We start from the raw sequence: 144,179 nt of genomic DNA on the forward strand, positions 1-144,179 counted from the left end.
AGGAACCAGAAAGAAAGATGATCCAATTATCCTTCTTACTCAAGCCTGAGTATAAAGTGGTGGCATAAGTTCAAGGCTGTGTGTATCTTATGTGTTGTTATGACTGCATGTGAGTGGATGCTTGTGCCTACATGTTTCCAGTCCCTAATGAAATTTCTGAGAATTCTGCACAGAATGGTTCTTTTTCTTCCACTACCTTTCCTCTTCTACTTGCTTCCCTACTCCTTCAGAGGCCTAGGAGAGACACCACGATTTTTGTGCCTGCTCCATGGACTAGGTATCTCTGATTAAGCCCTGGTGGTCTTGGAGAGAGTGAGACATTGTATCTTTTGCAGCCCTTTACTTTGAGTTTATGTTATCTTTAGTAGTGAAGCGAATTTATTATGGGCAATGTAGAGTTCAGTAAAGTTTCTTATCCATTCAGTAAGGCTGTATCTTTTGACTGTGGAATATATTCCATTTACTTCAAGGCTAATGTGAGTGATGAGAACTCACTGCTGTAATTTTGTTGATGGCTTACTTCTTGTTTTATATAATCTATGTTCATTCTGTCTTTCTTTTCATTCATCTTTGTGTTTTGGTAGCTTTCTGTCATAATTGTGGATTTTCTTCTCTTTCTCTTTTATGAATTTGCTATATTAGTGAATTTTGTATTGTCATTGTGTTTTCATGATTGCTATGATCCTTTAATTCTTTTTAAGCATCTAGTTATTATATTCTTGATTTTTTAAAGATTTATTTTACTTATTTGAAAGACAAAGTTACAGAGAGAGGTAGAAACAGAGAGACAGGTCTCCCAACTGCTGGTTCACTCCCCAGATGGCTGCAATGGCCGGAGCTACTCTGATCCAAAGCCAGGAGCCAGAAGCTTCTTCCAGGTCTCTCAGATGGGTGCAGAGGCCCAAGGACTTGGGCCTCCTCCACAGCTATCTCAGGCCATAGCAGAGAGCTGCATTGGAAGAGGAGCAGCCAGGACTAGAACTGGTACCCATATGGGATGTCAGCGCCTCAGGCCAGGGCATTAGCCCACTGTGCCACAGCACCAGCCACAACCCTTTAATTCTAATGTAGGTCTCCCTTCAGGATTTCTTGTAGGGCTTGTCTGGTAATGACAAATTCTCTCAGTTTAGCTTGTCTGGGAATGATTTTATTTCTGATTCACTCTTAAAGAGTAGCTCACTGGATACAGCATTTTTGGTTGGAATTTTGTTTCTCAAGACATAAATATATCATCCTATTCTCTTCCAGTCAGGAGGATTTTGCTGAGAAGTCTGCTACTAGTCTAAGTGAAACTTGATGTCTATGTTTCACTGTCTTTGGAATTCTGTCATTTAACTTCTGACAATTTTGTTATAACATTTCTTGTAGAAAGGCTGTATTGTTTGAAACTTATTGAGGTCATTTGAACTTCCTGTATGTGGATGCTCATATAAAATACAAGACTGGGGAAGTTTTCAATAATTATTTCATATATGTATTTCAAGTGATACCTCAATTATTTCATTTAAGGAGTTCTCAATGGCTATTCCTATGATTATTCCATGATTATTCTTGTAACACAAACATTTGTTTACTTAATGATATCCCATATGTCCCCTAGGCTATCATTTTTTAACTTGTCTCTTTATTTTTGTCTGATAGGATGATTACAAAAATCTTGATCTCAAGTTCAGCAATATTTTTCTCCTACTTGTCCAATTTTATGTAGAAACTACTGTAAGGTGTCCGGCACATAACAAATCTTCCCAGGCAGACAAATCAATTAATTCACAAGTTTTTATTGGGATTCCACTCCTGGGCGAGGTTACCCGGTCCCAACAGAGTGGGAGCCAGGGAAGTCGCACGTCAGAGGTTGGGAGGGCTCCTTTTATAGATACAGGCTGTGGGGGTTAAAGGTTGAGGCAGGCCTGATCCTCATTGGTTGACCTTTAGGCACCTGTGGGGACCTTGAAAAGGCCTTTTCTTCCCCAGAAGTACAGGTAGGGACTCTACATTCCTGGAAGTATAGGCCTTCTCTCCTTGCAGATCCAGACCTTTTGATGATAGGAAAGGGGACAATGATGAGTCTCTCTGGCTACTTCCTCCTGATTGGGGATATTGTCTACAGGGGCCCACTGGGGGTATCTTGGGCTCTGCAGGGACAGGCATGTATTGCTGGAGAAGCATCTGGTTGACTGCTACTCTGGAGGCTTCCTGGATTCGATCTTTTATGACCATGGGATCACAAGAAGTGATCATTACAATTCCTGTACAGTTTTTATGGGTCCCAGGGTTGGCAGTACCCAAGGGAAAAAAGAGGAAAATAGATCCCATCCTTGTTGCCCCTGGTACTCCTGTTGTCATTTGGCAATGCGTTCCTTAAGTTGTTGTGCCATATTTCTGATTACTCCAGATTTGTTAGTAAAAAAGCAGCACTGTTCCTCCAGAAATATGCATGTTCCTCCTTTTTCTGCTACTAAGAGGTCTAATGCTCTTCTGTTTGAAGGGCTACATCAGCCATGGAGTCAATCTCATCTTGCAGTTTTATAATGAAGGCTGCAATATTTTGTAGCTCTGTATTTAAGGTGTTTGCCAGTTGCTGTATCTGGGTAGTACCATATGCCAGGCTAACTATTTCTGTCCCCACTCCTATTAGAATACCTAGTGCTGCTAGAAAGGGAAGGATAATTATGTCCCTTTTAGCATGGGCATTTTGCAGCACCAGTTTTGGGAGAGACTGGTTTTGGGGCACCACAGATACCCCTGGGAGGACAATTACGGGAATACAGAGATCAGTTGCATTAGGAAGTAGACAGCAGAATAGGGAGCTCCCACTCTGGAGGAAATGACCTCCAGTTAAGCAATCTCCTGGCTGTATAGGGGTCATGGAATTACAGAGAGTTGAGTTGAAAAAAGGGTTGGGAGACAGTGGGTCAAGAGATAATGATGAGGTTAGAATGAAGCACTGGTGTAGGTTTTATGGGTGAGGGAGATTAGTAAGGGAAAAGTCGTCTCCTCAGTGGGTCCAGGAGTAGAATTTGTCAGGACTTTGATAGTGGTAAAGGAAGGTAAAAGAGTGGAACAAATCCAGCAACCATAAGCCAGAGAGCTGTCAGAAGAGTTGAGGAGCTGTTAGAAGAGGTATATGAAAGCCAGTCAGGGCCTGAGAGGCAAGGTGGGTTGGGTCTCCATGGGAGGGTGGCAAGGGTCGCCACTGAGTGGTTATTTGTGACAAGTTTTCCCTCAGGTCCTTGAGCACTTCCTTAACCCTAGCAACCTCCTGTCATCGATTAAAGTCCTGGTGCCCTTCCCCATCACTATAGCCCCAGTGAGTGGTTGGTGTCATACAGACCTTTGATCCAGGGGTTTTGCCAAAGCAGTCACGTCTGTGAACTCCATCATGGTGTACAGTTACCTGGATTGTTGGTAATCCAGCAGAGGAACATCAGAATTGTGGTGATGTTTTCTCATAACACGTGACTGGAAAGTAAAATATGCAGGAGAAGCACAGACATGTGGGCAGGGACTGAGCTGAGACCAGGATCTTAGGAATCAAGTAGGACCAGGAGGACTAGGATTACAGACAAATTTAAGCTTGGTAGGACCCAGAGAAGTGGCTGTCCAGGATGATGGTGGCCCTGGGGGAGAGGAAGGTTCCCTCTTGAGGCGAGATATATGATACCAGTTTTCATGACCCAGTAGTTTGGCTGCAGTTGGAGTGGTAAGAATTATGATGTGGGGTCCCGTCCAGCAGGGATGGAGTGGCTGGCACTGGGAGGATCAGAGTAGGATGAAATCCCCCAGCTGGAGAGGCAGGACTTCTGGACCAGCTGGGTGATGAGCAGATGGGGATGGGAGATGTCAGTCAGCGTGTTCCCTGAGAAGTGAATGAAATAAGCTGAAGTAGGGGATGTAAGAGGCCAACGGTGGGGTGTGGACCAGCAGGTTATGGTTAAGAAGGGATGGTCTTCCATACATGAGCTCAAATGGGCTAAGTCCCAGGGGCTTGCATGGAGCTGCACAGAGCCTGGTGAGGTCCAATGGGAGTAGTTATGGCCATCCCATCCGAAGTTGGATGGAGAGTTTAGTAAGCTGATCTTTTAGCATGTCGTTTGCCTTTTTGACTTTACCCAAGGATTGGGAGTGGTATGGGATGTGTAACTTCCAGGTGGTGCCAAGGGCTTGTGTAATTTGTTGTACCACCCGTGATACAAAGGCCGGCCCATTGTCCAATTGGATAGAGGTAGGCAGCCCAAATTGTGGGGTGATGTATTAAGATTTCAGCCACCATGGCTGCTGTTTCTGAAGTTGTAGGGAAGGCCTCTATCCAAGTGGAGAATGTGTCCACCATGGTTAGAATATACCATAAGCATTTGTGAGGGGGCGTATGAGTAATGTCTATTTTCCAGTCTTCACCAGGAATGTGGCCTCTCATCTGGTGGGTGGGTATCTGGGACTTCAGCTTTCCCTGAGAGGATGTCAAGGAACAGATAGAACAGGATGAGTGAACCTGTTTAAGGAGATCTTTGAGTAGGGCAATAAAAGAGAGGGGTCAGAAAATGGTAGAGCGAGTCCGGGTTTATGTGTAGAGTGTTGTGAATGTCAGTTAACAACGGAAGGGAGTTTTGAATAGGGAGAGCAATCTTGTCTTTGAGAAAAATCCACCCCTCGGGGTGTTCATTACCTCTGTTTTGTAGTAGTTGATGTCTTTCCTGAGGGAGGTAAGTAGTCTTAATAGAGGTTGTGAGAAACAATAATGGGGCAAGGGGCTTCTGTGTAGATGGGTCTTGACTAGTAAGTGTCCAAGCCACTAAGTCATCTCGCCTGTTACCCATTAACACCAGATCAGTCATTTGTTGGTGGCCCTCTGGGACCATCTTCAAGGTGTCCAGCACATAACAAATCTCCCCAGGCAGACGAATCAATTAATTCACAAGTTTTTATTGGGATTCCACTCCTGGGTGAGGTTTTCCAGTCACAACAGAGTGGGAGCCAGGGAAGTCGCACGTTGGAGATTGGGAGGGCTCCTTTTATAGATACAGGCTGTGGGGGTTAAAGGTTGAGGCAGGCCTGATCCTCATTGGTTGACCTTTAGGCACCTGTGGGGACCTTGAAAAGGCCTTTTCTTCCCCAGAAGTACAGGTCGGGACTCTACATTCCCAGAAGTATAGACCTTCTCTCCTTGCAGATCCCAAAGCTACCAACTACCATTGTATTTTTATTCCACTGGTGTAATTTCTCAAATCCAAAATTTCCATAATTCTTTTTAATGATTTCTTTCTCTTTTTTATGACATGATTAATGTCATACATTGTTTCCTTAATTGTTTTGCATTGACCATCTATGTTTGTTGATATCTCATTGTGATTGCTAAGGATCATTATTTTGAATTTATTTTTATGTGTTCATATATTTCCTTCAATTCGGTATCTATTTCCGGAGAACTGTTTCATCCTATTGGCACTGTCATGCTTTTAGGCTTCTTCATCTTTACTGTGTTCCTACATTGACATCAATAAATGTGATGGAACAGTTCCTCCTTCTTTGTGGAATAACTTCAATTGGAAAACTTTTTTTGTTTAGATGCAATGTACGAGGTCAGTTGCATGGTTGCTTGGGTTTTGCTTCTCAGTGAGCCCAGAATTGCAACCTCTAAGTGATCTCTTCAGCTATAACCAATCTCATTAGTATCTGTGGGTCCAGAGTGGTCTAGTCTGTGGTAGCTCATGGGGGTAGTGGTAAGACTTGCTAATGGATGTGAGCTTCCAGATGCATTTGTTTTCAGACTACAGAAAGCTAGCTGTAAGTTGTAGTAGGGTTTGTGAGGACAGTAGCTACATTGCTAGACTGTGAGACAGGAATTTCCCACTGACCCTGAAAAGCTGGAGTGTGGCACCAACAGCTGTGTCCCTTTAATTGGGTGGTGTGACTTGACAATTGCTATATTTGCAGAAAGGGCAGATGAAATATGAGCATGGTGAATGTGGTTAGAGAGGACAATATTTAACCAACTGAAAATCAGTTGTCATTTAATTGTTCCAGAACTAACCAAAAACAAAAAGAAATCTTGCCTTCTGTCACCAGCCACAGATGAGATTCCATATTGGCATCATCAAACTTCCCAAAAAAGTGCACAAAGTTGAACATGTACATAGAAACTTTGTTACATAGGAGTCAAAGGGCCATTTCCAGATTTTCTAGTGGTCTTAGACTCTTCCGTGTAGCATCAACCTATGCCGTGGTGAGAATCACTGAGTGACAGCCTGAGTCTGACAATTTTTGAGTCTGAATCTGCCCTGGAGTACATGATCTGACCCTTGTCATGAATATGACCTTCTTAGGTGCTTCTGGAAGAACTATCAACATGTCCTGGCCTTTCACATTGCCATCCAGGAGATCAATAAGAATCCCCACTTACTCCCCAACATGTCCTTGGGTTACCAATTCTACAATGGTTTACCCAGCGATCAATTCACTTTGTGGAGCACTCTGCACTGGCTCTCAGGACAGGGTATATTTGTCCCTAACTACAACTGCAAAAAATGAGACAAATCAATCACCATCATTGCAGGAACCACATGAACATTTTTCTGCTGAAATTGGAACTCTTTTGGAGCTCTACAAAATCCCACAGGTATGTGTGTTCTGAATTTCAGAGAAAAATGCTTGAACCTCCCCTAACTCCATTCTCACCTGTGTCAAAAAGGCAATGTGGAAGCCAAGAATACATATCCCACCATGATTTAAAGAGGATCCCAGGGAAAACCCTGTGAAATTATTAATGTATGGAGGGAAAAGGAAGAAAGGAAAGGAGCAGTGAATGCAGAGGATCTCCACCCAGATTCCTATTTAGGGTCAATAAATCCATCTCCTACTATCTTGCTTATTGATTTCAGTCTACTAACAGCTCAGACTCAAAAAAGATGTGAAGTGCCTCAAAGAGAAGGGTCCTGTCCAAGGATAGTCATAGGAGCCATCCACAGGTGAAAGGTATAGATGAGGCTGGTGCCACAGCTCAATAGGCTAATCCTCCACCTGTGGCACTGGCACACTGGGTTCTAGTCCTGGTCGGGGCACTGAATTCTGTCCCGGTTGCTCCTCTTCCTGTCCAGTTCTCTGCTGTGGCCCGGGAGTGCAGTGGAGGATGGTGCAAGTCATTGAGTCCTGTACCCGCATGGAAGATCAGGAGAAGCACCTGGCTCCTGGCTTCGGATCAGCACAGTGCACCAGCCGCAGCACACCAGTCACAGTGGCCATTGGAGGGTGTACCAAGGGTAAAGGAATACCTTTCTCCCTGTCTCTCTCAATGTCCACTCTGCCTGTCAAAAAAATTTAAAAAATAAAAAAATAAAGGTATAGATGAGTGAATTTAAAGACCTAGGGACATCGCCATGGCTCACTAGGCTAATCCTCCACCTGTGGCGCTGGCACACCAGGTTCTAGTCCCGATTGAGGTGCCAGATTCTGTCCTGATTGCTTCCCTTCCTGTCCAGCTTTCTGCTGTGGCCTGGGAGTGCAGTGGAGGATGGCCCAGGTCCTCAGGTCCTGCACCTGCATGGAAGGTCAGAAGGAGGCACCTGGCTCCTGGATTCAGATCAGCATGGTGGGCCAGCCACAGTGCACCAGCCGTGGTGGCCATTGGGGGATGAACCAATGGAAAAAGGAAGACCTTTCTCTCTCTCTCTCTCTCACTGTCCACTCTGCCTGTCAAAAAAAAATAAACCTGGATATTTAGTTTTCCTTTGGGACAACATATAGGCCCATGCTTTCCCAAAGTTTGCTAAGCAATGTTGGAGGCTCAGTTCCAGTGAGACCGGTGTTCATTGATTCCCTCTTCCAAACCTCCCTTATTCACCTCCACCCAAAGATTCCCTCAAAGGACTCCCAGTGAACTTTCCGGTTACAATTCCTGATAACACAGATTGTTTTTCTTAATATTTTGGTTTGAGAGGCAGAAAAACTGAGATATACAGAGGCATTCAATTCATTGGTTCTCTCACCAAATATCTAGCATTTTACTAGGTCTGGCTAGATAGGACTGGACCTGGGGAATAGAAATTCCATATATGTCTCCTATATGGGATAAGAACTCAATTAATCAACACAACGGAGCTGCCTCCCAGGGTCTGCATTAGTATTTTAGATTTTTGTGAGATCCAGTACACCCCATCAGCAATATGGGCACATTATTGCCAAACACAGACTTTAGTCACGTAAGAGGATTCTAAGCTGGAAAAATTATTTCACCAAAAATCGGCATGGGTAATTGTGATTTTCATGACAACTTATGTGACTTGAAAAAAGAAATGAAGTCCAGAGCATCAGGAGACCCATACAAACTTTGTCATAGTTTACATGCCACATAGGTTCTATCCCACATGGGGACAGTGCTGGGTCTCTTTTTCCTCAATGTGGATCAGTACAACCCATGTGCAGGTCACGAGTACCCAAACATGGAGAGAAACCACTGCCTCCCCAAGCTGGTGATGTTCTTAGCTTTTGAGGAAACCCTGGGGATGCCTCTGGCCTGCACAGCTCTGTGCTTCTCTGTCCTCACAGCTGCGGTCCTCTGGGTCTTTGTGAAGCACCAAAACATTCCCATCATCATGGCCAATAACCCGACCCTCAGCTACATCCTGCTCATTGCCCTCCTCCTGTGCCTCTGCTGCTTACTCTTCCTTGGCCGTCCCAACACAGCCACCTGCCTCCTCTGGCAAACAACATTTGGCCTTGTGTTCACAGTGGCTGTTTCCACCGTGCTGGCCAAGACCATCACTGTGATTCTGGCCCTCAAGGTTACAAAACTTGGAAGAACTACCAGGCGATTGCTGGTATCAGGAGCTTCTAACTCTGTCATTCCAATCTGTTTCCTGATCCAACTGGCTATCTGTGGCATCTGGCTTGGGACTTCTCCTCCCTTTATTGACACAGATGCACACTCTGAGCATGGCCACATCAAACTGGCAAAGCCACTATGGAAGAAAGTTTGGAGATTCCTCAGAAACATGAATATAACCCTACCATTGGCAAACGAAAGAGCTGCCTGCACTGCAATGTTTATCACAGCTCAATTCACAATAGCTAAGACAGGGAATCAACCTGCATGCCCATTAACAGAAGACTGGATAAAGAAATTATGGGGCCGGTGCCATGGCTTAACAGGCTAATCCTCTGCCTTGCGGCACTGGCACACCGGGTTCTAGTCCCAGTTGGGGCGCCGGATTCTATCCTGGTTGCCCCTCTTCCAGGCCAGCTCTCTGCCATGGCCCGGTTAGGCAGTGGAGGATGGCCCAAGTCCTTGGGACCTGCACCCGCATGGGAGACCAGGAGAAGCACCTGGCTCCTGGCTTCGGATCAGCGTGATGCGCCGGCAGCAGCGGCCATTGGAGGGTGAACCAACAGCAAAAAGGAAGACCTTTCTCTCTGTCTCTCTCTCTCTCTCTCACTATCCACTCTGCCTGTCAAAAAAAAAAGAAAGAAATTATGGGATATGTACGCTCTACATACAATACAGCAATAAAAAAAATGAAATCTGGTCATTTGTAACAAAATGGAGGAACTTGGAAAACATCATGCTAAGTGAAATAAGCCAGTCCCAAAGGGACAAATATTATATGTTCTCCCTGATTGGTAACAACTTACTGAGCACCTAAAAGGAAACCGGTAGAAGTGAAATGGACACTATGAGAAACAATGACTTGATCAGCCCTTGTCCTGACTGTTGAGGAACAACTTACTATTTTATTCATTTTAGTATTTTTTTTCTACTTAATAGCATTGGTTGAACCTTTTACTTAACACACAATTATTCTTAGGTGTTTAAATTTAATGGAAAAGTGATCTCAGTTAAAAATAAGAGTTGGAATAAGAGAGGGAGGAGATGTACATTTCAGCACATGCTCACTCAGAATTAGCCCTTATGGTAGAGCTAGAAATGTGCCAGGGGATTCTAATTCAATCCCATCAAGGTGGCATGTACCAATGCCATCTTACTTCTAGTCAAAGTGATCAGTTTAAGTCCATAACTGATCATAATGATAGGATTAAGTGTCAAAGGGATCACATAAATAAGACTAGTGTCTGCTAATAATAATAAAATTAAAAAGGAGAGAACAATCCAACATGGGAAGTTGGATACACAGCAGACTCATAGAATGGCAGATGTCCTAAACTGCACTCTTGCCTCAGAATCAGCCCTTAAGGCATTCAGATCTGGCTAAAAAGCCCAAGAGAGTTTCTCAGGCATGGAAAGCAAAGACACTGGCAAACAAACTATGCACATGAAAGATCACTGTGAGTGAGATCCCAGCGGAAAGAAGGAGCCATCAAAGAAGGAGGTACCTTTCTCTGAAAGGAGGAGAGAACTTCCACTTTGACTATGGCCTTGTCTAAATAAGGTCAGAGTTTATGAATTCCAGAGGCTTCCATTGCCTTGGCAGCTCATGACAAGAGCCTTGGGTGATCACTGACATCATAAATAGGAGTGTCAATTGTTAAATCAACAACAGGGGTCACTGTGCACTTGCTCCCCACGTAGGACCTCCATCTTTAATGATTGTGCTATGAGAATTAACAGTAAAACTAGTCTTCAAATAGTACTTTATACTTTTTGTGTGGGGGGTGCAAACTGTTGAACTCTTTACTTAGTATAGAGTTGATCTTCTGTATATAAAGATAATTGAAAATGAATTTTGATGAAGAATTGGATGGGAGAGAGAGTGGGAGATGGGATGTTTATGGGTGGGAGGGAGATTATGGGGGAAAAAGCCACTATAATCCAAAAGTTCTACTTGGAGAATTTATATTTATTAAATAAAAGTTGAAAAAATTGCCTTTATTGCAAATTGAAAAGTTTCAGAAAGCTCCTTTGCCCTCTACCCCAAGAATTCATAATGGTATACAGCAGCACAAATTCATTTAAAAGAATAGTAAAAAGACAGTATCATCACACATTAGTCCAACTTCTAAGAAGTAATGCAATCTTAAATAGATTCCAATATTAATACTGCTCCTTAAATACCAGAATTTACAGCTTTGTTCCTCCACTTACGACCAAGGAAAAGTTACAACCCCTCCAAGGAAAACACTGTTCCCAAATGATGGCCCTGGATGAGTCTCAAAATTTACTACTTGACATGTTGAATTTGTCTTTTCCACTGGCCCTCGAGATGTTTCTCCAGATGCACTACCATTATTTTCTACTTCTTTTGATGTGAAGGTAAATGAAAACTTTCTTTGGTTAGAGCATGATATTGGGACATGACCTCTGACATTTAGAAATATTGGTTCATGTGAAACTGAACTCTCAATAAGAATACCATGTAGGCATTTGTATTTCCTGATGCCACCAGAAGTAAGCATACAGATGAACTCAAATCAGTAGGAAACACTCTGCTTACAGGACAGCCAGTTCCAAGATAGAGCTCATAAGGCTGTGGTTACAGTTCATCCACAAAAGGTGTCCTTCTAAATTTGACCTGGAGCAAGAATTCAGTACAGGCTACAAACAAGTCTTCTAAACCATGAGCAGACTAAAGAAGCAGGAGGAGCACACCTAGCATATCAAAGATTTTCATGGCTTCCAGATTTTAGCCAAAGTGTCACAGGAAGCAGGAAATCCCCACCTCTGACTATTAAGACAACAAATAAGAATGTCATTTTGTATTAATGGCCATCCCTGAAATTGTTGGCATAGTGTTAATTTCTATTTTATTCATATTTATAAATTTATAGACATCATCGATAGTCATATTTTATGATGTATCTAAGTTTTACATGTTTTATCTGTGCATTGAGAATTTCTCATTTTACTGTTGTCATCATAATTTAGGTGGTATTTTCCACCTGATTACAAGTGTTAATTTGTCAAGCAGTGTTCTCTGCACATAAACACATCTTCTGCAAACGAGATAATGAGGAGATACTGAAAAAAGGACACAAAATTTTAGTTAGGAGAAAGGAATACAACAGATCTATTCTAAAACATGGTGACTGGAGCTAACAGTGATGTGTTCTGTATTTTAAAATTACTCAAAGAGTAGACTTGAACAAGTTGTGTTGCAATAAAAAGTGAGCTAACACAGATTTTTAAAAGGTATTCAGAAAAAAAGAAAATTTTTGAGGACCAGGAAGCATTCTAGAGTGAAGATGGATCAGAATGCCTGGACCAAAACATGTGTTTATAGCCCTGGCCTATATTCTTGCAGAACTATGGTTTTATTGCTTATTTGTTGAAAAAAATTTTACTGGAGCATTAAGCCTTTGAGCATAATGCAAACTAAAACTATGTTATCACAAAAATAACAAAAAATTAGGTTCAGCAAAAAAATAATAGAATAAAACTGCAAAACAGAATGATGAAAATTTGGGCTGCATCATGGCTCACTAGGTTAATCCTCCGCATGTGGTGCCGGCATCCCATATGGGTGCCAGGTTATAGTCCTGGTTGCTCCTCTTCCAGTCCAGCTCTCTGCTGTGGCCCAGGAAGGCAGTGGATGATTGCCCAAGTTCTTGGGCCCCTACAACCACATCATGAGAGACCAGGAGGAAGCACCTGGCTCCTGGCTTTAGATGAGTGCAGCGCACAGGCCATAGCAGCCATTTGGGGAGTGAACCAATAAATGACTTTTCTCTCTGTCTCTCTCTGTCTAACTCTTCCTGTATAATAAAAAACAAATAATGATGAAATCAGTAAAATGGAAAATTATACTTTAAAAAAAGAAATGAAAGATGCATGCTGTAATGTGGATGGGTTTGGAATCTGGATCCAATTGAATGAAGCCAGACTCCTTTGCCACATACTGACTAGAAAGCTTTTCATTTAATAAATTTAAATTTCCAAAGTACAACTTTTGGATTATAGCAGTTCTTCCACCCTTATCCAGCCTCAAATCCCCAAACCATCCCTCCTCCTACTCCCTCTACCACTCCATTCTTTGTCAAGATTCATTTTAAGTTATCTTTCAACTCTATACTAAGTAAAGAGTTCAACAATTTGCACCCCCACACACACACACAAAGTATAAAGTACTCTTTGAAGACTAATTTTACCATTAATTCTCATAGTACAGTACATTAAGGATGGAGGTCATACATGTGGAGCAAGTGCACAGTGACTCCTGTTAATTTAACAATTGACACTCTTATTTATGAAGTCGGTGATCACCCAAGGAACTTCTCATGAGCTGCCAAGGCTGTGGAAGCCTCTACAGTTCACAAACTCTGACCTTACTTAGGCAAGGCCATAATCAAAATGGAAGTACACTCTCCCTTCATAGAAAGGTAACTCCTTATTTGATGGCCTGTGATTTCTGCTTAGATCTCACTCACAGAGATCTTTCATGTGCATAGTTTGTTTGCCATTGTCTTTGCTTTCCATGCCTGAGAAACTATCCTGGGCTTTTTAGCCAGATCAGAATGCCTTAAGGGCTGATTCTGAGGCCAGAGTGCTGTTTAGGGTATTTGTCATTCTATGAATCTGCTGTGTGTCCTGCTTCCCATGTTGGATTGTTCTCTCCTTTTTAAATTGTATCTATTATTATTAGCAGACACTTGGTCTTATTTATGTGATCTATTTGACACTTAATCCTATCATTATGATCAGTTATGGACTTAAACTAATCACTTTAACTAGTAAGATGTCATTGGTACCTACCAACTTAATGGGGTTTGGAGTCCCACAGCAAGTTTTTAGCTGTACCCTTAGAGGTAGGTACAGGAAAAGTGTGCTGAACTGTACATTTCCTCCCTCTCTTATTCCCACTCTTATTTTTAACAGGGATTCATTTTCAACTGGATTTAAATACCTAATAATAATTATGTTAAGTAAAGATTTTAACCAATGGTGTTAAGTTAAAAAAAAAAGAAAATACTAAAAAGAATAAAATAGTAAGCTGTTACTCAATAGTCAGGACACATATAGACTATTGCCACTTCTCAGAATTATTCAGAAAAGGTAAACTTACAGAAACTGAAGGGGGGCCGGTGCCTTGGCTCACTTGGTTAATCCTCCACCTGCAGTACTGGCATCCCATATGGGCACCGGGTTCTAGTCCCAGTTTCTCCTCTTCCAGTCCAGCTCTCTGCTGTGGCCCAGGAAAGCAGTGAAGGGTGGTCCAAGTGCTTGGGCCCCTGCACCCACATGGGAGACCAGGAAGAAGCACTTGGCTCCTGGCTTCAGATCAGCATAGCTCTGGCCGTAGCAACCATTAGGTGAGTCAACCAATAAAGGAACACCTTTCTCTCTGTCTCTCTCCCTCTCTGTCTAAATCTATCTGTCAAATAAATAAATAAATAAAAGAAACTGTTGCATGATATGAGGTCATGGGAATTAGAAAATGACTGCAAATGCAGAAAGAAATTTTTACAGAGTGATGAAAATGCATTCAAGCCACAGAGAAAACTATTGAACAAATGTGTGAACACAGTGTGCACAATCTGAATGTATAAGTGCAACTGATTTGATCAATTTAAAAATGCTTCAATTTGGCTGTAAGATATTCACATCAATCAAACAGCATTCTGCCACCATATGCTATTGGAAAAAGAAACATTAAAACAAGGGAAATAACAAATGCAGTATTTTGACAGAAGAACATATAGCTACTGAGTCATTCATGTGTGTTAATGAATATCCCATATATGTGTGATAAAGATACCATTTCAAAATAGCTCAACAATGAGTATTTATTAAAATTTTTTGGAAAACATGGTATACCCACAATGGAATACTGCATGATCAAGTACCTCCTGTATCTGGGAAAGAAATCTCACTTAAATCACAATGCCAACAAATAAATGACAAATACTCAACAGCCAGGGCAAACAGAATGTGAAGCAAGTTAATTAGATGTCTTAGCAAATAAGAATACTTACATTGTCTGCATATTGATAAATAAATAGAAATTAATTCAATCTCCACCATTTCAGGGATAACTATTTAATATAAAATGACATTGCTGTTGTAGCATTGATGGGCATCACAGGTTTGATTTACAGCATGATTTATTTTTGCTCAATTTAAAATTTTCCCTAAACTCCATTACTAACTCTGAGAGGAGAGAAACAGAAGGTTAGTGATAGAGACAAAGAGACCTCCTATTCGATGCTTCACACATATACACACCCAATGCTTGTACCTGGGCTGAGGTCACAACCAACAACAGGTAGTCAGACCCTAGATTTATAGATGGGCAGCCAGGACCAAGTTACATGAAGATTCACCACTTCCTTCAGAGGGCCCCAAGGACTCAAAAGTCCAGGCCAGGGGCCAAAGCCAGAGCCAGAAATTGATACCATGAACTCAGATTGCTAGGCTTAACATCCAACTTACAAGTCATTTACAAAGGAAAAATTCATTTTAGTTCCTTCATATATCTGGAATGCTACTTCATCCTGGATTCTTAGTCCTAAACTCTGAAAATGTGACAGGAAAACAAGAGGAAATTTTTAGAATCCCTTAGAACTTGCTCTTTTCTTTAAATCTTTCAAAGAATTTCTTTCTGGCCTTATAAGAATAATGTAGCACTTGGGGAGGAAGATGCAGCCCAGGAGCCCTGCACTCGAGGCCAAGATGGAAAAGACCTCCACGGCTACCATGACCTTCCCCTTGGTGCTGTGGTAGACAGGCAGGAAGGTCACCCAGACACTGCAGAACACCAGCATGCTGAAGGTCAGGAACTTGGCTTCATTGAATGTGTCAGGCAGGTTCCTGGCTAGGAAAGCCACAGTGAAGCTGGCCAGGGCCAAGGAGCCCAGGTAGCCCAGGACACAGTAGAAGGCAGTGGCTGAGCCCTTGTTGCATACCAGGATGATGTGGCCATGCTCAGAGTGTACATCTGTGTCAATAAAGGGAGGAGAAGTCCCAAGCCAGATGCCACAGATAGCCAGTTGGATCAGGAAACAGATTGGAATGACAGAGTTAGAAGCTCCTGATACAAGCAATCGCCTGATAGTTCTTCCAGGTTTTGTAACCTTGAAGGCCAGAATCACAGTGATGGTCTTGGCCAGCACGGTGGAAACAGCCACTGTAAACACAAGGCCAAATGTTATTTGCCGGAGGAGGCAGGTGGCTGTGTTGGGACGGCCAATGAAGAGTAAGGAGCAGAGGAAGCACAGGAGGAGGGTGATGAGCAGGATGTAGCTGAGGGTCCTGTTATTGGCCTTGACGATGGGAGTGTCTCGGTGCTTCACAAAGACCCAGAGGACCACAGCTGTGAGGACAGAGAAGCACAGAGCTGTGCAGGCCAGAGCCATCCCCAGGGATTCCTCAAAAGCTAAGAAGGTCACCAGCTTGGGGAGGCAGCGGTTTCTCTCCATGTTTGGGTACTCGTGATCTGCACATCGGATGCACTGCTCTGCATCTGAGAAAAAAGAGAGACTCAGCACTGACACTGAATTGCTGACTTGTTCAGTTTAGGAAAGTGGTCACCTTTGCACTGCCGCTTTGAGAACAGACTGCCTCTATCAGATACCAAGAGGCACAAGAGTAAGTCTCCATTCCCAATCCAGGGAGAATGCTTGCTCTCTTCCTAGAATCAGCAGGTGTTCCTGGCTTTTGTCTCAGACATTTTGGACACACACAAGCACCTGTGCAATGTACTAGGAATTCCCATATGATGGCAATCTATTTTATTTTCTTGCTTCATATACTTAATGCGAGTTACATGTCACTCTGATAACTTATTGTTTTGTTATCATCTTTATACCTGAAAAATCTACTCCCTCTCTAAAGTGTAAAAAATTAAGTGATTTCTACTGCTGCATTAATGATCATTGAAGGGTTATTTTTGGAGTAATAAAAACTATTATGTACTCTGAATTTTGAATAATGGAAGCATTTTCTAAGTAGTGTTCATCTAGTTCACATATTGTGATATATTTTCTTTGACAGATAACTCCTTAAATGTTTAATGATGCCAAACTGCATCCTGTACTATGATATTGTGTCTTCATATTTCACACTGCACAATATTAAAAATATGGTACAAAAATAATAAAATACTTCTGTATCAACTTGCATGAACCTTGTACATTGTATTTGTGCATGAAAATACATGGAATTGCTCATCTAAGCAAGCATAACCAAACTTGGTGGTGATGTTTTTTACATGTCTCGCTTGGATTTAAGCATGGTCTACTAGAAGAGTTTAGATTAAGACTGCCTCTCCCAGAACTAGAGGGTAAAATAAGATGTCTTGTCAAATCAATAACACAGTTGAGCCCAATAAAATGAGCACCACCAGACACCAGTCTGAACATAATGTGGTAGACATAGTTATCATAAAATAGATTTATGGAGATAGCAAGTGAATGAATATGTGTATTCATAGCAATGGTTCACTACAATCTCATTATAAGTATTTTTGTGTTACTTTTTTAAATTTTTATCAATGTAAAGAGAACAGATTTCATATATCTCATAGAAAGAACTCTAAGATGGTAACTATACTTCCCTCCTCCCTTCCCTCCCAGAATACTCCTCCTTCCTTCCTTTCCAATTTTTTATTTAACTTTAACAATAATATAAATTCAATTGCTTTATAACCATGGGTTTAATGCACCAATAGCCATAATATTACAGAGGTAAAATGTAGAAACAGTACACTGTTGCACAAGGGTATAGAAAAGAGCTAAAAACATAATGAAATCCTAAGAAGTCACTTTCATTCTTATGCAATGCTTTTTTGTATTCTATATTAACTACTATATATCAGAGAAAATATATGATGATAGTTGTCATTTGGGTACTGGGTTATTTCACTAAGCATAATGTCTTCCAGTGCCATCAATGTTTTGTAAAAGACTGGATTTCATTCCATTTTTTGGCTGAGTAGTATAATTGTGACAGTGCAGTTATCAGTAGGAATAAATATGGTTTCTACCTGTCTGGTTGGAAATGTCTCTGTCTGTGCAAAAAGTGCAAGTATAGCAGCAGACAGGTCTTCCTTCCTGTGGCACTTTCCTGAATCCTGGGCCACAGCTCTGGCTACACACAGATTGAGGAGTCTGAAAGGAAAAAATAGAAACATTCATCTTGATTTTGCATATTATCACTTTAATCGAATTTCAATACTCCCCCCCAACAGAAAATGTGACCTCAGCTGAAGGTCATCACTGTGTCTCCTATGCCTGCCACGTCATCACTACCTATGCAGCTCATTTGGAGCTTCTGTGGTCATCATTGTACTTTATCAACATGTAGAAAATATTACAAATGCAGTTAATCACTGTTATTTCACACATCACCAGCTAACATCCCCTGCCATTTACCTCTTCTTATTGAACCACTATATCCAAAATATGTATAATGGGGGTTTTTATATGGCAATGGTTCTAAAAACTAGAAAGTCTGAGAACTCTTTGACCATGAACTCATACTGAATTGATTAGAATATTTTACATCACAGATAAAAGAAACAAAAGACATGATACGATACGGAGGCACAGTTCTGAGAGTAACTGAAAAAAATCAGGTCAACATAGAAATGGTTAGAATGTGTTATGAAATAATAATTGTGTTTAGTACATTTTTTATATTCTCCATTCAGACAAGCCATTAATTTAAGAAACAAATACATCACTTGGGTGCAATGCATTGTTGTTATATATAACTCATGCAGAAAGTATCATATTTTGGAAACAACATAAATTAATGTCAATATCTCGAGATTTTATGAAGAATAAAATGTGCAAGATTGAGTATCATGCAAAATGAAAAAAAAAGAAATACGATCTATAAAGAGGTGAATGATAAGTCGACCCATAAGCCACTGTGTTCATCATGCATCAAAACATAAAGACCCTCACCATATGTGATTAAGGCCTTCACAATACATAGAGAGATATACTTAGAATGTATGTGTCTGTACACTGATCTCCTTATTTCTTCCATTAATGCCCTTTATTCCATTCACTAAATATGTGCATAAATATATATGCTCAAATTAAAAAATAAATCAGTAGATTATTCCAAGTTGCACTTTCAACTTGCATTACTTAGAATATATATATGAATTACAATGTATTTGGAAGCCATGCTATGAAGTGAGACTCTGATGCTTATGTAAAGGCTTCATACTTAATCTACTCCCAAGATTCTACTCAGACCTCTATGTAGGTCTGTGGAATTGAAAGGGAACCATACCTTTTTGAATGCAACAGGCCATTCTATCATCTCTTCATTGATGACCAAGGCTTCATCATGTGAACTCTTAAAGAAAAACTTTCCAATGTTGACCATCAAACCAAGGCCCACAGGAAAATTCACAATATTCTGGATATCATATTGTACCACATCATGCCTTGTTTCATGGAAGGATATGTTATATCCAGCACTGTTCCTAAACTGGATTTTCTTCAGAAGTGGGTGAAGCTAGAGGACAAACATAATTGTAAGAAGAACAGCATTCAAGTTACAGGTGCTAGAGATGGGATTAAGATGGTGGAGAAGAGAGGGTGATTGATGTTCTAGCCTAGAAGATAGTTTAAGAAAAAGTGGAAAGACTGCAGGCTCAGGGAAGAGTTAGGGAGAAAACAGCAGAGGAAACTACAAAAATTGGAGGGACACGGTGGACCTATATGGAGGGCAAGGACATGCATAACTCAGGACCCCAGCAGCTGAGAGCCTCAGCACCAGCATTGGAGAGTGAGGTGAGACCAAACCACAGCAGCCCAAGCCAGTGGTGAGAAGCTGCAGGAAGAGCTTAGAGGGAATCCAGCTTGGATCCCCATGGGGGATAGTGTACCTGCCAAACTACAGAAGAAAAAACAAAGGTGGAGCACGTTTTCTCTCTCCCTGATCACCCTCAACTATGTCCTGTAACAAGCTGATAGAGAGCAGGCGTCATCTTGGAAGTACATAAAAGCTGCACCAGCAAACAGCCAAGCAGAGACTCCTAAGACTGGTGAGGAGAACAGACAGAGGGCTAAGTGCTCATGACTGTGGGAGGCTTGTGAGCAGGATTGTGAAAACACTGAGCTGCATTGGAGGACTATGTGTGGCTGGGACTTTGGACAGTCACTGTAGGAGGCTCCGCACAATCAGGGCTTTCTAGTTACATTTTGAGGGATATTGCCGGCAATCTGAGCTTACACTGAGGCTGCACAGATCCTCTGTGTGGTCCTTGTGGCAGAGCAGACAAATAATATACAGACTGAGGCTAGCACCCAGGTACTGGTCTCCTTTGAGGAAAGGAGATCAACTTACTCTACACCAACAGACAAGAACAAACCTTCCCTCTGATCAAAAAAAGAGAGAGAGATTTACTATGCCACACCTGGATGTGTCACTGCAGATAGAGCTCTCACACTGGAGCATTGAAAAGAGCTTCTTGGTCACACCTGCCACATAGCTCTAGGTAGTCCCTGAAAGCAGACACTCCACTAATACACACATAGTCCAAACATGAAAACCACCACAGTGAAAAAACAATGAAAAAAACAAGTATCTCCACAAATGCTGAATAACAAATGAACCAATTCAAGAAAGAGAATAAGGAAGACAACATGACGGCCCCAAAAGAACACAGCATGGCAATATTAGATTGTGAAGATAATGAGATTGTAGAAATCCCAGAAATGGAATTCAGTTAGAGATGCTCTAGTAGTGCATGTGCAAAAAACAGTCAATTCCCAGGCTCCCTATCCTCAGGGATTCTTCTTGTGGGAGACTAGCAGTGTTTCAGTGGTCACCATCTCATGGGTTCATGTGAGGGGAACTATTCTACCATAGCATGATGAAAATGATGGGAAGTAATCCAATACAATCAGTCAATTATAATAGGTGGCTTAGGCATGAACTCTGATGTGTCCTTGACCAGGAAGGAGGTTTAGTTGGGGCTTTATTGAAGTTAAGCTTTGTACTTCAACATGGGTCTGTCATGGATGGCTGTGCTGAAGGATGTTCTTGATGATGTTCTTACATGAGCTGTGTCTAGGATTCAACAAAGTAAACTTAAAAGTCAGATTATTAGTGTTTTTAAAATTTCACATATAAGCCTAGTTTATGTTAAAGATACATATTTTTATAAAACTAAAGATGTCTAGAGGTCCCTGTATATCCAAACTAAGACAAACATATGTGTTATAAATGTTCAATTCTATATAAATAGAATTTTATACCTCAATAATGCTTAGAATAGATACCATATGGGTTTCTCCTCACTCTGTCTCTCCTATAGACTATTAGTTGAGCATTTGATTAACTTTTTACATTTTATTTGGAAGTATATGACAAAAAACATGGAGTTCTACTTCTGTAAAAAAATGTGTAAATGCCATTAGTGGTTCCATGACCACCCTGCTCTGGAGGAGGTTTACCTGCCAGGGAAGAAGCTTAGGTTGAGCTGCATCTCCTGGAGATCCCATTTCCACTTTCTCTAGAAACATCTTATGGAGAGCGTGGGCCACTGCATACACAGCATTGTAGATGAAATAGCTAGAGTCAGATATGGTCATTATGTCGATGTCTCCTGGGGAAAACTCTAAGGAATTGTTTGGTGGGCAGTCTCCTATTTCTCCACATTGTGACCCAGCAGGTAAGCATCTGAAAATGTGAAACCATAGTTTAACGAAGTAAAAGTCTTCTGGGTAGTGGGAAGGGTCCACTGTCTTGAGAAAATGTTTGAGGCCAGGGATTTCCCCCTTGTGCTGTGAAAATGAGAAGCCTCCATGGAAAGAGTGCAGTGCACGGTATGTCTCATGCACAACAATGTTCCACTTTGCTACCATGATCCACACCTTGCCCATGGTTAAAAAGTATTCTCCTGCAAAGTCCACACTGATGAGACTCCTTACTTCACCATAGAGTACGTGCACATTTGCAGAAGAAAGGCTAATCCTAGTCATGAAAGTGATATCAGTGGAGGCATACAGTCTCTTAGTGGCAGGGAGCTTTTGTGTAAAGGCCACACAGAGACCTTTCTTTACCATCTCTGCCTCGAAGTACCGAAGGAACTGCTCTCCTTTCATATCATCAGATACAAAGAGCGCCACCCAAGTCCAGCCAAAATGCAGCAACAAGGAGATCATTCCATGGACCACAGAGCTGTCACTGGTGGCCATCTGATAGAGTGAGGGAAACTGGTCTTTATCACTTAGCAGAGGATCGAAAGGGCCATAGGTGATCTGAAAGCCAAAAAATCATGAATGTCAATTGCCTATTTTTGGGTGAGGCTGAGATATTCTCTCCAAGGAAGGCCTTTGATTAGAATGTCACTGGTTGAAAAGAAAGATTGCTCTAGAGATAGCTGAATTCTGTTATTCTGCACCCAGAGAACACCATGCTTCTCACACCCTTTGCCTTTGGAAGAAAGCTGATAGCATGAAAATGTGTAATATCCTTATGAGCTCTTCACATTTTGCAGTGCAAACTGGGAAGGCATGAATTTTGAATGCAATATCACCAAGACAGCATCTATTATTTTTTTTATTTATTTGACAGATAGAGTTAGACAGTGAGAGAGAGAAACAGAAAAGTCTTCCTTCCATTGGTTCACTCCCCAAATAGCTACTACAGCCAGAGCTATGCCAATCAGAAGCCAGGAGCCAGGTGCTTCCTCCTGGGCTCCCATGCAAGTGCGGAAGCCCAAGCACTTGGGCCATCCTGCACTGCCTTCCCAGGCCACAGCAGAGAGCTGGACTGGAAGAGGAGCTACCAGGACTAGAACCAGAACCCATATGGGATTCCAGCACTGCAGGCAGAGGATTAACCAAGTGAGCCAAGGCACCAGCCCTGACAGTATCCTTGACCTCATCCTCACCCAGTGTGGGACAGAAACAATGTGGCAGGTAAACTATGACAAAGTTTGTATGGATCTCCTGATACACTGGAATTCATTTATTTTGTTTGTTTTTTGTTTATTTATTTATTTATTTTTTATTTAGTGAATATAAATTTCCAAAGTACAGCTTATGGATTACAAAGGCTTCCCCACCCACAAATTCCCCCCAACCCACAACCCTCCCCTTTCCCGCTCACTCTCCCCTTCCATTCCCATCAAGATTCATTTTCAATTCTCTTTATATATAGAAAATCAGTTTAGTACATATATAGATTTCAACAGTTTGTCCTCCCATAGCAACACAAAGTGAAAAAATACTGTTGGAGTACTAGTTATAGCATTAAATAACAGTGTACATCACATTAATGACCGAGATTCTGCAAGATATTTTTTTAAAAAGATTGATTATTTTTCTATGTAATTTCCAATTTAACACCAAGGGTTTTTTTTTATTTTCAATTATCTTTATATACAGAAGATTGCTTCAGTATATACTAAGTAAAGATTTCATCAGTTTGCACCCACACAGAAACACAAAGTGTAAAAATACTGTTTCAGTACTAGCTATATCATTACTTCACCTTTGACAACCTATTAAGGACAGATCCCACATGGGACGTAAGTACACAGTGACTCCTGATGTTGATTTAACAATTTAACACTCTTGTTTATGGCATCAGTAATCTCCCTAGGCTCTAGTCATGAGTTGCCGAGGCTATGGAAGCCTTTAGGGTTCGCCGACTTCGATCCTATTCCGACAAGGCCATAGTCAAAGTGGAAGTTCTCTCCTCCCTTCAGAGAAAAGTACCTCCTATTTGATGGCCCCGTTCTTTCCACTGGGATCACACTCGCTGAGATCCTTCATTTAGGTCTTCTTCTTCTTCATCATCTTTTTTCCCCCAGCATGTCTTGGCTTTCCATGCCTAAAATACTCTCATAGGCTCTTCAGCCAGATCCAATTTCCTTAAGGGCTGATTCTGAGGCCAGAGTGCTATTTAGGACATCTGTCATTCTATGAGTCTGCTGTGTATCCTGCTTCCCATGTTGGATCCTTCTCTCCCTTTTTTTATCAATTAGTATTAGCAGACATTAATCTTGTTTGTGTGATTCCTTTGATTCTTAGGCCTATCTGTGTGATCAGTTGTGAACTGAAATTGATCACCTTGGCTGGTGAGATGTCATTGGTACATGCCACCTTGATGGGATTGTATCGGGATCCCCTGGAACTTTTCTAACTTTATCATTTGGGGCAAATCCAATTGAGCATGTCCCCTATTATACATCTCCTCCCTCTCCTTTTCTCATTCTTATATTTAACCGGGATCACTTTTCAGTTAAGATTTGGACACGTCAGAATAATTGTGTGTTAATTACAGAGTTTGCAAAAAAATACTAAAATGGATAAAGTGTTACATTGTACATCAACAGTCAGCACCGTAGTTGATCAAGTCACTATTTCTCATAGTGTCCATTACACTTCCACAGGTTACCATTTGGTGCTCAGTTAGTTGTTGCTGATCAGGGAAAACAAATGATATTTGTCTCTTTGGGACTGGCTTAATTCACTTAGCATGATGCTTTCCAGATTGCTGCATCTTGTTGCAAATGACTGAGTTTCATTGTTTTTGACTGCTGTATAGTATTCAATAGAGTACATGTCCCATAGTTTCTTTATCCAGTCTACTGTTGATGGGCATTTGGGTTGGTTCCAGGTCTTAGCTATTGTGAATTGAGCTGCAATAAATATTAATGTGCAGATGGCTTTTTTGTTTGCCAATTTAATTTCTTTTGGGTAAATTCCAAGGAGTGGGATGGCTGGGTTGAATGGTAGGGTTATGTTCAGGTTTCTGAGGAATCTCCAGACTGACTTCCATAGAGGCTTAACCAGTTTACATTCCCACCAACAGTGGGTTAGTGTCCCTTTTTCCCCACATCCTCGCCAGCATCTATTGTTGGTGGATTTCTGAATGTGGGCCATTCTAACCGGGATGAGGTGAAACCTCATTGTGGTTTTGATTTGCATTTCTCTGATTGCTAGTGATCTTGAACATTTTTACATGTGTCTTTGGCCATTTGGATTTCCTCTTTGGAAATATGTCTGTTGAGGTCTTTGGCCCATCTCTTAAGTGGATTGTTTGTTTTGATGTTGTGGAGTTTCTTGATTTCTTTGTAGATTCTGGTTATCAACCCTTTATCTGTAGAATAGTTTGCAAATATTTTTTCCCATTCTGTCGGTTTCCTATTCACTTTCCTGACTGTTTCTTTTGCAGTACAGAAACTTCTCAGTTTGATGCAATCCCAATAGTTAAATTTGGCTTTGACTGCCTGTGCTCCTGGGGTATTTTCCAAGAAGTCTTTACTTGTGCCTATATCTTGCAGGGTTTCTCCAATGCACTCTAATAATTTGATGGTGTCTGGTCGTAGATTTAAGTTTTTGATCCAAGTTGAGTGAATTTTTGTGTAAGGTGAAAGGTAGGGATCTTGCTTCATGATTCTGTATGTGGAAATACAGTTTTCCCAGCACCATTTATTGAAGAGACTGTCCTTACTACAGGGATTGTTTTTGGACCTTGATCAAATATGAGTTGGCTGTAGATGTTTGGATTGATTTCTGGTGTTTCTGTTCTGTTCCATTGGTCTATTCATCTGTTTCTGTACCAGTACCATGCTGTTTTGATAACTACTGCCCTGTAGTATGTCCTGAAATCTGGTATTGTGATGCCTCCGGCTTTGTTTTTGTTGTGCAGTATTGCTTTAGCTATTCGAGGTCTCCTGTGTCTCCATATGAATTTCAGCATCATTTTTCCAGATCTGAGAAGAATGCCTTTGGTATCTTGATTGGAATTGCATTGAATGTATAAATTGCTTTTGGGAGAATGGACATTTTGATGATATTGATTCTTCCAATCCATGAGTATGGAAAATTCCTCCATTTTTTGGTATCCTCTTCTATTTCTTTCTTTAAGGTTTTGTAATTTTCATTGTAGAGATCTTTAATGTCCTTGATTAAGTTTATTCCAAGGTATTTGATTGTTTTTATAGCTATTGAGATTGGGATTGAACTTAGAAGTTCTTTCTCAGCCGGGCATTGTCTGTGTATACAAAGGCTGTTGATTTTTGTGCATTGATTTTATATCCTGATACTTTGCCAAACTCTTCGATGAGTTCCAGTAGTCTCTTAGTAGAGTTCTTTGGGTCCTCTAAATAAAGAATCATATCATCTGCAAAGAGGGATAATTTGAGTTCTTCCTTCCCAATTTGTATCCCTTTAATTTCTTTTTCTTGCCTAATAGCTCTGGCTAAGACTTCCAGAACTATATTGAATAGCAGTGGTGAGAGTGGGCATCCCTGTCTGGTACCCGATCTCAGTGGAAATGCTTCCAACTTTTCCCCGTTCAATAGGATACTGGCCGTAGGTTTTTCATAAGTTGCTTTGATTGTATTGAGGAATGTTCCTTCCATACCCAGTTTGCTTAGGGTTTTCATCATGAAAGGGTGTTGTATTTTATAAAAATGCTCTCTCTGCGTCTATTGAGAGAATCATATGGTTTTTCCTCTGCAGTCTGTTAATGTGGTGTATCACGTTGATTGTTTTGTGAACATTGAACCATCCCTGCATACCAGGGATAAATCCCACTTGGTCTGGGTGAATGATCTTTCTGATGTGTTGTTGCATTCTATTGGCCAGAATTTTATTGAGTATTTTTGCATCTATGTTCATCAGGGATATTGGTCTGTAATTCTCTTTCAATGCTGCATCTTTTTCCGGCTTAGGAATTAAGGTGATGCTGGCTTCATAGAAAGAGTTTGGGAGGATTCTCTCTTTTTCGATTGCTCTGAATAGTTTGAGGAGAATTGGAGTTAGTTTTTCTCTAAATGTCTGGTAGAATTCAGCCGTGAATCCATCTGGTCCTGGGCTTTTCTTTGTTGGGAGGGCCTTTCTTGCTGTTTCAATTTCTGTGTCAGTTATGGGTCTGTTTAGGTTTTCTATGTCTTCCTGGTTCAATTGAGGAAGGTTGTATGTGTCCAGGAATCTATCCATTTCTGATAGATTTCCCTGTTTGCTGGCATACAAGGCCTTGTAGTAATTTCTGATGATTCTTTTTATTTCTGTGGTGTCTGTTGTTACGTTTCCTTTTTCATCTCTGATCCTATTGATTTGGGTCTTTTCTCTTCTTTTTTTAGTTAGTTGGGCCATTGGGGTGTCAATTTTGTTTATTTTTTCAAGAAACCAGCTCCTCGTTTTGCTGATTTTTTTGTAATTTTTTTATTCAATCCTGTTGATTTCTTCTCTGATTTTAATTATTTCTCTTCTCCTACTAGCTTTGGGTCTGGTTTGTTGCTGATTTTCTAGATCCTTGAGATGACTTGAAAGTTCATCTCTTTGGTGCCTTTCCAATTTCTTGATGTAGGCACCTATTGCTATAAACTTTCCTCTTAACACTACTTTTGTTTTATCCCATAGGTTTTGGTATGATGTGCTATTATCCTCATTTACTTCCAGAAAATTTTTGATTTCTCTTTTAATTTTTCTGTGACCCATTGTCATTCAGGAGCATGTTGTTCAGTCTCCATTTGTTTGCACGTGCTCTAGGGATTCCCAAGTTGCTAATTTCCAATTTCATTCCTTTGTGGTCTGAGAAGCTGCATGGTATGATTCTAATTCTTTTGAATTTGCTGAGACTTGCTTTATGGCCTAGCATGTGGTCAATCCTAGAGAAGGTTCCATGTACTGCTGAGAAGAATGTAAATACTTTCTGTGTAGGATGAAAAGTTCTGTAGATATATGTTAGGTCCATTTGAGCTATAGTGTCATTTAAATCTGCTGTCTCCTTGTTGGTCTTCTGTCCTGATGATCTGTCTATCTCTGAGAGTGGAGCATTAAATTCCCCAATGCTATTGTATTGGGGTCTAAGTCTCCCTTTAATTCCCTTATCAAGTCTTTTAAATAAACCGGTGCCCTGTAATTAGGTGCATATACATTGATAATCATTATATCTTCCTGTTGAATGGATCCCTTAATCATTATATAGTGCCCCTCTTTGTCTCTCCTAATAGTTTTTGTGGTAAAATTTATGTTATCTGATATTAAGATGGCTACTCCCACTCTTTTTTCATTTCTGTTGGCATGGTATATCTTTTCCCAGCCTATCACTTTTGATCTGTGTGCATCTTTGTGAGAAGGATGTGTTTCTTGTAAGCAGCAAAAAGATGGATTTTGTTTCTGACCCAATCAGCTAATCGGTGTCTTTTAACTGGACAGTTCAGGCCATTAACATTCAATGTGACTATCGATAAGTAGTAACTTTGCCCTATCATTTTTGGGTTTCCTGTGATCTTTTGCTGTAAGGTTTCCTTCCTTTACCTTCTTTCATATTGGTGACAGCGTTTCTGTGATTTTGCGTGTATCACATCTTTAAGCATCTTTTGCAGGGCTGGACGAGTGGCAACGAATTCTTTCAATTTCTGTTTGCTGTGAGAAGTCTTTCTTTCACCTTCATTCACAAATGAGAGCTTTGCAGGATATACTATTCTGGGCTGGCAGTTTTTCTCTCTTAGTACCTGGGCTGTATCTCGCCATTCCCTCCTCGCTTGTAAGGTTTCTGATGAAAAGTCAGCTGTGAGTCTAATTGAGGATCCTCTGGGAGTAATCTGATGTTTCTCTCTTGCACATTTTAGGATCTTTTCTTTATGTTTCACTGTGGTGAGTTTGATTACAATGTGTCGTGGTGAGGATCTCTTTTGGTCATGTTTATTAGGGGTTCTATGAGCTTCCTGTACTAAGATGTCTCTGTCCTTCTCCAAACCTGCGAAATTTCCTGCTAGTATCTCACTGAAAATGCCTTCTAATCCTTTCTCCCTCTCTATGCCTTCAGGAACTCCTAGAACCTGAATGTTAGGTTTTTTAATAGTATCCTGTAGATTCCCGAGAATATTTTTTTGATTTCTAATTTCCTCTTCTTTTCTTTGGTTTGCCTGTTTCCTTTCCTGTTCTCTGTCTTCTAAGTCTGATATTCTCTCTTCTGCTTCCCCCATTCTGTTTTCAAGGCTCTCGAATGTGTTTGTCATTTGATCTATTGAATTCTTCATTTCATTATGATTTCTTGTCACTATCACTGTTTCTTGTTCTACTAGTTGTTTCATTTCAATTTGATTCCTCCTTAATATTTCATTTTCGTGAGAGAGATTTTCTATCTTGTCCATTAAGGATTTCTGTAGTTCAAGAATTTGTTTTTGAGAGCTTCTTAATGTTCTTATCAATTTTTTGAGATCTGCTTCTTGCATTTCTTCTATCTCATCATCTTCATAATCTTGGATTGGGGTGTCTTTTTCATTTGGGGGCATCATAGTGTCTTCCTTGCTCTTGTTGCCTTGGTTTCTACATTTGTTTGGCATCTTGGAAGTGTGGCCAAAGAGGTCTGTTTGGTTCTTCAGTGTTGCCTAGGCTAAGGAGTTTGTTTTATTTATGTAAATTGGTCCCTGCTCTTTGTCTTTCTGGGGTTTGTAAGGAGAGTGCAGAGAGAGGATAGTGTCCCAGCTGGTTCCCCTTTTTTTTTCTTCCAGTTAGCTTGGTGTAGTGCCCCCTCCCCACCCCGTGTGAGCTCGGACCACGGTCTAACCTTCGCGGCCAATGTCTCGGGTTACCTTTGCTTCCAGCGCAGGGGCTCAAATTCTGTGGGTGGGCCGTGTTCGTGGCGCGCCTCCGTGTGGGTCGGGTCGGGTCGGCGCAGTGCTGCGCGGCTGGGCACTGCTAGGTGCGGCTCAGCGCAGCTCTGTGCGGCTCGGCAGGGCTCAGCGCTGCGCGGCAGTGGGCCACCTTACTCTCCCAGTAGGTCTTCCGTGTCGCGTCCACTAGATCCGGAAGAGTTTCCTCTGCAGTTTTTTCCCCTGAGACTCTTCTTCAGGGTACAGTAATTCCACCCTTGTTAAAATTTCTTTTCCCAAACTGTTGTGTGCGCCCTCACTCTTCCGCCATCTTGGCTCCGTTCCGGAATTCATTTCTTTTCACATCACATAACTTGTTATGAAAATCACAATTACCCACTCTGATTTTTGGTAAAATAATTTTTCCAGCTTAGAATCCTCTTATGTGACTGAAGTCTCTGTTTGCCAGTAATGTGCCCATATTGCTGATAGTGTGTACTGGATCTCACAAAATTCTCTGAGATACTAATGCAGACCCTGGGAGGCAGCTGTGATGTCTTAATTAATTGAAATAGTTAACACTCATGAGAGACCTGAACAAAATTTCTAGACCCAGGGCCTGCAATGGCCAGACCCCCAACACATTACTGAGTAACCAATGAAAGGAAGACCTCTGTTATGTCTCTTTCTGCCTCTTAAGTCAAAAAAGTTATGAAAAACAATCTGTGATATCAGGAATTGTAAATAGTTGAACACTCACTGGGATTCCTATGAAGAAATCATTGGGTACAGGTGAGTGAGCAAGGTTTGGAAAAGGAAGTCTGGGAACACCTATCTCACTGGAATTGAGCCTCCAACACTCTTAGTAGTCTTAGGGAAGGCATGGCCCTCTGTGATGTCTCAAAGAAAAAGTAAATGTCCAGGTCTTTAAATCCCCACATCTGTATCTTTCCCCTGTGAATGCCACCCAGGACAGGACACTGCTTGGTGCTGTGAATATTTCCTTTGAGGCACTGAGCTGTGAGTACAATGAAGTCAATAAGCCCAGTAGTAGGGGATGGATATATTGGCGCTAGGTAAAAATCTGATTAGAGACTCTGAGCATTCACTGCCCCTTCGCTTTCTTCCTTCTCCATCCCTCTGTTAATAATTTCACGCCCCAGGGTTTTCCTGCTTTAAATCATGGTGGGATACGTATTCCTGGCTTCCACATTGCCTTTTTGACATAGGTGAGAATGGAGTTAGGGGAGGTTCAAGCATTTTCTCTGAAATTCAAAACACACATACCTGTGGGATTTTGTAGAGCTCCAAAAGAGTTCCAATTTCAGCAGAAAATGTTGATGTGGTTCCTGCAATGATGGCGACTGATTTGTCCTGTTTTTTGCAGTTGTAGTTAGGGACAAATATACCCTGTCCTGAGAGCCAGTGCAGAGTGCTCCACAAGGTGAACTGATCACTGGGAAAACCATTGTAGAATTGGTAACCCAAGGACATGTTGGGGAGTAGGTGGGGATTCTTATTGATCTCCTGGATGGCAAAGTGAAAAGCCAGGACATGTTGGTAGTTCTTCCACAACCACCTATGAAGAGGTCATATTTAGGGAAAGGAGTGAGTCCTTCAGTGCAGATGTGGGAAAGAAGCAAACTGCCTATGCACACATTCATCTGCATGAACTTTTTAGACAAGCCTTGATGTACCTCAATATGGAATATGAGTTTTACTCTAAGACAGAAGTCAAGATGCACTTTTTCTTTTCTGTTAGTTCTGAAAGAGTTTAAATGACAACTGATTTGCCAGTTGTTTAAATATTATCCTCTCTAACCACATTCACCTGAATTCATTTTGCATGGGCCATGTCTGAAATTTTCTACTCTGATGTATCAGCTCCTGAGAAAGAAGCCTTGTTAAATTATATTTACTTTGGGGCCTGCACTGTGCTGTACTGGGTGGTGCCACTGCCTACAGTGCCGGCATCCCATATGGGTGCCATTCTGAGTCCCAGATGCTCCTCTTCCAGTTCAGCTCTCTGCTATGGTTTGGGAGGGCCATGGAGGATAACCCAAGTGTTTGGGCCCCAGCACCTGTGTGGGAGATCAGAGGAATCTCCTGGCTCCTGAGTTCAGGTCAGCATAGCTTTGGCCATTGCAACCAGCTGAGGAGTGAACCACCGGATGGAAGACTCTCTCTCTCTCTCTCTCTCTCTCTCTCTCTCTCTCTCTCTATCTCTATCTCTATCTCTCTTTCTCTCTGTGTGTAACTCTGGTTTTCAAATAGATCAATAAATCTTTAAAAAAATTTATTTGCTTTGAAAATAAGCATTTGATTAGGGACTTCTTTTTTTTCCTTTTTTATTATTAATATAAAGAGGACTGATATTGTGTATTTCAAAGATACAGTTCTAACAACATGACACTTCCCTCCTTCCCTCTTCCTTCATTCCTTTCTTTTTTACTTTTAATTTTTAATATCATATATTTATAGTTATAGATCAACAACTAAAAATAATAGATTTAGGACTTCTAAGTGATATAAACCCAAATTATATCACTTAGTTGTCCTTTTTCCTCTTCACAGAACTTCCTTAACATTTCACATTGAACATTCTCTGCATTTTTTGCCAAAAATATGACTTCCTGTGAATTGTTCTGAACTTTTTCTAATTTCTACATTTCATCTTAATTTGAATCTTATGAAAAATTTCACTTCTTAATAAGGTATATGAGACTGGAGGTTTGCATTCATTCTTATGTTTCAATGTTGGGATTAATACTAATATATAATTTCACTTTATTTTAAATATTTATGAAGCATTTTATACAGTTCCTAAAAGGCATAGTTTTACATTTAGGAAAAATGAGTTTACATGTGTGTCACACAGTATTGTGTGCATTATTCTTACATATGAAACTCGAAGTTTTCTTCTATTGCCTAAACAAATGTTCCCTTTATGGAAACATTTAATCAAAAACATTTTAGCTCATATACAGGATTATTTGTTATACCTGAAGTAGATCCAACACAAAAATTAGGCTTTGAAGACCTGCACAATGCTTACATTATTTTAAGTGATAAATTAAGAGTGTTAATGAAAGGTTTGTTGTTGTTGTTGTTTTTTTACTTTTCATCATTTTACCTTATTGCTATGATTTTACTTTTTGAAGTAAATTTTTATTCACCCTGGAACTATTTGTAGTACTTGCTATCAGGTGAAATATGACTAGCTGAATTCTTTGTTTCCTGATGTAAACACAGCTATAAGCTGGTAGAAAACCTTCAGAGATCATAAGCTTCAAAGTGACATGTGTTGGGGCTGGCACTGTGGCATAGCGAGTAAAGCTGCCACCTACAATGCCAGCATCCCATATGGGTTCCAGTTCAAGTCCCAGCTGCTCCACTTCTGATACAGCTCTCTACTATGGCCTGGCAAAGCAGTAGAAGATGTCCCAGGTCCTTGGGGCCCTGCCCCCATGTAGGAGACCCAGAAGAAGCTCCTGGGTCCTGGCTTTGGATCGTGCAGCTCTGGCCATTGCAGCAATCTGGGAACTGAACCATCAGATGGAAGACCTCTCTCGCTCGCTTGCTTGCTCACTATCTTTCTGCCTCTGCCTCTGCCTCTCTATAACTCTGCTTTTCAAATAAATAAATAAGTCTTCAAAGAAAAAAAGAAAAAAATCATCTTTAAAAAAAATGTGACAGGGCTGGTACTCTGGCACAGGGTATTAACACCCTAGCCTGAAGCACTGGCGTCCCATAAGCCGAGATCTGGCTGCTCCACTTCCAATCCAGCTTTCTGCTATGGCCTGGGAAAGCAGTAGAGGATGGCCCAGGTCCTTGGGCCCCTGCCCCCACGTGGGAGACCTGGAGGAAGCTCCTGGCTCCTGGCTTTGGATCACTGCAGCTCCAGCCATTGCAGCCAATTAGGGAGTGAACCATAAGATGGAAGACCTCTCTCTCTCTCTCTCTCTCTCTCTCTCTCTCTCTCTCTCTCTGCCTCTCCTCTCTCTGTGTAACTCTGACTTTCAAATAAATGAGTAAATCTTTTTTTCAAAAAAGTGGCATATGTAGCCTTATTCCCCATATGGCACCAAAGCTCATACAGAGGTTGCTTTACCAGGACTAATCTTTCCAGTACCAGATAATAAAGTGAAGAATTCTCTAATCAATGACACTGCCATAAACTTGCAGAGATTCAGAATATAAGAAATAATGTTCAATATGGCTAGAGAGGGAGAACATTTGCTCCATGACAGAAAATAAAAAAAACAGAACAACAAAGGAAGGACCACATTCCCAGGAGGGTGAGTGAAAACTCAGGGCACCAGGCCTGGAGCTATGCTCCCTCAACACAATCTCAGGAAATTCTCTTGAGCTTTTGTGTGTTGGAGTCAACTGGCAGTAACCAATACACAATCCCATAAAACTAGAACTTAGGAAGTCCCCTTCTGCATCTCTTACCACTTGGTGCTTGGCCCCCCAGGATCCAGGTCTCAGCTGCAACCAGTAGCACCAGAACTGCAACTATTGCTAAGTCCTGGGAGTACCTTGCTTTTCCTGTGGGACATGGGAAATGCTCTCTATTTTCATTGCACTGATGGAGGTCCTTCGCTGACAATGCGTAAGCCTCACCAGAACCTACACTTTTACTCTGGGACCTATGAAAGATATCCTTCCTGCTCGGCAACTCCAATACTGAGACTGTTAGTACTATAGTTCTTAGATCGACTCTAAACAGCCTGCAGGACCATGCGAAATCCTGCCAGCATTTAACTGCATAGTCCCCTTCAAATTTCCCAGTGCTAGAAGTGGAGATGGAAAGACATACGTGTTCCTCCTAATCTAAAAATGTAGCTACTGACATCACAAACCCTACTGCAATTCACAGCTAACTCTACATTTGGAAGCTCAAACACACTACAAAGTCTTACCACTACCCCCCATGAACTGCTGCAGACTGGATAACTGTAGGATTCATAGACACTACTGACATTGGTGATAGCTGAAGAGATCACTTAGAGATTACATTCCTGGGCTCACCAAGAACCAAAGTCAGAATAACAACCACACAGCTGACATTCCACATTCCATCTAAAAAAATTGCTGATCTTGAGAGTAGATTTTTGAAATAATACAATTGTAAAAATCATAAAAAGTCCAGTGTGATAGGCAGGATATCAATAAGTAACAAACATTTGTTGTTACATGAATAATTAAAGGAAAAAGCCATGGAGAACTTCCTGAATGAAATAATAATTGGAAGCCTCCTAGGTCTTGAAAGAGATATGAACATCCAGATCAAGGATGTTCAACCCTGAACAGACTCAACCAATAAAGACATTCCAAAGGACTGTTGCAGTCAAATTGTCAAAAACTAATATTAGGGGGCCAGCGCTGTGTCACAGTGAGTTAAATACCTGGCCTGAAGCACTGGAATCTCATATGTATATCATATTGTTTGGTGTATAAAAGCTATAAATATTGTCTTCACTGAATTAAACCATCTATATAATATACCCTTATTTCATCAGTTTATGATCATTGTCATGAATCCTGCGTTATGTCATATTAATATACTGATTTTTGGATTCGGATCAGCGCAGTGCACCAGCCACAGCACACCGGCCACAGCGGCCACTGGGAGGTGAACCAATGGAAAAAAAGGAAGACCTTTCTCTCTGTCTCTCTCTCCCTGTTCACCCTGCCTGTCAAAAAAATATACTGGTTTTTAATAAATATAGTATGTCTACATATATAATATCTACATATAAAAGAAATTTATCAAACTATTAAAAATTATTAAATCTAAAAAATCAACTATAGTTTTTAAAAATTGCTTGAAACAAAAAATGAAAACACAGCATGTCAAGTGTATTTATCTATTCTACCAAAAATAGAATTAAGAAATTTCAGAAATAAGTGTATATATTAAAATACAGAAAGATGTCAGATAAAAAAATATAACAATAGATTTCAAGGACTTAAAAAAGCAAGAACACACCAAACTCAAGATTAGAAAGAGGTGAGAAATGACAGAGATCTGAACAAAAATAAATAAAATTGGAGCTAAAAAAATGCAAAAGATCAACAAAACAAAAAACTGGTACTACATACAGATAAATGAAACAGACATAACTTTACTCAGGACAACAAAAAAGGAGGAAAAAATCAAATAAAATTAGGGACAAAAGGGGAAACATCATAACTGATACCACAAAAACACAGAGAACCATAAGAAACTATTACAAACCACTCTATGTAAGCAAAATAAAAAAATTTTACAGAAATGGAGAGGATCCTAGATACATACAACTTGTCAAAATTACATCAAGAAGATATATAGGGGGCTGACATTGTGGCATAGCAGGTAAGGCCAACACCTGCAGTGCCATTATCCCATATGGGCACTGACTGCTCTGCTTCCTATCCAGCAGTCTGCTGTGGCCTGGGAAATTAGTGGAAGGTGGCCCAAGTGCATGGGCCAATGCACCAATGTGGGAGACCTGGAAGAAGCTCCTGGCTCCATATTGGCACAGCTCCAGCCATTGCAGCCATCTGGGGAGTGAACCAACAGATGGAAGACCTCTCTGTTGCTCTCTGCCTCTACCTCTGCCTCTCTGTAACTCTGCTTTTTAAATAAATAAACAGTTTTTTTTTTTAAAAAAAGAGGATATATAAAACTTAACAGGCCGGTGCAATGGCTTAACAGACTGATCCTAGGCCTCACGGGGCCAGCACACCGGGTTCTAGTCCAGTCGGGGCACGAGATTCTATCACGGTTGCCCCTCTTCCAGGCCAGCTCTCTGCTATGGCCAGGGAAGGCAGTGGAGGATGACCCAGGTCCTTGGGCCCTGCACCCGCATGGGAGACCAGGAGAAGCACCCAGCTCCTGGCTTCGGATCAGTGTGATGCACTGGCCGCAGCGGCCATTGGAGGGTGAACCAACGGCAAAAAGGAAGACCTTTCTCTCTGTCTCTTTTCTGTCTCTCACTATCCACTCTGCCTGTCAAAAAAAAAAAAACTGGAGGGCGGAGCCAAGATGGTGGATAGTGAGGGCGTGCGCCGTAGTTTGGGAAAATAAAGTTTCATAAAAGTGGAATTACTGTAGCCTCAGGAAAAGATTCAAGAAAAAAACTGCAGAGGAAATGCTTCCGGATCTAGTGGATATGACACAGAGGACCTACAGGGAGCCCACCGCGTGGAAACCCAACCACGGGAGACCAGCCGCAGAATCTCCCCAGCGCAGGAACGAACGGGAGGTAACACAAAGGTGTCAGAAAACAGAGACATTGGGGGGAAAAGCAGAGGCCTCTGAGCAAAACAAAGAGCAGGCACCATTTTACATATGTAAAGCTCAGCCAAGGAGTTCAAAAACTCAGTAACCTTGGAACTTTGGTGAAACTTGAGAACACACTGAGGGCTGCATAAACTCTTTGTGTGGTCCCAGGGGTAGATCAAACGAATACTCACAGAGGCCAGATTTCAACTACCCTCAATTAAACCCACTTGTACCGAATAACTTCCCAACTGAGTCAAAAAAAAAAGAGAGAGAAAGAGCAATCCAGCAAGAGGCAAGGGAGAGAACAATCTGGATGAGTCACTTTTTGCACAGCCTTAAACCCGAAGAATCAAGCGGAGCTCTCTGGCCACACCCATCACAGCCTCTAAGGATCCATCAAAGCAGACAGCCCACTTAGAGGCATAGTATAACGAGAAAAAACACCACAGCAAAAAAAATAATTATCTCCAACATGCCAAACAAAAAACATAGAAACCGAGGTAACAAGAACAAGGAAGACACTATAATGCCCCCAAATGAACAGGAAACCCCAATCCAAGATTATGAAGATGACGAGATAGAGGAAATGCAAGAAGTGGATCTCAAAAAATTGATAAGAACATTAAGAAGTTCTCAAAAACAAATTCTTGAACTACAGAAATCCTTAATGGACAAGATAGAAAATCTCTCGCGCGAAAATGAAATATTAAGGAGGAATCAAAGTGAAATGAAACAACTAGTAGAACATGAAACTGTGATAGTGACAAAAAACTACTATGAAATGAAGAACTCAATAGATCAAATGACAAACACATTAGAGAGCCTTAAAAACAGAATGGGTGAAGCAGAAGAGAGAATGTCGGAATTAGAAGACAGAGAACAGGAAAGGAAACATGCAAACCAAAGAAAAGAAGAGGAAATCAGAAATCTAAAAAATACTGTCAGGATTCTACAGGATACTATTAAAAAACCCAACATTCGGGTTCTAGGAGTTCCTGAAGGTATGGAGAGGGAGAAAGGATTAGAAGGCCTTTTCAGTGAGATACTAGCAGAAAATTCCCCAGGTTTGGAGAAGGACAGAGACATCTTAGTACAGGAAGCTCATAGAACCCCTAATAAACATGACCAAAAGAGATCCTCACCACGGCACGTCGTAATCAAACTCACCACAGTGAAACATAAAGAAAAGATCCTAAAATGTGCAAGAGAGAAACGCCAGATTACTCCCAGAGGATCTCCAATTAGACTCACAGCTGACTTTTCATCAGAAACCCTACAAGCTAGGAGAGAATGGCGAGATATAGCCCAGGTACTAAGAGAGAAAAACTGCCAGCCCAGAATATTATATCCTGCAAAGCTCTCATTTGTGAATGAAGGTGAAAGAAAGACCTTTCACAGCAAACAGAAATTGAAAGAATTTGTCGCCACTCGTCCAGCCCTGCAAAAGATGCTTAAAGATGTGTTACATACAGAAACACAGAAACACGGTAAACAATATGAAAGAAGGTAAAGGAAGGAAACCTCACAGCAAAAGATCACAGGAGTCTCAAACCAGATATTAGAAAAAAATCTTTGTCAAATGACAGGGCAAAGTTACTCCTTCTCAATAGTCACATTGAATGTTAATGGCCTGAACTGTCCAGTTAAAAGACACCGATTGGCTGATTGGGTTAAGGAACAAAACCCATCTTTTTGCTGCTTACAAGAAACTCATCTTTCCAACAAGATGCATACAGACTGAAAGTGAAAGGCTGGGAAAAGATATACCATGCCAACAGAAATGAAAAAAGAGCGGGCGTAGCCATCTTAATATCGGACAACCTAAACTTTACCACAAAAACTGTTATGAGAGACAAAGAGGGGCACTATATAATGATTAAGGGATCCATTCAACAGGAAGATATAATGATTATCAATATATATGCACCTAATTACAGGGCACCAGCTTATTTAAAAGACTTGTTAAGGGACTTAAAGGGAGAATTAGACCCCAATACAATAGTACTGGGGGACTTCAATACTCCACTCTCAGAGATAGACAGATCATCAGGACAGAAGACCAACACGGAGACAGCAGATTTAAATGACACTATAGCCCAAATGGATCTAACAGATATCTACAGAACATTTCATCCTACATCTAAGGACTTTACATTCTTTTCAGCAGTACATGGAACCTTCTCTAGGATTGACCACATGCTAGGCCATAAAGCAAGTCTCAGCAAATTCAAAAGAATTAGAATCATACCATGCAGCTTCTCAGACCACAAAGGAATGAAATTGGAAATTAGCAACTCGGGAATCCCTAGAGTGCATACAAACACATGGAGATTGAACAACATGCTCCTGAATGAACAATGGATCACAGAAAAATTAGAAGAGAAATCAAAAATTTTCTGGAATTAAATGAGAATAACAGCACAACATACCAAAACCTATGGGATACAACAAAAGCAGTGCTAAGAGGAAAGTTTATATCAATAGGTGCCTACATCTAGAAATTGGAAAGGCACCAAAGAGATGAACTTTCACGTCATCTCAAGGATCTAGAAAATCTGCAGCAAACCAAACCCAAACCCAGTAGGAGAAGAGAAATAATAAAAATCAAAGAAGAAATCAACAGGATTGAATCCAAAAAAAAACATTACAAAGAAATCAGCCAAACAAGGAGCTGGTTTTTGAAAAAGTAAACAAAATTGACACCCCAATGGCCCAACTAACTAAAAAAAGAAGAGAAAAGAACCAAATCAATACAAATCAATAGGATCAGAGATTAAAATGGAAACGTAACAACAGACACCACAGAAATAAAAAGAATCATCAGAAATTACTACAAGGATTGTAAGCCAGCAATCAGGGAAATCTCTCAAAAATGGACAGATTCTTGGACACATACAACCTACCTAAATTGAGCCAGGAAGACATAGAAAACATAAACAGACCAATAACTGACACAGAAATTGAAACATTAAGAAAAGCCCTCCCAACAAAGAAAAGCCCAGGACCAGATGGATTCACTGCTGAGTTCTACCAGACATTTAGAGAAGAAATAATTCCAATTCTTCTCAAACTATTCAAAATGATCGAAAAAGAGGGAATCCTCCCAAATTCTTTCTATGAAGCTTGCATCACCTTAATTCCTAAGCCGGAAAAAGATGCAGCATTGAAAGAGAATTACAGACCAATATCCCTGATGAACATAGATGCAAAAATACTCAATAAAATTCTGGCCAATAGAATGCAACAACACATCAGAAAGATCATCCACCCAGACCAAGTGGGATTTATCCCTGGTATGCAGGGATGGTTCAATGTTCACAAAACAATCAACGTGATACACTACATTATTAGACTGCAGGAGAAAAACCATATGATTATGTCAATAGACGCAGAGAAAGCATTTGATAAACTACAACACCCTTTCATGATGAAAACTCTAAGCAAACTGGGTATAGAAGGAACATTCCTCAATGCAATCAAAGCAATATATGAAAAGCCCACGGCCAACATCCCATTGAATGGGGAAAAGTTGGAAGCATTTCCACTGAGATCTGTTACCACAGGGATGCCCACTCTCACCACTGCTATTCAATATAGTTCTGGAAGTTTTGGCCAGACGTATTAGGCAAGAAAAAGAAATGAGAGGGATACAAATTGGGAAGGAAGAACTCAAACTATCCCTCTTTGCAGATGATATGATTCTTTATTTAGAGGACCTAAAGAACTCTACTAAGAGACTACTGGAACTCATCGAAGAGTTTGACAAAGTATCAGGATACAAAATTAATGCACAAAAATCAACAGCGTTTGTATACACAGGCAATGCCATGGCTGAGGAAGAACTTCTAAGTTCAATCCCATTCTCAATAGCTACAAAAACAATCAAATACCTTGGAATAAACTTAATCAAGGACGTTAAAGATCTCTATGATGAAAATTACAAAACCTTAAAGAAAGAAATAGAAGAGGATACCAAAAAATGGAGAAATCTTCCATGCTCATGGATTGGAAGAATCAATATCATCAAAATGTCTATTCTCCCCAAAGCAATTTATACATTCAATGCAATGTCAATCAACATACCGAAGACCTTCTTCTCAGAAATGGAAAAAACGATGCTGAAATTCATATGGAGACACAGAAGACCTCGAATAGCTAAAGCAATCTTATACAACAAAAACAAAACCGGAGGCATCACAATACCAGATTTCAGGTCATACTACAGGGCAGTTGTTATCAAAACAGCATGGTACTGGTACAGAAACAGATGGATAGACCAATGGAACAGAATAGAAACACCAGAAATCAATCCAAACATCTACAGCCAACTGATATTTGATCAAAGATCCAAAACTAATCCCTGGAATAAGGACAGCCTATTAAATAAATGGCGCTGGGAAAATTGGATTTCCATGTGCAGAAGCTTGAAGCACGACCCCTACCTTTCAATTTACACAAAAATTCACTCAACATGGATTAAAGACTTAAATCTATGACCCGAAACCAACAAATTATTAGAGAGAATTGGAGAAACCCTGCAAGATATAGGCACAGGCAAAGACTTCTTGGAAAAGATCCCAGGAGCACAGGCAGTCAAAGCCAAAATTAACTATTGGGATTGCATCAAACTGAGAAGTTTCTGTACTGCAAAAGAAACAGTCAGGAAAGTGAAGAGGCAACCGACAGAATGGGAAAAAATATTTGCAAACTATACTACAGATAAAGGGTTGATAACCAGAATCTACAAAGAAATCAAGAAAATCCACAACAACAAAACAAACAACCCACTTAAGAAATGGGCCAAGGACCTCAATAGACATTTTTCGAAAGAGGAAACCCAAATGGCCAACAGACACATGAAAAAATGTTCAAGATCACTAGCAATCAGAGAAATGCAAATCAAAACCACAATGAGGTTCCATCTCACCCCGGAGAGAATAGCTCACATTCAGAAATCTACCAACAATAGATGCTGGAGAGGATGTGGGGAAAAAGGGACACTAACCCACTGTTGGTGGGAATGCAAACTGGTGAAATCACTATGGAAGTCAGTCTGGAGATTCCTCAGAAACGTGAACATAACCCTACCATTCAACCCAGCCATCCCACTCCTTGGAATTTACCCAAAGGAAATTAAATTGGCAAACAAAAAAGCCATCTGCACATTAATATTTATTGCAGCTCAATTCACAATAGCTAAACCTGGAACCAACCCAAATGCCCATCAACAGTAGACTGGATAAAGAAATTATGGGACATGTACTCCATAGAATACTATACAGCAGTAAGGAACAATGAAACCCAGTCATTTGCAACAAGATGGAGCAATCTGGAAAACATCATGCTGAGTGAATTAAGCCAGTCCCAAAGAGACAAATATCATTTGTTTTCCCTGATCAGCGACAACTGAGCACCAAAGGGGAAACCTGTTGAAGTGAAATGGACACTATATGAAACAATGACCTGATCAGCTCTTGTCCTGACTCTAGATGTACAATGTAATATTTATCCTTTTCAGTATTTGTTGTTGTTGTCATTGTTGTTGTTCTAGTACTAGTGGTTGAACGCTGTAATTAACACACAATTACTCTTAGGTGTTTAAATTTTAACTGAAAGGTGATCCCTGTTAAATTTAAGAGTGGAAAAAGAGAGGGAGGAGATGTACAATTTGGGAAATGCTCAATCAGACTTCCCCCAAATGATGGAGCTAGAAATGTGCCAAGGGATTCCAATAAAATCCCATCAAGGTGGCATGTACCAATGCCATCTCACTAGTCCAAGTGATCAATTTCAGTTCACATTCGATGGCTCCGATAGATCTAAGAATCAAAGGGATCACACAAACAAGACAAGTGTCTGCTAATACTAACTGATAGAATCAAAAAGGGAGAGAAGGATCCAACACGGGAAGCGGGATACACAGCAGTCTCATAGAATGGCAGACGTCCTAAACAACACTTTGGCCTCAGAATCAGCCCTTAAGGCATTCGGATCTGGCTGAAGAGCCCATGAGAGTATTGTAGGCATGGAAAGCCAAGATACCATGGAAAAGAAAAAAAGAAGAAGACCTAAATGAAAGATCTCTGTGAGTGAGATCCCAGTGGAAAGAACGGGGCCATCAAAGAAGGAGGTACCTTTCTCTGAAGGGAGGAGAGAACTTCCACTTTGACTATGACCCTATCGGAATAAGATCAAAGTCAGCAAACTCTAAAGGCTTCCATAGCCCTGGCAACTCATGACTAGAGCCTAGGGAGATTACTGACGCCATGAACAGGAGTGTCAAATTGTTAAGTCAGCAACAGGAGTCACTGTGTACTTACATCCCCTGTGGGATCTGTCCTTAATGTGTTGTCTAATGTGCAGTGATGCTATAACTAGTACTGAAACAGTATTTTTACACTTTGTGTTTCTGCGTGGATATAAACTGATGAGATCTTTACTAATTATATACTGAATCGATCTTCTGTATATAAAGATAATTGGAAATGAAAAAAAACCTGGTGTTAAATTGGAAATGGCATAGAAAATTAATTAATTTAAAAATATTATGTAGGATCTCTGTCTTTAATGTGCTGTACACTCTTATTTAATGCTATAACTAGTACTCCAACAGTATGTTTTTCACTTTGTGTTGCTATATGGGGGCAAACTGTTGAAATCATTACCTAATATATACTAAACTGATCTTCTGTATATAAAGAGAATTGAATTGAAAATGAATCATGATGTGATTGGAAGGGGAGAGGGAGCGGGAAAGGGGAGGGTTGTGGGTGGGAGGGAAGTTTTGGGAGGGAGAAGCCATTGTAACCCATAAGCTGTATTTTGGAAATTTATATTCATTAAATAAAAGTTTAATAAAAAAAACTAACAGATAAATGACAAGTAATAACACTAAAGCAGTAATGAAAATCTCCATCAAAGATAAATCCAGGGCACAATGGCTTCAAAGCTAAATTCTACAGGACAATTGAAGAGAAATAACTCTGATTCTTCTCTGTTTCAAAATGTTGAAAAGGATGAAACTCTACCAGCATTACTCTGATACCAAAATGAAACACAGATATAACAGAAAAAAATCTAATATACTTAAAAGGCAGAAGTGCAAAAATTCCCAACAAAATGTTAGCAAGCTGAATCCAACACTAAACAAAATAGCATACATTCTGATCAAGTGAGATTTAACCCAGGAATGCCAACTGGGTTTAACATTCACAAATCACATATTGTAGTAAATCACATCAACAGAATGAAGGAAAAAAATCACATGATCATCTCAATAGATGCAGAAAAATACTTGATAATATTCAACATTCATTTATGATTTTTAAAAAACTCTTACCAAACTAGGTACAGAAAGAAGATACATCAAAATTGCAATGACTCAACATTTAAAACAAATAGCCAATATCATATTGAATGGGGAAAATCTGAAATCATTTCCCCTCAGATCTGGAAGAAGACAAAGACATTCAGTTTCACCACTCTTAGTATAGTATCAGAAATATAACAAGAGATAGAAGAATGAAAAAGAAATAAAGAAAATCAGAATTGGGAACAAAGAAGTCAAACGTCGACTGTTAGCACATGTCATGAGAAAAAAACCAAACTACTCCACCAAAAATCTGTTAGAACTGATAAACCAATTCAGCACATTCACAAGGCACAAAATCAAGTCCTAAACCATCATTTTCATATACCAATAATTATCTCTTTAAAGGGAAATCAAGAAATCAATCTCTGTGTATAATGTTAATTGAAATAGATCTTAGTGGAGAATAGAACTGGAAATGGGGGAGAGTAGGAGGAGAGGAGGGAGTGTGGATGGGAGGGCGTGTATGGTGGGAAGAATCACTATATTAAATATGAAATACATGAAGTTTATATTTCTTAAATAAAATATTTCTTTGAGAAAAAAATAAAATAATGGTTCTCACTTAGGAAAAAAAGACACTGCTTGGGATTCCTACAACCCATATTAGAATGCCAATGTTTGAACCATGGTTCTCCTTCTGATTGCAGCTACCTGCTAATGTACATGCTGAGACACAGCAGTGATAGCTCAAGTACTTGGGTCTTTGCCATCCTGGAATGAATTCTGAGTTTCTGCTATGGCCTGGCCCAGCCCTGGCTGTTGCCGGCATTTGAGAAGTAAGCCAGTACAAGGAAGATATCACTTTCTCTGCTGTCTCAGTTTCTCTGCCTTTCAAAGAAAATGAAAATAAATAAAAATAATAAATAATATTTTTTACAGGCAGAGTGGATAGTGAGAGAGAGAGAGAGAGAGAGAGAGAGAGAGAAAGATCTTCCTTTTTTTGTTTTTTTTTATTAAACTTTTATTTAATGAATATAAATTTCCAAAATACAGCTTATGGGTTACAATGGCTTCCCCCCTCCCATAACTTCCCTCCCGCCCACAACCCTCCCCTTTCCTGTTCCCTCTCCCCTTCCATTCACATCAAGATTCATTTTCAATTCTCTTTATATACAGAAGATCAGTTTAGTATATATTAGGTAAAGATTTCAACAGTTTGCCCCCATATAGCAACACAAAGTGAAAAAACTACCGTTTGCCATTGGTTCACCCTCCAATGGCCGCTGTGGCCGGCGCATCGTGCTGATCCGAAGCCAGGAGCCAGGTGCTTCTCCTGGTCTCCCATGCGGGTGCAGGGCCCAAGGACCTGGGCCATCCTCCACTGCCTTCTTGGGCCACAGCAGAGAGCTGGCCTGGAAGAGGGGCAACCGGGACAGAATCCGGCACCCTAACCGGGACTAGAACCCGGTGTGCCGGCGCTGCAAGGTGGAGGATTAGCCTGTTAAGCCATGGCACCGGCCAACAAATAATAATTTTTAAAAAAGAAATTTCATTCACATTAGCTTCAAAAAAATTCAATATTTAGGAATAAATTAAACCAAAAAGGTAAAGTTATCGAGAATGAAACTAATAGTGAAATTTATTAAACTCTTATGAGAGGCATCATTAAGGACACAAAAATGGAAGGATATCCCTTATTCATGGACTGGAATAATTGATAGTGTTAAAATGCTATCTACAGACTAATTGCAATCCCCATTAAAGTTCTGGTGACTGAAAAAAAGGGTGGAAGAGGAAAGAGGAAGAAAGGAAGAAAAAAGAGAAACAGTAAGGAAAAATTCTAGTGACATTATTTACAGATTTAGAAAAAAAATTGTCTAAAGATCATATGAAAGCACAAAATGCTGAGAATAGAGCAGCAATTCTGAGAAAAAAACTCAAATTGGAGGCATTACTATCTCTTAAAGAATTATTTTCTTCTGATTCCACTTACAAATCTTGATGCAATCATTTCACATAATACACTAGTGAATGTAATATATTATAGTGTTAGATTATGCTATATACATGTTTTAGAATATTTATTTCATACAACTAAAGTGAATAACAGTGTATGTTTATCAAACATTTTAGAAACAAAGGACAACTTTTAGGAATGGATGATAAAGTAAGATTGAATCTAGAATCCAATTTCTAAAGGCAAAAGAATATGATTGCTCAAACTCAGGACTTTTTTCTGATTGTTTAAATTATAGAAAATGCTAATGGTACTACTCATACCCAGAACATTGAGGAACAGATAACACTCCTTGCCTGCTATGAGCAACTGGAAAGATCTTAATGTCAAACATAGACTTAGATATTAGGATAGTATGATGATAACAGTATACAAGGCATTGCTATAAGCTCTGCCATGGGTAAAATGTGAACATAATGTGCACCCAAAAAGCCCAGTCAAAAAGATCACAAAGACATGAACCAGTATACAGAAAATGTCCATAATAGGCAGCTCCACAGAGACCAAGGATGGATTAGTGTTATCCAGTGCAGGAGGGAAGGTCAGAGGGATGGGGATGCGCTGAAAATAGGTATGGACTCCAGTATGTTCCCTCCACAGGTGCTAGCAATAGAGGACCTGAGCTCCCAACCATCTCACTGACTCCAAGAACCCCAGGGCTTAATCACAGATACCTGGCCAATGGAATAGGCACAAAAATCTTAATGTCTCACCTATGTCTCTGAAGGAGTCAGAAAGCAAATGGAAATGAAAGGTAGTGAAACATTAAAGAAAGGAGAGGACCTTAGCTTTCATCAAACTGTGAACTGTGTTTCTGCCATTCTGTGCAGATTTGTCAGAAGTCTCAAGAGGTATTGAACACACACAGACATGAGCATGTACTGGAATGCAGGCATAACAACACTTAACAGATATCTAAAATATAATGGATAGGAGTGAAATTGACATTTTGAGATTCAATGATTATTTACAGCCCTTGGATTATCATTGAGGAACAGTGGTATTTTTCCCCTCATATTATTTGTTGATTTCTTTACTTACTGTAGGGTTAATCTTTTTTTTTTGACAGGCAGAGTGGATAGCAAGAGAGAGAGAGAGAGAGAAAGGTCTTACTTTTTGCCGTTGGTTCACCCTCCAATGGCCGCTGCGGCCGGCGCATCTCGCTGATCTGAAGCCAGGAGCCAGGTGCTTCTCCTGGTCTCCCATGCGGGTGCAGGGCCCAAACACTTGGGCCATCCTTCACTGCCTTCCCGGGCCATAGCAGAGAGCTGGCCTGGAAGAGGGGCAACCGGGATAGAATCCGGCGCCCCAACCGAGACTAGAACCCGGTGTGCCAGTGCCTCAAGGTGGAGGATTAGTCTGTTAATCCATGGCGCCGGCCTGTAGGGTTAATCTTATGAGTATAAAGAAAATTGAAAATAGGTTTGTAGAATTAGTGGTAGGAATTGGAAAGGGAAGAGGAAGAAGAGTGAGAGCACAGTGGGGAGGGAAGGATTACTGTTCCTGATTCTGCATATATGAAATGCATGAATATGTGTACCTTAAATAAAACTTTAAAAGCACAGATACATACACCTTGAACTTACCAAGATGCCACCACTTTATACTCAGGCTTGAGTAAAAAGGATAATTGGATCATTTCTCTTTCTGGTTCCATGTAGTACAGGGGAAAAAACACTCCCAGCACTAGATCTCCATCTCTGAAGACACTTGGCTTCAGGTAATCAAGGCAGTTCCAATCATTCTTGACCTGTGAATTATATAAAACCTGCAGGAGTAGGTAGAGAAAAATCAGAGGCAATGACATGTCACTGTCTCCCCAATTTATAGTGAGAGCCCCGAGTCTCAGGTGACAGGAGGAGACACAGGGCTGGATCAGGTCTGAGGGCTCTCAATCAGCAGTGACAGTGGAGCTCTGTGTAGAGCACAGCTGACTCCAGGTTTTGATGTGTGCCCTCTGCCTGTAGGAACCTGTGTGCCAGTCTGGTGTGCTAGACCAGAGCACAGCTAAAAGCAGAATGCAGAGTTCTAAGCAAGTCACAGTGCTGAGACTTGGCTGTGAGTGTCCTGTGATCAGGGCTCCTCCAGTTTCCTTGTATTTTCAATGCTTCCCATTTGTCTCAGGGGACCTGTTTGCCTGAGGCTCTGCACCTGTTTCCCTCCATTATGAGCAAAAACCCTTTCGAAAAACATGTTTTTCATTTGTCTACATCCTTTACCTGTTGTTACATCATAGTCCAACAAGGCTTTGGCAATCATTGCATCCTGGGACACCAGCCCTGTTAAACAGTGTGCACAGTGGCCAAGGATTGTGTGAATAGACAGCTTTGATGGACTAGGCAGGGTTAGAAAAAGTTGCTGTTGGAATGACCAAAGCACCCAGCTGCATCTTCCCACAAGATACTGTAGACAAAAGGTGAAGGGCTGACATCAGTCACGATGACCTTTCATGCACCACAGGAATCCTCATCATTACCGTGTCTGATGTCACTCCCAGGGCCATAATATCCTGCGGCAAAAAGAATGGGCGTCCTGATTAATATGTGAAGAGCCACATTCCAGAGGGAGGCAGAAGTTCATCCCCACACCTACCCCTCCACACAGCTGAGCTCCCCACCCATCAGCCTGATGCTCTCCCCATTGAGAAGCTTGAACCTCCAAGCTCTCAGCATCAGTGGTTTCAATGTGACAACTGAAAGGAACCGTGTTAGTTATCAGTCACTTAATTCCTGTGGTCATATCTATTTTCTCCCACTTTTCAGAGACTAGAATAGAATGCCTTACATGTGTATTTTCATTTTAAAATTCATGACTTTAAATTATGTAGATGTATGTCTACAAGGGAATGATTTGATAACTGAACACACTGAAAATGGGAAGGCAAATGTCCCTTTCACATACAAATTTCACATCCTTTAGTTGGAACTGCTGGATAGTATGAAGGGTCTATATTTAATTTTTTTAAACTTTTATTTAATGAATATAAATTTCCAGTGTACAGCTTATGCATTACAATGGCTTCCCCACCCCCCATAACTTCCCTCCCACCCGCAACCCTCCCCTCTCCCACTCCCTTTCCCCTTCCATTTGCATCAAGATTCATTTTCAATTCTCTTTATATACAGAAGATCAATTTAGTATAAAGATTTCAACAGTTTGCACCCACATAGAAACACAAAGTGAAACATACTGTGTGAGTACTAGTTATAGCATTAAATCACAATGTACAGCACATTAAGGACAGAGATCCCACATGAGGAGCAAGTGCACGGTGGCTCCTGTTGTTGACCCAACAAATTGACACTCTAGTTTATGGCGCCAGTAACCACCCTAGGCTGTCGTCATGAGTTGCCAAGGCTATGGAAGCCTTCCAAGTTTGCCGACTCTGATCATATTTAGACAAGGTCATAAAAGACAGAGTGAGGATAGTAACCAATGATCCTAAGAGTGGCATTTACCAGGTTTGAACAATTATACAGCATTAAGTGGGGAAGAGGACCATCAGCACACACAGGTTGGGAGTAGAGCCATTGGTGGTAGAGTAGAGGTTATGATTACACAGGAATGAGGCCCAAGTACGTTAGACAGGGTCTAGAACAAAGGACAGAATCATTATTAGAGGAGCTAAGAGAGGTGCTGTCTAAGCTACAATTAAGTTTTCTGATTTAGAGGCAAATAGAACCTGATAGAAGGGGCTTGATAATAATCTGTTGGGCTTTAGGCCTTGTAAGTTAAGAGGCCCAGACCTACCTATCTCTTCACATGGGGTATATCCTAAGGGAGGTATGAACCTCCTAGGGGAAGGCACTCTTTTGACTTTCATTACTTGGCTGGCCTGGGAGGAGAGCTGGCCAGGTAAAGGCAGGTGGCATCTCTAACAAGAAATTTACAGTTCTGCCTGCAATGTTGCTGACCCTACTTGACCATCCCCTCAGCTGCAGTGGTCACTTTGGAAGTTGGACTGAGTGAAGGGCTTTTCAGCTTAGAGCCAGTAAGATCTGTGGCTCTGACCTGGGCATCCTTCGACTCCAGGGCAGGTCCATTTCCAGTGATCCAACTCTTGGCAGAGCTGCCAGGGCTCTTCACAAGCTGACTTCTGCTGAAGCCCAGGCTTACCATTTTGAAAGCCACTGCAGTGGACTGGTCTGTTGGGTCTCCTTGAGGGCAGATCACTGTACAGATCAGCCATTTATAGGCCTGCCACCCATTGCTTCTGATGCCTAGCTTTCTTTTCCTCCTGGTTTGTGTTAAAGCAGACCAGAGGATGCAAGTCAAGGGAGTGCTCAAGTCCCATCTCTAATCTTCGGTGGCCTGAACTACAAGTCTATAGTCACAGGCATGTTCTGTAGTAGTTTTTCTAAGGTAGACAATGCCCATGAGGAAAATTATATTCTCGCTTAAAAACTTTCTTTCCCTTTTGTCTGAAAGGGAGGTTTTTTCTGCTTATTGTATACTTTGCTGATGGCGAAGTGAATCTAGCTATGATATTATAATTTAAGCTCTTATTTTGGCTATGCTATTACAGAAAAATGTTAGCCATCTCTTTCATAAGGTCTAAAGATTAAATTGTGCGTCCTACAGATTCCTTCATAATAGAATTAGTTTCCTACCTTGAAGAGAATAGAGAAATGAAAGAACAAGTTGGGCTTAGAATAGAGAAATGAGGGAGCAAGTCCTAGATCGCTTGCTGACAATAGCAATATCACATGAATACTTAGCAAACCGTTTCAACCATTAGATAACAACTTAAGAAAACATTTACCAGAAGGTCCAATGCCTTCTATAAATTTTAAGAATCATGTATTTGAAAACACCTCTTAAATATCTAACATGGTGTAGTTTGTTTAACCAGTAAACTTAAGCACAACCATATAAAATGTTTTTAGTTTCTTTCTACCAACACGTTTAAAACATATGATACACAGATTCAGGTCACACTAATTAAAATGTATCTTTGATTGATTTTAGCAGCTTAAATTTATGGACAATCTTATCTGTAAGCCATTTAAAATAAAACTCTTAATAAAATTTCCCCATGTGGACATACAATATGTACACACATATAACATAGCATAGTAGACCAATATAGCAATTTTAATAATAGCTTTTAAAATCTTTAACTCTTTTTGTAGATTGCCAATTGATTTGAATTGCTTTTTGATTTTAGTAACCTCAGTCAACCATACTTTCTCTCAGTTGGTACTGTTAATACATTATTGGCTTCATCTGTTTACAGAGCCATCCTAAAGTACTGAATACAATAAAAGTGGCTGGAAAAAGTCCATAGGAACCTATAGGAGGACAGCTAAACACAGAACCAACAACGCTTTAGTTTTATGAGCAGCAAATCACATATAACTGTGGATGACAAAAGACTTTAAGTCGCCATGTTTAAAATTATAAACTCATCAGCCAACAAGAGGCACTTGCTTACTTCACAGTATTTTTGAAAGCACCTGTAGGATTTTACAATTATTTAACCCTTTAGGCCTCTGGGGCTTTCTCATTAAGATAACTATCATGTCTAGTAACACAAGATCATTAGACTTTTTAATTCTCAAACATTTGTATTAATAGCATTTTCCATTATAGAAACTTAAAACTTGGTACCACGTCACATCTTGACAGTACTTCTAATATAATCCAAATAGCCTGATTAGTCAGTGTCTCTATAAGATGAGAGACATAGGTCCTTCGATTTTTTCAGTTGGGCCCAAACTGGAAAAACCAAAGTCCAGGATTTACTGGAAATTTTAGAGACCAGATTGTTTGAAACTTTGATTTTTTGAATGCCTGTTAAGAATGCCAAGAAGGCTCAAAATCCAAAATATCTGGTTGAAAAAAGATTCCTTAAAATCATGACATAATATAGACCAAATTTGATCATTGTTACAGGTGATTATTCAAATCTTTGAAAATAAGCACATATTTCAATAACCCATAGCTCTTAATAAAAATTCAGCTGTTTTTGAACAATTAGAATTTAACAGACATCAAGAGAACATCATAGATTACTGTAACACATTCCTTTAACAGAGAATCAGATTTTAATTCTATGTCAAAGAGAAATTGAGCTTCCTGTGATCTTTTGCTGTGAGGGTTCCTTCCTTTACCTTCTTTCATATTGGTGACCATGTTTCTGTGTTTCTGTGTGTAACACATCTTTAAGCATCTTTTGCAGGGCAGGATGAGTGGCAACAAATTCTTTCAGTTTCTGTTTGCTATGAAAAGTCTTAATATCACCTTCATTCACAAATGAGAGCTTTGCAGGATATAGTATTCTGGGCTGGCAGTTTTTCTCTTTTAGTACCTGGGCTATGTCTCGCCATTCCCTTCTAGCTTGTAGGGTTTCTGATGAGAAGTCTGCTGTGAGTCTAATTGGAGATCCTCTAAGAGTAATCTGGCGTTTCTCTCTTGCACATTTTAGGATCTTTTCTTTATGTTTCACTGTGGTGAGTTTGATTACAACATGTCGTGGTGAGGATCTCTTTTGGTCATGTTTATTAGGGGTTCTATAAGCTTCCTGTACTAAGATGCCTCTGTCCTTCTCCAAACCTGGGAAATTTTCTGCTTGTATCTCACTGAAAATGCCTTCTAATCCTTTCTTCCTCTCCATGCCTTCAGGAACTCCTAGAACCCGAATGTTGTGTTTTTTAATAGTATCCTGTAGATACCCGACAATACTTTTTAGATTTCTAATTTCTTCTTCTTTTCTTTGGTTTGCCTGTTTCCTTTCCTGTTCTCTGTCTTCTAAGTCTGATATTCTCTCTTCTGCTTCGCCCATTCTGTTTTTAAGGCTCTCTAGTGTGTTTGTCATTTGATCTATTGAATTCTTCATTTCATTATGATTTCTCGTCACTATCACCGTTTCTTGTTCCACTAGTTGTTTCATTTCATTTTGATTCCTCCTTAATATTTCATTTTCACGAGAGAGATTTTCTATCTTGTCCATTAAGGATTTCTGTAGTTCAAGAATTTGTTTTTGAGAACTTCTTAATGTTCTTATCAATTTTTTGAGATCCGCTTCTTGCATTTCTTCTATCTCATCATCTTCATAATCTTGGATTGGGGTGTCTTTTTCATTTGGGGGCGTCATAGTGTCTTCCTTGTTCTTGTTACCTCAGTTTTTGCGTTTGTTGTTTGGCATGTTGGAGATATTTGGTTTCTTCACTGTGGTGTTTTTTCTTGTTACACTATGGCTCTATATTAAGTGGACTGTCTGCTTTCGGTGGAGCCTTAGAGGCTTGAGATGAGTGTGGACTGAGAGCTGTGTTTGGTTCCTCAGGGCTGAGGATGTGTCAAAGATGACACTCCCAGGTTAGGCGTGGTAAATCTCTCTTTCTTTTTTTGATTCAAAAGGGAAGTAATTCCACACAGCTGAACGTAATTGGAGGTAGTTAGCAGGCAAATGATATACCCACAGGAGCCAAAGATCGGAAGCTCTTTCCCAAGGAAGGACCACACAGGGAATCTCTGCTGCCCTCAGTGTGGGCTCCAATTCTCCTGCAGTCTCCCACTGGGTTGCCAAGTTAGATGCTATTCTCCTGTTATTTCAACCCTGCCCCCAGAGTCCGGTGTTTCTGCTAGGCTCAGGGCTGGTGCAGACCTGAGGTCGCCCTGCTTATGACGTATGTCCAAAATAGCGCCTGCTCTTTGTCTTGCTTGCCATTGAGGGGTGAGTGGAGAGAGAGAAACTCGTGTCCGTATCGGTCACTTTTTTTTTCCTCTCTCCTTCTAGTTAGCCTGGTGAAATTTTCCCCACGGAGTTTCAAGCCTCGTTCCCTCTAGTCTCCTCTTTCCGCTTCCCTGCCAGTGTCTCAGGCTATTGAGGTTGGGCTCACCTCGCGTTCCAGCGCTGGTGCGTTGAGTCTGCCGCTGGTGTCCCGAACTTGGGCTCCCACGCTCTCCACGCAGGTCCACTGTGAATCACTAGTTCCAGAAGAGTTTCCTCTGCTGTTTCTTCCCCTACTCTTCCTTGACCATGCAGTACCTCCACTTCTATTAACCTGTCTGTCCCCCAGACTAATCGTGTGCTCCGTTCCTATTCCGCCATCTTGCCGCTCCCCTATATTTAATTTTTAATCATAGAATTTTCATTATGTTGACACTAGATTACCTTCCTACCTGCAATGTGCAAGTATTCCCTTTTCTCCTCATCCTTGTTAACAATTATTTCTTCTGCATTTTTCAAAGATTTATTTTATTTATATGAAAGGCAGAGTTACAGAGAGGGAGTGGGAGAGAGAGAAAGAGAGAGAGATCTCACATACACTGGTTCACTCCCCCTAATGGCCACAATAGCTAGTGCTGAATCAATCCAAAGCCAGAAGCCAGGAACTTCTTCCTGTCTGGTCTCCAATGTGGGTGGCAGGGGCCCAAGCACTTGGAACATCTGCTGCTTTCTCAGGTCATTAGCAGGGAGTTGGATTAAAACTGCAGCAGCCATGTCTGGAACTGATGCCTATATGAAATGCTGGCATCAAAGGCAGCAGTTTAATTGCTATGATACAATGCCAGCCATGCTTTTGTGTTTTTTTTTATAATAGCCCTTCTAACAGGTTTGAGGTGAAACCTCTTTATAGCTTTAGTTTGCATTTCTCTGATGATTGGTGGTGAAGAGCATTTATCCACATACTTATTGATCATTTGTAGGTCTTATATTGAGAAATATCTATTCAAGTCTTTGCAAACTTTTAGTTCATTTACTTGCTTCCTTTCTCTTGAGATTTGGAGTGCCATCTATTTTTTTCCTTTTAAGATTTATTTATTTATTTGAAAGGCAGAGTTACAGAGAAGCAGAGGCAGAGAGAGGTGTTCCATCTGCTGGTTCACTCCACAGAGGGCACAATGGCCAGAGCTGCACCAATGCAAATCCAGGAGCCAGGTGGTTCTTCTGAGTCTCCCATGCTGGTACAGCAGGCCAGGGACTTTAACCATCTTCAACTGATTTCCTAGCCTATAGCAGAGAGCCGGATTGGAAGCGAAGCAGCCAAACCTCAAGTCAGTACCCACAAGGGATGCCAGCATGGCAGGTGGCAGCTTTATCCTCTATGCCACAGCGCTGGCTCTTGTGCTCTAATTTTTAACCCTCTCCTCTCCCTCCCTCCTACCTTCTGTCCCTCTCTTTTTCTTGTTTTTAGTTTTTGAGATAATATATTTTAAATTTACCTTGCACATCACTTCTTGGCCTTTTGGCTAAGATCAAGTGTAGTATCTGTTCTTATCAGTTTAAATTTACATTACAGTAAAAAGGCTTACTACTTTGCCAAATAAGAAGTTTAATAAATAAAAAAAGACCCTGGTTTAGTGGGAATAGACAATGGCCATAAACAAGTAATGATTGGGAAAATGACCATTACTCCAACATACAGTAAATTTTTAAGTAATCACAGATCATTAAAACTATAGTAGCATCACATTTTTAACCATTGGTTTCACCCAGGTATAAAACAAAATTATATATATATATATATATATATATATGTATATATATATATATATATATATATATATATATATATATATGCAGCAATACTGATACACACAGACATTTCTTACTTTTTTCCTTGCTTTTAGTTTTTTGAATTTTAGCTCCCACATAAAAGAGAACATATGGTATTTTTCTTTCTGGGTCCAGCTTATTTCACTCAACATGATGTCCTCCAGTTGTGTGTATTTTGCTGCATATGATAGAATTTCATTCCTTTTTGTACAAAATATACAATATACAAAATATACAAATGTATATGTATATAAGATGTATATAAAATATACAAATGTATATTTTCTTTATCCATTCATCTGATTACCAACACCTCGGTTGATTTCATTTTGGCTACTGTGAACAGCGCTGCTATGAATATGGTGATCCAAGTATCTCTTTGATACACTGTGTTCAAGTCATTGAACATGTTCATCAGGGATATTGGTCTGTAATTCTCTTTCAATGCTGCATCTTTTTCCGGCTTAGGAATTAAGGTGATGCTGGCTTCAAGAAAGAATTTGGGAGGATTCCCTCTTTTTCGATTGTTCTGAATAGTTTGAGAAGAATTGGAGTTAGTTCTTATCTAAATGTCTGATAGAACTCAGCAGTGAATCCATCTGGCCCTGGGCTTTTCTTTGTTAGGAGGGCCTTTCTTACTGTTTCAATTTCTGTGTCAGTTATGGGTCTGTTTAAGTATTCTATGTCTTCCTGGCTCAATTTAGGTAGGTTGTATGTGTCCAGGAATCTATCCATTTCTGATAGATTTCCCTGTTTGCTGGCATACAAGTCCTTGTAGTAATTTCTGATGATTCTTTTTATTTCTGTGGTGTCTGTTGTTATGTTTCCATTTTCATCTCTGATCCTATTGATTTGGGTCTTTCCTCTTCTTTTTTTAGTTAGTTGGGCATTGGCGTGTCAATTTCGTTTACTTTTTCAAAAAACCAGCTCCTTGTTTGGCTGATTTTTTGTAATGTTTTTTTGGATTCAATCCTGTTGATTTCTTCTTTGATTTTAATTATTTCTCTTCTCCTACTGGGTTTGGGTTTGGTTTGCTGCAGATTTTCTAGATCCTTGAGATGACTTGAAAGCTCATCTATTTGGTGCCTCTCCAATTTCTAGATGTAGGCACCTATTGATATAAACTTTCCTCTTAACACTGCTTTTGTTGTATCCCATAGGTTTTGGTATGTTGTGCTGTTATCCTCATTTACTTCCAGAAAATTTTTGATTTCTCTTTTAATTTCTTCTATGACCCATTGTTCATTCAGGAGCATGTTGTTCAATCTCCATGTGTTTGCACGTGCTCTAGGGATTCCTGAGTTGCTAATTTCCAACTTGATTCCTTTGTGGTCTGAGAAGCTGCATGGTATGATTCTAATTCTTTTGAATTTGCTGAGACTTGCTTTATGGCCTAGTATGTGGTCAATCCTAGAGAAGGTTCCATGTACTGCTGAGAAGAATGTAAAGTCCTTAGATGTAGGATGAAATGTTCTGTAGATATCTGTTAGATCCATTTGTGCTATAGTGTCATTTAAATCTACTGTCTCCTTGTTGATCTTCTGTCCTGTTTATCAGTCTATCTCTGAGAGTGGAGTATTGAAGTCCCCCAGTACTATTGTATTGGGGTCTAAGTCTCCCTTTAAGTCCCTTAACAAGTCTTTTAAATAAACTGGTGCCCTGTAATTAGGTGCATATACTTTGATAATCGCTATATCTTCCTGTTGAATGGATCCCTTAATCATTATATAGTGCCCCTCCTTGTCTCTCCTAACAGTTTTTGTGGTAAGATAATGTTGTCTGATATTAAGATGGCTACGCCCGCTCTTTTTTCATTTCTGTTGGCATGGTATATATTTTTCCAGCCTTTCACTTTCAGTCTGTATGCATCTTGTTGGGAAGATGAGTTTCTTGTAAGCAGCAAAAAGATGGGTTTTGTTCCTTAACCCAATCAGCCAATCGGTGTCTTTTAACTGGACAGTTCAGGCCATTAACATTCAATGTGACTATTGAGAAGGAGTAACTTTGCCCTGCCATTTGCCAAAGATATTTTTTAATATATGGTTTGAGACTCCTGTGATCTTTTACTGTGAGGTTTCCTTCCTTTACCTTCTTTCATATTGGTGACCGTGTTTCTGCATTTCTGTATGTAACACACCTTTAAGCATCTTTTGCAGGGCTGGACGAGTGGCGACAAATTCTTTCAATTTCTGTTTGCTGTGAAAGGTCTTTCTTTCACCTTCATTCACAAATGAGAGCTTTGCAGGATATAATATTCTGGGCTGGCAGTTTTTCTCTCTTAGTACCTGGGCTATATCTCGCCATTCTCTCCTAGCTTGTAGGGTTTCTGCTGAGAAGTCTGCTGTGAGTGTAATTGGAGATCCTCTGAGAGTAATCTGGCGTTTCTCTCTTGCACATTTTAGGATCTTTTCTTTGTGTTTCACTGTGGTGAGTTTGATTACGACGTGCCGTGGTGAGGATCTCTTTTGGTCATGTTTATTAGGGGTTCTATGAGCTTCCTGTACTAAGATGTCTCTGTCCTTCTCCAAACCTGGGAAATTTTCTGCTAGTATCTCACTAAAAAGGCCTTCTAATCCTTTCTCCCTCTCCATGCCTTCAGGAACTCCTAGAACCCAAATGTTGGGTTTTTTAATAGTATCCTGTAAATTCCTGACAATACTTTTTAGATTTCTAATTTCTTCTTCTTTTCTTTGATTTGACTGTTTCCTTTCCTGTTCTCTGTCTTCTAATTCCGACATTCTCTCTTATGCTTCACCCATTCTGTTTTTAAGGCTCTCTAATATGTTTGTCATTTGATCTATTGAGTTCTTCATTTCATTGTGGTTTTTTGTCACTATCACAGTTTCATGTTCTACTAGTTGTTTCATTTCATTTTGATTCCTCCTTAATATTTCATTTTCACGAGAGAGATTTTCTATCTTGTCCATTAAGGATTTCTGTAGTTCAAGAATTTGTTTTTGAGAACTTCTTAATGTTCTTATCAATTTTTTGAGATCCGCCTCTTGCATTTCCTCTATCTCTTCATCTTCATAATCTTGCATTGGGGTGTCTTATTCATTTGGGGGCGTCATAATGTCTTCCTTGCTCTTGTTACCTCTGTTTTGACGTTTGTTGTTTGGCATGTTGGAGATAATTTATTTTTTTTTTGCTGTGGTGTTTTTTTCTCATTATACTATGCCTCTAAGTGGGCTGTCTGCTTTGATGAATCCTTAGAGGCTGTGATGGGTGTGGCCAGAGATCCCTGCTTGATTCTTCAGGTTTAAGCCTGTGCAAAAAGCGACTCACCCAGATTGTTCTCTCCCTTGATCCTTGCTGGATCTCTCTCTCTCTCTCTCTTTTTTTTTTTGACTCAGTTGGGAAGTAATTCTGCACAGCTGAGTCGAATTGAGGGTAGTTGAAATCTGGCCTCTGTGAGTATTCATTTGATCTACCCCTGGGACCACACAAAGAGTTTATGCAGCCCTCAATGTGTTCTCAAGTTTCACCAAAGTTCCAAAGTTACTGAGTTTGTGTACTCGTTGGTGGCGCTTTACATATGTAAAATGGCACCTGCTCTTTGTTTTGCTTGGTGAGTGAAGAGAGAGGCCTCTGGCTTTCCCCACCAATGTCTCGGGTTTCTGACGCCTTTGTCTTACCTCCCATTCGTTCCCGTGCTGGCAAGATTCTGCGGCTCATTTCTCGTGGTTGGGTTTCCACGCGGTGGGCTCCCTGTAGGTCCTCTGTGTCACATCCACTAGATCCGGAAGCGTTTCCTCTGCAGTTTTTTTCTTGAGTCTTTTCCTGAGGCTACAGTAATTCCACTTTTATGAAACTTTATTTTCACAAATTATCGGCGCACGTTCCCACTATCTGCCATCTTGGCTCCGCCCCCCTCTATGTCTTCATGGTTCAATTTAGGTAGGTCATATGTGTCCAGGGATCTATCCGTTTCTAACAGATTTCCCTGTTTGATGGCATACAAGTCCTTTTAGTAATTTCTGATGATTCTTTTTATTTCTGTGATGTCTGTTGTTACATTCACTTTTTCATCTCTGATTTTATTGATTTGCATCTTCTCTTGCCATTTTGGTTAGTTGGGTCAATGGTGTGTCATTTTTTTTATTTTTTCAGAAAAAAAGCTCTTGTTTTTGATGGTCTTTTGTAATTTATTTGGATTCAAACTGCTGATTTCTTCTCTGATTTTAACTATTTCTCTTCTCCTACTAGTTTTGGGTTTGCTGAAGTTTTTTAGATCCTTGAGATGCATTGATAGCTATTTGTTTGGTGACTTTCCAATTTTTGATGTAGGTACCTATTGCTATAAACTTTCCTCTTAACACTGATTTTGCTGTATCCCATATTTTTTTTATTTAAAGATTTATTTATTTATTTGAAAGTCAGAATTACGCAGAGAGATGAGAGGCAGTTATCGAGAGAGAGAGAGATCTTCCATCTGTTGGTTCACTCCCCATTTGGCACAATGGCTGGAGCTGTGCTGCTCTGAAGCTAGGAACTAGGAACTTCTTCTGGGTCTACCACATGGATGCAGGAGCCCAAGGACTTGGGCCATCTTCTACTGCTTTCCCAGGCCATAGCACAGAGATAGATCAGAAGTGGAGAAGCCAGAACTAGAACCAGCACCCAAATGGGATGCCAACGCTTCAGGCAAGGGTGTTAACCCACTGTGCCACAGTGCCAGCCCATAAGTTTTGATATCTTGTGTTGTTATCCTCATTTACTTCCAGAAAGTTTTTGATTTCTCTTTTGATTTCTTGTATGACCCACTGTTCATTTAGGAACATGTTGTTCAGTCTCCACGTGTTTGCATATGCTCTAGGCATTCCTGAGTTGCTGATTTCCAGCTTCATTCCATTGTGGTCTGAGAAGATGCAAGGTATGATTTTGATTCTTTGAACTTTGCTGAGACTGGCTTTATGGTCTAGTATGTGGTCAATCCTAGAATATGTTCCATGTAATTCTGAGAAGAATGTGAATTCTGGTGTAGGATAAGAAGTTCTATAGATATCTGTTAGATCAATTTGGTCTATAGTGTCAATTAAATATGCTCTTTCCCTGCTGATCTTCTGTCTGGTTGATCTTTCTATTGCTGCTAGTGGAGTATTGGAGTCCCCCAATACTATTGTATTGGAGTCTAAGTTTCCCCTTAAGTTCCTTAACATATATTTTAAATAACCTAGTGCCCTGTAATTAGGTGCATATGCATTTATAATACTTACCTCTGAATCATTATATAGTGCCTCCCTGTGCCTTTCTTGACAGTTTTTATGTTAATGTTTATTTTTCTGATATTATGATGGCTATGCCAGTTCTTTTTGTGGTTTCTGTTGGCATGGAATATCTTTTGCAAAATTTCACTTACAGTCTGCATACATCTTTGTTGGAAAGATGTGTTTCTTGTAAGCAGGAAATAGATGGGTTTTGTTCCTTAAACCATTCAGTCAGTCTGTGTCTTTTAACTGGAGAGTTGAGGCCATTGATGTTCAATGTGACTATTGATAAATAGTGACTCTGCTCTTCCATTTTACCAAAGATATTTTTTGACAGGCAGAGTGGATAGTGAGAGAGAGAGACAGAGAGAAAGGTCTTCCTTTTTGCCATTGGTTCACCCTCCAATGGCCGCTGTTGCCGGCACATCTCACTGATCTGAAGCCAGGAGCCAGGTGCTTCTCCTGGTCTCCCATGCGGGTGCAGGGCCCAAGGACTGGGGCCATCCCCCACTGCCTTCCTGGGCCATAGCAGAGAGCTGGCCTGGAAGAGGGGCAACTGGGATAGAATCCGGCGCCCCAACCGGGACTAGAACCCGGTGTGCCAGCGCCGCAAGGCGGAAGATTAGCCTATTAAGCCAAGGTGCCAGCCCAAAGATATTTCTAATATATGCTTTGAACTTCCTGTGATCTTTTACTGTGATTTTCCTCCTTTACCTTCTTTCATATTGATTGCTGTGTTTCTGTGCTTCTATGTAACACATCTTTAAGCATCTTTTGCAGGGCTGGACGAGTGGCAACGAATTCTTTCAATTTCTGTTTGCTAGGAAAGGTATTTATTTCACCTTCATTCACAAATGAGAGCTCTGCAGGATATAATATTCAGTTATATCAGTTTTTTTTTCTCTTAGTACTAGGGCTATATATCACCATTCTCTCCTAGCCTGTAGGGTTTCTGATGAGACATCTGCTGTGAGTCTAATTGGAGATCCTCTGGGAGTAATCTGACGGTTCTCTCTTGCACATTGTATAATCTTTTCTTTGTTTCAATATGGTGAGTTTGATTACAATGTTTCATGGTGAGGATCTCTTTTGCTCATGTTTATTAGGGGTTCTATGTGCTTCCTGTTCTTGGATGGCTCTTTCTCCAAACCTGGGAAGTTTTCTGCTAGTGTCTCACTAAAAAGACCTTCTGACCATTTCTCTCTCTCCATGCCTTCAGGAACTCCTAGAACCCAAATGTTGGGTTTCTTAATGGTATTCTGTAGAGTCCCAACAATATTTTTAGATATCTACTTTCCTCTACTTTTCTTTGGTTTAACAGTCTTCTTTCCTGTGCTCTGTCTTCTAAGTTCAATATTCTCTCTTCTGCCTCACTGATTCTATTCTGTTTTTAAGGCTCTCAAATGTGTTTTTTATTTGTTCTATTGAATTCTTCATTTCATTTTGACTTCTCTTCAATATCTCCATTTTATGTTCTAATAAATTCCTCATATAATTTTGATTCCTCCTTAAGATTTCATTTTCTCTTAAAAAGATTTATTTATTTATTTGGAAGTCAGGGTTGCACAGAGAGAGGAGAGGCAGAGAGAGAGGTTTTCCATCTGCTGGTTCAGTCCCCAATTGGCCACAATGGATGAAGCTGCGCTTATCTGAAGATAGAAGCCAGGAGCCAGGAGCCCCTTCTGGGGCTCCTACGCGAGTGCAGGGGCCCAAGGAGTTGGGCCATCTTCTATTGCTTTTCCAGGCAATAGCAGAGAGCTGGACCAGAAGAGGAGCAACCATGTCTAAAATCAGAGCCCACATGTGATGCCATCGATTCTGGTCAGGGCAATAACCCACTGTGTCACAGCTCCAGCCCCAAGATTTTATTTTCTTTCTTTTTTTTTGACAGGCAGTGTGGACACTGAGAGAGAGAGAGAGAGAGAGAGAGACACAGAGAGAAAGGTCTTCCTCTATTGCTTCACCCCCCAATGGCCACAGTGCACCACGCTCATGGTAAATCTCTTTTTTTTTTTAATTCAGAAGGGAAGTAATTCTGCTCAGATGAGCTCTTCTTCTCAATGGCAATCAGTGCCTGAGTGCTAGCCCCAGTGGGTAAAATATGCATCTGTTCAGGCCCAAGGACCACACAAAGGATCTGTGCAGTCCTCTTGTAAGCAATGTCTCTCACTGGATAGCCAAGGCCGCCAAAGTTTGTGGCATCTCCCACTGAAACTACTCATATCTCAGCTACACTGTGAGTTCTCCCACACAACATCAGTTTTTTTTCACAGTCCCCGTTCATGGACTCCACAAATTCACTATATCTTAGTCTCCTGTTATTACTTCCCACCAGAGTCAGGTTTTTCTGCTTGGCTGAGGGTGTGCACAGTCCTGAGCTGGAACAGCTGTTAAATATGTCCAAAATGGCACCTGCTCTGTTGTCTCACTTGCCTTTGTAAGATGTGTGGGGAGAGAGAGAATTGTGTCCATATTGTCCCTTTTATTTTTTTCTCTCCTCTAGTTAGGCCAGTGTACTTTCCCCCATGGGGATTAAAGTCTTATTCCCTCTAGGCTCTTCCTGCCACTTTTCTGCCAGTGTCTGGAGCTACTGTGGTTTTGCTTCACCTCTTTCCACTGCTGGTGCACAGCCTCTCAGCAGCTGGGGTCCCAAGCTGTGGGTACCTGTGCCTTCCACATAGGTCCACCAAGTCCCTCTAATTACAGAAGAGTTTCTTCTGCCATTTTTCCTAATTCGTCTATGAGACTACACTATCTTCACTTTTTTTACAGGCAGAGTTAGACAAAGAGAGAGAGAGAGAGAGACAGAGAGAACGGTCTTCCTTCCATTGGTTCACACCCAAAATGGTCACTAGTTGTGTCCTCACTAGTTGTGGCAGGCTTTCTTTGTGACATTGCTTCATTTTTCAGAGTCATTTTATGATATAATGTGGACCCAATTTTATTTTCCCCAACAATGTCTCAGAAAGGACATGGGCTATAGCATACATATATACACATATATACAACATTATAGCAGACATAGCTGCTATGAGATATATCTATAATCCACATGTCTTAGCTTTGCATACATTCCAATAAAAAAGAATATGCTTGGGCAATTTTTTCCTTCCTATTCTTTGTAATGAGCTGTATTATGGTATTTTATAGCATTCCATCCTGCAGTAAGAAATATTATTATTCTATGACCTCTCATTATCAAATTATAATTCAAAATGCTAAACAGAGCCAAACTCACTCCCTTCAGAAAGGACAGTCTCTTCAACAAGTAGTATTGGAAAACTTTGATTTCCACATACAGACACTTGAAATCATTCTGCTACCTTAAAGCCTATATAAATATCAATTCATAATTGATCAAAGATCTAAACCTAAGCCCTGAAAATATCAAATTACTAGAGGAAAACATTGGGGAAACACTGGAAAACATTGACTTAGGCAGAGACTTCTTGGATAAAACCCCAGAACTACAGGCAATAAAGGAAAAGATACGCACATGAGATTACATCAAACTAAGTAACTTCTACTCAGCAAAGGACACACTCATCAAAGTGAACACACAGCTTACAGAATGGGAGAAAATATCTACAAAATATACATCCAATAAAGTATTAATGTCTAGAATAGGAAAGGAAGAGGGAGGAGGAGGAAGGATTGGAGGGCAGAAATGTTGGGAAGAATCACTACATTCCTAAAGTTGTACTAATGAAATGTGTGAAGTTTGTATTCCTTAAATATAAGGTTTCTTTGGGTGAAAAAAGATCTCAAGAAACTTAACAACAACAAAACAAACAATCCAGTTAAGAAATGGAGTAAGGAATGTGAACAGGCATTTTTCAAAGGATGAAATACAAATGGCCAACAAACACATGAAAAGATGCTCTGGATCACAAGACAAAAAAAAAAAAAAAAAACCCAGAGTGAGGTTTCACCACACCCCAGCTAGAATGGCTATCATCCAAAATTCGACCAATAACAAGTTCTGGAGACTATATGGGGGAAAAATGCTCCAATAAACTCTTGGTGGGAATGAATGAAAAATGCTACAACCATTATGGAAGATGGTATAGGGATTCCTCAGAAAAACAATATTAGTTCTAGGATACTGTCCAGCTATCCCACACTTAGGCAAAGATATAGAAAGGAAATTAAATCAGCACATGAAAGAGTCACTTGCATTCCCATATCTATAGCAGCTCAATGCACAAGAGCTAAACTGTGAAATCAGTCTTCATGTCCATCAACTGATGAATGGATGAAGGTAACACACGATATATGGTGAAATATAATTATAAGCCATGAGAAAGAATGAAATGTGCACACTTGGAACTGGAAGTCATTAAGCTAAATGAAATAACTGTATTCCCCAACCAAAAGTATCATAATTTCTTTTACTTGTGTTAGTTAATATATACAGAGAGGAAAAAAATTGTGTGGATCTCAGATCATTTGCTATATAGTTAAAAATATTGCTTCACTGAATCATATCAAGTTAATAAAAATATACTGCACTTTCACATGTTAAAAAAGAAATTGAGGGGCAGTGCTGTGGTACAGCAGGTTAAAGCCCTGGCCTGAAGCACCAGCATCCCCTATGGAGGCCAGTTGTACTCCTGGCTGCTCCTCTTCCAATACAGCTCTCACTATGGCCTGGGAAAGCAATAGAACATGGCCCAAGTCTTTGCACCCCTGCAATCATGTGGCAGATCCGGAAGAAGCTCCTGGCTCCTGGCTTTGAATTGGTTCAGCTCCAGCAGTTGCAGCCATCTGGAGAGTGAACCAGCAGATGGAAGACCTCACTGTCTCTACCTCTCTCTGTAACTCTTTCAAATAAATAAATCTTTTAAAAAAATGAGTGGAGGGTACTGAGGACTCTTGGAGTACTAGCAATGATTTGATCTTAATTCGGGCGTTGGTTATCAATGTGATCAGATGACCCAAAACTCATTTATCTGAAGACTTACATGCATTTTTAGATGTATACTGTTTTTAAAATATTCCATAGCAGAAAAGTTTTTCAAAAAGTTCCATAGTGGATAACAAAACTCCACACAAAGATAGCAATTACAGATGAATCTATGCCCAGTGTGGCCTGATATTGCCAATCTCAATATGAAAACATGGTCATGTGGAACTGAAGATAAAATTATCTGAATAGTCCATCAGGTGTGCAATGCATGTTCTGTTCTATGAGATGTTTTTACCTGCCATGGAAGAATCCTAGGTTGAGATGCATCTCCTGGAGATCCCATTTCTATTTGCACTGAAAGCATTTTATGGAAGGCATGGACCACTGTATACACAGCATTGTAGATGAAATAGCTGGAGTCAGATATGGTCAGCATGTCAATGTGTCCTGCGAAAAACGCAAAGGAAGCATTTGGTGGGCAGACTCCAATTTTTCCACAATGTGACCGAGGAGATAAGCAATGAAAAGCATGAAGCCATAATTAACTGAGGAAACCTTGTGGGTAACAGGAAGGGTCCACTGTCTTTTTTTTTATTTGAGAGGTAAAATTATAGACAGTGAGAGAGACAGAGAGAAAGGTCTTCCTTCCCGTTGGTTCACTCCCCAAATGGCTGCTAAAGTAATTTGGTTGTAATTGTAATTTTATCAAGTTATTGATGGAGAAATTAGATACTTTTAAAGTTAGTACATGGTAGATATTAATTTCTTTTTCTTTATTTTTGATAGGCAGAGTTAGACAGTGAGAGAGAGAGACAGAGAAATGTTTTCCTTCCATTGGTTCACCCCCCAAATGGCCGCTACAGCCAGAGCACTGCGCCGATCTGAAGCCAGGAGCCAGGTGCTTCTTCCTGGTCTCCCATGTGGGTGCAGAGGCCCAAGCACTTGGGCCATCCTCCACTGCCTTCCTGGGCCACAGCTGAGAACTGGACTGGAAGAGGAGTAACCAGGACTAGAACCCAGTGCCCATATGAGATACCGACACCACAGGCAGAGGATTAACCAAGTGAGCCACGGTACTGGCCCAGGTCAACTGTCTTGATAATATTTTCGAGGACAGGAATTTATCCCTTGTGGTGTGAAAATGAGAAGCCTCCATGGAAAAAATGCAGCATGTGTTGAGTCTCCAGCACAACAATATCCCACTTTTCATCTATGATCCACACCTTCCCCAGCATTAAATAGAATTTGCTTAGGAATTCCATGGTATAGAGATGCCTTACATCACCATATAGAATATGCACATTTGCTAATGAAATTCTTATCAACTCTAGGCAAGAGATTTCAGTTTCTGCATACCTTGACTTAGTGTCAGGGAGCTTTTCTGAATAGGCCAAACAGACACCTTTCTTTACCATCTCAGCTTCAATATACTGAAGGGACTGCTCTCCTTTCATATCATTAGATACAAAGAGTGCCACCCAAATCCAGCCACAATGTGGTAGCAATGAGTGAATTCCACAGGCCACAGAATTGTCACTGTTGGCCATCTGAGAGAGTGATGAAACTTGTTTTGCTCATTTATCATGGGATCAACAGGATGATATGTGATTTTGAAAGGAAAGAAAACCATCATGATCTGATGTAGGTGGGTTACCAGTTGTCTATCTTGAGAAGTAAGAAAAAAAAATGCTCTCCAACAGGTTCATCTAAACACAATGATATTTGAAAGTCAATGTCCAGCATAACACAACCAGGTTCTATTATCTGTGATCAGAGAAAATGATGCTTCAATGCCTATTGCTTTTAGAAGGAGAAATATAGATCTTCATTCATAGCATTAAAGTGAGTAAGATACCCATGTATCTTCATGGCAAGCAATGGTGAGAAGGAGATATGATTTCTGGTTGCAAAATCAGCAGGGCATTGGTATTTCCCACTTCTCACTGCATGTCACAAGAGGTTATCAGCCCCACTACAACTGGGATTACATGTTACCTCTGAGACAAACAACTCTTTACTGTGCTAATCTCTTGAGGGTTGAATCCTCCTATGCTATTCCAGTCTGAGCCTGATGGTAATGGGTGCACAATGCTACCTGTTTCAGGTGGGTCTCCTTTAAGAATCTATGAAATGTGAATGCAGATCGAGAGTAGCAGCTCAATTGGATCATGTAATTGGGTTCCTGACACCTACTTGGGAGATCTGTATTGAATGCTAGGCTGCTGGCTGCACCACAGCCAATCTGCACCAGCACCATGGTGGGTATTTGGTGACTAAACCAGTGAATAGGTGTACACTGTCTGCCTGAATTGTTTCTCAGTCTCTCAAACATGCAAAAAGATTTAAATCTCTGAGTTGCACATGGAAAGTGACCTGGGAACCCTCTGAAGGAATCTGCTACATGTGACAAATTCAGGACCAGGCATAGGGAGAGAGTGAAATCTCATCTAACGATAACCAAACCCCAAATATTCATTAATGATCTTTGGGACTGTCATCGTCTTCAGAGGATCCCAAATGGAAAATACAGACCCAGGTCTTTATATACCCACAAGTTACATGGAGTCATCTTAGGACATCTCTGTGCTGTGGGTATTTCCTATGAATACTCAACAATCAACATTCCCAACAGGTGGGAATGGATACATTGGCCCAAGACATGGATCTGGACTGAGGCTCTCAGCATCCACTGCTCCTTCCCTTTCTCAAAGCCTAACAAATTCCCCAGAATCTGTTTCAATTTAGAGTAGTATATGTGTAACTGGCTTCCACATAACTCCTGCATCAGATGTGACAGATCTGGTGGGAGATGGAAACATTTCACACCAGAAGCCACAACCCATTTACCTGTGGGGTTTTGTACAGCTCCAGTACCATTCAAGTTTCAGCTGAAAATATTGACATGGTTCAAGCAATGATGGCAACCGTCTTGTCTTGAATCTGGCAGATGTAGTTAGGGATGAGATGATGCTTTCCAGTCAACCAGTACACAGTACTACCCAGCGTATCACTGGTAACAGAACTGTAGAGTTAGAAACTGAGGGTCAGGCTGGGGAGTAGCTGGGGGTCCTTATTGATCTCATGGATGGCAAAGAAGATGGCCAGCACATATTTGTAGGTCTTCCACAGACACCTAAAGAGAGGGGCAGCGTCAGGGAGAAGGGAGAGACTATGGAATTAAGAGCAACAACACAACCATGCCCTGAGGCAGCAATGGTCAGACTCAGGCTTCCACACAGTGGTGCCTCAGCTCTGGCACATGGAGGAGGTGTGGGTGAGGTTCCAAGGGCTCTAGAAGATTGTGGAATGGCCCTTGGACTCCTCTGAAGCCAACTGTGTCCATGATCACACTCACCTTCCCTAGTCCTTCAGGAAAGCCTTGATGTGTCCCAACATGGGATTTCACTTCTACTTAGGGATAAAACCCAAGAGGCAAGCATCTCTACTTCAGTACCTTCTATAATAGTTGAATACCATCCAACTTGTCAGTTATCCAAGCATTCAGGAGCATCTCTAATCTATTCACCGAAGCCATTTTCCCAAGACCTCTCTGTAATTTTCCAGTAATGTATCAACTCTTATAGAAGTAATTTCATTCAATTATATTATATCTGCCTTGAAAAGGAGCATTTGGTTTAGAACGTCTAATTGTCAGAATATTCACAATGTTCACTCAATTTTTATTCATTGTTTTCCTATTGCTCTGAATTCTATTTTATCAATTCACATTTTATTGTTGAACATTCTCTGCATTTTTTATGTTAAGCAAAATAAGAGTCCTTGGGATTTAATAATGGCTCTCAAATGTCACATGTCCAAGAGAGTGGATGTTTTGTTTTCTCACAATGGATAACATTGCTCCTCTTTCTAGGAAATTTTTCTTATTTCTATATTTCATCCATAATTTGAGTGTTAAAGAAATTCATACCTAGGGCGGAGCCAAGATGGCAGATAGTGAGAACATGCGCCGATAGTTTGCGAAAATAAAGTTTCATAAAAGCGAATTACTGTAGCCTCAGGAAAAGACTCAAGAAAAAAACTGCAGAGGAAACGCTTCCGGATCTAGTGGATGTGACACAGAGGACCTACAGGGAGCCCACCGCGTGGAAACCCAACCACGAGAAACGAGCCGCAGAATCTTGCCAGCGCGGGAACGAATGGGAGGTAAGACAAAGGCGTCAGAAACCCGAGACATTGGTGGGGAAAGCCAGAGGCCTCTCTCTTCACTCACCAAGCAAAACAAAGAGCAGGTGCCATTTTACATATGTAAAGCGCCACCAACGAGTACACAAACTCAGTAACTTTGGAACTTTGGTGAAACTTGAGAACACATTGAGGGCTGCATAAACTCTTTGTGTGGTCCCAGGGGTAGATCAAATGAATACTCACAGAGGCCAGATTTCAACTACCCTCAATTCCACTCAGCTGTGCAGAATTACTTCCCAACTGAGTCAAAAAAAAAGAGAGAGAGAGAGATCCAGCAAGGAGCAAGGGAGAGAACAATCTGGGTGAGTCAATTTTTCCACAGCCTTAAACCTGAAGAATCAAGCGGAGCTCTCTGGCCACACCCATCACAGCCTCTAAGGATCCATCAAAGCAAACAGCCCACTTAGAGGCATAGTATAACGAGAAAAAAACACCACAGCAAAAAAAAAAAACCATAAATTATCTCCAACATGCCAAACAACAAACGTAGAAACCAAGGTAACAAGAGCACCAAAGGGGAAACCTGTTAAATGAAATGGACACTATAAGAAACAATGACCTGATCAGCTCTTCTCCTGACTCTAGATGTACAATGTAATATTTATCCTTTTCAGTATTTGTTGTTGTTTTTGTTGTTCTAGTACTAGTGGTTGAACTCTGTAATTAACATACAATTATTCTTAGGTGTTTAAATTTTAACTGAAAGGTGATCCCTGTTAAATTTAAGAGTGGAAAAAGAGAGGGAGGAGAGGTACAATTTGGGACATGCTCAATCGGACTTGCCCCAAATGATGGAGTTAGAAATGTGCCAGGGGATTCCAATACAATCCCATCAAGGTGGCATGTACCAATGCCATCTCACTAGTCCAAGTGCAGTTTCAGTTCACAGTTGATGGCTCTGATAGGTCTAAGAGTCAAAGGGATCACACAAACAAGACAAGTGTCTGCTAATACTAACTGATAGAATCAAAAAGGGAGAGAAGGATCCAACACGGGAAGCGGGATACACAGCAGACTCATAGAATGGCAGATGTCCTAAACAACACTCTGGCCTCAGAATCAGCCCTTAAGGCATTCGGATCTGGCTGAAGAGCCCATGAGAGTATTGTAGGCATGGAAAGCCAAGACACCATGGAAAAGAAAAAAAGAAGAAGACCTAAATGAAAGATCTCTGTGAGTGAGATCCCAGTGGAAAGAACAGGGCCATCAAAGAAGGAGGTACCTTTCTCTGAAGGGAGGAGAGAACTTCCACTTTGACTATGACCCTATCGGAATAAGATCAAAGTCAGCGAACTCTAAAGGCTTCCATAGCCCTGGCAACTCATAACTAGAGCCTAGGGAGATTACTGACGCCATGAACAGGAGTGTCAAATTGTTAAGTCAGCAACAGGAGTCACTGTGTACTTACATCCCATGTGGGATCTGTCCTTAATGTGTTGTCTAATGTGTAGTGATGCTATAACTAGTAATGAAACAGTATTTTTACACTTTGTGTTTCTGTGTGGGTACAAACTGATGAGATCTTTACTAATTATATACTGAATCGATCTTCTGTATATAAAGAGAATTGGAAATGAAAAAAAAACCTCGTGTTAAATTGGAAATGGCATGGAAAATTAATTAATTTTTTTAAAAAATTATTATGTAGGATCTCTGTCTTTAATGTGCTGTACACTGTTATTTAATACTATAACTAGTACTCCAACAGTATTTTTTTTCACTTTGTGTTGCTATATGGGGGCAAACTGCTGAAATCTTTACCTAATATATACTAAACTGACCTTTTGTATATAAAGAGAATTGAAAATGAAAAAAAAAGAAAAAAGAAAAGGCCTTGGATGAGAGGTTTATGTATTTTTTTATATTCTAAACAAACGTGTCAATGGCAGCAGAGCAAACTCCCTCTTGAGGAGGGAGTGCATCTGGTGACAAGTTTCCAATTTAGTCGTCTTAGAAAATGGAAATAGCTTAGAAAAATAGATTCATTTGGTTATTTTGAACATTGATGTGTTAGTGTATCTACCTAGTCTACTTGGGAAAGTAATAGTATTTATATAAGTTGTTACTACGGATCTGATGTCTTAAATTTTTCTTTAAAAACTTAAATGTTCTTGAATTTATTTAATAGTTACACTTTTATTTTAAAAAAAGAATTCTGGACTGTAAAAAAAAGAAATTCATACCTGTTAATAAATTATATGGGTTTAAATAAATTTATGCAATCATCTATTGGTTTGTTCGCATTGATTCGTGTGTTTGAAGGTTGAGGTTAACAGATTGTCATTTCAATTTGTGTTAAATTCATGAAATATTTTTACACAATTTCTACTTGCAGTGTTTTATTTTTAGGAAAAGTGCATTTCTTTCTCAGTTCATATAATTTATTGCATTTGGCACACAGTTTAAGAATTTACCAACACACCAATAGTACAAAACTAAACAGCATTATAAGTTATTCCCCCCTCAGAAAAATAAAACATACTATGATTGTCAAAGTTAGATGTCAGTCTAAGTTTTATAACAAAGGAAGAATGTGAAACTAAGAAAAGGAAAAAGCAATCACTCACAATGACCACAAAAGAAAATCCAAAAGAAAAGTCTGTTTTCTTACAGACATTGTCTTCTCTAAATTAATAAAAATTATTTTTGACATAAAATGTTTTTTAAAAATATCTAGAAACTCTTCAAGTAACTAAAGATAATGTTCTAAGGCCATTTTCACAGGTTTTTTTGTTTGTTTGTTTCTTTGTTTGCTTTAAATTCCATTACAGCCAAATTAGTACGGATTAGACCAAATATTTTCAAAACAGTCCAGCAACACACAATGGAGTTTTCCATCCAGTATCTTAAGCACAAAAATAGGCTATGTTTACAGTAGTTAAGGGGATCAAATTTTAAACAAAAGCAATTTTTTTAAAAAAGGGAAAAACAGCAAACATTTTGAATACTATTCACATAGACCTTATTTGTAAGTGCAAGACAGGAAAAAAAAACACTGTGCACAATGCTTCTGCCCTGTGTGCTGGACATTACAACCACACACTGGGCCACAGCCTCTGCTGCTGTGATGCACACAGTCTACTAACTCCCTTCCCCATGTCAATCAAGGCAGCCCAGTCCTTTCATCCTACGGCTTTTTGCAGTCCATATAATCTTTTCATGAGGTTTTATTTTTGGGGGGGAGGGGGAGGAAGGGTGGAAGGGTAAGGAAGAAGGGGAGAAAGAGGAAAAAAAACAGAGAATGACTTATTGTCAATTTGTGCAGTAGTTATTCTAAAAATGCTCAACTGGGTAAATGTGTACACCTAAACTTTGAGCTGGCATGGGTTTTGTGCAATTAGAAGTTTGTAATAAATGCATACTGCACGTGCAAATCTTTAAGCCATTTGTAAACATTTATAATTTCCTTGTTGTACAGCAAAATTATCAATTTGTAGCTTAAGTTTTTATTCAGCTTAACAGTTTCAAATTAAAGACAGTGGGAAAGTCAATTAAAATAAATAAAAATGGTGCATTTCCATTCTTAATAACACCAGTTTTTTTCCAAATGGTGTTATTTTTTAAGGAAATTAAATAATTTGAAACTCACGCATTAAAGTTATACAATGCAAAGACAAAAAATACATTGAAATTCATGAATTTATGTAGTGTTAATAGTTCCTTTTCAAGCCTCAACTAAGAGCATCAACACAATCTGTCAAGTTCTGCAACCCCCCAGCCCACATAATCAATTACAGTATACAAGAACAGTAATTCACATTTTTATTTTTTTAACTTTTATTTAATGCATATAAATTTCTAAAGTACAGCTTATCGATTGCAATGGCTTTCTCCCCCACCCCATAACTTCCCTCCCACCCGCAACTCTCCCCTCTCCCACTGCCTCTCCCCTTCCATTCACATCAAGACTCATTTTCAATACTCTTTATATACAGAAGATCAGTTTAGTATATATTAAGTAAAGATTTCAACAGCTTGCACCCACACAGAAACACAAAGTGAAAAATACTGTTTGAGTACTAGTTATAGCATTAAATCACAATGTACAGCACATTAAGGACAGAGATCCTACATGAGGAGTAAGTGCACAGTGACTCCTGTTGTTGACTTAACAAATTGACACTCTTGTTTATGGCATCAGTAATCACCCTAGGCTCTTGTCATGAGTTTTCAAGGCTTTAGAAGCCTTTTGAGTTCACTGACTTCGATCTTATTCAGACAAGGTCATAGTCAAAGTGGAAGTTCTCTCCTCCCTTCAGAGAAAGGTACCTCCTTCTTTGATGACCTGTTCTTTCCACTGGGATCTCACTCACAGAGATCTTTCATTTAGGTCATTTTTTACAGGGTGTCTTGGCTTTCCATACCTGAAATACTCACATGAGCTTTTCAGCTGGATCCAAATGCCTTACAGGCTGATTCTGAGGCCAGAGTGCTGTTTAGGACATCTGCCATTCTATGAGTCTGCTGTGTATCCCGCTTCCCACGTTGGATGGTTCTCTCCCTTTTTTATTCTATTGGTTAGTATTTTCCTTTTTTTAACTTTTATTTAATCCATATAAATTTCCTAATTATAGCTTATGGATTACAATGGCTATCTCCCCCACCCCATAACTTCCCTCCCACCCGCAACCCTCCCCTCTCCCGCACCCTCTCCCTTTCCATTCACATCAAGACTCATTTTCAATTCTCTTTATATACAGAAGATCAGTTTAGTATATATTAAGTAAAGGTTTCAACAGTTTGCACCCACACAGAAACACAAAGTGTTCTATGAGTCTGCTGTGTGTCTCACTTCCCATGTTGGATCGTTCTCTCCATTTTTCATTCTATCGGTTGGTATTTGCATACACTAGTCTTGTTTTTGTCATCCCTTTGACTCTTAGTCCTATCATTATGATCAATTCTGAGAAGAAATTGATCACTTGGACTAGTGATATGGCATTGGTGCATGACATCTTGATGGGATTGAATTGGAATCTCCATGTATGCTTCCAACTGTACCATGGGGCAAGTCAGCTTGAGCATGTCCCAAATTGTACATCTCTTCCCTCTCTTATTCCCACTCTTATATTTAGCAGGAATCACTTTTCAGTTAAGTTTCAACACTTAAGAATAACTGTGTATTAATTACAGAATTCAACCAATAGTATTAAGTAGAACAAACAAAAAAATACTAAGAGGGATAACATATTAAGTTATTCATCACCAGTCAGGGCAAGGGATGATCAAGTCACCATTTCTCATAGCGTTCATTTCACTTCAACAGGTATCCTTTTTGATGCTTGGTTACTTGTCACCAATCAGGGAGAACATATATTTGTCCATCAGGGACTGGCTTATTTCACTCAGCATGATGTGTTCCAGGTTCCTCCATTTCTGTGGTGTCTGTTGTTACATTTCCATTTTCATCTCTGATTTTATTGATTTGGGTCTTTTCTTTTTTTAGTTAGTTGAGCTAATGGTGTGTTAATTTTTTTTCATTTTTTTCAGAAAACCAGCTCTTCGCTTGGCTGCTTTTTTGTAATGTTTTTTGATTCAGTCCTGTTGATTTCTTCTCTGATTTTAATTATTCCTCTTCTCCTAGTAGATTTGGGTCTGGTTTGCTGCAGTTTTTCTAGATCCTTGAGATGCATTGAAAGCTCATTTATTTGGTGCCTTTCCAATTACTTGATGTAGGCACCTATTGCTATAAACTTTCCTCTCAACACTGCTTTTGTTGTATCCCATAGGTTTTGGTATACTGTGCTGTTATCCTCATTTACTTCCAGAAAGTTTTTGATTTCTCTTTTGATTTCTTCTGTGACTCAGTGTTCATTCAAGAGCATATTGTTCAATCTCCATGTGTTTGCAGGTGCTCTAGGGATTCCTGAGTTGCTAATTTCCAACTTCATTCCACTATGTTCTGAGAAGCTGCAACATATGATTCTAATTCTTTTAAATTTGCTGAGACTTGCTTTGTGGCCTAGAATGTGGTCAATCCTAGAGAAAGTTCCATGCACTACTGAGAAGAATGTAAATTCTTTATGTGTAGGATGGAAAGTTCTGTAGATATCTGTTAGATCCATTTGGGTAATAGTGTTAATTAAATGTGCTATTTCCTTGTTGACCTTCTGTCCGGTTTATCTGTCTATTTTTGAGAGTAGAGTATTAAATTCCCCAGTACTATTGTATTGGAATCTAAGTCTCCCTTTAAGTCCCTTAACAAGTCTTTTAAATAAACTGGTGCCCTGTAATTAGGTGCATATACATTTATAATAGTTACATCTTCCTGTTGAATTGAACCCTTAATCATTATATAGTGCCCCTCCTTGTCTCTCTTAACAGTTTTTGCATTAAAGTTTATTTTGCCTGATATTAAGATGGCTACACCTGCTTTTTTTTTCATTTCTGTTGGCATGGAATATCTTTTTCCAACCTTTCACTTTCAGTCTACATGCGTCTTTGTTAGAAAGATGTGTTTCTTGTAGGCCGCAAATAGATGGGTTTTGTTCCTTAATCCAATCAGCTAGTCTGTGTCTTTGAATTGGAGAGTTGAGGCCATTAACATTACTGTGACTATTGATAAGTAGTGACTTTGCCCTGCCATTTGCCAAAGATATTTTCTAGTATATGCTTTCAGCTTCCTATGATCTTTTACTGGTAGGTTTTCTTCCTTTACCTTCTTTCATATTGATGGCTGTGTTTCTGTGTTTCTGTGTGTAGCACATCTTTAAACATCTTTTGCAGGGCTGGACAATTGGTGACAAATTCTTTCAATTTCTGTTTGCTATGAAAGGTCTTTATTTCACCTTCATTCATAAATGAGAGCTTTGCAGGATATCATAATCTGGGCTGGCAGTTTTTCTCTCTTAGTACCTGGGCTATATCTCACCATTCCCTTCTAGCCTATAGGGTTTCTGATGAGAAGTCAGCTGTGAGTCTAGTTGGACATCCTCTGACAGTAATCTGACAGTTCTCTCTTGCACATTTTAGGATCATTTCTTTATGTTTCACTGTGGTGAGTTTGATTACAATGTCATGGTGAGGATCTCTTTTGGTCATGTATACTAGGGGTTATATTTAGCTTCCTTTTTTAGGATGTCTCTGTCTTTCTTCAAATCCGGGAAGGTCTCTGCAAGTATCTCATTCAGAAGGCCTTCTAATCCTTTCTCTATCTCCATGCCTTTAGGAACTCCTAGAACCCGATTGTTTGGCTTTTTCTTAGTATCCTCTAGATTCCCGACAATACTCTAGATTTCTGATTTCCTCTTCTTTTCTTTGGTTTGACTGAATACTTTTCTGTTCTCTGTTTCTAAGTCCAATATTCTTTCTTCTGCTTCACCCATTCTGTTTTTAAGGCTCTCTAATGTGTTTGTCATTTGATCTATTGAATTCTTCATTTCATTATGGTTTCTCATCACTATCACAGTTTCATGTTCCACTAGTTACTTCATTTCATTTTGATTCCTCCTTAATATTTCTTTTTCTCGAAGGAGATTTTCTGTCCTGTCCAGTAAGGATTTCTGTAGTCCAAGAATTTGTTTTTGAGAACTTCTTAATGTTCTTATCAATTTTTTGAGATCTGCTTCTTGTATTTCTTCTATCGCATCATCTTCATAATCTTGGATTGGGGTGTCTTTTTCATTTGTGAACGTCATAGTGTCTTCCTTGTTCTTGTTACCACGGTTTCTGCATTTGTTGTTTGGCATTGTGGAGATATTCTTTGGTTTCTTCCCTGTGTTGTTTTTTCTCATTATACTATGACTCTAGATTAAGTGGACTGTCTGCTTTTGATGGATCCTTAGAGGCTGTGATGGGTGTGGCCAGAGAGCTCTGTTTGGTTCTTCAGGATTAAATGTGTGTCAAAGGTGACTCACCCAGGTTGTTCTCTCTCTTGCTCACTCTCTCACTCTCTCTCTCTCTCTCTTTTTTTGACTCGAAGAGAAGTAATTCTGCACAGCTGAGTGGAATTGAGGGTAGTTGATGTATGAAATCTGGCCCCTGTGGGTATTAGTCTCCTGTACCCCAAGGACCACACAAAGGGTCTATGCAGCCCTCAGTGTGGTCTCAAATTTCTCCGCAGTCTCTCACCGGGTTGCCAAGGTTACCAAGTTGTGTACTCGGTGAGTTCTCTCGCCCACCCTTAGATTTTCAGTCTCAGTTCGTTAGCTCCACACTTTCACTAGATTCTTACCTCCAGTTATTTCTCCCCACCAGAGTCAGGTTTTTCTGCTTGGCTGATGGTTGGCGCCACTTTATGTATGTCTAAAATCACGCCTGCTCTTTGTCTTGCTTGGCTTTGTAAGGTGAGTGGACAGAGACGGTAGTGTCTGCGCTGGTTCCCCTTATTTATTCATTTTTTTCTCTCCTCCAGTCAGCCTGGTGAACTTTCCCCTGTGGGGCTTCAAGTCTCATTCCCTCTAGGCTCTTTCTGCCTTTACCTGCCAATGACTCAGGTTACCGAGGTTTTTGTCTCACCTCCCCTTCCAGTGCCGGTGCGCAGACTCTGTGGCTGGGCTTCCACACCGTGGGCGTCCTTGCTCTCCCTGTAGGTCCACCATGTCTTCTCAACTAGATCTTGAAGAGTTTCCTCTGCAATTTTTTCACGAGCCTTTTCCTAAGACTACAGTAACTCCACTTTTATCAAACTATCTTTTCCCAGACTATCAGTACACACCCTCAATATTGCACCATCTTCCAGTAATTCACATTTTTAAGCACACAGTTCAACACTGCTGAAGCTGCAATATCCTTGTCATCCAAGCAAACCTTCACAGAGACAATGTCCCAGTGATCCCAGTGCGCTTTCAGAATTTCTCTCATTGGGAACTGTCAGAAAACCAGAAGTTGCCACAGAAAAGTTGAAAGTCAACTACTTGTTTAAAAATAGATTATCCAGGATTTCAGAAATTTTCCATTTGGTTCTAAAAGCATTCAGTTTTCTGACAGAAAAGGTTCATGCAATTCAAGACATATAAAGAGGCTAATAAAACTGGAGGGAATTTCTACTTAAAAAAAAAAAGAAAAAAAATCTGTTGTGTGGGGGAGGAGGCCAGTAAGAGCTCAAAAGACAATGCAGCATTGACAAAATTAAGCCATATGAGAGCATTTTGTCATAGGATGATTGTTTAGGAGGATCTCACTGGCTTATTTCCCTACCACCTCATAACAAAAACACCTCCCTATTCTCAGACTTTCTCTAAAGTTTCTTTTATCAGAATGCTAAATTAGTGAGCTTCTCATGCTATTCTAAAGTGCAAAAACAAGTTAATATCCCAACATTTTAGTTCCAGGAAACAAGACTGCTTTTAGATTGTACCACAACTATATAGAGATATATATAAATATATACATGTATATGTATATATATAATTTATATTTCTATAAAATTATTTCCAAAGTTCTTGAGAGCTATCTTCTAAGGTCCAATCTCTGACAGTAGGCAAGCTCAGTGCTTTGCTTTTGAGGGACAAAGAGTTCACCAACTCACAGTGGAACTTGCAAATGTGTCTTTACAGTTCTCCCGACTGTGTGAACCTGTGCTCCCACCACTTGTAAGCATGCGGCTTCTCACAGGTGTGCAGCACGGCGTGGCGGCTCAGGTTGTGCAAGTACTGGAAGCTCTTGCCGCACTGGGTGCACGTGTAGGGCTTCTCCCCTGAGTGAATCCCCTCGTGGCGCTTGAGGGTGTACACACAGGAGAAAGTCTTCCCACACAGCGAGCACGTGGGCACATTGACATTGGCGGCGGGCTTGCTGCGGATGCCTTCCTGCTGGCACAAGTGGGTGCTCAGGGGGATCTGCAAGATGTGGGACCTGGGGAAGACTTTGTTGCACAGGGGGCACATGAAGATCTGGCTCGCGGGGCTCAGGATGTTGGAGACGTAGGGAAGCAGACTGTTCCATGTCATAGTTATTCGTGCCAACCTCACTCTCATCACAGGAAGACTCTTTCTCCACCGTCACCTGCACCAGGTTGCTTCTCAGCACGTCCTCTGGGACAAAGAGTCTGTTGAGCTGCAGGAGCTGGCTACTGGTTCTTTAGCTGCTGTGGCCTGTGGCTCTGTTTTCCTCCACCCTAGGGGATGCCTGCTGAGTATGAAGGCAATCGCATCTGCATTTTTCCAGGCTTGGCTGCCAAGTCCCTTTTGCTGGACAGGATGTTCAATTTTTTATCTTCTCCTTTGTCTTCATCACTGGGCAAGTCGCCTGCTAGGTGCCTGCTGCCATCAGAGAGACTCAACTTTGTCCGAACAGCTTGAAGCATCTTATTCCTTTGTGGTGCTGTCTACATCCATGGTGGCTTTCTCTTTCAGCTTCTTTTTTGCAGACTTTGACGATGTCATATATGTGGCAGTAACTGGCAGCTGCCAGTACATCTTCAATGGGCAAGTCTTTGAACTGCAGTTTCTCTTCATACATGAATTCAAGTAGGAGAGCGAAAAAGCGGGGGCTGTAGCAATGTCGCTGTTCAGAGGAACAATGTCCCTTTGTCCAACTGGTCCTTCTAAGAGGTGGAAATACATGTTGCATGAAGCCAGTACATATCCGTGCGCTCGGAACTGGGCAGTAACGAAGAAAACCCTAGTGCCTCTGATCATTCAGACACTGTCTGCTGTGGTCTGGGAACTCCATACTGTCTTCATAACACGGAGTGGCCCTAAGTCACCGCATCCCCACCGTCACTGTTACCACATCCTCCGCCTCCTCCCAACTTGGTGGGCTTCCTCCTCCTCTTGCCACCATCCCTCCCGGCCCCCAACCACCAATCACTGCTTCCTTGCCCACCCACCCCCGCCCATTCCCTCCCTCCCTCCACCCCCTTCCTCCCTTCACCCCCGCTGGCAGCCTGAGGAGCACAGCGGAGCAAAGAGGGCTCCACTCTCGATGGCTCCCCATGGCAGCAGCCCAGTGGCAGCCACAGCCTGCCAGACACAACAAGGCATTAAGCGAGGGAGCCGGGGAAGAGTCACCGGGCTGGGGTTTGCGGGCCAGGATAATTGCACTTTACTAAAGTTTCACACAGTTTATATTATTTAACATAAAAATTTAAAACTTTGTAATTTTGCTTTAAAATAGTCAAATTTTATTCCTTTTGCTTAAACAGATGAACAGAAAATCTTTTCAGTTGAGAAAGAGGGTTTACTTGCTATACAATAAGTACATCTGTCAACAAAATATGCTACTGTAGTCTGTTTACTGATTTGAGTGATAAGTTAAGGACATTAAATTGAAATTTTTCTTGTTTTTAATCATTATTCTTAAATGCAATTAATTCCCCTATGAAGGGCATTTTATGCACTACTGTGTTACTTACAGCACTTGCTGTCAGCTGCAAGCTGACAAGTTTTTCTTCTGACCCCAAATACAAGCCACCTAGGTGTTAAGTTCTAGACCCTGCACAGACTTGATAGAAAACCTGCAGAGATCCTAAACATCAAAGGTAGATATGTAGGTTCATAACCCACGTGCCACTCAAAGCCCAAATCTTTACCAGTGTCTTAACTCATCTCAAGTATCTACAATAAACTGCAGTCAGATTATAAAATGGAGAACACTCCAAACTATTCCTGTGACTCTTAAAAACCGTGAAACAAATTTAGAGTATAAGAAATTATTTTCTTTTGATTCCACTTAATGATCTACATGCTAGATAAAGCCATTTAGAATTGTGCGATTTGATGCAGTACACACGTTTTGAAATATGGCCCTGTCTCAAAAAAGTGAGCAAAAGTGCTTGAGTGTCAAACATTTTTAAAACTTGCAAAATTTTTTAAAAATTTTATGATAAAGCAAGATTGATTCTGGAATCTGGTGTCTGGAGGTAGAACAAGATCTATGATTGCTCCCCTGATGACCTTTGCCAAGTGTTTCAGTGGTACATAACACAAATGGTAAAGTTTATATTCAGAAGACTGAAAAACATATATTCTTAATATTTCCATCCTCTAATGACTAACAGCAAGTATCTTGATACCAAATGTAGATCTAGATATTAAGAAGAAAGTATGCTACAGGTTGATACAAAAAGGATAAAACACAAAACATTGTGCAGTGAAAGGTGCCAGTGAATGGAAGATCACAAATGCTATGTATCAGTTTATATGAAGTCCCCACAAAAGGCAGATCCATAGAAATACAAGGTGGACTGGTGGTATCCTGGGCAAGAGGAAGGATTGAGGATTGGGAGAAACTGACAATGGGTATGGGGATTTGTGAGGGCAATGGGAATCTGTGGGTTTTTCAGCAAGGAATTGTCAAGTACCAAATCTTTCTTAGGGAATATCATGATCCAGGAATTTTCCCCAATTATTTCAATCAGAGAAATATGCAAATAAAATGATCATTAGTATATCATATACAGTTGCACAAAATGAGTGACATTCCAAATAGCTAATATTGGGTAAACAAGTATGAGTTGTGCATATAAAATGACACTTGGTGGTCATGGAACCAATAACATAATGTCCATCAGTTATGGGGAAATTTTTTCATAATATATTGCTTAGTGTGGAAGTCTAATTACACACAGACTATTCCCATATAGGACTTTTCTATGTTTAAGCATAATAAATTCTATGAGGCAACAAGTACACACATGATGGCTGCCTCTCTTCTGCACAAAATGGAGATGGACAGACATTTGCCAGTTGGAGAACAGAGATCAGAATGCACAGTGTGGCCTCCACACTTGTGTCATGGACTCATGAACAAGGTAGGCCCTTACTTTTCCAAAAAGAGTTCCAGAGATTAAAGATTCCTCCTTTTTTCATGATCAGAGGCCAAAAAGACTTCTACTGAGTATTCAAATGTTGATGTATTGGGGGACAGGCTCTATTTCAGGTGGCGGATCTCAGACAGGACCAGCTTCTCAGTCAGGGACACTTGTCAGCAATGACATGCAGAGACCTAACACTGACCTCAGGCCATTCTCTATTCCATGGCTCTTGGCTGTGGCAGGGATGGGGGCTGCAGTGAGGGCTGGAGAACCATTAGTCTCACTCATTTCAAGATTCTCAGAGGCTGATCAGGAGACCATATCAATAGACTAGAAACAAAATTTCTCTCCCTCTCCCCTCTCTCATGAAGTGGAGCGCAAACAGAAAATGGAAAGGGAAGGTTGTGAAAGGCAAGAGAAGGGAAGGAACTCTAGCCTTCATCGATCTGATTCCTGCTATTTCTGTGTACATTTTTTAGAGTTCTCAAGCAGATGAACCAATACAAGCGTACATTCACTTGCAGTATGAACTATAGTTAACACATAAATCAATGTTGGACTTACCAGTTAACTGCCATTCTATTCAATGGCCTGGATAAAAAAGATAACTGGATCATGTCTGTTTCTGGTTCCAGGAAATAAAGGGGGGGGGGGAACCCACCCAGGAGCAGGTCCCTATCTCTGTAGACACTTGGCCTCATGGAATTATAACAGGTCCAGGGAGGTATGTCCTGTGACCTATATAAAGGATTCAGGAGTAGGTTGAGAAAAATCACAGAAAACAACAGGTCAAGTCAACCCAACATAAAGTTAAAGGTCGAAGTCTCTGCTGATATTGCAAGAAAATAATCTGGATTATGTCTGCTGTCTCAGCTCTCTGCAGGGAGAATAGATCTCTATGTAGGGCACAGCTGGTCCCAGTATTTCTTTATGTCTTCAACCTGTAGACAGTGTGTGCAAGTCCACTGTATCACACAGGAACACAGCCAGAATTACAAGGAAGGCATTTCAAAGGAAGTCACAGGACTGAGGCCTACCCTCAATGTCTCTGTGATCAGATCAGCTCTGGCTTCTATATATTTTCTCTTTTTTAAGATTTATTTTATTTATTGAAAGACAGAGTTACTGAGAGAGGTAGAGACAGAGAGAGAAATATTTTGTCCACTGGTTCACTCCCCAGATGGCCACAACAGTCGGAGCTGCTCTGATCAAAGGCAGGAGCCAGGAGCTTCTCCTGGGTCTCCCACGTGGGTACAGGGGCCCAAGGACTTGGGCCATCTTCCACTGCTATCCCAGGCCATAAGAGAGAGCTGGGTGGGAAGAGGAACAGCCAGGACTTGAACTGGCACCCACTTGGGATGCTGAAGCTTCAGGTCAGGGCTTTAACCTGCTGCACCACAACGCCAGGCCGTTTTTTTTTTTATTACTTCATTTCTGTCCTATTGAAGAACTCATTGCATCATTCTTCCCTGCAACTATGGGCCTGCCACTATCTATTAGGTTGAAAAACAGTTTTGGAAAAACATGCTATAGACTCTGATCTCTCCCTAGGGCATTGCTGGGACAGCAGCTCTATAAACCTGTTTGCATAGGTGCCAGGGTTGTTACATCAGCAGACTGTTGAGAGGGATTTGGCAATTGCAGAAAGAATTAGAGTCAGATACCTCACCCCCATCACTGTTTGTAAATTGGATTTTCCTTGAAAATGCTGAAGCTGAAGGACAGGTGTAACTGGAAAGATAAAAGAGCATTCAAATGAGGCAGGAGGTACATGTGTACTCAACAGTCATTATTTTTCTTCAACCTCCCTATCCTCAATGTCTCCTTTTGATAGAAGCTTAGTTTTTTGTTTTTTGGTGGCCACCATCTCATGAGTTCAAATGATGAGAAACTGTTCATGCACCCTTCCAACAAATCAGTGAGTGATTTAACTCAATCAAGATAAGTGTATGAAGTAGTTGCAAGGGTGCCTAAGGTATGGGCTCTTCTGTAACCATTTGCACAAAAGTTTGGTTGCATCTTTATGGAAGCTAATCCTAATACTCTAATAATATGTTAAGTTATATTATGGAAGGACACGTTACTATAATTTATGTGTAGGTCATACAACTGTGTACATACAGGGGGAGTTTTTTATTTAGGATCAAAAAATGAAATTAAGTTCATTTACTAGGTTCAAAAATTAGAAACCCATCTGTAGATTTTTCAGAATTCACAATTCACAATTTCTGTTTAAAGATAACTTATATTACCTGATAGGCCCAAATTTACATTATAAAAATGCAATATATATGTATGTATGTATGTTGTACATTAATATAACTTACATTATTTTCTGTCTCTATTCTTGGACTATTTTATAAGAACATGATTTTCTTTTGATAATAAGGATCAGTGTATGCCAAAAACAAAATTTCAAAATCTTCTGACTGTATTAGGATTATTAATAGTGTGTGCTCTGTGGAGTTTTTCAAAGGCTGTATGGAGTGGGATATCACAACAGATAGAATACTGAAGCAGATATGAGAGTTCTTTTACACCAGATTTTAGGAGACATTCGCAAAAATGTAAAACAATGCCACTCATCTCATTACATGTTTCTAACTTTTGAAAATGTAGTTATTTTTCACAAAATTTCATTTATATTAACAGAATTGATTACTATTTAAATAACTGAATAAAGCAATTTTAAACTTTGTAGTTGTAATGTGTAACCTGGTCAATACTGACATAACTCACATAACAAAACATCTTTTTGAGTATTTGAAAATTATTAAGTGTGTAAAGGATTCTTGAGGCCAAAACATAGAAAAATCATTAGACTTGATATGGTAAAGTGTATTCAATGTGGGTGTGTGAGGATATTTTATGTGGATATTTTGCAGTTGTTATAAAACTACAAAAATAAATTTAATGATTCAGAAACATTCATAATATATGTAGTGACAGGTTACAAAATGGTGTGCAATGTCACTCTTTGTTCAATTGCTTATACTTATGAATGAAAAGATGATTAAGTAATTAGTCTTTTCATTTTCTGTCTTTTCTCATGACTATTTCTTTAATAATAAAAAAATTATTTTGAAAAAAAATAGTGTGTGCTAACCCTTGTCTTCTGGGTCACATGATTCCTAATATAGCGTAAATCAGGAATATATCTTTGGAACTCTTTGACAAATTCACTATACGTTCACTCTGAGACCAATGTAAATATTTATTGGATTGTTCCCTTACAACTTTGAGGTTCATGGATTATCACAGTATAACCTAAGTTGCCTTGAAAAATACAGTCAATTTCCAGATTAGAATCCTCCAAAACTACTGTATTCTGTGTTAGGCAGTAATATTTCCTGAACACAGCTTGTTTGGAATGGTCCCTCCATTAAGAATCTCTGATCAATGGAATCAAGGCAACTCATGACAAACCCATGGCCAGCATCCTATTGAATTGCAAAAAGCTAGAAGCATTTCCCCTAAGATCTGGAAGCAGAACAGGATACCCACTCTCACCACTGCTATTTAATATAGTCTTGGAAGTTTCAGTTAGAGCAATTAGGCAAGAAAAAGAAATAAAAGAGATCCAATCAGAAAGGAGAAAGTCAAACTATCTCTATTTGCAGATGACATGACATATGGGATCCAAAAGACACAGAGAGACTATTGGAACTCATAAAAGAGTTTGGTAAAGTGGCAGGATAGAAAATCAACACACAGGGTCCAGCATCATGGCACAGCGCGTTAAGTCACTGCCTGCAGTGCCAGAATTCCATATGGGCACCAGTTCAAGACCCAGCTGCTCCAATTCTGATCTAACTCTCTGCTATGGCCTAGGAAAGCAGTGGAGGATGGCCCAAGATGTTGGGTCCCCTCACCTGCATGGGATACCTGGAAGAAATTCCTGGTTACTGGCTTCAGATTAGCACAGCTCTGGCCATTGTGGCCAAATGGGGAGTGAACCAGCAGATGGAAGATCTCTCCCTCTCTCTCACCTTCTTCTTTTCTATGGAACTCTTTCATATAAATAAATAAATCTTTTTAAAAAATCAACATACAAAAATCAATACCCTTTGTAAACACAGACAATGCCATGGCTGAGAAAGAACTTTTAAGATCAATCCCATTCACAATAGCTACAAAAAATAGATACCTTGAAATAAATTTAACCAAGGAGGTCAAAGATCTCTATGATAAAAATTATAAAACATTAAAAAAAAGAGTAGAAGACATTAAAAATGGAAAATTCTTCCATGTTCATGGATTGGAAGAGTCAATATCTTCAAAATTTCCATACTGCTGAAAGCAATTTACAGGTTCAATGTGATCCCAATCAAAATAACAATGACATTCTTCTCAGACCTAGAAAAGAAATGGTGCTAAAAGTCATATGGAAACACAAGAGACCCCAAATAGTTAAAGCAAACCTATACAACAAAAGAAAGCACAAGACATCACGATAAAAGATTTGAAGACTTAATACAGGAGAGTTATAATCAAAACAGCATGGTATTGGGCTGCTGCTGTGGCACAGCAGGTTAAAGCCCTGGCCTGAAGCGCTGGCATCCCATATGGGCACCAGTTCTAGTCCTGGCTGCTCCTCTTCCAATCCAGCTCTCTGCTATGGCCTGGGAAAGCAGTAGATGATGGCACAAGTCGTTGGGCCCCTGCACCCATGTGGGAGACCTGGAAGAAGTTCCTGGCTCCTGGCCATTGTGGCCATCTGGGGAGTGAAAAAGCAGATGGAAACCTCTCTCTCAATCTCTACCTCTCTCATAGCTCTTTCAAATAAATCTTAAAAAAAAAAGCCTGGTTGGCTGGCACCATGGCTCACTTGGCTAATCCTCCACCTGCAGTGCCAGCACACCAGGTTCTAGTCCCTTTGGGGTGCCAGGTTCTGTCTCAGTTGTTCCTCTTCCAGTCCAGCTCTCAGCTGTGGGCCATGAAGGCAGTGGAGGATGGCCCAAGTGCTTTGGCCCTCCACCTGCATGGGATACCAGGAAGAAGCACCTGGCTCCTTGCTTCGGGTCGGGCAGCACGCCAGCCATAGCGGCCATTTGGGGAATGAACCAAAGGAAGGAAGACCTTTCTCTCTGTCTCTGTCTCTCAAACTAACTCTGCCTGTTCAAAAAAAAAAAAAACAGTCTGCTACTGGCACAAAAACAGACATGTAGACCAATGGGACAAAACAGAAATCAGTCCACGCATCTACATCCTACTTATATTTTTTTCATGATATTATATTTTTTATTTTTCAGTTTTAATTTGATTTATTGATTTTTTTAACTTTTATTTAGTAAATATAAATTTCCAAAGTACAGTTTGTGGATTGCAATGGCTTTTCTCCCGCATAACTTACCTCCCACCAGCAACCTTCGAATCACCTCCTCCCTCTCCCATTCCATTCACATCAAGATTCATTTTCAACTATTTATATACAGAAGATCAATTTAGTATATATTAACTAAATATTTCATCAGTTTGCCCCCACACAGAACACAAAGTGCAAAATATTGTTTGAGCACTAGTCATAGCATTAATTCACATTGAACTACACATTAAGGACAGAGATCCTACATGAGGAGTAAGTGCACAGTGACTTCTGTAGTTGACTTAACAAATGGACACTCTTGTTTAAGGTGTCAGCAATCTGCCAGGCTCTAGTCATGAGTTGTCAAGGCCATTGAAGCCCCTGAGCTCGCTGACTTTGATCTTATTTCAAAAAGGCCACAGTCAAAGTGGAAGGTCTCTCCTCCCATCAGAAAAAGGTATCTCCTTCTTTGATGGCCCATTCTTTCTACTGGGATCTCACTCACAGAGATCTTTCATTTAGGTCCTCTTTTTTGCCAGAGTGTCTTGACTTTACATGCCTGAAATACTCTCATGGTCTTTTCAGCCAGACCCAAATGCCTTAAGGACTGATTCCAAGGCCAGAGTTCTGTTTAGGACATCTGCCATTCTATGGCTGTGCTGTGTATCCCGCTTCCCATATTGGATCATTCTCTCCCTTTTTTATTCTATCAGTTAGTATTAGCAGACACTAGTCATGTTTATCTGATCCCTTTGACTCTTAGACTTATCATTATGATCTATTGTGACCTGAAATTGATCACTTGGACTAGCGAGATGGCATTGGTACATGCAACCATGATGGGATTGTATTGGAATCCCCTGGCACGTTTCTAACCCCCCAATTGTGGCAAGTCAGCTTGAACATGTCCCAAATTGTACATTGTCCAGGAATCTGTCCATTTCAAATAGATTTCCCTGTTTGCTGGCATACAAGTCCTTGTAATAATTTCTGATGATTCTTTTTATTTCTGTGGTGCCTGTTGCTATGTTGCCTTTTTTATGAATGATGTTATTTTGTTGAGTCTTTTCTTTTTTTAGTTAGTTGGGCCAATGGGGTGTCAATTTTGTTTATTTTTTCAAAAAACCAGCTTCTCGTTTGGCTGATTTTTTGTAGTTTTTTTTTATTCAATCCTATTTATTTCTTCTCTAATTTTAATTATTTCTCTTCTCCTACTAGCTTTGGGTCTGGTTTGCTGCAGTTTTTCTAGATCCTTGAGATGACTTGAAATTTCATTTATTTGGTGCCTTTCCAATTATTTGATGTAGGCACCTATTGCTATAAACTTTCCTCTTAACAATGCTTTTGCCATATCCGATAAGTTTTGGTATGTTTTGCTGTTATCCTCAATTACTTCCAGAAAGTTTTTGATTTCTCTTTTGATTTCTTCTGTGACTCAGTGTTCATTCAGGAGCATGTTGTTCAATCTCCATGTGTTTGCATATGGTCTGGGGATTCCTGAGTTGCTAATTTCCAACTTCATTCCTTTATGGTCTGAGAAGCTGCAACATATGATTCTAATTCTTTTGAATTTGCTGAGACTTTCTTTATGGCCTAGTATGTGTTCAATCCTAGAGAAGGTTCCATGTACTGCTGAGAAGAATTTAAATTCTTTATGTGTAAGATGTAAAGATCTTTAGATATCTGTTAGATCCATTTGGTCTATAGTGTCGATTGAATCTGCTATTTCCTTGTTGAACTTCTGTCTCGTTGATCTGTCTATTTCTGAGAGTGGAGTATTAAAGTCCCCCAGTATTATTGTATTGGAATCTAAGTCTCCCTTTAAGTCCCTTAACATATCTTTTAAATAAAACAGTGCCCTATAATTAGGTGCATATACATTTCTAATAGTTACATCTTCCTGTTGAATTGATCCCTTAATCATTATATAGTACACTTCTTTGTCTCTCTTAACAGTTTTTGCATTAAAGTTTATTTTGTCTGATGTTAAGATGGCTATGGCCACTCTTTTATCATTTCTGTTGGCATGGTATATCTTTTTACAGCCTTTCACTTTCAGTATGCATGCATCTTTGATTGAAAGATGTGCTTCTTTCAAGCAGCAAATAGATGGGTTTTGTTCCTTAATCCATTCAGCCAATCTGTGCCTTTTAACTGGAGAGTTGAGGCCATTAATGTTCAATGTGGGGGGCGTAGCCAAGATGGCAGATAGTGAGGATGTGCGCCGTAGTTTGGGAAAATAAAGTTCCATAAAAGTGGAATTACTGTAGCCTCAGGAAAAGATTCAAGAAAAAAACTACAGAGGAAACACTTCCAGATCTAGTGGATGTGACACAGAGGACCTACAGGGAGCCCACCGCGTGGAAACCCAACCACGAGAAACGAGCCACAGAATCTCGCCAGCACAGGAACGAGCAGGAGGTAAGAAAAAGGCGTCAGAAACCCGAGACATTGGGGGGAAAGCAGAGGCCTCTCTATTCACTCACTGAGCAAAACAAAGAGCAGGTACCATTTTACATATGTAAAGCGCCACCAAGGAGTTCACAAACTCAGTAACTTGGAACTTTGGTGAAACTTGAGAACACATTGAGGGCTGCATAAACTCTTTGTGTGGTCCCAGGGGTAGATCAAACGAATACTCACAGAGGCCAGATTTCAACTACCCTCAATTCCACTCACCTGTACCGAATAACTTCCCAACTGAGTCAAAAAAAAAAAAGATAGAGAGAGAGCAATCCAGCAAGGCGCAAGGGAGAGAACAATCTGGGTGAGTCGTTTTTTGCACAGCCTTAAACCCGAAGAATCAAGTGGAGCTCTCTGGCCACACCCATCACAGCCTCTAAAGATCCATCAAAGCAGACAGCCCAATTGGAGGCATAGTATAATGAGAAAAAAACACCACAGCCAAAAAAACAAAAAACAAAAAACAAAAAACAAAACCCATAAATTATCTCCAACATGCCAAACAACAAACGTAGAAACCGAGGTAACAAGAGCAAGGAAGACACTATGATGCCCCAAAATGAACAAGACACCCCAATCCAAGATTACGAAGATGAAGAGATAGAGGAAATGCAAGAGGCGGATCTCAAAAAATTGATAAGAACATTAAGAAGTTCTCAAAAACAAATTCTTGAACTACAGAAATCCTTAATGGACAAGATAGAAAATCTCTCGTGAAAATGAAATATTAAGGAGGAATCAAAATGAAATGAAACAACTAGTAGAACATGAAACTGTGATGGTGACAAAAAACCACAATGAAATGAAGAACTCAATAGATCAAATGTCAAACACATTAGAGAGCCTTAAAAACAGAATGGGTTAAGCAGAGGAGAGAATATCGGAATTAGAAGACAGAGAACAGGAAAGGAAACAGTCAAATCAAAGAAAAGAAGAGGAAATCAGAAATCTAAAAAATACTGTCAGGAATCTACAGGATACTATTAAAAAACCCAACATTCGGGTTCTAGGAGTTCCTGAAGGCATGGAGAGGGAGAAAGGATTAGAAGGCCTTTTTAGTGAGATACTAGCAGAAAATTTCCCAGGTTTGGAGAAGGACAGAGACATCCTAGTACAGGAAGCTCATAGAACCCCTAATAAACATGACCAAAAGAGATCCTCACCACGGCACGTCGTAATCAAACTCACCACAGTGAAACACAAAGAAAAGATCCTAAAATGTGCAAGAGAGAAACGTCAGATTACTCTCAGAGGATCTCCAATTAGACTCACAGCAGACTTCTCAGCAGAAACCCTACAAGCTAGGAGAGAATGGCGAGATATAGCCCAGGTACTAAGAGAGAAAAACTGCCAGCCCAGAATACTATATCCTGCAAAGCTCTCATTTGTGCATGAAGGTGAAAGAAAGACCTTTCACAGCAAACAGAAATTGAAATAATTTGTCGCCACTCGTCCAGCAAAAGATGCTTAAAGATGCGTTACATACAGAAACACAGAAACACAGTAACCAATATGAAAGAAGATAAAGGAAGGAAACCTCACAGCAAAAGATCACAGGAGTCTCAAACCATATATTAGAAAAAGTCTTTGGCAAATGACAGGGCAAAGTTACTCCTTCTCAATAGTCACATTGAATGTTAATGGCTTGAACTGTCCAGTTAAAAGACACCGATTGGCTGATTGGGTTAAGGAACAAAACCCATCTTTTTGCTGCTTACAAGAAACCCATCTTTCCAACAAGATGCATACAGACTGAAAGTGAAAGGCTGGAAAAAAGATATACCATGCCAACAGAAATGAAAAAAGAGCGGCATAGCCATCTTAATATCGGACATTATCTTTACCACAAAAACTGCTAGGAGAGACAAAGAGGGCATGATTTAATGATTAAGGCATCCATTCAACAGGAAGATATAACGATTATCAATGTATATGCACCTAATTACAGGGCACCAGCTTATTTAAAAGACTTGTTAAGGGACTTAAAGGGAGACTTAGACCCCAATACAATAGTACTGGGGGATTTCAATACTCCACTCACAGAGATTGACAGATCAACAGGACAGAACATCAACAAGGAGACAGCAGATTTAAATGGATCTAACAGATATCTACAGATCATTTCATCCTACATCTAAGGACTTTACATTCTTCTCAGCAGTACATGGAACCTTCTCTAGGATTGACCACATACTAGGCCATAAAGCAAGTCTCAGCAAATTCAAAAGAATTAGAATCATACCATGCAGCTTCTCAGACCACAAAGGAATGAAATTGGAAATTAGCAACTCGGGAATCCCTAGAGCACGTACAAACACATTGAGATTGAACAACATGCTCCTGAATGAACAATGGGTCATAGAAGAAATTAAAAGAGAAATCAAAAATTTTCTGGAAGTAAATGAGGATAACAGCACAACATACCAAAACCTATGGGATACAACAAAAGCAGTGCTAAGAGGAAAGTTTATATCAATAGGTGCCTACATCAAATAATTGGAAAGGCACCAAATAAATGAAATTTCAAGTCATCTCAAGGATCTAGAAAATCTGCAGCAAACCAAACCCAAACCCAGTAGGAGAAGAGAAATAATTAAAATCAAAGAAGAAATCAACAGGATTGAATCCAAAAAAAAAATTACAAAAAATCAGCCAAACAAGGAGCTGTTTTTTTTTTAAAAAAATGTTCAATGTGACTATTGATAAGTAGTAACCTTGCCCTGCCATTTTCCCAAAGATATTTTCTAATATATGCTTTGAATTTCCTGTGATCTTCTGCTGTGAGATTTCCTTCCTTTACCTTCTTCCATATTGATGACTATGTTTCTGTGTGTAACACATCTTTAAGCATCTTTTGCAAGGCTGGACGAGTGGCGATAAATTCTTTCAATTTCTGTTTGCTATGAAAGGTCTTTATTTCACCTTCATTCATAAGTGAGAGCTTTGCAGGATATAATATTCTGGGTTGGCAATTTTTTCTCTTTTTGCACCTGGGCTATATCCGGCCATTCCCTCCTAACCTGTAGGGTTTCTGATGAGACGCCTGCTGTGAGTCTAATTGGAGATCCTCTGAGAGTAATCTGACGTTTCTCTTGCACATTTTAGAATCTTTTCTTTATATTTCACTGTGGTGAGTTTGATTACAATGTGTCATGGTGAGGATCTCTTTGGTCATGTTTACTAGGGGTTCTATGAGCTTTCTGTACTAGGATGTCTCTGTCCTTCTCCAAACCTGGGAAATATTCTGCTATTATCTCACTAAAAAGGCCTTCTAATCCATCCTCCCTCTCCATGCATTTAAGAACTCCTAGAACCCAAATGTTTGGTTTTTTAATAGTATCTCCTAGATTCCCAACAATATTTTTACATATCTAATTTCCTCTCTGTTCTTTGGTTTGACTGTATACTTTCCTGTGCTCTGTCTTCTAAGTGTGATATTCTCTCTTCTGCTTCACTGAAATTGTTTTTAAGGCTCTCTAATGTGTTTGACATTTGATCTATTGAATTCTTCATTTCACTTTAGTTTCTCTTCACTATCACACTTTCCTGTTCTACTAGTTTCATTTTGATTACTCCTTAAGATTTCATTTTGGCAAGTGAAATTTTCTATCCTGTCCAGTAAGGATTTCTGTTGTTCTAGAATTTGCTTTTGAAAACTTTTAAAATTCGTATCATAAATTTTTTGAAATCTATATCTTGCATTTCTTCCATCTCATCATCTTCATAATCTTGGCTTGGGGTGTCTTGTTCATTTGGGGGTGTATAATGTCTTCCTTGTTCTTCTTTACTGGTTTCTGTGTTTGTTCCTTGGCATTGTGGAAATATTCTTTGGCTTCCTCTTCCCTCGGTGTGGTGTTTTTTCTAGTTATACTATGACTGTATTAAGTGGACTGTCTTCTTTGGAGGATCCTGAGAGGCTTGAGATCAGTGTGGCCAGAGAGCTCTGCTTGGTTTTTCAGGGTTAAGGTTGTGCCAAATGTGATACATTCAGGTTAGGCGTGGTATATCAATCTCTCTCTCTCTCTCTCTCTCTCTCTCTCTCTCTCTCTTTGATTCAGAAGGGAAGTAATATTGCACAGCTGAGTGGAATTGAAGGTAGTCAGCTTTCGATCTCTGGCTCTTGTGGGTATATCATTCGTCTGCTCTTTCCCAAGGACCACACAAAGAATCTGTGCTGTCTTCAGTGTGGGCACAAATTCTCCTGTAGTCTCCCACCAGGTTGCCAAGGTTACCAAATTGCAGTGTCTCCGGAGAGTACTCATGTGAACTCCGATAGTTCTTTCACCCACCATCTCTTTTTTCACCATCTTAGTTCATTAGCTCCACTCATTCACTAGGTCCTAACCTCCTGTTAATTCAACCCCACCCTGCCCCCAGAGTCAGGTTTTTCTGTTTGACTGAGGGTGGGCACAGCTCTGAGGTCAAGTACAGCCCTGAGGTTCACACAGCTTTTACATATGTCCAAAATGGTGCCTGCTCTTTGTCTTGCTCGCCTTTGCAAGGTGGGCGGAGAGAGAGAAACTTGTCCGTATGGGTCCTTTTTTTTTCCTCTCTCCTCTAGTTAGCCTGGTGAACTTTCCCCAGCGGGGCTTCAATCTTCATTCCCTCTAGGCTATATCTGCCATTTCCCTGTCCGTGTTTCAGGTTACTGACCTCACCTCCCCTTCCAGTGCAGATGCATAGACTCCGCAGTTGGGTTCTGGAACCGTGGGCATCCTTGCTCTCCCCATAGGTCATCCGTGTCATATCCACTAGATCCAGAAGAGTTTCATCTGCAATTTTTTCCCTAAGCCTTTCCCTGAAACTACAATACCCACTTTTATTAAACTATCTTTTCCCGGACTATCAGTGCACGTCCTCACTATTCCACCATCTTGGCTCCACCCCTACATCCTACTTATATTTGACAAAGGAACTAAAGTCAATCCCTGGAGCAAGCACAGTCTCTTCAACAAATTGTGCTGGGGAAACTAGATCTCCACTTGCAGAAGTATAAAACTAGACCCATACCTTACAACTTACACAAAAACACACTCAAAATGGATCAAAGACCTAAATCTATGACCCAATACCATCAAAATGCTAGAGAACATTGGGAAAACTCTGCAAGACTTTGGCATAGACAGAGACTCTTTTGAATAGACTTCAGAAACACAGGCAATCAAAGCCAAGAGGGACAAATGCAATTACATTAAGCTGAAAAGCTACTACACTGCAAAAGAAACACTCAGCAAAATGGAGAGGCAATCGACAGATGAAAAAGTATTTGCAACCTATGCAACTGATAAAGGGTTAACATGCAGAATCTATGAAGAGCTTAACATCCAACAACAATAAAAATATAATCCTATTAAGAAAAAATGGGAAAGGACTTGTGACAAATGATTAAGCATTTTTCAAAAGAAGAAATCCAAATCGCCAACAGACACATGAAAAAATGTTCAGGATCACTATCCATCAGGGAAATGCAAATCAAAACCACAATGAGGTTTCATCTCACTCCAGTTAGAATGGCTCTCTTACAGAAATCAACAAACAACAAATGCTGGCAAGGATGTGGTTGAAAGGGTACACTAATCCACTGTCAATGGGAGTGTAAATTGGTGCAGCCATTGTGGAAAATAATAGAGATACCTCAGACATCTGAATATAGACCTAGCATATGATCCAGCCATCCCACTCCTGGGAATTTACCCAAACCAAAAGAAATCAGCACCTGAAAGAGTTATCTATACCCTCATGTTCATTGCATCACAATTCTCAATAGCTAAGATATGTAATCAAGTTCTGTGTCCATCAACTGTTGACTGCATAAAGAAATTATAGTATATATACACTATGGAGTACTACTCAGCTGTTAAAAAAGGAAATCCTGTCTTTTGCAACAAGGTGGAAGCAATTGGAAAGCATTATACTTAGTGAAATAAGCCAGTCCCAAAAAGACAGATATCATGTTTTCTCTGACCCAAGATAACTAATACAGTACCTGAAATATAATGTATTGGGGTAAAATGTATATTTTGATGTTCAATGATCGTTTACAGTCTTTGTCTCTTCTGTGGCAGAAGAGTGGTTATTGTTTCACACAATTTGTTGAACGCTTTTACTTAGTGTAGGGTTAACTATATGATCACTAAGTACATTGAAAATAGATATTTGTAAAAATTAGAAGTAGGAATGGGGCCGGCGCCGTGGCTCAACAGGCTAATCCTCCGCCTTGCGGCGCCGGCACACCGGGTTCTAGTCCCGGTCGGGGCACCGATCCTGTCCCGGTTGCCCCTCTTCCAGGCCAGCTCTCTGCTGTGGCCAGGGAGTGCAGTGGAGGATGGCCCAAGTGTTTGGGCTCTGCACCCCATGGGAGACCAGGATAAGCACCTGGCTCCTGCCATCGGAACAGTGCGGTGCGCCGGCCGCAGCGCGCTACCGCGGCGGCCATTGGAGGGTGAACCAACGGCAAAAGGAAGACCTTTCTCTCTGTCTCTCTCTCACTGTCCACTCTGCCTGTCAAAAATTAAAAAAAAAAGAAGTAGGAATGGGAGAGGGAGGAAGAAGTGTTGGAGTGTATGCATGAAGGAGGGTACAAGGAGAAGTATCACTTTGTTCCTAAATATGTATATATGAAACACATGAAACTTGCATAACTTAAGTAAAATTAAAAAATATTTCCCATTCTGTTGAATGTCTCTTCACTCTATTGATTGTATTCTTTGCTGTACAGAAGCTTCGGAGTTTATAGCAATCCCATTTCTCTAGTTCTTCTTTTGTTGCCTATGATTTAGGGGTTTTTATCCAAAAAGTCGTCACCTAACCCAATGTCTCAAGATGCTTACCCTGATTTTCTTCCAGCAACTCTATACTCTCAGGTCTTCAACTTGGGTCTTTGATCCATCTTGAGTTGATTTTTACATATGGTGAGAAGTAAGGATCTGGTTCATTCTTTTGCACACATACATCCAATTTTGCCAGCACCATTTATTGAATAGATTATCTTCTCAACAATGTGTGGTTTGAAAACTTCTGTCAAAATTCAGTTTGTTGTATATTCATTGATCAATTTCTAGACCCTTTTTTTCTCTATTTTTCTATGTGTCAGTTTTCATGCTAGTACCATGATGATTTAATTACTATATCTTTGTAATATGCTTTGAAGTCAAGTATTGTGATGCCTCAAACTTGATTTTTTCTTCAAGATCATTTTGGCTATTCTGGATCTTTTGCGATTCCATATGGATTTTAAGGTTACCCATTCTACCTCTGTGAAGAATGCCCTTAGTACTTTGGCAGGTTTTGTACAGAATGTGTAGCTTTATTTAGTTACTATAGATATTTTAAAGATACTGATTTCATGAACAAGGAATATCTTTCCATATTTTTGTGTCCTTGATGATTTATTTCAACAATGTTTAATAACTTTTATTGTAGAGATCTTGCATTTTTTGGTTAAATTTATTATGAAGTATTTGATTGTTTTGTGGGTATTATGAATGAGATTTCTTTCTTGATTTCTATATTGATGAGCTCATCGTTAGTGTATTAAAAAGCCCATGGGCTTTTTGGTGTTTATTTGTAACCTGCAACTTTACTGAATCGGTTTATCAGTTCTTTAGCTTTCTGGTGAGCATTTAGGATTTTCCATGTACAATGTAATGTCATTTTCAAACAAATAGTTTGACCTCCTCTTTTCTAATTTTTAAAGTTTCATTTATTTATTTATTTATTTTAAAGATGTACTTAATTTATTTGAAAGTCAGAGTTACACAGAGAGAGGAGAGGTGGGGGCCAAGGGGGTCTCCCACTTGATGGTTCACTCCCCAGTTGACTGAAATGGTCAGAGTTGTGCCTATCCGAAGCCAGAAGCCAGGATCTTCTTCTGGGTCTCACATATAGGTGCAGGGGCCCAAGCACTTCTACTGCTTTCCCAAGCCATAGCAGAGAGCTGTATAGGAAGTAGAACAGCTGGACTCAAACAGGTGCCCATATGGGATGCCAGCGCTTCAGGCCAGAGTGTTAACCTACTGAGCCACAGTGCCGGCCCCAAGATTTATTTATTTATTTTAAAGTCAGAGTCACACAAAGAGAGAAGGGGAGTCAGAGAGAGAAAGATCTTCCACCTGCTGGTTCACTTCCCAAACGGCATCAATGACCAGAGATGCACCAGTCTGAAGACAGGAGCCAGGAGCTTCTTCCAAGTCGCCCACATGGGTGCAGGGGCCCAACAACTTAGGCCATCTTCCACTGCTTTCCCAGGCAATAGCAGGGAGGAGGATAGGAAGAGGAGCAGCCAGATCTCAAACCAGTGCCATATGGGAATGCCAGCACTGCAGGGGGTGGCTTTACCTACTATGCCACAGCACTGGCCCCCTCCTTTCCAATTTTGATGCCATTTATTTCTTTCTCCTCCCTAATTGCTCCTGCCAACACTTCATGTTGTATACTGAATAAGAATGGTGAAAGTAGACATGCCTATCTTGTTCAAGATCTGAGGGAAAATGCTTTCAGCTTCTCTCCATTCAGTATGCTATTGGCTGTCAGAACATTGGTGACTACTGAGGCATAGAGACCTCTTATACCTCATACTCCTACACCCCAAATGCATATGCCTAGGCTGTGGCTAGAGCTAAAAATAAGGAGTCAAACCTGGATTTTCATATGGGTGGACAGAACCAAGGTCCATAACCCATCACCACTTCCTTCCAGGGTCCCCTGAGTCAAAAGTACAGGCCAGGTGTCAGAGCCAGAAACTGATCCCATAGACTATGCTGGGCTAAATGTCCTACCTAGAAGTAATTTTCGATGGAAAACTTGATTTTAGTTATTTTATATATATGGAATGTTACATCAGTTTGGTTTTTGGTACCAAACTCTGAAAATGTGACAACAAAACAAGAAAAATATTAGAATCCCTTAGAACTTGCTCTTTTCTTTAAGCCTTTCAGAGAATTCTTTTCAGGCCTTATAAGAATAATGTAGCACTTGGGGGCAAAAATGCACCCTAGGAGTCCCACACTGGAGGCCAAGATGGAGAAGACCTCCACAGCCACCATGACCTTCCCCTTGGTGCTGTGGTAGACAGGCAGGAAGGTCACCCAGACACTGCAGAACACCAGCATGCTGAACGTCAGGAACTTGGCTTCATTGAATGTGTCAGGCAGGTTCCTGGCTAGGAAAGCCACAGTGAAGCTCGCCAGGGCCAAGGTACCCAGGTAGCCCAGGACACAGTAGAAGGCAGTGACTGAGCCCTTGTTGCACACCAGGATGATGTGGCCATGCTCAGAATATGCATCTAACTCAATAAAGGGAGGAGAGATTCCCAACCAGATGCCACAGAAAGTCAGTTGGATCAAGGAGCAGATGGGAATGATGAAGTTAGTAGCTCCTGATACAAGCAATCGCCTCATTGTTCTTCCAGGTTTTGTAACCTTGAAGGCCAGAATCACAGTGATGGTCTTGGCCAGCACAGCAGAAATAGCCACTGTGAACACAAGGCCAAATGTTATTTGCTGGAGGAGGCATGTGGCTGTGTTGGGACGGCCAATGAAGAGTAAGGAACAGAGGAAGCACAGGAGGAGGGCAATGAGCAGGATGTAGCTGAGAGACCGGTTATTAGCCTTGACGATGGGAGTGTCTCGGTGCTTCACAAAGACCCCCAAAACTGCAGCTGTGGTTACAGAGCAGCACAGAGCCATACAAACCAGAGCCATACCCAGGACATCCTCAAAGGCTAAGAAGGTCATTAGCTTGGGGAGGCAGCGACTTCTCTCCATGTTTGGATACTCATGCTCTGCACACTGGATACACTGTTCTGCATCTGTGGAAGAAGAAAGGCTGAGTTTCCATTGCTGAAATTCTGAATTGTTCCCTGTTGGGAAAAATGGTCACTTTGCAATGCCATTGTGAGTATACAATACTCTGATGTAATATGAGGCCACACCCAGATACCAATGCCATCTTACCAGTTAAAGTGATCAGTTTAACTTCATAATTGATCATAAAGATAAGATGAAATGTCAAAGGGAACACATAAAAAGGACCATCATCTGCTAATAATAATTGATAGAATTAAACAGGAGAGAACGATCCAATATGGGAAGTGGGATACATAGCAGACTCATAGAATGGCAAATGCTATAAACAGCAATAAACAGCAATCTGGCCTCAGAATCAGCCCTTAAGGCATTGAGATCTGAATAAAAAGCCCATGAGAGTTTCTCAGGCATGGAAAGCCAAGACACTATGGCAAAAAATGACCTAAATGAAAGATCTCTGTGAGTGAGATTCCAGCAGAACGGGCCATCAAAGTATTAGGTACCTTTCTCTAAAAGGAGGCACTTCCATTTTGACTATGGCCTTGTCTATATAAGGTCAGAGTTTGTGAACTCAAGAGGCTTCCATAGCCGTGGAAGCTCATGACAAGAGTCTCGGTTGATCACTGATGTTATAAATAAGAGTGTCAATTATTAAATCAACAACAGGAGTCACTGTGCACTTACTCCCCATGTAGGATCTCTGTCCTAATGTGTTCTACTATGATAATTCACGGTAAAATTAATCTTCAAGCAGTACTTTAAAATTTGTGTGTCCGTGTGGGTGCAATCGGTTGAAATCTTTAGTTAGTTTATACTAACTTGATCTTCTGAATATAAAGACAATTAAAAATGAATCGATGAAGAATGGGATGGGAGAGGGAGTAGGAAATGCGATGGTTTGTGCATGGGGTGGTAGTTGCGGGCGGGGGGGGGACTGCTAGAATCCAAAAGTTGTACTTTCAAAATTTATATTTATTAAATAAAAGTTTTATTAAAAATATGAGGCCACACCACAGCAAGTTTCTGCATTCCAGACTCAGGGAGAATTCTCATCTACAAATGGGAACAAACTCATTCAAACTCATTCAGCAAATGGGTGGTTAGGGTGGCTCATCCTGTGGCACAGTGATGTCCACATGTATTCTTCTGAACTCCTCTCCCTACTGTTCCCAGTCTTTCTCATGTTAAATCCTGCATCATCATGGCTGAGAACATTTGCCTAGGATAATCAACTTTAAAGCTTTTCTTCTCTTGCAGAGAAATAAAAATGCAAAATGCCTATGAAATCCTTATAACAATCAATACCTAGCATTTCTTCATTGTGTACTATTTGATATCTGGTAAAACAAGTCTTTCCTTGTTTTACATTTTCATATCTCTGGGACACTTTTTGTCAGTTATTCAATGCAAAAGGTGAAATTCATTTTATCAAATCAAAAACATTTGGCTTTTATGGAGGTGTTTGACTTTAAGTCATTTGGGTATAACTGATATTTTCAACAAAATTTTCAAGGAGAAATTATATTTTTGAAACTTTCCAATTTCACCTGAAATAATGGCCTGTTACCCTTCTGCCTCATGGAAGGAAGGGGATACTTTGAGCTCTGCACACCACATTGTCCCTCACGAAAGAACTCTTTTGTGCCATCACACAAAAAACAAGTCAACGAACGGGTATTTCTCTGCTTCAATGGCACTTCAGTTAAATACAGAAAATGGTATTGATTTGGCTATCTTTATCATAAAGGTATTAGAAAAATTTTTCAGGTGGTACTTATTCAACCATAAAATATTCAGCAACATTTTAAAATAATTCTCCCTGGCAATTTTTATCTGGAGATACTCATTCTTCATATATTCACCAGGTGAATACTGTCTTATCTAGCACTTTCAGATATATTTTAGAAGGAATATCACTAGACAACAGCTTACACATAAAGAAGTTGCATAATAATCATGCATGGATATACGGAATGAATGAGTATATGCTGGCATTGAGAACAATGGTGCAGTATGAGGTCACTACAATCTCTTTGGTTTCTGTTTTATTGAGAAATAATTAGGACAGTAAAGCTGTCAACCTGAAATTCTGTATGTTCTACCTGTCTGATTGGAAACATCTCTCTCTGGACAAAAAACACAAGTATAGCAACAGACAGGTCTTCCTTCCTGTGACATTTTCCGAAATCCTGGACCACAGCTCTGGCTACACACAGATTGAGGAGTCTGAAGGAAAAAGAAAAGCACTGATCATGGTTTGCCACATTATCAGCCATTATAATGGGTGTCAATAGTTCCCTCCTTACAGCATAACACTGACCTTAGTGAAGGCCCAGCCCTGCCTGTTGTCCATTTGGGGAATAAACCAGCAGACAGAAGATATCTCCCCGCCTTCTCTCCTCTCTCTAACTCTGCCATTCAAAGAAAAAATTTTTAAAAAATTTTTAAAAATAACAAGGGTTGTGACTTATGAGATTAAAGAGTTGAGAATATATAGAGAGATATATTAAAGATCTGTATATCTATATTTGTGTCTCTGTCTCTATTCATTAACTTTTTCTAGTTTATCTCAACTGTTACATCAATAATTATGGCAGAATTGAAAATGTTAGGCTATGCACTCATGCTCTTCTGATAGGTGTTAGCTCAGGATACGTGTGAGGAACACCATATAGTTAAGTGCCAAGATGGGAAATGGGAATCACATGGCTACTTCACACTTAATCTCCCAAGACTCTACTCAGATCTCTCTGTAGTTTTCCAATATAAAAAGAGAACTGCACCTTTTTGAATCCAACAGGCCATTCTATAATGTCTTCATTGATAAGCAAATCTTGGTCATGTGGACTCTTAGAGGAAAATTCTCCAATTTTAACCATCAAACGAAATCCAGCAGGAAAATTTACAATGTTCTGAATATCATAGTGCACTACATGGTGTCTTGTTTCATGGAAAGACACATCATCTCCAGCACGGTTTGTAAACTGGATTTTTCTCAGGATTGGATGAAGCTGGAGAACAGAAATAAGTGGAAACAGGGAGAGCTTTCAAATTAGAGGGAGATATATAGTCACTGAATAAGCATTTTCTACCCTTCTCTCTATGTTCAAGGTTTAACTCTTTGGATCGTCAACAACTTCTAGTGAAGAGAACATTTGAACCCTCCCAAAAAATAAAAGTAGAATGGTTGTATCCAGTCAGAAAAAATGTAGTTTGTAGGGTTCAGAGGGGAACTATTGCAAGGCTCTGCTGCAGCCATGAATGTTTAGGTGGAGATTTATGGAAGCTAACCCTAATATAAGCAATTGAGTACAACATGGTTGATCTTGTAAATACCTTGACAGTTGTGAGATGTCACAGGTATGTGCATACACAGGGTCTTCATAAGGTTCAAAAACAGAATGAAATACCAGTTATTTTGATTGAAAAATCATATATCCATGTATGCTAATTTCTTTTTTTTTATTAAACTTTTATTTAATGAATATAAATTTCCAAAGTATAGCTTATGGGTTTCAATGGCTTCCCCCCTCCCATAACTTCCCTTCCGCCCGCAACCCTCCCCCCTCCCGCTCCCTTTCCCCTTCCATTCATGTAAAGATTCATTTTCAATTCTCTTTGTATACAGAAGATCAGTTTAGTATATATTTTCCATGAACTGACTGAAGAGTACTCTTAGCACTGAGATCCATATTTATAAAATTGTGTGTATGTCTTCTAAATATGCAATGATACATAGATATATGTATTATTTACATCTTAACAGAGCTTGACAATGATACATGAGTGTTTTTTCTCTAAATATTTTGGGTCACTTTTCATGGTAAGTGTGATTATCTTTGACATTTCAGGTAGGACTGTATGGCCAAAAACAAAATTTCAAATATACTGATGGTCCTGAGGTTACTGATAGTATATGTTAACCCTTGACCTTTTGGGTAAAACACCTGCTACAGAATAAAACTAAGTTTTTATATTTAAATAACTACCAATTAATTCTTAAATAATTTGCAGTTTTCCAAATAATCCATAGTTATCTCTGTGGAAGACTTCTTGGTAATTCCATTTACTTTTCTAAAGCTTGAATCTAATCACAAATAAAAATAAAACACTCCTATAAGTAAAATAGAAGATAGATTATGAAGTAAACTTTCTGATGTTAATTTTTACATATACATATTTGTCTTCTACATAACAAACCTATTTGTTCAACAAATTTATTCACCTATTTGTACTTTTTACATGCAAACAGAACTTCCTAACAAGCTGTGATGAAAATCCAGGCAAACCCATCTGTAACACAGAGGGCATATCCTGTGCTAACGTGCATCCTCAGTAGTTTCATATATAAGAAATAAGACCACAATTTCTGCTTGCTGATTCCTGCAGATTTTGTAACACACTGCATTTCCCAGAGTCATCTTAGGATATTAAGTAGAATTTATTTCTACTTTCAAAAAATGTATACACATGTATACACATGAGCCACAGTGTATACAGGAATACAAATGTAATAGCTACTATTCAATATGTCCATATATTCTTGTTTTTGCATAATTTCAAAAAAATTTGACCAATTTGTTTATCTTTGTTTTTTCATGAGTTGCATTTGAATTTTTAAAGCACTTTGTCCTGCATAACATATCAGTTGAAGTTCAACAGAAATCCCTGAAAAAGTAAGTCAACAAACAGAACAGAATAAAAGTAATGGGCTCTTAACTCCAGAAATCGATCCATACATCTACAACCAACTTATGTTTGACAAAAGAACTAAAATACATCCCTGAAGAAGGCACAATCTCCTCAACAAATTGTGCTGGGGAAACTGGATCTCCTCTTGCAGAAGTGTAAAATTAGACCCGTACCTTACAACTTACACAAAAACACACTCAAAATGGATCAAAGACCTAAATCTATGACTCAATACCATCAAATTACTAGAGAGCATTGGGGAAATTCTGCAAGACTTTGGCATAGGCAAAAACTCTTGGAAAGACCCCAGAAGCACAGGCAATCAAAGCTAAGATTAACAAATGAGATTACATCAAGCTGAAAAGCTAATGCACTCCAAAGGAAACACTCAGCAAAATGGAGAGGCAATCAACAGATGGAAGAAAGCATTTGCAACCTATGCAACTGATAAAAGGTTAACATGCAGTGTCTATAAAGAGCTTAAGAAATTTAACAACAAAAAATTACAACCCCGTTATGAAAGAAATGGGAAAAGGACTTGAATAGGAATTTTTCAAAAGAGGAAATTCAAATTGCCGACAATTTAAAATATGCTCAGGATCACTAGCCATCAGGGAAATGCAAATAAAAAACCACAATGACATTACACTTCACACTTGTTAGAATGGCTCTCTTAAGAAATCCACCAGCAACAAAATCTATAATTAAAATTGGAGAAGAAATCAACAAATTTGAATCTAAAAAACATTACCAAAGATGGGCAATACGAAGAGGTATTTTTAAAAAAATAAACAAAATTGACAAACCATTGTCCCAACTAACCAAAAAAAAGGAGAGAGAAGAGACAAATCAATAAAAACAGAGATGAAAAAGGGAATGTAACAACAGACAGCATAGAAATTAAAAGAGGCAGATGAAATTACTGCAAAGAGTTGATGCCAGCAAACTGGAAAATCTAGCAGAAATGGATAGATTCCTGGACACATATGACCTACCTAAATTGAACCAGGAAGACATAGAAAACCTAAACAGACACATAACCAAGACAGAAATTGAATCAGTAATAAAGGCCCTCCCAACAAAGAAAAGCTCAGGACCAGTTGCATTCACTGCTGAATTCTAACAGAAATGTAAATAATCAACTCCAATCCTTCCCAAGCTATTCAAAACAATTGAAACAGAGGGATCCTCCCAAATTCTTTCTATGAAGCCAGCATCACCTTAATTCCTAAGCCGGAAAAAGATGCAGCATTGAAAGAGAATTACAGACCAATATCCCTGATGAACATAGATGCAAAAATCCTCAATAAAATTCTGGCCAATAGGCCGGCGCCGTGGCTCAACAGGCTAATCCTCCGCCTTGCGGCGCCGGCACACCGGGTTCTAGTCCCGGTCGGGGCACCGATCCTGTCCCGGTTGCCCCTCTTCCAGGCCAGCTCTCTGCTGTGGCTAGGGAGTGCAGTGGAGGATGGCCCAAGTGTTTGGGTCCTGCACCCCATGGGAGACCAGGAGAAGCACCTGGCTCCTGCCATCAGAACAGCGCGGTGCGCCGGCCGCAGCGCGCTACCACGGCGGCCATTGGAGGGTGAACCAACGGCAAAAGGAAGACCTTTCTCTCTGTCTCTCTCTCTCACTGTCCACTCTGCCTGTCAAAAAAAAAAAAAAATTCTGGCCAATAGAATGCAACAACGCATCAGAAAGATCATCCACCCAGATCAAGTGGGATTTATCCCTGGTATGCAGGGATGGTTCAATGTTCGCAAAACAATCAACGCGATACACCACATTAACAGACTGCAGGAGAAAAACCATATGATTATCTCAATAGATGCAGAGAAAGCATTTGATAAAATTCAACACCCTTTCATGATGAAAACTCTAAGCAAACTGGGTATGGAAGGAACATTCCTCAATGCAATCAAAGCAATATATGAAAAACCCACGGCCAACATCCTATTGAATGGGGAAAAGTTGGAAGCATTTCTGCTGAGATCTGTTACCAGACAGGGATGCCCACTCTCACCACTGCTATTTCATACAGTACTAGAAGTTTTAGCCAGAGCCATTAGGCAAAAAAACACATCAAATGGATGCAAAGTGGGAAGGAAGAACTCAAACTATCCCTCTTTGCAGATATGATCCTTTATTTAGAGGATCCAAAGAACTCTACTACTAACAGACTATTGGAACTCATAGAAGACTTTGGCAAAGTACCAAGATAAAAAAAAACTATGCACAAAAATGAAGAGCCTTTGTATACACAGGCAATGCCACAGCTGAGAAAGAAATTCTAAGATCAATCCCACTCACAATAGCTACAAAAAATCAAATATCTTGGAGTAAACTTAACTGAGGATGTCAAAGAACTCTATGATGAGAATTACAGAACTTTAATGAAAGAAATAGAAGACGATACCAAAAAATGAAGAAATTTTCCAAGGTTGTGGATTGGAATCATCAATATCATCAAAACGTCCATTCTTCCAAAAGCAATTTACAGATTCAATGTGACACCAATCAAAATACCAAAGATGTTCTTCTCAGATTTGGAAAAAATGCTGAAATTCATATGGAGACACAGGAGACCTCAAATAGCTAAAACAATCTCATACGACAAAAACAGAGCTAGAGGCATCCCAATAACAGATTCAAGACATACCACAGGGCATTTATAATAAAAATCGCCTAGTACTGGTACAAAAACAGATGGATAGACCAACGGAACAGAATAGAAACACCAGAAATCAATCCAAACATCTATAACAAACTTATATTCTATAAGATTTGTTTAATTTATATGAAATACATAGTTACAGAGAGAGTCAGAGACAAGAGAGAGAGGTCTTCCATCTTCTGGTCTACTCCCTAGATGGCCGCAACTGCCAGAGCGGCACCGATCCGGAGCCAGAAGCTTCTTCCAGGTCTCCAATATACAGGCCATGGCCCAAAGACTTGAGCCATCTTCTAGTACTATCCCAGGACCTAGCAGAGAGCTGGTTCAGAAGAGGAGCAGCTGAGACTAGAGCCAGTGCCCATATGAGGTGCCAGTGCTTCAGGTTAGGGCTTCAACCCACTGCACCACAGCACCAGCCCCCCAACTTATATTTGATCAAGGAGCTAAAACCAATTCCAGGAGCAAGGTGAGTCTATTCAACAAACAGTGCTGGGAAAACTGGATTTCCACACTTTACACCTTACACAAAAATCCACCCAACATGGATTAATGATCTAAATCTATGACCTGACACCATCAAATTATTAGAGAAGTTTGGAAAAACTTGGAAAGACATAGGCACAGGCCAAGACTTCTTGGAAAAGACCCCAGAAGCACAGGCAGTCAAAGCCAAAATTAACAAATGGGATTACATCAAATTGAGAAGTTTATGTAATGCAAAAAAAAAACAGTCATGAAACTGAAGAGGCAACCAATAGAATGGGAAAAAATATTTGCAAACTATGTAACCAATAAAGAATTAATAACCAGAATCTACAAAGAGATAAACAAACTCCACCACAACAAAACAACAATCCACTTAAGACATGGGCCAAGGACCTAAACAGACATTTTTCAAAAGAGGAAATCAAAAAAGCCAACAGACATATGAAAAAATGTTCAGGATCACTAGCCATCAGGGAAATGCAAATCAAAAACACAATGAGGTTTCACCTCACCCCATTTAGAATGGCTTTCATGGAGAAATAAATGAACAACACTTGCTGGTGAGAATATGAGGGAAAAGGCACACTAATGCACTGTTGATGAGAATGCAAACTGGAAAAGTCACTATGGGGGCCAGCGCTGTGGCACGGGCAGGCTAACGCACTGGCCTAAAGCACCAGCATCCCATATGGGTGCCGGTTGGAGACTAGCTCCTCCACTTCTGATCCAGCTCTCTGCTATGGCCTGGGAAAGCAGTAGAAGATGGTCTAAGTCTTTGGACTCCTGCACCCATGTCAGAGACCCAGAAGAGGCTCCTAGTTCCTGGCTTGGAATCGGTGCTGCTCTAGCTTTGTGGCCAATTGGGGAGCAAACCTTTGGATGGAAGATCATCTCTCTCTCTCTCGCTCTCACTCTCTCTCACTCTGAATATAACCGAATATAGCTCTACACAATCACCCAGCCATCCTATTACTCAAAATTTACCCAAGAGAAATTAAATTGGCAAAGAAAAGAGCTATCTGTACCACAAGGTTTATTGCAGCTCAATTAACAACAGCTAAGACTTAGGATCAACCTAATTGCCCATCAACAGAAGACTGGATAAAAGTATTGGATATGTACTCTATAGAATACTAAGAGTGGTAAAAAAAATAAAAGTGAAATCCAGTAATTTGCAAGAAAATGGAGGAATCTGTAAAACACCAGGCTGAATGAAATAAGCCAGTCCCAAAGGTACAAATATCATAGGTTCTCCCAGACCTGTGACAACTAACTGAACACCTAAAAGGAAATCTGTAGGAGTGAAACTGATACTATAAGATGAAATGACTTAATCAGCCATTGTCATGACTGTCAAGGAACAGCTTACTATTTTATTCTTTTTAGTATTTTATTTTTCTTCTTAATACCATTTGTTGAACCCTTTACTTAACACAAATTTATTCTTAGGTGGTTAAATCCAATTAAAAAGTAATCCCTCTTTAAAATAGGAATGGGAATAAGAGAGAGGGGAGATGGACATTTCAGCACACATTCCTTGGAGTTACCCCTAAGGGTAAAGCTAAATACTTGCCGTGGGACTCCAAATCTCACTAAGTTGGAAGGTACCAATGCTATATTACTAGTTAAAATGATCAGTTTAAGTTCATAAATGATCATAAAGATAGGATTAAGTGTCAAAGACCAAATGTCTGCTAATAACAATTGATAGAATTAACAAGTAGAGAACGATCCAACATGGAAAGCAAGCCACATAACAGACTCATAGAATGGCAAATGTCCTAAACAGTACTCTGGCCTCAGAATCAGCCCTTAAGGCATTCGGATCTGGCTAGAAAGCTCAGGAGAGCAATTCAGGCATGGAAAGCCAAGTCACTGAGGCAAAAAAATGACCTTCATGAATTATCTTTGCTAGTGAGATCCCAGTGGAAAGGAGGGCCATCAAAAAAGGAGGTACCTTTCTCTGAAGGCAGAAGAGAATTTCCACTTTGACTATGGCCTTGTCTAAATGAGGTCAGAGTTTGTGAACTCAAGAGGCATCCATACCCTTGGCAGCTCATGACAAGAGACTCGGTTGATCACTGACATCATAAATAAGACTGTAAATTGTTAAATCAACAACAGCAATCACTGTGCACTTGTTCCTCATGTGGGGTCTCTGGCCTTAATGTATTATACTATGAGAATTAACAGTAAAACTAGTCTTCAAAGAGTACTTTTTACTCTGTGTGTTTGTGTGGGTGCAAACTGTTGAAATCTTTGCTTTGTATAGAGTTGATCTTCTGTATATAAAGATAATTAAAAATGAATCAGTGAAGAATGGGATGGGAGCACTAGTAAGTGGTGAGATGGTTTGGGAATGAGAGGGTGGGTATGGGGGGAAGAACCACTACAATGCACAAGTTGTACTTTGAAAATTTATATTTATTAAATAAAAGCTTTCTATTTAAAAAAAAAAACTTGAATACAGACCTACTATATGATCCAGGAATCCCACTCCTGGGAATTTATCCAAACCAAATGAATTCAGCACCTGAAGGAGTTATCTGTACCCTCATGTTCATTACAGCACAATTTTCAATAGCTAAGATATGGATTCACCCCAGATGTCCATCAGATGTTGACTGGATAAAGGAATCATGGTATATATACACTATGGCATCCTACTCAGCTGTAAAAAAATAAAATCCTGCCTTTTGCAACGATGCAACTGGAAACCATTATACTTAGTGAAATAAGCCAGTCCCAAAAATATAGATACCATATGTTTTCTCTAATCCAAGGTAACTAATACAGTACCTGAAATATAATGTATTGGAGTGAAACAAACATGTTGAGATTCGATGATTGTTTATAGCCCTTGTCTCTTCTGTTGAAGAAGAGAGAAGATTTTTCTTCATACTATTTGTTGAACTCTTTTACTTAGTGTAGGGTTAACTATATGATCATTAAGTAAACTGAAAATAGATCTTTGCAAAAATTAAGAGTTGGAATGGGAGAGGGAGGAGGAGGCAGAGTTGGAGTGTGAGCAGGAGAGAGGATAAGAGGGGAATTATCACTATGTTCCTAAATTGTATACATGAAATACATGAAACCTATATAACATAAATAAAATTTCTTTTAAAATAATAGGTTCTGATAAAGATGAGAATTATTAACTAAAAAATGTTCAGAGACTAAACTTAATAGTACAGATCTGATTACATGTTCATTTTACTTATTGTTTGTATGCATTTTTAAATATAAACATAAATGAGTGAAATAGATGTCCTGAGATTTGATTATTATTTATAGCCCATGTAGACTAAAGTCCTGAGAAAGTGATGTACTTATTACTTGCTAAATTCCTCATTTTGTAGAGGTTTAAGCATATGATTATGAAGTAAGCTGAAAGCATGTTATCACAAAAATTAAAATAAAAAAAGAAGGAGGATGAAGGGTGGGAGTGAGGGAGAAGGGGTGGGAAGTATTCTTATTTTCTTAAATTGACATATAAAAACATGAAATCCATGCCCTTTGAATAAATAAATAAAATTTGAAAGACTTAGTTATGCCAAGGAAAAAAATACTATTTTCTGATACACTTTCTAATAGTATACATTCAAAATCTGTAATGACTGAAATCTCCAGCCAAAGTCAACAATCACAGATATAGCTGTAACCAATGGAAAGATCCCAGGTTCCAGGTCCATATACTTGGGTTCCTGATCCCATGTGGGAGACCCAGAAAAAGATCTAGGCACCTGGTTTTGATCAGCCTAGCTCCAGCCATTGCAGTTATTTGGAAAGGGAACCAGCAGATGGAAGGCCTTTCTCTCTGTCTCTCCCTCTCTCTGTAACTCTACATCTCAAATAAAGAAATATTTTTAAAAAAACATCTTCCATTGTAATCCTGTTGACCTTGTGATGAGAGCAGGGTCATATGCTGTACCTCAATAAAGCATCTCTAGATTCGATCAAGTGGGTAGTGTCTGTACTGTTCCAGGGGAGATTTACCTGCCAGGGAAGAATCATGGGCTGGGCTGCTTCTCCTAAAGATTCCATTTCTACTTTCTCCAAAATCATTTTATGGAGGACGTGGGCCATGGTGTAGACAGCATTGTAGACTAAATAGCTGGAGTCAGATATGGTCAGCAGGTCAATATGTCCTGGAAGAAACTCTAAGGAAGCATTTGGTGAGCAGGTTCCAATATGTCCACAAAATGATCCTGCAAGTGAGCAGTCCAGATGGAAAAGCCATAATTTACTGAAGTAAAAGTCTTCTGGATAGTGGGAAGGCTTTGCCATCTTGAGAAAATGTTTGAGGCCAGGGATTTCTTCCTTGTGGGGCGAAAATGAGAAGCCTCCATGCAAAGAGTGCAGCATGTGGTTTGTCTCAGACATAACAAGATCCCACTTTGATGTCATGATCCACACTTTCCCCATGGTTAAAAACGACTGCACTGAAATGTCCACACTGATGAGACCTCTTACATCACCATAGAGTATATGCACATTTGCAGAAGAAACTCTGATGCTACTCATGAAAGTGAGATCACTATCCCCATACAACTTCTTTGTGACAGGGAGCTTAACTGTAAAGGCCACACAGACTCCTTTCTTGAGCATCTCTGCTTCAAAGTACTGAAGGAACTGCTCTCCCTTCATGTCATCAGACACAAAGAGCGCCACCCAAGTCCAGCCAAAATGCAGCAACAAGGAGATCATTCCATGGCCCAAAGAGCTGTCACTGGAGGCCATCTGATAGAGTGAGGGAAACTGGTCCTTATCATTTAGCATGGGATCAAAAGGGCCATAGGTGAGCTGAAAGCAAAGAAAAAAGCAATCAAACTTTTGTGGGATGTGGATTCTCTCTCTTGGAAGTGAGTGAAAAACAAATTCTCAACAAGGGATTCCTTGTGCAGTATACTACTGAGTAAAGACAAAGTGTATGGCAGGAATGAACAAATCCTGCTACCTTGGCCACAGAGAAGACCATGCTTCACATGCCCATTGCTTTTGGTTAATAAATGTGACTCCTCATTCGTAGGTTTAAAGAAAATCTGTCAGTTTCTGTAAACTCTTCCTGTCCTGCAGTGGGGACTCAGGAAGAAGGAACTCTGGATGCTGCTTCACCCAGCCAGTGGTCTTTCCCACATCCTTGCCCAGACTGACTGGTGGAGCAGAGCCACCTCCTCCAGCAGCCACCATTGTAGATAACTCTGAGACAGAAATCTCTACTGTGTTGATCTCTTGGTATCTGGAGTGCACTGATTACCACAGGAATCCTGCATTGTCTCCAAGGATACAGTCACCAACCCTCTTTGATTTGGGGCAAAATAATTTTTCCAACCAGAATCCTCTGATCACCATGTGACCTATGTTTGGCAGGTACATGTCCTGATTTTGCTTGTGTAGCAGGTCCCTGGTGAAATATCTCTAAGTTGCTAGTGCAGACTCTGGGAGACAATTATAGCTAAAGTAATTGGATTTATTCCATTCATATGGGTTTCATTCCTGGCTCTATGCATCTCCTATGGCAGATGTAGTCCAACATCATGGGAGGTATTGGTGAGTGAACCAGCAGATGGGAATTCTCTCTCTCTGTGTGTGTGTGTGTGTGTGAGTTTCTCTGGCCCTCAAATAAAAACAGCAAGAAAAACATTCTGACATGAGGACTAGTAAGCAGAATTATCACTGGGAATGCTGTGAAGAAATTGATTTGTGTGCCTGTGAAAAAGGGATGATTGGACATAGGGAGTAGGTGAATTCCAGTCTAACTTGAATTGAGCCTCAGCATTCTGGGTTTAGCCAGTTTGGGTCAGATGAGTTAAGTTCCAACGTGTAACACCAGCATCCCATTTCAGAACTCCATCCAGTTCAAGGCTTGGCTACACCACTTCTTATCCACCTTCCAGGAAACATGCCTGAAAAGGCAGCAGAAGATGGCACAAGTGCTTGACCACAGCCACTTAAGTGGGAGATCTGCATTCAGTTCCTAACTCCTGGCATCTTACTGACTCAGATCTGGCTAGTGTGGGCATTTATGGAGTAAACCTGTGAATAAACGCTCTCTCCCATTCCCTCTCTCCCTTCTCCTGCCCCTTCTGTCTCCAAATTTGGGGGGTGTGTAACTTTCCCAATTCCTCTGTGCTTTCAAATAAATCAATCATTCTAAAAAACTGCCTTGGAAAGCTTTGGAACTGACATAGCCATTGGATTTGCCCAAACAGAAACCATATGTGCAGGTCTTTATATCTTCACATCTAATATTGCTTGGTCTTTGGATCCCTGCTGAGATAGTGCTGTACTAGGACAGGATACCTCTGTGTGCTGTGGACATTTCTGATGCAGTATGGAACTGTATTTACCAATGTTTCCAGCTGGTGGCGGATGGATACACAGGCCCTACACAGTGATCTGAGGGGAGGCTCTCAGCATTCCCTCCTATTTCCTTTTGTTTCTTCTCCCTCCACTATTAATCACCCCAGGAAATTCCATTTGGTCAGTCTTGTACCATAGGGAGAGACCCCATTTCCCTTTCTTCAGAGGTGAGAGAATAGTGTTGGAGGATATTCAACTATTGCTCTCCAGATTCACAACTCATTACCTGTGGGGTTTTGTAGAGCTCCAAAAGTGTTCCAAATTCAACAGACAATGCTGATGTGGTTCCAGCAATGATGGCAACATGTCTGCCTTGTGTATGGCAGGTGTAGTTAAGGAAAGGCATAGTGGCCCCAAACAACCAATACGCTATGTTTAATAAGGTGTACTGTTCACTGGCAAAGGCATTGAAGAATTTGAAACCAAGGGTCAGGTTGGGGAGTATCTGGGGGTCCTTATTGATCTCCTGGATGGCAAAGCGGAAGGCCAGCACGTATTGGTAGTTCTTCCACAGCCACCTAAAGAGAGGGGCAGCACCAGGGAGAAGGGTGAGACCATGGAATTCAGAGCAACAACACAGCCACACCCTGAAACAGCAATGGGCAAGACTCAGGCTTCCACTCAGTGGTGCCTCAGCTGTGGCAAATGGAGGAGGTGTGAGTGAGGTTCCAAGGGCTCTAGAAGATCGTGGAATGGCCCTTGAACTCCTCTGAAACAAACCATGTCTGTTCTCACATTCACCTTCACAAACCCTCTGGGAAAGCCTCGATGTGTCCCAACCTAAGGACAACACCCAGGAGCAAGCATTTCTGTTTTCAGTAATTTCTGCAGTAGACTGAATACCACCTGACTCATCAGTTGTCCCAAATTTTAGAACATTCTCCTCCTTGGCTAGGTCCACCTTGGTCATTTGACCCCGGTCCTTGCTACAATTTCCTAATACAATATTTCACTCTGTTCAAGTCAGCTTTAACTTTTTGTTTTCTTTAAAACATAAGAATTTCATTCATAAACTATGTGGATAATTGGAGATATTCATTTAGTTTTCATTTTTCTCTGTATTGAATTATCATTTCATATTTTATATTTGCTTTTTCTCTCCATTTTTCTATGTATCTTAAGTGAAAATTTGATTTCTTAGAATTTAAGAAGGGCTTTCCTATTTTACGTACCTAAAACAGTATATGTCCTATTATCTCACTATGCATTCCTTTGGAATTCAGATTTTTCTAATTTATTACATTTCCTCCATAATTTGAATGCCAAGAAAATTCCTTTCTGGTAATAAGTTACATGGGACTCAACATATTTCTCCAGTCATTCCTTTAGTTCTTTGCACTTGCATATGTTTCCATTTGGGGCATAACTAAGAATTTGTCCTTTTCCTCAATATTACAATATATATTCACACAGTTTGTAATTGGCAGTGCTTTACTTATAGTTGAAAGGTATTTCTCTATTGTGTCACACAGTGTTGTACATGTTGTTCTTATATGTGGAGTTTGAAATTTAACTGTGTCTTCTAGGTAAAAATCACCCTTTTGTACACATTTAATCCAAGGAGGTTTTCAGATAATATAGAGTACTAACTTGTGAACAATGAAGTTGACCTGGCAAATAAATTGTGTTCCTGGCATGTGTCCATAGCTTAGCTCTATTTATATGAATGATAAATTAAAACCATTGAATAAACTTTTTTCTTTTAAACATTTGGCTTCGTAGTATAATGTTTCATTGTGAAGGGCATACCACATTCACCCTGGGTTATTTGTAGCACTTGCTATCAGCTGAAAGTTGACTAGCTTAATTCTTTTGTCCCTGAGACAATGTTGTCTGTTTTTTATTTCAGCACCTGGCATGCAGAGGTATAATTTTGAGTAAACAGGAGTGTCTGACACCAAGACAGACTTAGATATTAAGATATTTTGAGAAAAGTATACTAAATGTTGCCGCAAGACACAGCATGGATAAAACAGGAAAACATGGTGCACTGCAAGATGTCATCACAAAAGACCACAAAGGATACGAATCAATTCACATGAAGTGACCATAACAGGCTGATCCTACAGACACAAGACAAATGAGTAATACGCAGGAGAGACAGAATGAAGGATGTGGAGACACTGAAAAGGAGTGTGGGGATTTGTGAGCATGTGATGAACATCTACAGTTTATCAGCAATGATTTAGTAACTATTTTAAATAATCTTGATAAAAGACTTTATCTCATTATTCAATGATGATTCCCCATTTCTCAGAGAAATATGCAGTTTATTAAATAAAAATTATCATTAGACTATTACAATCACACAAAATGAATGCCAAGTCAAAGGCCAAATACTGGGTAAACAAGTGTGGGATATGCACATAAAATAACTCCTGTTAGTCAGGCAAATAACCACATCTCTTCCATCAGCTGTAGGGAAATTCATTCACTGTATTAAAGCTGGAGCTTGAAGTCAAACTCCAGAAAGAATCAACCATCTGAGCCCATCAAGGAGATTGAAACAAATGCAATTTTAGACTATGACAAGCACAAGAGGGCTGGCAGGTCTGCACAAAAAAGGGTGGCAGACACTTTTCTACCCGGGGAAGAGAAGGCAGAGAACAAAGTCTGGCCTCCTCTTCATGGCATGATCTAAAGCTTTCACCCTAAGATCACGAACAAGGCAGGTCCTCCCTGTCTCCCACACAGTGTCCCTAAGATGAGAGATTAATTCACCTTCAGATAATCACATCCTATCTCCAGAAATCTGACAGAGTACAAACAATAAGTAGCTGCTACATAACCAGAAGATTCACATGCATAAAATGTTTACCATAAAAGTCCCATTAGGCATCTTGGATAATAATATACAAATTAAAAACAGACAAATTCAATGAAACATTGAGAAGGGACAGAACATTGTGAAAACACAGACTAGGAGAGATCACACAGTCACACTCTGCCTCAAAGGTCACCAGCCCCATTATCAGTTGTCTCCAGTGCATGCCAACCTGCTGAGTTGATAAGCATTAAATTCCAAAAGGCGCTGACAAGCACCAACACACACCATTTAAACCAACATCTCTCTGCCTCACTGGCTTCTGAACACATGAGCAAGTGGTCCTCCACAGTGAATTAGAAGCACACTCCACTGTCACCACCAACAAGGGTGCAGAGACAGGATGTCTTGTTTCTAATCCTCCTCAGGAATCCATGTTGAAAGTTACTAAAACACATGCTGCTCAGGTGTGTCAAGCCCAGAATTAATGCAGTTTCTGTGTGGATCCTGGAGAAGAACCTTCAGGATCCAAGCGAAAGAATTGGAGAAGATAAACCCCTTCCTCCTTATGACTTTCAGGGACTTAATGCCTGCAGTCTGTTGGGGCTCAGTTATTGACATGTGGTTAGACACCATCTGTTATGGTAGCACATCTCTAACACACATGGACTCACTATTGGGCGCATTCCGACAATGCTCTTGTCAGCACTGACACCCAGAGTGACCCATTAATCCTAACACTACCCCAGACCACGGTCTCAGTGTCTCAGGACACCTGTGCCCACTCCATGCGTGTGGTAGGATGGGATCTGGAGTCCCCACATTATGACTCATTTGAAGATGCTCAGGGATGCATCTCAGAGACCCAAGACAATGGCGTGGGCACAGAGATGTTAATGTCACTGCTCTGTCCCTGAAGGACTAAGAAGCAAATAGAAAAATGAACAGGAAGGCATGGAAGGAACAAGAAAGGAGGGAATCTGTGCCTTTCTTTATTGGCATTTCTGCCACTTTCTGCATAGCTTCCAGCGTTCTCAGAAAGTATTAAACACAGACATAGTAACATACACTCACATTCAATCCTAACCACCCTTAACACATACGTACAATCTTGAACTTACCAAGACACAATAGTTTTACGCTGGGGACCGTGTAAAAAAGACATCTGGAACTTTTCAGTTTCTGTTTCTGGGTAGTAGAGAGGGAAAAATCCACCCAGGATCAGGTCTCCATCTTGGTTGATACTTGGCTTAAGGTAATGATGGCATTGCCTGTGAGTCATGCCCTGTGAAGTGTGTATAGTGTGCAGGAGTAGGCACAGAAGGCTCATAGACAACATCTTGCCAGAGTTATCACAATGCAGAGATGAAGCCCAAAATGTCAGTTGAGAGAAGGGAACAAGGAGCTGGCAGGTGGTGGCTGGCTCAAGAACCTGTAGAGAATTGCTCTCTGTGCAGGGCGCATCTGATTCCCAGTATTGCTGTGTGCCAATCTAATGAGTCAGAAAGGGGCACATCTAGCAACTACTGGGAGTCATTTCTAAGGAAGTCCATGCAGTGAGACATTGCCCTTGGTGTCCCTGTGATAAGCACAGCACTTGCAGCTCAGCCTTTTCATTGCTTCACTGTGTCCCATACAGGAACTCAAGGGATCACCCTGCCCTGGGGCTCTGCACCTGTCACCCTCCATTCTGGGGAAAACACGTTGGAAAAACATGTTTTGGACTCTCATTCCTCTCCTTCTTGTGTGATTTCATCATGGTTCAACAAGCCACTGGGGACCACTGAATGATTGGACAGTGCACAAAGTGCTAACTGTTACTCCACTGGAATTCTTGGTGTGTTTGGCAAGTTCAGAAAGAGTTGGTGCTGGGATCAGCAAAACATCCAGTAGCATCATTCCACATATGTGCTGGAAAGAAGTCAAGGACTGATGTCTATCATTGATGACTCTGTGTTCCCCACCCAGTCTCTTCATAGCTGTGTCTAACTAATATCACTCTCAAGTCTACAGAACTCTGCTGGGAAAAAATGGGCTTTGTGATTGTAAATGTGTAGGCATATCCAGAAAAGGGTACAAGTTCACTCCCACATGTACCGCTGTACACTATTAATCCAGTTTCCCACTTCACTGATGCTCTCCCCATTCAAAATTCTAGAAGCCTCGTCAGCACTACATGGTTCCCATGTGACAAATGAAAGGAACTATGCTCTGCTAAACACACTGACTTCCTCATCTTGTCTATTTCCCCTCACTTTTCAGAGAAAACATCCTCTACAAAATTTCCTTGCATGTTTTTAATGGATTACTTTAAATTGTATCGATTTTGCTTCCGAGGAAATGATTCAATTTTATATCTATATACATTGCAGTTAGCTCCATTCAAGTATTTACCATGTACTTTACTTCTCATGCTTCTCATTTGTATATGTTGACTGCACTTAAAGTCTACTGACCAAGCACTTTGCAAGTGGACAAAATGGTGTCCCTGTTTTCCTATGCTGTGCAAGGCATCACTTGAACTCACTGGTCTTGAAATTGTGACTCCTTTGACAAATATCTCCCTGGGTCTCTAAACTTCCAGCCTTGGCAACCTTGTTTCTTTTCTACTTCTGTGAAAAATGACATAAGAATTTTGTCAGGATTGCACTACATCATTTTATGGCTTTCAGTATTATGTACATTTTTTTATTTCATAAATGTGAATTTACAAAGTGCAACTTTTGTATTGTTGTGGCTTCCCCCCCAACCTCCCTCCCTCCCATGGCCCTCCCCTCTCCCTCTCCCATCCCGCCCTTTATCAAGTTTCATTTTCAATTACCTTCATATACTGAAGATCAACTTGGTATATACTAAGCAAGGATTTCAACAGGCTGCACTCACACAACTGCACAAGGTATAGGGTATTGTCCGACTAGTAGTGTTTTTAAGTTTCATAGTAAAACACATTAAGGACAGAGATCCTACATGGGGAGCATGTACCCAGTGACTCCTGTTGTTGATTTAACAATTGGCACTCCTATTTATGACATCAGCAATCACCCGAGACTCTTGCTATGAGCTGTCTAGGCTATGGAACTCCCTTGAGTTCACCAACTCTGAACTTGTTTAGTCAAGGCCGTGTCACAGTGGAGGTTCCTTCCTCCCTTCAGAAAAAGGGGCCTCTCTCCTTGATAGCCTGTTCCTTCTGCTGGGGTCTTGTTCACCAGAGTCTTTCATTTAGATTGTTTTTTGCCACTGTGTCTTGGCTTTCCATGCCTGTGAGACTCTCATGGACCTTTTAGCCAGATCCAAATGTCCCAAGGGTTGATTCTGAGGCAGGAGTGCTGTTTTGGGCATTTGCCATTCTATGAGTCTGCTGCGTGTCCTGCTTGCCCCGCAGGATCATTCTCTCCCTTTTAATTCTATCCTTCATTATTTGCTTACACTGGTCTTATTTGTGAAATCTCTTCGACATATACCCTATCTTTTTGATCGGTTGTGTATTTATACTTATCACTTTACCAAGTGTGCTGGCAATGGTACCTACCTCCTTGGTAAGATTGATTTGAAATCCCCTGGCACATTTCTAGTTCCACCATTGGAGGTAAGTCCTAGTGAGCATGTGCCAACCTATATATCTCCTCCCTCTCTTATTCCCACTCCTATGTTTAACAGTGATCACTTTTCTGTTAATTTTAAACACCTAAGAATGATTATGCATTGATTACAGAGTTCAACCAGTGGTCTTATGTAAAACAGAGCAACAACAACAACAACCACAACAACAAAAAATTCAGTATTATGTACATTTTAACACTATTAGTCCTTCCAGTCCATGAACATGGGATTTCTTTCTATTTATTTGTGTGTTCTAAAATTTATCTATTAAGATTTTACAGTTTTCAGTTTACAGATCTTTCACTTCCTTTCTCAATTACTATCTAATTTCTTTTTTAAGATTTATTTCTTTATTTGGATGTTAGAGTTACACAGAGAGAAAAGCAGAGGCAAGGAGAGAGAGAGGTCTTCCATCCGCTGGTTCATTCCCCAACTGGCCACAATAGTTGAAGCTGTGCCAATCCAAAGCCAGGAGCCAGGAGCTTCTTCCGGATCTACAATGTGAGTTCAGAGGCCCAAGCTCTTGGGCCATCTTCTACTGCAGAGAGCTGGATTTGAAGTGGAGCAGCCAGAACTCAAACCAGCCACTGGCAGCTTTACACACTGCATCGCAGTGCTGGCCCCTATCTATAGCTTCTTTATTATGCTTGTGCCCTTGATGATTATTATTCTTCACTGTGAGAAATGCAGTGGCAGCCCCATGGCCTTCATCAATAGACCAGATCTCCATTCCACAAGACTCACCCACCTGCTCATGATGTGGCACGAAAAGTGCTTACTCAATAAACACCTGAAGGATAAGTAACGGATGGAATAATGGTGCCATGCAACACAAGTCAGAGGGGACAAATGTTCATTAGGTCAGGAAGGAATAGGACTAATTAGGTGTGAAAAGATGTCACATTTTCTAGATTTCCTTCAAGAACTTTTAACAGAATTTAAAAGAGTGGCATTACTGAAACCTTGGTCTTTTAACAGCGGATTTGAAGTAGTGGCGTTACTGAAAACTAGGTCCTTGTTCCTGGTGGTATATCAAAATGATGAGGACAAGGTTTGAGGGTAAAGGAAAGACACAGTTTAACCTATCAACAGATTAGGAGGTAGTAGACTTCTGAATCTCAAGAACTACCATCCTGCACAGTAAGGAGGTTCTGAGGTCTTTAAGGAGGCTGCAAAGGAGTTGGGCTGCCAGGTGCAGAAGCTGGTTGTCTGATCACAGGGTATCTCAGATGTCAACACAGTTCTCTGGGAAACTTGCTTGATGGCTTGAATTTATGATGAGGAGGACATACCAGGATATCCTATACAACTATTACAAAACAACACTTGATCTCTGGTAAGCCAGACATCAAGCTCATCGCAAGATTGCCACTCAGTCCTTGAAATATCCATTCAGTCCTTGTGAAGGCTTGCAAGTAGAAAGATTAACCCTATCCTGATTAGACTGATTATATTAAAACACTGGTTGGTGTGGGTGGGGGGCAGCGCTATAGCATAGTAGTTAAAGTCGCCACCCGCAGTGCCAGAATCCCATATGGGCACCAGTTCCAAGTCCCAGCTGTTCCACTTCTGATTCAGCTCTCTGTTCTGACCCAAGAAAGCAGTAGAAGATGGCCCAAGTGCTTGGGCCCCTGCACCCATGTGGGAAACCTGGAGGAAGCTCTGGATCCTGGCTTCAGATCAGCTCAACTCTGACCATCACGGCCAGTTGGGGAGTGAACCAGTGGATGGAAGACCTCTCTCTCCCTCTCCCTCTCCCTCTCCCTCTCCCTCTCCCTCTCCCTCTCCCTCTCCCTCTCCCTCCCTCCCCCTCTCCCTCTCTGTGTAACTGCAACTTTAAAATAAATAAATAAATCCTTAAAAAAAGAATTCAGGTGCTGGCACTTTGGCATAGCAGGTAAAGCCACCACCTGCAGTACTGGCATCCCATGTGGGCACTGGTTTTAGTCCCAGCTGCTCCACTTCTGATCCAGCTCTCTGCTAAGGCCTGGGAAAGCAACGGAAGATGGCCCAAGTCTTTGGGCTCCTGCACCTGCATTGGAGACCCAGGAGAAGCTCCTGGCTCCTGGTGTCAGATCAGCGCAGCGCCAGCTATTGCAGGCAATTGGGGAATGAACCGTCAGATGGAATACCTCTCTCTCCATCTCTCTCTCTCTCTCTCTCTCTCTCTGTCACTCTGTGAAGAATTCACTGAGAGAGCTGTAAAGAGATATGTTCGCTTGGATGTAAGGCAGGATTAGGCAGAGGAGTAGATGGATTCCAATCTGTGACTGAGCCTCAAACACTTCTTTGGGATCTCCCAAAATGGGATGAACCTCAATGTGGCCCCAAATGGAAAGAAGCTATCCAGGTATTTCTGTACCCACATCTGAGAGTCAATGGCCACTGAATGACTCCTCAGGTAGACATTTCCTGCAACAGGATAGTCCCTCTATTATGGACACTACCTTTATACAGAGCTGTGAACAGTCAGCAGCCAACATTCTCAGTGTTTAGGGGATGTACACACTGGCTCTAGATAGGAATGTTGTTGGAGGTTCCACACATCCAGTGCTGATTTCCTCTTTCTTCTCATGTCCACTATCAAAAACCTCACAACCCAGGAAAATTCCTTGGGCTATATTTCAAGCCATGGAAATTGTGTAGTCTACATCCACACTTCCCTTTCATCAGATATGAGAGAATGATTTTGGGGAGAATCAAAGATTTCTCCAGAATTCACAAGACATTTACCTGTGGGGTTTTGTAGAGATCCAAAGGGGTTCCAATTTCAGCAAAAAATGCTGCTGTGGTTCCAGCTATTATGGTAACAGATTTGTCTGTGTCTGGCAGCTGTAGTTAGGGATAACTCAATGCTTTCCAGACCACCAATACAGAGTATTCCACAAGGGGAACTGATCACTGGACAAGGCACTATAGACTTGGAAACCCAAGGACAGACTGCAGAATAGGTGGAGGTTCTCACTGATCCACTGATCCTGTGGATGGCAAAATGAAACACCAGAAATTATCAGAAGTTCTTCTGCAACTATCTACAGACAGGAGCAGCATGTGAGAGAGGAGTCAGATCATGTAATTTAGGGAGCTAACTCCTTAACAATATCCTGAAGTACTGTCAGACTCAGGCTGTCATTCAGTGGTTCTCCTGCACTTGCTCATGAAGCTGGGGTGACTGAGGTTACCAGGGTAGTGGAGGATCTTGGAACAGCTCTTTCACTGTTATATAACAGTGTCCAAAACACTGAGAGAGGTTTGTAGGGTGAGTGGGGTGAGGTGACATTATGCTGAGTGATACAGCTGTTAACCAGATTGATTTGTCTTTTCTAAGGTCTTATAAATGCATGACACATCAATGAATTGATGAGACAGCAAGATGTCCTCTAGGGACACGAATTAGGAGTATACACATTAACCTCCATGAATACTTAGAAAATCTTGATGCATCCACCATGGATTCTCATTTCTATCCTAAGCAGAAACAAATGTTAACAGAAATATTCATAGTCTAGTTGAATAATCAAAGTTAAGGTTTATTCAGCTAGTCAAACAAAAGTTAAGCCTCTTTAGCTACCTGAGGCATTTGGTGTGGACAGTTTGCATAATTTCTTCTCCAATATATAAAATCTTAGGAAAGTAGTTGTGTTCAATCATATTTTCCTGGAAAAATAAGCATTTGATTCATGACTTCTAATTTATTGTCATAGATATTAAGCTGTTCATTCAGTTTTCTTACATGTTTATCTCAGTAATAAATAATTCTTTATCATATCAGCTTTAATACTTAAATATCCTCAACTTTTTCTAAATACCTTAACCAAAAACATGAGTTCATAGATTTAAAACATAATTATCACATGTTTCTCAAAAAATTAATGTTCTATTTTCTCATTACAAATTCATTTTTTCTTCTTTCCTTAGAATTGCTCCCTATTTTTGTTAGCTGTTTACAATCCAAGCATACTTTCAACATTTTTTGAACCATTCCTTATTGGACCTGGAATTATGGTACAGCCACTTAAGCCACCATCTGAGATACCAGCATCCCATATCGGAGCAATGGTTTGAGTCCCAGCTGCTCTGATCTTATTTACCTTCTTGCTAATTTACCTTGGAAGGCAGTAGAAGATGACCCAAGTACTTGGGCCCATGCCACCATATGGGAGAACCAGAGTTCCAGATACCAGGCTTCAGCCTAACCCATCCTCAGCCACTGCTGCCATCTGGGGAGTGAACCAGCATATAAAAGATCACTTATTCTCCCTGTCTCTCCATCACTCTGTATCACTCTGCCTTTCAAGGCGAAGGAGGAGGGTGGGAGGGAGGGTAGAGTGGGAAGTATCATTAAGCTCTTTTTTTGAAGAATTATTTTTGTTGATTTGAAAGAATTACAGAAAGAGGTACAGTCAGAGAAAGAGAGAGTTCTTCCATTCTGCTGGTTCATTCCCCAGGTAATCTCACTGGCCACAGCACTGGGCCCCCATTATCTCTTAAAACCACATATGTGGGGGTCGTCATTGTGGCATAGTGGGTATAGCCACTGCCTGCAGTGCCAGCATCCCATATGGGTGCCAGTTTGAGTTTCAACTGCTCCATTTCCAATCCAGCACTCTTCTCCCACATGGAAGATTTGGAAGAAGCTCCTGGCTCTTGGCTTCGGATCAGCTCAGCTCCAGCCATTGTGACCATCTGGGGAGTGAACCAGAAGATGAATCTCTCTCTCTCCCTCTCTCTCTGCCTCTGCCTCTCTGTAACTCCTCCTTTCAAATAAATAATCTTTTAAAAAATGTGTGTATATATAACATTTGTTTGCTTTATAAAAACAAAAATAAATTAAAAATTGTTTAATTTTTTCGAAAAAAAAACCTTACTTGTTAATAAGTTTTTGGGAACCAACTATGTTTATTAAAACAATTTTCAGGAGGAGCTACAAGATGGCAGAATACGGAAGGTGTGCACTGATAATCCGGGAAAAGATAGTTTAATAGAAGTGGAGATACTGTAGTCTCAGGGAAGAGTTAAGGAATAAACTGCAGAAGACTCTTCTGTAACTAGTGGGACATGGTGGACCTATCTGGAGGGCACAGATGTCCATGGCTTGAGATCCCAGCTGCCAAGTCTACACACCAGTGCTGGAAAGGGAAGTGAGGTGAAATTGCAGTAGCCTTAGACACTGGTGGAAAAGCGAAAGGAAGAGCTTAGAGGGAACAAGGCTTGAAGCCCTGTGGGGAAAAGTTCACCAGCCTAACAAGAGGAGAGAAAATAAAATAAAATAAAATAAAATGAACCAGTACGGACATGATTCTCTCTCTCCACTCACCTTAAAAAGGTGGGGTAAAAAAAAATACAGCAGGTGCCATTTTGGACATACATAAGAGCTGTATCAGCTCAGGGTTGTGCCTGCCCTCAGCCAAGCAGAAAAACCTGACTCTGGTGGGAGAAATAACAGGAGGTTAAGACCTAGTGAATGTGGCTGGCACTGTGGCACACTTGGCTGATCACCAGCATGTGGCGCTGGTGCCCCAGGTTCTAGTACCGGTTGGGGCTCTGGATTTTGTCCATGTTGCTCCTCTTCCAGTTCAGCTCTCTGCTGTGGCCCGGGAAGACAGTGGAGGATGGCCCAAGTGCTTGGGCCCTGCACCCACATGGGAGACCAGGAGGAGGAAAATGGCTCCTGGCTTCAGATCAGCAAAGCACATCGGGCATAGTGGCCATTTTGGGGGTGAACCAATGGAAAGGAAGACCTCTCTTTCTCTCTCTCTCTCTCTCTCTCACTCTCTCTCTCTCTCCCTCTCTCTCTCTCTCTGTCTAAATCTGCCTGTCAAAAAAAAAGACCTAGTGAATGTGTGGAGCTTATGAACTGGGACTGTGGAAAAAAAAAAAAACAGGGTGTGTGGGAGAACTTACAGTGTGAATGAGATGTGAGAACTCTCAGTGGAAGATGCAACAAACTTGGTAACCTTGGCAACCCAGTGGGAGACATTGCAGGGGAATCTGAACTTACACTGAAGACTGCACTGTTAATTTGTGTGGTCCTTTGGACAGAGCAGATGAATAAACTACCCACTGGGGCTAGTGCTCAGGCACTCATTGCCATCAAGGAGAAGACCTCAGCTGAGCAGAATTACTTCCCTTCTGAAAAAAGAGAGAGAGAGAGAGAGAGAGAGAGAGAGATTTACCATACCAAACCTACTGGCAAACCCTTAACCCTGAAGAACTGAATAGAGCACTCTAGCCACACCCAACTCAAGCCTCTAGAGATTCAACAAATGTAGACAGTCCACTTAATCTAGAGTCGTAGTATAATGAGAAAAGCCACCACAGCAAGGAGAAAAAAAGATGAAATGAAAGAATATCTCCAAAACGCCAAACAAGAAACACAGAAACCAAGGAAACAAAAACAAGGAAGGCCTGTGCCACAGCTCAGTAGGTTAATACTCTACCTGCAGCTCCAGTACTCCAGTTCTAGTCTCAGTTGAGGCACCAGTTCTGTCATGGTTGCTCCTCTTCCAGCCACGCTCTGTGCCGTAGCCAGGGAAGGCAGTGGAGGATGGCCCAAGTGCTTGGGCCCTGCACCAGCATGGGAGACCAGGAGGAAGCACCTGGCTGCTGGCTTCAGATCAGTGCAGCACAACAGCCATAGCAGCCATTTGGGGGATGAACAAACAAAAGGAAGACATTTCTCTCTGTCTCTCTCTCTCACTATCTAACTCTGCCTGTCAAAAAATAAAGGTACAAAGAAGACATTATGACACCCCCAAATGAACATGACACTCCAATACAAGATTATGAAGATGATGACATAGAAGAAATGCAAGATACAGATGCCAAAAAATTTATGATAAGAACATTTAGAAGTTATCAAAAACAAATGCATGAATTACAAAAAGTCATACAGGACAGGACAGAAAATCTCTCTCGTGAAAATGAAATCTTAAGGAGGAATCAAAATGAAATGAGGAATTTAATAGGAAATGAAATTGAGATATTGAAGAGAAACCAAAATGAAATGAAGAATTCAATAGACCAAATAAACAACACATATGAGAGCCTTAAAAACAGAATCAGTGATATAGAAGAGAGAATATCAGACTTAGAAGACAGAGCACAGGAAAATATAGTCAAACCAAAGAAAAGAAGAGGAAATTAGATATGTAAAAAAATATTGTTGGGAATCTACAGATAAGAATTAAAAAACCCAACATTTGGGTTCTAGAAGTTCCTGAAGGCATGGAGAGAGAGAAAAAAATTAGAAGGACTTTCTAGTGAGATACTAGCAGAAAAATTCCCAGGTTTGGAGAAGGACAGAGACATCCAAGTAAAGGAAGTGCATAGAACCACCAATAAACATGACCAAAGAAATCTGCACCATGACACATTGTAATCAAATTCACCACAGTGAAACATAAAGTGAAGATCCTAAAATGTGCAAAAGAGAAATGTCATATTACTACAAGAGGATCTCCAATTAGACTCACAGCAGACTTCTCATCAGAAACCCTACAGGCTAGGAGGGAATGGCGAGACATAGCCCAAGTACTAAAAGAAAAAACTGCCAACCCAGAATATGATATCCTGCAAAACTCTCATTTGTGAATGAAGGTGAAATAAAGACCTTTCATAGCAAACAGCAATTGAAAGAATTTGTCAACACACATACAGCCCTGCAAAAGATGCTTAAAGATGTGTTACACACAGAAACACAAAAACATGATCATCAATACAAAAGAAGGAAAAGGAAGAAAACCTTACAGTAAAAGATCACAGGAGGTGCTCAGCCCTCTGCCTCTCTGCTGAGCCGCCCGCCTGGCCTGGTCAGATGTAATCTCTCTACTCAACATATAACCTCGCTCCTTCCCCTCCCCCCCCCCCCAGTCCGGGCAACTGCACTCTCTCTCAGGTCCTGTCTGCAGAGGTGCCCATCCATTCTTACGGATGTCCCTTCCCTAATAAACTTTGCTACTTTTACTTTCCACTACTGTCTCATGCCTGAATTCTTTCTTGCGCGAAGACAAGAACCCTGCAATTTCTCCGGTAACATTTTTGGCAACCACTAAGGGGTTTTTGAGAAGACATCGGAGGTCAGTATTCCTTCCCTCAAGTGGGACTGGATCTATGGAAGTGACCATTGAGTGTCCGGTACCCCACAGCTCTCCGAGAACGCGGGGTCCCCCCAGCCACAGCTTAGCTACGGCCAAAACTTCAGAGGGATTGTAAGGAACAGGAGGGTGATTAGGAAGGGCAGTTGGCTGAGAGCCTGGAGACCCCCTGAGCTCGCTTTGGCTTCCCAGCGGCTGGACTGCGACCTGAGGACCAGGTCGCTCTTGGAGGGACGCCTGGTCATGCTGCCTACTGCTATGTGAGCAGGGCTTAGCTTTGATCAAGGCTAATATTGGCCCTCCAGGTAAACTCGGACAACTAGGTAGTGGGCAATCTTGAGCAATAAATTTCAAACCCCATTCAGCCCCCAGACATCAGGGCCTTTCCCTATGCTCTCCTCCAGCTGAAATTTGTAGGGGAAGGTGAGGGCAGTCTCTCACATCTTGTCCTCTGTCGCTTTCCACCTTCCTCCTCCTCCTGGGGCTCCCTCCCCCCACTCTCTTGCTCTCCTTGTCTCCATTCCTATACCTCTGGCTTGGAGAAAGGGAGAGGGAAATTCCACAGGTCTTTCCACCTAGAGAAAAGCTGTTACCAGTTGACCCTTTCCAACCTGGGAGAAGGTTTTCTGTCTTTGCAACTTATGATAGCTCTGGTGCGTCGAAGTTTTTTGTGCGCTGTTATTATTGCTAAGCTTTGATTGTCTGAGGATTGAATCTGGAAAGGAGCTAAAGTTAACTATCTGTTTTAATTGACTGAGTGATTGTAGTAGTCTTGATTGGATCAGGTTTTAGTTGAAGTATTCGAGCAGTGTGGATTAAGATCTCACCTTGATGGCTGTTTTGATTAGATTGACAGTTTGAACTTCTTTGTTGCATTATAAAGGTTTTGCTAGCTTATATTGTGCCTACCAAGGGTCTGGTTCCTTATGTGCTGTTAATGGGATGCAGCTTCAGAGTTGACCTCATTCCCCCACGGGTTTTTGTGTCCAGTCTGGCTTGCTCTGCGTGTTGAATTGTGCGACAGCAAGGGCAGTGGGAAGCGTGTGCCCTCCCTCCTTCTGGTGTCTGACCAGGGCCCAGTTGGCACCAGGACAGGGAGCTGGTTGCCTCTCCCCGCTGCACTTCTGTCTTTACTCACAGCCCTCCCCTGTACCCCTAGGCTTAGGTCTGGACAGGGAGCCATCCAATAGACTTTGCTATCTGGCCACACCCTTCCAAGTAAAAAGAGTGCTTTAGTATAGTCCAAGTAGTTTTGCAGAAGTTGTTTCAGAAGAGGGGCTGACTGGCTTAGCCAAATTAACATTAAAATAGCCAGAGGCCATCAGGCCAAGTCTGACTAAGGGATAGTACTAAGAACAGGATCCCAAAAGGGAGAGATTTAGAGACGTTTTGAGGTGGTTATGTGGCAGATACCAGATTACTGGATTCCAGGAACCCCAAGAGTGTTTGCAGGTTACACGGTAATACTGCTCCCTCCCTTGCGCGGCAGATAACCTCTGCCAGGATTTCTCCTCTATTCTCTTTCAGATGGGAAACCAGCTCTCCTTACCACCACATGACTCACCGCTAGGATGCATTCTCAGAAATTGGTCTCGGTTCGACCCAAGAGTCTTAAAAAAAAATTGCTAGTTTTTCTCTGTAACAACGTGTGGCCACAATACAAACTAAATGATCAGAGAGTGTGGCCAGGAAATGGGACTTTAGCTATACTGCCATGAGAATGGTAAATGGACAGAAATCCCTTATGTGCAAGTCTTTATGGCACTCAGGAAAGATCATGAGCTCTGTCAGAGTTGCAGACTGGACTCAGCAATACTAACTTCATTTGAGTTATTATCAGGAGTCCACTGTAAAGCTAAGCCAAAGGAGCTGCCATCTAGCACTCCCCTAGATGCCCCAGAGCTATCATGCCTTCAGCCTCCTATGAAGCCAACAGCCCCACCTTGCCCAGAGGTTAGGTGGAGTCTCAGCCCATGGCCAAGGCCAAGCCAGAGCTCTAGCCTGAGGCTGAGCCCAAGCACAGGCATGAGCTCGGGCACTAGGGCAGAGGGTTCAGGAATGTTTCCCTTACAGGAAGTGATAGGACCCAATGGCCCCACCAAAATACGGGTCCCCTTTAAAATGCAGAATTTAAATGAGATAAAAGCAAAAATGGAAAGCTTTCCAACAGGTGGCTAGAGGGATGGTATAAGATTACCGGCATGTTTGAGCTTACTTGAAAGGATGTAGTATTCCTTCTAAACCCTAACTCATGGGGAAAAGCAAATGGTGTCGCAACATGCCAATGATTATGCAAACGCCTTGCATAGGCAGGATGAGGGACACCCAATCTCAGAGGCAGCAATCCCAATTAAGGAACCTTCATGGAACTATAATACCCCTGAGGGAAGAAAAAGTAGGGACCACATGCTGGCTTGTCTTTTAGCAGGTCTAAGGGCAGCCAGTAAGGCAAGACCAAAGAACTTTAATAAGCTATCAGTGATAGAACAGCGACCACAGGAAAATCCAGCTGCCTTTCTAGAAAGTCTCAAAGAGGGTCTTGATAAGTATACTCACTGATTTAGATCCTGACTCTGCTGTAGGAAATGCCATATTAGGGGATATGTTCCTAACTCAAGTCGCCCCTGATATTAGAAGAAAGCTTCAGAAATCAGGGATGGGTTGAGCACCCCCTTGACTGACATCATAGAGGCTGCCTCCTTGGTCTACTTTATTAGAGACCAGGAGAATGAGGAACAAGCTAGCAGCAGAGGATAGGCAACAGGCAAATCAATGGCTGCTTTACACGGTGATCTACCATCAAGGAGACCCAGCAAGGTCAGTGCACCCCAAACTTGCTGATATAAGGAGCCAGGGCATTGGACAAGCAGCTGTCGTGACAGCAACTGCCTTCTGTCAGCTGTGCCAAGAGCAAGGCCACTGGACACGGAACTGCCCTGGGTGTTGAAGGACTCCTGGTTCAGAACCACAGACCTTGTGGCCCTGAGCTAAAAAGCCTTTGGCTCTGCCCAGCATCTGCCCAGCTTCCAGCTCCAGCCACTGCTATTGAGGGGATGGCCTAGGGTCAGTGAAACACAAGCTGCCTATTTCTATCAGCCTCCTATTCAGCTCTCCTCCTAGTCCAGCCATGTAATGCAAGTCAACAGGGTGCCTCCCTTAAAGGAGATTTGCATCTCTTTCAATTCTCTTCCAGCACTCCATGGATAGGTCTGGGTCTCACACACCCAGCCAGGCCTTAAAAGTCTATCCAATAGTATTAAGCTTAGAAAGCCCTCCCTGCCAGTTCCTAAAAACAGGGCTTTCAGTAACAGCTAACTCAGATAGTCCTGCACCTATTTGGACAGGTCCTCACTGAGGACTTAATGGGCCTATCTCTTGAGTGAGGTGCACAATAATCCATAATGTAGATGGTTAAATGTGAATAATTTGTTAGTCTGTCTCCTTTCCCAGCCTGAGACTGTACATAGTCTTGTACATTGGCTTAACTTCCTAGCAAAACTAGCTACTAGATATCCAGAGGAAAACAAAGCATAGCTAGTCCATCAGAGTATTAATTATTTAACCCTTATCCTCACCCCTGGGGAGAGAAAACCTGCCCCAGAGAGGATATGGGCCATGCAGCAAATTCCTACTTCTGCAAACTTCAGGCAGTCCCAGCTTTTCTCTATCAGGTTACAGGTTCGTAGATTCAGGGAAATAGCACAGTTCCTAAACCAGGCTCTTGACAGGCAGCCAAAGCAGAGCCCCCTCCTTTAGGGGAAAGATCAAACCACAGCCTTTGCTCAGCTAAAGGATGCTATGACTAAAGCCCCTGCAATAGGACTGCCAAACCCAGAGGGACCCTCCCAGCTGTATGTCACTGGGAGGCAGGGAGTCACCTTTGGAAGGTTAACTCAGTATCTGGAACCTGTTAAGCAACCTGTGGGCTAGTTTTCTAAAACCTTAGACATGGTTGCACAAGGATGGCCCCCACTGCCTAAGGATGATAGCAGCAGCTGCCTTGCTGACAGAGGAGGTATCTAGAATTACACTGGGGCAAGATATCGCCCTTTATATCTCACATCAAATAAATTCTCTATTAGAGCAAAAGGACTCTCACTGGCTCACAGATAGCAGGATACTAATGTATCAGGTCCTCCTTCTAGAAAACCTTCAGGTAAAAATAAGGCATTGCTCTACTCTAACCCAGCTACTTTAATCCCAGTTCCTGGGGAAAGTGGTCCCCTCCACTCCTGTGCTGAGACTATAGACTTGATCTATGCCAGAAGAAGGGACCTAAAAGACAGTCCCCTAACTAATGCAGATGAAGTTTGGTTCATAGATGGAAGCAGCTTTGTCAGACGGGACCTGCTTCTCAGGGTATACAACAGTTACGGCATGGCACGTTATTGAAGCGTGCTCTGCCCCCAGGAACTTTTGCTCAGTTAGCAGAACTAATCACTTAACCAGAGCTCTAAAACTAGGTAAGGACAAGAGAAAATAACTCCCAGGGGTCTATACAGCAAAAGGGAACTTACCCTGGGGAAGACTGGCAAATAGATTTTACACAGATGCCACTCTGTCAAGGCTATAGGTACCTGCTTGTATTTATAGACACCTTTACTGGATGTGTAGAAGCCTTCCCAACCAGAACTAAAAGAGCTCAGGAAGTGACCAAAACTCTCCTGAAGGAAGTTATTCCATGCTTTGTTCTCCCAAAATCTTTACAAAGCGACAATGGGTCTTCCTTCATCTCCCAGACTACACAAGGGATTTGTAAGGCCCTAGGAATAACCTGACCCTTCACTCTGCATGGAGACCTCAGTCTTCTGGTAACATAGAGAGAGCCAACAAAACTCTATGGAAAACATCACAAGTATAAACATGTGTGCTTGGCAGCAGACTCATAGAATGGCAGACGTCCTAAACAACACTCTGGCCTCAGAATCAGGCCTTAAGGCATTCGGATCTGGCTCAAGAGCCCATGAGAGTATTGTAGGCATGGAAAGCCAAGATACCATGGGAAAAAAAGACCTAAATGAAAGATCTCTGTGAGTGAGAACCCAGTGGAAAGAACGGGGCCATCAAAGAAGGAGGTACCTTTCTCTGAAGGGAGGAGAGAACTTCCACTTTGACTATGACCCTATCGGAATAAGATCAAAGTCAGCGAACTCTAAAGGCTTCCATAGCCCTGACAACTCATAACTAGAGCCTGGGGAGATTACTGACACCATGAACAGGAGTGTCAAATTGTTAAGTCAGCAACAGGAGTCACTGTGTACTTACACCCCATGTGGGATCTGTCCTTAATGTGTTGTCTAATGTGAAGTGATGCTATAACTAGTATTGAAACAGTATTTTTATACTTTGTGTTTCTGTGTGGGTACAAACTGATGAGGTCTTTACTAATTATATACTGAATTGATCTTCTGTATATAAAGATAATTGGAAATGAAAAAAACTGGTGTTAAATTGGAAATGGCATAGAAAATTAATTAATTTTAAAAAAAAATATTATGTAGGATCTCTGTCTTTAATGTGCTGTACACTGTTATTTAATGCTATAACTAGTACTCCAACGGTAGTTTTTTCACTTTGTGTTGCTATATGGGGCAAACTGTTGAAATCTTTACCTAATATATACTAAACTGATCTTCTGTATATAAAGAGAATTGAAAATGAATCTTGATGTGAAAATGGAAGGGGAGAGAGAGCGGGAAAGGGGAGGGTTGCGGGCGGGAGGGAAGTTTTGGGAGGGGGGAAGCCATTGTAACCCATAAGCTGTACTTTGGAAATTTATATTCATTAAATAAAAGTTTAATAAATGAAAAAAAATGTGTGCTTGGTAAGGAAGGCTAAAAAGGAAAGAGTGTTCTTGGTAATGAAGGTTAGAAGGAAACATTTTTTTTTAATAAGGAAAGGAAGTGGTTTGTAAAAATGACTTTATCCTGATGGCTAGTTTACTCTAGATTGGAATGGAAATAATGGAATGTTTCAAGTAAGTTGAAGAAGGTGTGTGGAAGTCACAACAGGTTATGAAAGAAAAAATATTGAACATGCTAACTGCTTCTCCGAGAGGTATCTGTGCCATGTTCCAGGAAGAATGTTGTCTCTGGGTCAATCAGACTGGACAGGTACAAACCCAAATTTGTACTTCTCCTGGAAAAAGCTGAGCATCTCCAGGGCCAGGCCAAGCAGAACTGATACTCCACTTTCAAAAATAGGCACATCAACCGGACAGAAGATCAACAAGGAAACAGTAGAATTAATCAACACTATTGCCCAAATGGATCTAACAGATATCTATAGAACTTTTCACCCTACACTTAAAGAGTTTACATTCTACTCAGCAGTACATGGAACCTACTCCAGGATTGACAACATGCTAGGCCATAAAAGCAAGTGTTAGCAAAATCAAAAGAATTGCAGTAATACCATGCAGCCTCTCAGAGCACAGTGGAATGAAGATGGAAATTAGCAACTCAGGAATCCCTAGAGCATATGCAAACACATGGAGACTGAACAACATGCTCTTGAATGAACACTGGGTCATAGAAATCAAAAAATTCCTGGAAGTAAATGAGGATACTTGGATACAGCAAAAGCAGTGTTAAGAGGAAAGTTCATAGCAATAGGTGCCTACATCAATAATTTGGAAAGAAACCAAATAAATGAGTTATCAATGCATCTCAAGGAACTGCAGCAAACCTGACACAAAACTAGTAGGAGAAGAGAAATAATTAAAATCAGAAAAGAAATCAACAGGATTCAATACAAAAAAAAAAAAAAAACTACAAAAGATCAGCCAAAAAAGAGCTGGCTTTTTGAAAAAAAATAAGGAAATTGACACACCATTGGCCCAAATACCTAAAAAAAGACCCAAATCAATAAAATCAGAGATGACAAATGGAATGTAACAACAGACACCACAAAAATAAAAAGAGTCATCATAAATTACTATAAAGAGTTGTATGCCAGCAAACTGGGAAATCTCTCAGAATGGATAGATTCCTGGACACATGCAACCTACATAAATTGAACCACAAATACATAGAAAGCCTAAATAGACCCATAACTGACACAGAAATTGAATCACTAATAAAGGCCCTCCCAACAAAGAAAAGCCCAGGACTGGGTGGATTCACTGTTGAATTCTACCAGACATTTAAAGTAGAACTAACTGCAATTCTCCTCAAACTAATCAGAACAACCATAAAAGAGGGAATCTGCCCAAATTATTTTTATGCGCTGGCACACCGGGTTCTAGGCCCGGTCGGGGCACCGATCCTGTCCCGGTTGCCCCTCTTCCAGGCCAGCTCTCTGCTGTGGCCAGGGTGTGCAGTGGAGGATGGCCCAAGTGTTTGGGCTCTGCACCCCATGGGAGACCAGTAGAAGCACCTGGCTCCTGCCATCGGAACAGCGCGGTGCGCCAGCCGCAGTGCGCTACCGCGGCGGCCATTAGAGGGTGAACCAACGGCAAAGGAAGACCTTTCTCTCTGTCACTCTCTCACTGTCCACTCTGCCTGTAAAAAAAAAAAAAAGATTTAAAAAAAAATTATTTTTATGAAGCCAGCATCACCTTAATTTCTAAACCTAAAAAAGATGCAGCATTGAAATAAAATTACAGACCAATGTCCCTGAACATAGATGCAAAAATCCTCAATAAAATTCTGGCCAATAGAATACAACAACACATCAGAAAGATCATCCACCCAGACCAAGGGGCATTTATCCCTGGTATGCAAGGATGGTTCAACATTCGCAAATCAATCAATGTGATAAAACACATTAACAAACTACAGAAGAAACCATATGATTATGTCAATAGATGCAGAGAAAGCATTTGATAAAATACAACACCCTTTCAAGATGAAAACTCAAAACATATTCAGTTTAGCAGGAGTATTCCTCAATGCAATCAAAGCAATTTATGAGAAACCCATGGCCAGAGGCACAGGCATTCAAAGTCAAAGCTAACATTTGGGATTGCATTAAGTTGAGAAGTGTCTGTACTGCAAAAGAAACAGTCAGGAAAGTGAAGAGGCAACCGACAGAATGGGAAAAACAATTTGCAAATTATGCAACAGATAAAGCGTTAATAACCAGAATCTACAAAGAGATCAAGAAACTGCAAAACAACAAAACAAACAACCCACATAAGAGATGGGTCAAGGATTTCAATACATATTTTTCAAAAGAGGAAATCCAAATGGCCAACAGACACATGAAAAAATATTCAGGATCACTAGCCAGCAGGGAAGTGCAAATCAAAACCACAATGAGGTTTCACCTCACCCAGGTGAGAATGGCTCACATACAGAAATCTATCAACAACAGATACTGGCAAGGAAGTGGTGAAAAAGGGACACTAACCAACTGTTTCTGGGAATGCAAAATGGTAAAGCCACTATGGAAGTCAGTGTGGAGATTCTTGAGAAATATGAATATAGCCTGCCATACACCCCAGCCATTCCACTCCTTAGAATTTACCCAAAGGAAATTAAATTGGCAAATATAAAAGCTGTCTGGACCTTAAAAGTTTTTAACTTTTATTTAGTAAATATAAATTTCCAAAGTACAGCTTATGGATTACAATGGCTCCCCCCCCCCAATAACTTCCCTCCCACATGCAGCACTCCCATCTCCTGCTCCTTCTCCCATTCCATTCACTTCAAGATTCATTTTCAATATTTTTATATACAGAAGATCAATTTTGTATATATTAAGTAAAGATTTCAACAGTTTGCACCAAAAACAAAGTGTAAAATACTGTTTGAGTACTAGCTATAGCATTAATTCACATTGTGTAACACATTAAGGACAGAGATCCTACGTGGGGAGTAAGTGCAATGTGACTCCTGTTATTGACTTAACAAATTGACACTCTTGTTTATGCCATCAGTAATCATCCTAGGCTCTTAATGCTTACTGCAGCTCAATTCACAATAGCTAAGATATGGATTCAATGTAAGTGACCATCCACTGTAGACTACATTAAGAAATTATGGGATATGTACTCTAGAGAATACTATACAGCAGTAAAAAGCAATGAAACCCGGTCATTTGCAACAAAATGGAAGAACCTGGAAAGCATCATGCTGAGTAAAATAAGCCAGTCCCAAAGGAACAAATATCATATGTTTCCCTGATCACTGACAACTAACCGACAACAAAAAAGGAAAACTGTCGAAGTGAAAAGGACACTATAAAAAACAGTGGGGCGAGAGCGGCAAGATGGCGGAATAGGAAGGGAGCACATTGATAGTTCGGCAAGACACAGGTTAATAAAAGTGGAGATACTGCAGGGTCAAGGAAGAGTAGGGGAAGAAACAGCAGAGGAAACTTCCGGAACTAGTGATTCACAGTGGACCTGCGTGGAGAGCGTGGGAGCCCAAGTTCGGGACACCAGCGGCAGACTCAACGCACCAGCGCTGGAACGCGAGGTGAGCTGAACCTCCATAGCCCAAGACACCAGCGGGAAAACAGAAAGAGGAGACTAGAGGGAACGAGGCTTGAAACTCCATGGGGAAAAGTTCACCAGGCTAACTAGAAGAGAGAGAGGGAAAAAAAAAGTGACCAATACGGACACGAGTTTCTCTCTCTCCGCTCACCCCTCAAAGGCTAGAAAGACAAAGAGCAGGCGCCATTTTGGACATACGTCATAAGCAGGGTGACCTCAGGTCTGCACCAGCCCTGAGCCTAGCAGAAAAACCTGACTCTGGGGGGAGGGGTGAAATAACAGGAGATTAGGATCTAACTTGGCAACCCAGTGGGAGACTGCAGGAGAATTGGAGCCCACACCGAGGGCAGCACAGATTCCCTGTGTGGTCCTTGGGAAAGAGTTTCTGATCTCTGGCTCCTGTGGGTATATCATTCGCCTGCTAACTACCTCCAATTACGTTCAGCTGTGCGAAATTACTTCCCTTTTGAATCAAAAAAAAGAAGAAAGAAAGAAAGAAAGAAAGAAAGAAAGAAAGAAAGAAAGAAAGAAAGAAAGAAAGAAAGAAAGATTGATTTACCACGCCTAACCTGGGAGTGCCATCTTTGACACACCCTCAACCCTGAGGTACCAAACACAGCTCTCAGTCCACACTCATCTCAAGCCTCTAAGGCTCCACCGAAAGCAGACAGTCCACTTAATATAGAGCCATAGTGTAACAAGAAAAAACACCACAGTGAAGAAACCAAATATCTCCAACATGCCATACAACAAATGCAAAAACAGAGGTAACAAGAACAAGGAAGACACTATGATAACCTCAAATGAAAAAGACACCCCAATTCAAGATTATGAAGATGATGAGATAGAAGAAATGCAAGAAGCAGATCTCAAAAAATTGATAAGAACATTAAGAAGTTCTCAAAAACAAATTCTTGAACTACAGAAATCTTTAATGGACAAGATAGAAAATCTCTCTCGTGAAAATGAAATATTAAGGAGGAATCAAAATGAAATGAAACAACTAGTAGAACAAGAAACAGTGATAGTGATGAGAAATCATAATGAAATGAAGAATTCAATAGATCAAATGACAAACACATTAGAGAGCCTTAAAAACAGAATGGGCGAAGCAGAAGAGAGAATATCAGACTTAGAAGACAGAGAACAGGAAAGGAAACAGGCAAACCAAAGAAAAGAAGAAGAAATTAGAAATCTAAAATATATTGCCGGGAATCTACAGGATACTCTTAAAAAACCCAACATTCGGGTTCTAGGAGTTCCTGAAGGCATGGAGAGGGAGAAAGGATTAGAAGGCCTTTTTAATGAGATACTAGCAGAAAATTTCCCAGGTTTGGAGAAGGACAGAGACATCTTAGTACAGGAAGCTTATAGAACCCCTAATAAACATTACCAAAAGAGATCCTCACCATGACACATTGTAATCAAACTCACCACAGTGAAACATAAAGAAAAGATTCTAAAATGTGCAAGAGAGAAACGCCAGATTACTGTCAGAGGATCTCCAATTAGACTCACAGCTGACTTCTCATCAGAAACCCTACAAGCTAGAAGGGAATGGCGAGACATAGCCCAGGTACTAAGAGAGAAAAACTGCCAGCCCAGAATATTATATCCTGCAAAGCTCTCATTTGTGAATGAAGGTGAAATTAAGACTTTTCATAGCAAACAGAAACTTAAAGAATTTGTTGCCACTCATCCTGCCCTGCAAAAGATGCTTAAGATGTGTTACACACAGAAACACAAACATGGTCACCAATATGAAAGAAGGTAAAGGAAGGAAACCTCAAGGCAAAAGATCACAGGAAGCTCAATTTCTCTTTGACATAGAATTAAACTCTGATGGCCTGCGCCGTGGCTCAACAGGCTAATCCTCCGCCTTGCGGCGCCGGCACACCGGGTTCTAGTCCCGGTCGGGGCACCGATCCTGTCCCGGTTGCCCCTCTTCCAGGCCAGCTCTCTGTTGTGGCCAGGGAGTGCAGTGGAGGATGGCCCAAGTGCTTGGGCTCTGCACCCCATGGGAGACCAGGATAAGCACCTGGCTCCTGCCATCGGAACAGCGTGGTGCGCCGGCCGCAGCGTGCTACCGCGGCGGCCATTAGGGGGTGAACCAACGGCAAAGGAAGACCTTTCTATCTGTCTCTCTCTCTCTCTCACTGTCCACTCTGCCTGTCAAAAAAAAAATTAAAAAAAAAATAATTAAACTCTGATGCTCTGTTAAAGCAATGTGTTAAAGTAATCTATTATGTTCTCTTGATGTCTGTTAAATTCTAATTGTTCAAAAACAGCTGAATTTTTATTAAGAGCTAAGGGTTATTTAAATATGTGCTTATTTTCAAAGATTTGAATAATCACCTTGTAACAATGATCAAATTTGGTCTATGTTATGTCATGATTTTAAGGAATCTTTTTTCAACCAGATATTTTGGATTTTGAGCCTTCTTGGCATTCTTGACAGGCATTCAAAAAATCAAAGTTCCAAACAATCTGGTCTCTAAAATTTCCAGTAAATCTTGGACTTTGGTTTTTCCAGTTTGGGCCCAACTGAAAAAATCAAAGGACCTATGTCTCTCATCTTATAGAGACACCAACTAATCAGGCTATTTGGATTATATTAGAAGGACTGTCAAGATGTGATGTGGTACCAAACATTAAGTTTCTATAATGGAAAATGCTATTAATACAAATGTTTGAGAATTAAAAAGTCTAATGATCTTGTGTTACTAGACATGATAGTTATCTTAATGAGAAAGCCCCAGAGGCCTAAAGGGTTAAAGACTTGTAAAATCCTACAGGTGCTTTCAAAAATACTGTGAAGTAAGCAAGTGCCTCTTGTTGGTTGATGAGTTTACAATTTTAAATATGGCAACTTAAAGTCTTTTGTCATCCACAGTTATATAGGATTTGCTGCTCATAAAACTAAAGCGTTGTTGGTTCTGTGTTTAGCTGTCCTCCTATAGATTCCTATGGACTTTTTCCAGCCACTTCTATTGTATTCTGTACTTTGGGATGGCTCTGTAAACAGATGAAGCCAATAATGTATTAACAGTACCAACTGAGAGAAAGTATGGTTAACTGAGGTTACTAAAAACAAAAAGCAATTCAAATCAATTGGCAATCTACAAAAAGAGTTAAAGATGTTAAGCTATTATTAAAATTGCTATATTGGTCTATTATGCTGTGTTATATGTGTGTACATATTGTATGTCCACATGGGGAAATTTTATTAAGAGTTTTATTTTAAATGGCTTATAGATAAGATTGTCCATAAATTTAAGCTGCTAAAATCAATCAAAGATACATTTTAATTTGTGTGACCTGAATCTCTGTATCATATGTTTTAAACGTGTTGGTAGAAAGAAACTAAAAACATTTTATATGGTTGTGCTTAAGTTTACTGGTTAAACAAACTATACCATGTTAGATATTTAAGAGGTGTTTTCAAATACATGATTCTTAAAATTTATAGAAGGCATTGGACCATCTGGTAAATGTTTTCTTAAGTTGTTATCTAATGGTTGAAACGGTTTGCTAAGTATTCATGTAATATTGCTATTGTCAGCAAGCGATCTAGGACTTGCTCCCTCATTTCTCTATTCTAAGCCCAACTTGTTCTTTCATTTCTCTATTCTCTTCAAGGTAGGAAACTAATTCTATTATGAAGGAATCTGTAGGGCCTTATAAAAGAGATGGCTAACATTTTTCTGTAATAGCATAGCCAAAATAAGAACTTAAATAATAATCTCATAGCTAGATTCACTTCGCCATCAGCGAAGTAAACAGTAAGTAGAAAAAACCTCCCTATCAGACCAAAGGGAAAGAAAGTTTTAAAGTGAGAATATAATTTTCCTCATGGGCATTGTCTACCTTAGAAAAACTACAACAGAACATGCCTGTGACTATAGACTTGTAGTTCAGGCCACCGAAGATTAGAGATGGGACTTGGACACTCCCTTGACTTGCATCCTCTGGTCTGCTTTAACAAAAAGCAGGAGGAAAAGAAAGCTAGGCATCAGAAGCAATGGGTGGCAGGCCTATTAATGGCTGATCTGTACAGTGATCTGCACTCAAGGAGACCCAACAGACCAGTCCACTGCAGTGGCTTTCAAAATGGTAAGCCTGGGCTTCAGCAGAAGTCAGCTTGTGAAGAGCCCTGGCAGCTCTTCCAAGAGTTGGATCACTGGAAATGGACCTGCCCTGTAGTCAAAGGATGCCCAGGTCAGAGCCACAGATCTTATTGGCTCTAAGCTGAAAAGCCCTTCACTCAGCCCAACTTCCAAAATGACCACTGCAGCTGAAGGGATGGCCAAGTAGGGTCAGCAACATTGCAGGCAGAACTGTAAATTTCTTGTTAGAGATGCCCCCTGCCTTTACCTGGCCAGCTCTCCTCCCAGGCCAGCCAAGTAATGAAAGTCAACAGAGTGCCTTCCCCTAGGAGGTTCACACCTCCCTTAGGATATACCCCATGTGAAGAGATAGATAGGTCTGGGCCTCTTAACTTACAAGGTCTAAAGCCCACCAGATTATTATCAAGCCCCTTCTATCAGGTTCTATTTGCCTCTCAATCAGAAAAATTACTTGTAGCTTAGACAGCACCTTTCTTAGCTCCTCTAATAATGACTCTGTCCTTTGTTCTAGACCCTGTCTAGCGCACTTGGGCCTCATTCCTTTGTAATCATAACCTCTACTCTGCCACCAATGGCTCTACTCCCAACCTGTGTGTGCTTATGGTCCTCTTCCCCACTTAATGCTGTATAATTGTTCAAACCTGGTAAATGCCACTCTTAGGATCATTGGTTACTATCCTCACCCTGTCTTTTATGACCTTGTCTAAATATGATCAGAGTCGGCAAACTTGGAAGGCTTCCATAGCCTTGGCAACTCATGACGACAGCGTAGGGTGGTTACTGGCACCATAAACTAGAGTGTCAATTTGTTGGGTCAACAACAGGAGCCACTGTGCACTTGCTCCTCATGTGGGATCCCTGTCCTTAATGTGCTGTACATTGTGATTTAATGCTATAACTAGTACTCAAACAGTATGTTTCATTTTGTGTTTCTATGTGGGTGCAAACTGTTGAAATCTTTATACCAAATTGATCTTCTGTATATAAAGAGAATCTTGATGGGAATGAATATAAATTTCCAAAGTATAGCTTATGGGTTACAATGGCTTCACCCCTCCCATAACTTCCCTCCCGCCCGCAACCCTCCCCTTTCCCTCTCCCTTTCCCCTTCCATTCATGTAAAGATTCATTTTCAATTCTCTTTTTATACAGAAGATCAGTTTAGTATATATTAGGTAAAGATTTCAACATTTTGCCCATATAGCAACATCAAGTGAAAAAACTACCATTGGATTACTAATTATAGCATTAAATAGCAATGTACAGCACATTAAAGACAGAGATCCTACATAATTTTTTTTCAAATTAATTAATTTTCTATGCCATTTCCATTTTAACACCAGGTTCTTTTTTTTTCATTTCCAATTCTCTTTACATACAAAAGATCACTTCAGTATATAATTAGCAAAGACCTCATCAGTCTGCGCCCACACAGAAACGCAAAGTATAAAAATACTGTTTCAATACCAGTCATAGCATCACTTGGCTTTAGACGACACATTAGGGACAGATCCCACATGGGGTGTAAGTACACAGTGAGTCCTGTTGCTGACTTAACAATTTGACACTCCTGTTCATGGCATCAGTAATCTCCCTAGGCTCTAGTTATGAGTTGCCAGGGCTATGGAAGCCTTTAGAGTTCGCTGACTTTGATCTTATTCTGATAGGGTCATAGTCAAAGTGGAGGTTCTCTCCCCCCTTCAGAGAAGGGTACCTCCTTCTTTGATGGCCCCGTTCTTTCCACTGGGATCTCACTCACACAGATCTTTCATTTAGGTCTTTTTTTTTCCATGATATCTTGGCTTTCCATGCCTGCTATACTCTCATGGGCTCTTC

The 144,179-nt window shown here is 40.6% G+C and overlaps 2 protein-coding genes and 2 pseudogenes across 2 annotated transcripts; 1 reads left to right on the forward strand and 3 right to left on the reverse strand.

Annotated features, from left to right (window-relative positions):
• Nucleotides 1-6,824: 6,824 nt before the first annotated feature.
• On the reverse strand, nucleotides 6,825-67,172 carry LOC133749969 (vomeronasal type-2 receptor 26-like). Its single transcript, XM_062179338.1, has 10 exons — nucleotides 66,982-67,172; nucleotides 48,600-48,699; nucleotides 47,594-47,775; nucleotides 33,947-34,138; nucleotides 30,693-30,984; nucleotides 21,298-22,104; nucleotides 19,124-19,351; nucleotides 17,862-17,985; nucleotides 15,444-16,340; nucleotides 6,825-6,886 (listed from the first exon to the last, which is right to left on the reverse strand). Exons 1-10 carry the CDS (start codon nucleotides 67,170-67,172, stop codon nucleotides 6,825-6,827), a joined length of 3,075 nt encoding a protein of 1,024 aa, XP_062035322.1.
• LOC133750141 (U2 spliceosomal RNA) lies at nucleotides 55,183-55,309 on the forward strand (annotated as a pseudogene).
• Nucleotides 67,173-79,199: 12,027 nt separating the features above from the next.
• Nucleotides 79,200-80,451, reverse strand: LOC133749812 (zinc finger and BTB domain-containing protein 18-like; annotated as a pseudogene).
• Nucleotides 80,452-99,190: 18,739 nt separating this feature from the next.
• On the reverse strand, nucleotides 99,191-115,227 carry LOC133749971 (vomeronasal type-2 receptor 116-like). The gene is made up of 6 exons (XM_062179339.1): nucleotides 114,544-115,227; nucleotides 112,005-112,757; nucleotides 104,874-104,933; nucleotides 102,886-103,113; nucleotides 102,205-102,328; nucleotides 99,191-100,104 (listed from the first exon to the last, which is right to left on the reverse strand). The coding sequence occupies exons 1-6, from the start codon at nucleotides 115,225-115,227 to the stop codon at nucleotides 99,191-99,193; spliced, it is 2,763 nt and encodes a 920-aa protein (XP_062035323.1).
• Between the last annotated feature and the right edge of the window lie 28,952 nt (nucleotides 115,228-144,179).

Source organism: Lepus europaeus, chromosome 20, assembly GCF_033115175.1.
Source record: "Lepus europaeus isolate LE1 chromosome 20, mLepTim1.pri, whole genome shotgun sequence".
In the NCBI taxonomy this organism is placed as follows: domain Eukaryota; kingdom Metazoa; phylum Chordata; class Mammalia; order Lagomorpha; family Leporidae; genus Lepus; species Lepus europaeus.

What these genes read in the sequence shown, in the direction of transcription:
- LOC133749971 (XM_062179339.1), bottom strand. Translation starts at nt 115,227, where the DNA reads ATGACCAAGGTGGACCTAGCCAAGGAGGAGAATGTTCTAAAATTTGGG. An exon ending in AGCTCTACAAAACCCCACAG is followed by an intron (nt 112,758 to 114,543) that starts GTAATGAGTTGT and finishes CTTTGCTTTCAG; the next exon opens with CTCACCTATGGCCCTTTTGA. An exon ending in TTCTTCAGGGATGTATTTTA is followed by an intron (nt 103,114 to 104,873) that starts GTTCTTTTGTCA and finishes TCTGTTCTCCAG; the next exon opens with CTTCATCCAATCCTGAGAAA.
- LOC133749969 (XM_062179338.1), bottom strand. Translation starts at nt 67,172, where the DNA reads ATGGCCAACAGTGACAATTCTGTGGCCTGTGGAATTCACTCATTGCTA. An exon ending in CTCCCTGACACTAAGTCAAG is followed by an intron (nt 48,700 to 66,981) that starts GTATGCAGAAAC and finishes GGTTCCTTTCAG; the next exon opens with TTGTCACATTGAAACCACTG. An exon ending in CTAAGCTTCTTCCCTGGCAG is followed by an intron (nt 19,352 to 21,297) that starts GTAAACCTCCTC and finishes TTTGTCCTCTAG; the next exon opens with CTTCACCCACTTCTGAAGAA.